Raw genomic sequence first — 136,892 nt, forward strand, 5'->3', positions numbered from 1 at the left:
CCAGATTAATAATGTTTCATACACAAAATAATCATCAAAATTATCAATGAAGCAAAAACCTGTCTTATGAAGTACAAAATAAATAATTCATCCAAACACCTAAAAGAAATGAAATCAAGCTGAATGAGACTGGCGAGAAAAACCACACAGCACACAAGTGTGTGTGTGTGGTGTGTTCATACCAACACTTTACAGTGTAATGCAACAAATACAAGACATCCAACTAATTCTCACACATAATAGCTCTATATATATAGCTAATGAGCTGACTACATAATGTTATATATCACAATTCTAAAGAGCTGCATTGTAGCACAAGTAACCGATTGTTGAGATGGTTGCATAATGTACAAACAAAATATATTCAGTTTCCTTTTATTTAAATTTCAGGTTGACTGCCAGGTACAATCAAAGCTTAATCATAAACTAACAATATACATCAAGATATTTTAAATATGACAGATTGTAAAATGTATGTACAATTAGTAAGTTAATCAACGTATGGAACATGAATTTATAATGATATGAATCTAGAGCAGTCTAAGGAGCAATCTAACCAAAATTTTGAAATACTGTGTAAGATCTGCAGTGTTTAGCTAGTCAGGTATATACAGTAATCAACCAAATATTCAGAAAAGTAAAGATCATTCTAATGAAGAAAGTGCAATTACTTATAAGCATATATTTCCAGCACTACAGCTGTCATACACATTACTTACCATACTTTCATCTCTACTTGTACTTCCACCACTACAGCTGTTAATCACTAGTACTTTCATCTCTACTTGTACTCCCACCACTACAGCTGTTACTCACTAGTACTTTCATCTCTACTTGTACTCCCACCACTACAGCTGTTACACACTAGTACTTTCATCTCTACTTGTACTCCCACCACTACAGCTGTTACTCACTAGTACTTTCATCTCTACTTGTACTCCCACCACTACAGCTGTTACACACTAGTACTTTCATCTCTACTTGTACTCCCACCACTACAGCTGTTACACACTAGTACTTTCATCTCTACTTGTACTCCCACCACTACACCTGTTACACACTAGTACTTTCATCTCTACTTGTACTCCCACCACTACACCTGTTACTCACTAGTACTTTCATCTCTACTTGTACTCCCACCACTACACCTGTTACACACTAGTACTTTCATCTCTACTTGTACTCCCACCACTACAGCTGTTACTCACTAGTACTTTCATCTCTACTTGTACTCCCACCACTACAGCTGTTACTCACTAGTACTTTCATCTCTACTTGTACTCCCACCACTACACCTGTTACTCACTAGTACTGTACTTTCGTTTCTAACAGTGCACAAAATAGAGTATTTCAATCATACGAAAATTATTATAAAAATTATTTTTTAAGATTTACAAAAAACAAATAAAAACCTTCTTTTTTTAATAAAAACAACTGATTAAAATAATATTTTAAAACATTCTAGGCAGAATTTAATGAAGAAATGACAAGTAAGCATACAAAAAGCTTTGTTTTTTGAAGCTTTATAAAAGCACAGTTCCCATTATAAGACAAGTATTAGACATTTTAAAAGCTTATATTTACAAGCTAATTAAAAAATACAATCACAGTTACATTTGTAACTGTTCCTTTAAAAAATAAAACATCTTCCTTGTAACAAATCTTGTCGTTATCCTTCATGTGTTTCCTGACCAGTGTCGCTATCGTCATTAATATAACTTCCATCCTGCACCTGAAAAAAATCCCATGTTGAGTATAATAGAATGCATTTTTATTGGGGGTCCCATTGGTGGTACCCCGAGTAACATCTGGTTAGTTCCACGTCCCCTCAACAGAGGCAAGAAAGACTGGGGACAATAGAACAACCCAGGACAAAATGAAAAAATAGTGCCTTAAAACAAGCAACTGCATGGAAAATATTGGTAACCCAAACTCAAATTATGTACTCACTCATTGTCCAGATCGAACTGCCCCAAAATACCAGCATTGTATGCAATGAAACGCCAATTTCAGGATGAGCCCCTGGACTCCACTCTACGAAGCCAATGGAGTATATCACTATACCGATATAAATATCCACTCAATTTAACGGCCTCTTTTATACCGATCTGCCGGTAATAACGACCGGTTTGGGAGACCGGTATCTGGAGTCTCGTATACCGGTCTGGCGGTTGATATTACCGATGGTCGGTATTGGGTTTGTTTTGACATCGGCGGCCTCTCGCATGGCGATCAGGCCACCAACCTCGATCATCCAGAGTCATATAATAAAACTTAACTTTATTTTAAAATCATTCAGTTTAATGAAGAAAATTCTAAATTATTATTAATAAAATATTTTGAAACAATTGTTATTAAGCAAAATTCTTTGTTTTCTTATTAAATACCTTTTATAGTATAGGCAATAGGTATTTTTTCCTCACGAACCTAGAATGTTTCCCTGGAGAACAAACAAGTCTGACATGGGATGACAACTAGACAAGGCTGCTTGCAGAAACTGCGTGACAGCTGACTCTACAAACAGCAATGGACAAAAGGGCGACAAAAACCTAAGAGTCAAAGCACAAGCAGATTCCAAGGAGAGAGCAAGCACAGCCTGACTATACATGAGGCGAGAAACAAAAAACAAAGACACTGCCTTCTTGAGAATTGGTGCAAATAACTTCAACAAGGCAGCGGACGCCCTAGCCGCCGAGGCAACCGCACCTACCTTGAGGTGCACCAAACGAAGACCCGGCACCCAGCGTCTCCATATCCTTCTCAAGCTGTCTTCAGACTGGCTCCGAGAAAAAAGAAAGAAATGTAAGACTAAGACCAAATGCCAACCAGGAAGTCTCCGGTACCTCGTAATGCACCCAATAGAAGGTTGAACCGAACTCAAATGAAGACGGATCCATCACCAAGGCGTAATCTGCAATGGCCTCCGGAACCTCCTTAGGCAGGATTCGAGAAGCCAAAAACTTCTGGAAGGAAGGAACCGGAGAATCCAGGGAAATCCGGAACCGAACCCAAATCATACTCGTACAGGGGAGGAGGGTATGAAATTCCTTCCCCCTGAAACAACAAGCCCCATGACGAGGGTACCAACACCCAAGTGGGTTCAAACAGGACCCAGGCCCCCCCCCCCCCATCCAAATCAACTCCCCAGCCCCGGGATCCTCCAAGCCAGTACCCGGAAAGGTTGAGAAGAAGGGGGGTGGGGGTCTACTGGTAAGACCCGGAAGCCTCGGCAGGAGGAGCAGGCTCGAATGCCTCCATTGCCGACCTGGAAGGGGCTATCTTGAGGTTATCTTGAGATGATTTCGGGGCTTTTAGTGTCCCCGCGGCCCGGTCCTCGACCAGGCCTCCACCCCTAGGAAGCAGCCCGTGACAGCTGACTAACACCCAGGTACCTATTTTACTGCTAGGTAACAGGGGCATAGGGTGAAAGAAACTCTGCCCATTGTTTCTCGCCGGCGCCTGGGATCGAACCCAGGACCACAGGATCACAAGTCCCGCGTGCTGTCCGCTCGGCCCACCGGCTCTTCGGGGCAGTCCCCGAAGCTGCCCAAGTCTCGCTACCATCTAAACCCCGCCCCAAATCCGAAACCCTAAGGGAGCCGGAAGCAGGGAGAGTGGGGAGCAGGACTAACAACACTAACTGGAGAACTCGGGAGCGCGGACGAAACCAAAATCAATTTGACTAATGCCCCCAAGTCCGGGTACCTATACTCAAGCAGGGTACCCTCAGGGCATCTGGATGCGCAACCAACTAATGCGGTATCTTCCTTCTTGAGGTTATCTCGAGATGATTTCGGGGCTTAGCGTCCCCGTGGCCCGGTTCTTGACCAGGCCTCCTTTTTGTTACACACACACCCCAGGAAGCAGCCCGTAGTAGCCGTCTAACTCCCAGGTACCTATTTACTGTTAGGTGAACAGGAGCATCAGGGTAAAAGAATCTGCCCATTTGTTTCCACCTCTACAGGGGATCGAACCTGGAACTTCAGGACTATGAATCCCGAGCGATGTCCACTCACCTATCAGGCGTTGCAGCAACTGATATCAAGCATGCAACGTCGAAGCCGTCTGTACCCGAATGTCAATATATGAGAGGACTGAGTAATCTGGAGCACAAGCAAGGAGCATAATTTGTAAGACTCCGGGTCGAAGGTGTCACTGACCCAAAATTGGTGAGTGTCACCCGAGACAATGCGACAAAGCAACCATCAAACTCACACTCGGAGAGTTGGAACTCAGAGGACACATCCAAAGAGTCCCAGTGAGATTTTCCAGGGCTACTTAGGCTGACTGCTAAGGGGAAACTCAGGCAAAGTATTGCTAACAGGTTAGGTCCAAATTACCAAGAGAACTGCTAAAAACCTGAACTCCTGCAACGTGTATAAGCACGGGAGCCAAGCGGAGGACCGCCTATATAAGAGAAGGTGGATAAAGCAAAGGGGAAGACCCCTCCCAGGCACAAAAAAAAAAAAAAAAAAAAAAAAAACACGAAGCACAATGTACACAGGAAGAACAGAACCAGCCACTGTGAATAATGGGAAACAAGCTGCTGCAAAATACCTGCGCCCCTACAGCAACGATACCACTTACACTACACCACACTTTCTTCCACTTCCTACCTAACACAAAACAGTGCAACCCGTTCTCGCAAATTCGTAAAGTCAATATTGACTTATTAACTACGTGCATAGGTGATATACTAAACATAATAGATACCCCTAAAAAGATTCATAGAAAACACCGACCTTACCTAACCTTGTTAGTATCTTAAGATAAGCATCTTATTGCTTCGTAATTACAATTATTACTTAACCTATACCTATTATAGGTTAGGTAATAATTGTAATTACGAAGCAATAAGATGCTTATCTTAAGATACTAACAAGGTTAGGTAAGGTCGGTGTTTTCTATGAATCTTTTTAAGGGTATCTATTATGTTAAGTATGTCACCTATGCACATATTTAATAAGTCAATATTGACTTATTAAATTTGCGAGAACGGGTTGCACAGTGGCAACAAAAACCCCAGCTGGTCCCAAGGGCGGGCAATTGCCAAGCAGTAAAAGACCCCCTATGGAAGCAGTTCCCGAACGCCCTGTGGAAGTGAACCCCAAGACGCAAGGGCAGTACTTACAGGGCACTTAGGGAAGGAGACCCTAAAAGCATGCAGCCCCAATACTGATGAATTGCTTCTGGCCTGTGAACCACACACTGCAGAAATACACCACAAGGCACAGAACTGCAAGAGTTAGATGGCAGAGTTGAAGACTGCCAGTCTACATCAGTCGAGGAACCAACGGCTGTAGCGACCGGCGCAGGGAAGGGGGGAGGGTTTCTGGGTGAACAATCGGCTCGACAGCATTAGTGACGTTTGCTTGTTTTAGTTTGGGAGTTTTGTGTTTGCTTGTTTTAGTTTGGGAGTTTTGCCTATCTGTTGGGGTTTTAGTAGAATTTTTTACCATGTGGGGTTTGTTTTGTTACACCTACCTTTCTGGGTGCCAGACCCCAGTCGATGGCAGACATGGAATGCTTCCAAATACACGGGGGTTGTTTCCATAGGCCATTGCTCCTGGTGCCTCTTTGAGGAAGGGGGGGGGGGCCCAGGTTATAGCTTATGGTCCCCAGTTGTCAAGAACTCCAATCAAAGGATGCCATGGTCTAATACATACACATCAGCCTGGTAAGCTCTGGGGAGCCGTAGGGGCTCCCCACAGAAAATAATGTTTTTATTCACAAACATAAGAGGAAACTGCCGAAGGCCCAATGACCAATACATATGAGTTCCAGGAGACAACAATGCTAATGAGATATTATTGAAATAACGGTGTATTAACAATCTTACTCAAATAATTCTTTAGTTGATCAATTAAAAATGGATTCAAATTATGCAAACCATTATATAATTAATGTTCACATTATATGGCTTTAAGATTTTTATTAAAACAGATTCTGTTAAATGGTCTGTTGAAAATGCTTTTACAATTCGTTATTGAAGAAGACCTCTCCCAATCTTTTACAATTTGTTATTGAAGAAGAACTCTCCCAATCAATTTGGTGCAAATTTTCTGACAAATGGCAAACAAACCTCCCCGTGGTATAAATAAGATGTTCTTTACTGTCTCCTCACTTGAGAATGAACCTTATAGGTTTGAAATGTTGTGTAAATTATAATAAGTATAATACATTCTAAAGTTAATTTTTATTCCTTTAGTCAACCTTAAACAAATATGACATTTGGAGAAATCCTCTTTTAATTAAACCAAGATGCAAGAGCACTAGTCAGAGGGACAGAAGTCCTAAACAAGAAAATAAGCAACAGGGAATATGCAGTCATATTCCAAAGTCATAAGACAAAAATTCTATATTTTGCCATTCTCAATAACTGGGAAGCTTCCAGGAAATAAAGGACATCTGAAATGAATATTCATCAAACTATATTTCAGCAACTTAAAATGTAGACATGTTAATTTCAAGAATAATACTTACTCTCAAACGATCTTCAATTGCATAGCAATTTGTAGTCTGAATGAAAATATTTATGAGATGGTTGAGCAATACGGATGCACTACGGCCGCACGTTAGTCTCACCTGTGTGTAAATTAATTTATTAGTCTACTTGCCTTTTTAATTATATTATTAATCATTATTCATAAGTGATACTCACTTTCACACTAACTATTCAGTACAGTATTATCTTGCAAGATATGTACTGCATATCTCACTGCCACTTGTCACAATATTTTACAAATATATTTTCCTGATATGTGTATGTGACACATAACACTACTGTAGATACGTTTTGATTGTAGACAATCAAAACAGACATAAACATCATCATGTCGCAAGATAAAATAAAGTGTTCAGTGTAATGAATTGTTTATCTTTAGGCAGTCCTCAGTAGTTCCCATCAGTTTATGCCCCTGATGTGGTAAAGACATATTCAACATACAATGGAACCTCTATTAACGAGTTTAATCCGTTCTGGCACAGAGCTCGTTACCTGGAAAACTCGTCTTAAGAAACAAATTTCCCCATTTAAAATAAAGGAAATAAATTTAATCCGGTCCACTCCCAAAAACATCCATACTTGTATGACTTTTTTTATGTAAATATAATACTGCACATGTAAATATAAATGTTTTGTTGTAGTGTTTTAATATTTACTTTACCTTATGAAGAGTAGTTGCTGGCTTGAGGGAGACGATGGGGAGGTGGGAAGGAGGAGAGGGGTTATGGTGTGGAAGGAGAATCCACCTCTGAGTCAGGCGGACTCTCTCTTCTTGGGAATTTCACTCAAATTTCATTTCAAATGTCACACAAGGATGCGTTAGACCAGCACCAAATAAAAAACTACGTCGATTACACTCGTTGTGTCAACAATATAATAGTCTTACCACGAAGATACAATACAATGCCGTTTTCTCAAATAGGCAATGTGGTTATTAAAGAAAACGGAAATTTCATGGCAAACATGTATACAATCCCCAAGTCGATCGGATAAGAACTGGATTTTATAGAACTATTTGCTCAAATGACGCTTGAGAGCAGTGTTTGGGTGCATTCAAGAGAAAAAAGTGTGTCACGTTCAAGCGACATATACCTGCGAAAGTGATAACACTTTCATAAAGTGTTATCACAAAGTGATAAATTAATTAAACATTTTCACACACCGGGTTGTCACTGCTTTATCAGGGCAGCTTTTCCAAGAATGCATTCACCTTTTCAAACATTCCAAACACTTCCCTGATCTCAGTGGAAGAGGCAGCATCCTCCCTTACTAATGGTGTAAATTGTTGATGAGGACCTGCCATACTCACTTGTGAGATCAATCACACAGACACCACACTCATGCTTTGCTATAATTTCCTTCTTTAAATCCACAGTAATTGTGTCTTTCTTCCTCTTGACAACACTATCTTTAACAAGCAGCTTCTTTGGAGATATCGTGTGTTACAAATTGTAGTCGCAAAACCACTAAAAACCCAAAGAAAAGCTCAAATAAATCCAGAGGGATGCTTGTCGTGTGCGATACAACAACAACACTGGCGTCTGAGACGTCCGAGAATTTGCGAGAACCCGCGAGATGCTAGGAAGCACCATGTGGTTTTGCTCGTTAATAGAGGCGAGCTTGTCAATAGAGACAAATTTGCTGCGAGTGGCTTGCTCGTTACTGGAAAAACTCGTTAATAGAGCCACTCGTTAATCGAGGTTCTACTGTATATGATTTCATGTCTAGCGCAATAATTTAAATGCCCTGCCTAGGATAGGGGCAGCTATAGTGCAGTCACAACCAATAGTTGCCAGATGTCACCTAGAAAAAATCCAGGCCAACATTCTTGGGTGTGAGAGCTTCAGTATTGAGCAAGCCACCAAGGCTGATGCACGCAGCACGAGCTCACAGCACCACTGTTCAGCTTGTAACCACGGCATCGCCTACAAATGCCATAATAAATATGTTCATCTTATTATTTAGCAATGATAGTATTACAGAAGACCCCTGTCTGTGATAAAACTGACCAGGATTCTGATAAAAGCAGGATCGTGGTGATATTTAGCGCTGTGCTCCATGGAGGGAGGAGAGAGGAGTAATGCTGTGGGAGGGAGGGAGGGTGGTGGTGTCGTCTTCTGACTGTGTGTGGCCACCTTTTATTGACTGCACCCACCATACCAGCCTAGTGGATCGCTATGAACACAAATGTAAATACTTATATAAAACGTGTGTATAGAGTGTAATAACAGCAAGAGGAGTAGGTTGGGAGCCGCCATTTTGGTGAAGGCGGTGGCGTCGTCTGCACGACTTATCATTATGTTTACTGGTGGCCACTGTGGTCTTTGGCCACCATACCAGCTTATTTGTACAGGTATGGTGAATAAAACAGGTAGATAATTATATATAATGTGTGTATATAGCGTAATAACATCACAAGCAGTATTGTTGGAGAAGAAATATTAGTACGTCTGGCCTTGAGGGCGGCCGCCATCAGCTGACTGTGCGAGTAGCTACGTCTTTGGGCCATTACTCAGCATACAAGCTTAGATGTACAGTTATGGTGAACAAAACATGTAAATACTTATATATAACATCTGTGTATAGTGAATAAATGCAAAAACAGCATTGTGGGAGGAGAATGAGGGCAAGTGAGGTGGTGTTGAGGGAGGAAGTGGCAGGCAGGTGTTTGGCGGTCACTCCTCGTTGCATTTTGACTCACAATACCAACTTAGTGGTTCATTATGGTGAGCAAAACATGCAGATACTTATATATAACCTGTGTATTGTCGGGGTTCACCATAAGAGGGTGAGCAACAGTATACAAGATGTCCTCTCAACGGTCGCACTATTAGCGATAACCGTTACTCACTGTAGCCCTGCAGGTCTTCACTACATCCTCGCGGCGCCACTGTACGCCAGGAGAGTACCCCAGTCGATCCCCAACCGGCCTTAGTAGTTAGAGATGAGTGGGGACACAGTTTGCTCTTTCAACTGTGTGCCCGCCCCGGCAAGGGCTCTACTATTAACCACAAGGTCGCCAACTGGTGTTTCCTGTGTCCAGTAACACGTCAGTGGTATTGTGGTAACAGCGGCAAGAACACACTCAATAGATCTGATATTGGGCAGGTATGTATCTATCACTCTCACCTTTGTAATAGTTAGGTAGCAGCAAGAATTATGGAGGGGGTAATACAAACGAGAAGAAATTTTGTATTTTACTTAAAACTCAAGAGATCATATTCATATATCCACACGCGTACAAGTACAAGCAGGAGTCGCTCTCTCTCTCCACATATAATTTGGGCACACTATATGGCAACACACTCTCCCCCTCGCATCAAATGTCAAAATCAGCTGAGCGATTCTCACCGCGCGAATGTTCGTTTATCTGTTTGTCTGGCGTGAGGCGCCTGTTTCTTTAAATTCTCAACTATCACTGTATTAACACACAACACGATTACTGCTATAATGGCAATAGAACGCAGATGATTCACTGCACTGATCTTGAGCTCAATCACATATATCTATATTAATGAACATAATAATTCACTATCATGGCGTAACACACTGTACTTCATATAATGATAACGAATGCTACAAGATATAATACTGGAGTTCTCAGTAATTCCTTTCGTAGGCGAATATTCAATTGATCACTGCACACATGAGAAATTATTCAACACACAAGCATGTATATATATAGATAAATCATAGATATCAATAATAGTAATAATATCAATACTGGGCACACAGCCTAACACCAATAACTGGTTCACTTTATATATATATTCTCTGGCATAAGTTATACTAAAAATGTCACATGAAAGAATTCATCAACTAACACAGCAAACTCTTCAATAATAATAACACAGGTATATCCACACACCGCAAATATCCTGTGAGAGCTTTCTCCAGCCCCACTTCTCACAACTGTGTCCTACCGTGACATTGATGAGCCTTGCTCACGACATACAAAATACTCTGGCTAAATAATATAGCTGACTAAAGGGGAATTGGGAGGGAAACTAGAATCACCTACTTCCACCTATCCTCCGGTGAGAGTTGAGTTGTAGCTCCTGGTCCAGGCTCCCGCCTCGTGTAGGGAACGCCCCCACACACACCCTGTCATGTCCTCCAGGAACCCAATCAACGTCCCAAAATAAACGCGTCGTCTCCGTGTTCTGTCCTCCGCGGGTCCGTGCTCCTCCTCCTCCACGTCTTGTAGGGTTGGAGTCGGTCTCCCGGCCGTCAACTTCTCCTCCCAACTACGGCTGCCAACCTACGTCTCGGCTGCAGTCGTACGGATTCCCAATTAGTATCTTCTTTCACTGCTTCCCAGTGGATTGGCCCAGCCGCTACGTCGTCACTGTGAAGCTATCAGACGTCCCAGACGATACCTGCACAGCACCCGACCCTGGAGCACTTGATGCTCAATATTCCGTCAATTCCCTTTTCGATCCACACATGGAATGAATGAAGACCTCTCGGCGTACTTGCAGACTACAGGTGACGCGTAAGATCCACGGGAGTGGCGTATTACTGTCAGATTGACAGGATCAACCTTCACACATCCGTCCACCTTGACGTGTCGTGACAGACTGATGGCGCCACCGTGGCGCTATGACCGGACCTTCCTGCCTTCGTGACGTCATACTTGCCAAGGGAGGTTTTCATTGGCTCCCTGTGCCACATCGCTGCCGGTGACCAATCTGGTGCCACTGACGTCACACAGTTTTGGCGGCAAAACGAAGGGGCCAGCGCCATATTGGCTTCCTAAAGGGCCTATACCACAGGCCAAAATACTTTTCTTTCTCGAATTTCTCGCCACCTCGAGAACACTACACTCTCCCACATATATCAAACTGATGCCTGCGACGTAGAGAACGCTCGGGTAAAGTGGACATGACTCTTACAGCAGGCGTGGGAGAAATATAAGGGGGGGGGGGGGAACACCGTCACAGTATATAGTGTAATAACAGCAAAACTATTTGTTTATTGTTTTATGAACAAAATAATTGAATCACTAATATGCACACCATAATTTTGAGGACAGCGATGGTTCACACATTTTATTATATAAATATATCACAAGTCACTGTATTGAATAATATTACTGCAAAAAACTAAGAAAAAATAAATCAGACACATTGAAATAATTAGGTAATAATATATTTGTGGCAACTGCCACCTGACAGCTCGAGCGGAGTAGACCTTGCCTGGCAAAGGCTCTGTCAACGCCCCTTTTTTGCCAGACTTCCCTACCCTATTGCAGCTAAAATATGCCACCTACGATTTTTTCGTTATTTTTTCCGTGATCAGGGAACAAAAATAAATACTTCTATAAGACGAAAGAATTTTTTGAATTTTTTTTTTTTTTGTTGCACCTGTGGGTGTTAAATCCATTTGGACCCCTAGCGGTTTGAGGGTTAATGACACTCGTGTAGATTAGTATCTCCTTTCTATCCTTTTTTTTTAAATATTGGGACTACATTTGGCATTTTCCAGACATGGGAGACTTCCTGTCTCAAGGATTTTATTAAAATTTTAGTCAACGGGTGGCAAAGTACTTCCGCAGCTTCCCTCAGCAGCCATGTTGAGATTAGGTCTGGCCCCATTGATTTTGTCACATCTAGTTCTTGAGGTTATCTTGAGATGATTTCGGGGCTTAGTGTCCCCGCGGCCCGATCCTCGACCAGGCCTCCACCCCCAGGAAGCAGCCCGTGACAGCTGACTAACTCCCAGGTACCTATTTACTGCTAGGTAACAGAGGCATCAGGGTGAAAGAAACTCTGCCCATTGTTTCTTGCCGGCGCCCAGGATCGAACCCAGGACCACAGGATCACGCGTCCAGTGTTCTGTCCGTTCAGCCACCAGTTCCCCCAGGATTTTTTCACCTATTCCAACGTGACTACAATGCCATGCAGTATTTCTTCTGGATGGCATTGTAGTCACAGGGTGGAAGAAGGCATGCTGTCAATTTCTCTTTCAATCACTTCTGTGTTCGTGTTGATATCAGTTATATGCCTGGGGTTTGGATGGCAATCATGAAGAATTTGTTACTTTCTTATTATTTATTGACGTGTTAAACATAGCCTCATACTGGTCTTTTAGGATTTCATTAATTTCTTTGTCATCTTCTCTGTACGAACATTCAGTTGTAAGTATAGGACCAATACTGAAGAAGGTTTTTCATTTTGATTTTGCATATGTGAAAAAAAAAATTTTGATTTTTCTTAATCTCTTGTATAGCTTTCTGGTCCATTTTCGTTTCTTCAGACGATCATTGGTATGATCACTTCAGTGTCTGCTTTATTTCTTCCTTCTCTCTGTTTTGATTTCCTTTTTTGTTCTTCTTCCCACTTCTTTGTCCTCTCTTTCTTCCTGTATTATCCTCCAATCCTTCCTCACCTTTCTTTCTTCCTCCCTCGCCCTCTCTTTCTTCCTCTCTCTATTTTTACACCCTTGTGCTCTTTTATCAGTGCACTAAATATTAAGAAATATCTTACATATGGGACCAAATGAACATTAAAATGTACGTTCATCAGAAAATATGGTGAAATATCCAAATTGACATAACTTACTTTCGAGAATTACTCTTCCAAATACATTAGTGTACTCAATACAACTTACCTTGCCATCCCCATTGAGCATGATGCAAGGTGTGTACAGCTGATGAAGGTACAGATATGAAGAAGGCACACTTGACAACTCTGAGGCAATATTATTCATACACAAAAAGAACTGTCTAAGTTCACCAATGCTCATTTCATCATGACTGCTGCCCACAATACTGAAAAAATATAAAAAATCAGCACAAAACTTTGCAATAATGAACAATATATGGAATGAAGATGGAGACAATGTAATTTTAATACAGCAATTATAAAATCTTTTTAATTTATCTCTGAGGCTTTATTCCTGCAAAGAACAACCTCTTGAGCTGTCCACAGAGGAGCTCCAGCATATTTCAACAATCCTAAGTATTGTAGTACAGGTTGATGGTAGTGAGTGGTGTCCCAGAGAACATAAAGGTATAGTGCTCTTGAAAAATAGGTGAGATAACAGGAAAGTGCTAAGGGAAGTGAAAAATCGGATGAGAAAAAGTTGCCCTAGTGTTTACAGTGCAGAGAAGAACATTCAAGATGGCCACTGGCAAGGGGAAAAACAAAACAGAGCTTGATTTTGAGGGATTCAATGAAGAAAGCATTGATATTAGTAGTCTACATAACAAGTTGGTAAATTTAGATACTATAGTGAACTCTCATGTAGAAATAATTAGTAAATTGAAAGAAAGTAATGACCATTTGAATAGCAAAGTTTTATGTCTTGAGGGTTTAGTGAAAGACTTGCGCAAGGATAAGAATCAATTGGAAACAAATTGCAAAGCCATGGAAGAAGAAAATAAACTCTTAAAAATAGCTTTGGAAGAAGTTAAAGTAAATTTAAACATAAATGACTACAATAGGTTAGGCAAGGAAATTCAACAGGAGAAACAGCTTTTGTCAGCACAGATGGAGGAAGTTACACAGGGAATAGAACAGTGCAAGAAAGATATGCAACTCACTTATGCACAAGTGGCCAAGGAGAAGGAAAAAATAGAAGAAGCAGTAAAGGAAGTCAAACACTGCAGCAACCAAGATAAAACAAACATTAGGCTAGAAGTGAGGAAAGAATTGGCATCTAACCCGAAGTTGGTGCAAAACACAGTTGATCGGAGTAAGTCCCTGATCATTTTTGGCTGCAAAGAAAAGGCGATAACATCTAGGTCAGAAAGAGCTGTAGAAGAAGCTAAAGTAGTAGATAAAATTGTTGGCCTCGTGGAAGGTCTTACAAACAGAGAGAATGTGTGCGACTACAGGAGAATAGGCAGGTACGTAAAAGGGAAAGATCGACCTTTGAGGATCACCCTAAACGGTGCCAAACAGATGGAAGAAGTACTAAGGAATGCTAGAAAATTGCAAAGGGATGAGGATGGGAAAGGGTGGTCGTTAAGACGAGATCTTTCAAAAGAAGACAGAGAGAAGCTGAAACTGAACCTCGCCGAGGCAAAACATTTAAATGAGAGCAGGAATGAAGAAGAAATAAATTCTTTTTTCTACAAAGTGATAGGGGTAGGCAAACCAGTAAAGTGGTACATAAAGGCAAACCAACAAAATCAATAGAGGGAGGGGGAGTGAAGAATAAGGAGAGGGGGAACAAGTTCCTGAAGATTGCATACACCAACATAGATGGAGTGAGATCGAAGATACTGGAGTTAAGTGATGTAATACAGCTGCAGACACCAGACATTGTTGCACTCACGGAGACAAAACTTGAAGATGTAATTTTAAATGAGGTCATATTCCCAAGGGGCTACTCAATTTGGAGACGGGACAGAAAAATTAGGAAAGGCGGTGGCGTTGCTGTGCTGGTAAAAGAACACCTAAAGGTGAAGGAAATAATGATTGCCAATCCACAAGAAGTTGACATAATAGCACTAGAGATCTGCTATGAGGATGATAAACTAATGATGATAAATGCATATAGTCCACCGCCAAGCAGCACATGGTCAAAGGAGGAGCTAGATAGTAAACGTGAAGGTCTTATAACAATAATGAGAGAGATTATAGCGGGAGCGGATAACGATAGATCACGACTGTTGATAGTCGGTGACTTCAACTTGAAATCCATAGACTGGGAAGCATATGAAGCTAAAACAGAAGATTTTTGGACCTGTAAATTTGTAGACCTCATCCTGGAAACATTCTTGTATCAACATGTTAAACAAGCTACGAGGATGAGGGAAGGGGACGTTCCCTCCATGCTAGATTTGATATTTACCAGGAAGGAGGAAGAGATATTTGACATTCAGTACCTTCCTCCCTTGGGTAAAAGTGACCATGTCTTTTTGGGAATAAAGTATGCAATGCATTATAAGCTGGAAGAAAATAAGGAGGTTGAAGCAGTTGAAAAACCAGACTTCAGGAGAGGACATTATGGTGACCTTAGAAATTTTTTTAGTGAGTATAATTGGACAGACTTGATGCTAGGCAAGGAAGTGAATGAGATGTATGGCAAGTTTTGTGAAATATATGATAAAGGCACAAAAAAATTTATACCAAAACAGAGATGCAGAACTAGGAAACAGGATTGGTTCAATAGAAATTGCGAGAGGGCTAGAGACCGAAAGACACAAAAATGGAATCAATACAGGAAGAGGCCGAACCCCCAAACATACCAGCGATACAAAGATGCGAGAAACAACTACACGGCAGTGAGGAGAGAGGCAGAAAGAAATTTTGAAAAAGGGATTGCGGACAAATGTAAAACAGAACCAGGTCTATTCTATAAATTCATAAACAACAAATTGCAGGTAAAGGATAATATTCAGAGGTTGAAAATGGGAAATAGATTCACGGAAGATGAAAAGGAAATGTGTGAAACACTAAACGAAAAGTTCCAAAGTGTGTTTGTACAAAATGAAATCTTTAGGGAACCAGATACAATAAGAATTCCAGAGAACAACATAGAACACATAGAGGTGTCTAGAGACGAAGTGGAAAAAATGCTCAAGGAGCTCGGTAAGAACAAAGCAGCTGGCCCAGATGGCGTTTCACCATGGGTTCTGAGAGAATGTGCATCTGAGCTCAGCATTCCACTTCACCTGATCTTTCAGGCATCCCTGTGTACAGGAATCGTAGCAGACGGGTGGAAACAGGCTAACATAGTTCCAATCTACAAAAGTGGCAGCAGGGAAGACCCCCTCAATTATAGACCTGTATCATTGACAAGTGTAATAGTGAAAGTATTGGAAAAACTAATCAAAACTAAATGGGTAGAACACCTAGAGAGAAATGATATAATATCAGACAGACAGTATGGTTTTCGATCTGGAAGATCCTGTGTATCGAATTTACTCAGTTTCTATGATCGAGCCACAGAGATATTACAGGAAAGAGATGGTTGGGTTGACTGCATCTATCTGGACCTAAAAAAGGCTTTCGACAGTGTTCCACATAAGAGGTTGTTCTGGAAACTGGAAAATATTGGAGGGGTGACAGGTAAGCTTCTATCATGGATGAAAAATTTTCTGACTGATAGAAAAATGAGGGCAGTAATCAGAGGCAATGTATCGGAATGGGGAAATGTCACAAGTGGAGTACCACAGGGTTCAGTTCTTGCACCAGTGATGTTTATTGTGTACATAAATGATCTACCAGTTGGTATACAGAATTATATGAACATGTTTGCTGATGATGCTAAGATAATAGGAAGGATAAGGAATTTAGATGACTGTCATGCCCTTCAAGAAGACCTGGACAAAATAAGTATATGGAGCACCACTTGGCAAATGGAATTTAATGTTAATAAATGTCATGTTATGGAATGTGGAATAGGAGAACATAGACCCCACACAACCTATATATTATGTGAGAAATCTTTAAAGAATTCTGATAAAGAAAGAGATCTAGGAGTGGTTCTAGATAGAAAACTATCACCTGAGGACCACATAAAGAATATTGTGCAAGGAGCCTATGCTATGCTTTCTAACTTCAGAATTGCATTTAAATACATGGATGGCGATATTCTAAAGAAATTGTTCATGACTTTTGTTAGGCCAAAGCTAGAATATGCAGCTGTTGTGTGGTGCCCATATCTTAAGAAGCACATCAACAAACTGGAAAAGGTGCAAAGACATGCTACTAAGTGGCTCCCAGAACTGAAGGGCAAGAGCTACGAGGAGAGGTTAGAAGCATTAAATATGCCAAAACTAGAAGACAGAAGAAAAAGAGGTGATATGATCACTACATACAAAATAGTAACAGGAATTGATAAAATCGACAGGGAAGACTTCCTGAGACCTGGAATTTCAAGAACAAGAGGTCATAGATTTAAACTAGCTAAACACAGATGCCGAAGAAATATAAGAAAATTCACCTTCGCAAATAGAGTGGTAGACGGTTGGAACAAGTTAAGTGAGAAGGTGGTGGAGGCCAAGACCGTCAGTAGTTTCAAAGCGTTATATGACAAAGAGTGCTGGGAAGACGGGACACCACGAGCGTAGCTCTCATCCTGTAACTACACTTAGGTAATTACACTTAGGTAATTACATCAAATACCATTGAGTGTTAAAATATCTCTAACAATTTGCACACGAAACATCTGCAAGAGAATAAAATATAGTGACTTGAATATCATGAACATGAAGTCATTTCCACAAACCTGGACTGAAAGAGAAGAATTTGTGGATAGAAAGAAGACAGCCTGCAACAAATACACGTGCCAAAGAACAACGGAAGAAACATTAAAAGATATCAAGGAATGAGTGCAACATTAACCTTTTGACTGTGCATCCCATCATATGATGGGCTAGCTAAAAAAAAAAGTTAAGACTCCATAACCCATCATACAAAGTAACAGGGAATAATGAAATATTTAAATGCCCCACATAGAAAACAAGGCACCCATACGGTGCCCACGGGCAATAGTAAACAGAATCCATCTTGAAAAAAATCCTGAATAGGCCAGTTTAGTGCGAAGGCCTTAGTCTCACTCTAGCAATCATGTGTTAGGCATCGTCGTCTAGCTCACGTCACCGTGCTGCAGCTTGCTCTAAGCATTCACTGACTGAAGATGAAATTCAGGATGAATTCTTCTCAACTGTTGAGAAACGTATCAGGAATGATTCTGATCCTGATGAAGATTATGCTCAAGGCACCATTAAAAGTGATATACAGTGGTACCTCGGAATGCGATTGTCCCTGTATGCGAGGTTTTCGGAAGGCGAGCAGTATTTACTCCAAAAATTTGTCTCAGAAGGCGAGGGTTACTTCGGGACGCGAGTTTGTTGATACGCGTACAGGCCGACCTAGCGCGTGGTGGTTCGGCGATCGTCGCCCCTCCGCCCCTCAGTTTACCATTGTCTCGCGCTCAGTGACTACCCCCACATCAATTCTTCTCGCGGATTTTCAGTGTTTTGTTGGATTTTTGGTGATTTGTCTATACAATTTGTTATTATATATCTCACCATGGGTCCCAAGAAAGCCAGTGGTAAGGATAAAGGCCAGAAAGCTCATGTGAGGATGACAATAGAGGAGAAACAAGAGATCATTCGGAAGCATGAGAACGGTACACGTGTTGTTGAACTTTGTAGGCAGTACAACAAAGCCACATCAACAATATGCACTATACTTAAGAAGAAAAATAAGATTATGGGTGCTAAAGTGGCAAAAGGAGTAAGAACATTAACGGCACAAAGACCACAAATACTTGAAGAAGTGGAAAAGTTGTTATTAATTTGGATACACGACAAGGAGTTGAGGGGTGATAGTGTTTCGGAGGCCATTATTTGTGAGAAAGCCAGGGTGTTGCACGAAGACCTTCTAAAGAATACCCCTGCAACGAGTGATGCAGATAAGAAAGAGTTTAAGGCAAGCAGGGGCTGGTTTGAAAAATTTAGAAAGAGAAGTGGTATCCATAGTGTTACAAGGCATGGGGTTATGTGATGTGATTATGGAAGGGGACTCCCCTTCCAAACAGTAACTCCTCTCCTCCTTCCCCCTCCTCACCATCTTCCATACGCCTACAGCACTCGACAGCAAGGTAAGTAATAACTGGAACACAGTTTTGTAGGTTTATTTAGATGAATTAGGTAAATTAGGTATAAAAATTTAGTTTGATGTGGGGTTTTTGGGGTAGTCAGGAACGGATTAATTCATTTCCCTTTATTTCTTATGGGGAAATTAACTTCGGAATGCGAGTTTTCAGAAGGCGAGGCGTCTCCAGGAACGGATTAAACTCGTATTCTGAGGTATGCCTGTACCTACTAGATACCTGCTGGATGGCGTTCTGGGAGTTCTTCTACTCCCCAAGTATGAGGCCAGGATTGACTTGTGAGAACTTGGTCCAACAGGCTGTTGATTGGAGTGGCCACATATCCACCAAAGCTCAGTTGGTCCGGCACTTCTTGAAGAAAACCATCTAGTTTTCTCTCAAAGATATCCATGGCAATATTTCTTATACTCGCTGGGAGTATGCTAAAAACCATGGACCTCTGATGTTTATACAGTGTTCTCTGATTGTGTCTATGGCACCTCTGCTCTTCACTGGTTCTATTCTGCATTTTCTTCCATATCATTCACGCCAGTATGTTGTTATTTTACTGTGTAGATTTGGGACCTGGCCCTCCAGTATTTTCCAATGGTACTGTATATTATTTGATATTTCTCGTCTCCTTTCTAGGGATTGTGAAAAACAACCCTGGACAATGACCAACACTCAGGAACTGGTAGTTTACAGAACCACAGCAATAGTGTGGAGGAAGAGTGTATCGTGGTACGTAACAACAGCAATATTGCAGAGCCAGATAATATTAATAATGAGAGCAACAGTGAGAAAGAATGCATAAACAAAGAAATTAGGAAAAAAAAAGAGGTGGCCAAGATATGCGTAGGTATAAAAAAACGAAAAAAAAATAAAAATTGAGAATATTTGCAATTACAGTGGAACCTCGATTAACGAGCGGCTCTATTTACGAGGATTGCCAGTAACGAGCGAGCCACTCGCAGCAAATTTGTCTCTATTGACGAGCTTCACCTCTATTAACGAGCAAACCACATGGTGCTTCCTAGCGTCTCGCGGGTTCTCACAAATTCTCGGACGCCTCCGACACTGGTCGGCCGAGTGGACAGCACACTGGACTTGTAATCGTGTGGTCCCGGGTTCGATCCTGGGCGCCGCGAGAAACAATGGGCAGAGTTTCTTTCACCCTATGCCCCTGTTACCTAGCAGTAAAATAGGTACCTGGGTGTTAGTCAGCTGTCACGGGCTGCTTCCTGGGGGTGGAGGCCTGGTCGAGAACCAGGCCGCGGAGACACTAAAGCCCCGAAATCATCTCAAGATAACGCCAGTCTTCTTGTTGTACCGCACACGACAAGCATCCCTCTGGATTTATTTGTGCTTTTCTCTTTTTTTTTTTTTTTGTGGTTTTGTGACTGCAATTTGTAACGCACAATGTCGCCAAAGAAGCTGCTTGCTAAAGACAGTGTTGGGAAGGGGAAGAAAGTGACAATTACCGTGGAAGTGAAGAAGGAAATCATAGCAAAGCACGAGCATGGTGTGCGTGTGACTGATCTCATCAGGGAGTATGGCAGGTCCTCATCAACGATTTGTACCATTCTGTAGAGGAAGGAACAATTTAAGATGCTTGAGGTGGGTAAAGGAGTTACCAAGGTTAACAAGAAACGTCCAAAAATCCTAGAAAAGGTTGAAAAGCTACTGCTAGTCTGGATGAATGAAAGGCAATTACATGGCAATAGTGTGTCTGAAGCTCTTGTTTGTGCAAAGGCCAAGAAGTTGTATGTGGACCTTGTCAGGAAGACACCAGGTGCGTCGTCTGAAGAGGAGGAGATATTTAAGGCATGCCGTGGATGGTTTGAGAAATTTAGGAAGAGAAGCGGTATCCACAGTGTTGTGCGACATGGGGAGGCTGCCAGCTCTGATAAAGCTGCTGCTGAGAAATTTGTACCAGAGTTCCAGGAATTTGTTGCTAGAGAGGAGTTCTTGCCCCAGCAAGTTTTTAATTGTGACGAGACTGGCCTGTTTTGGAAAAAAATGACAAAGAGGACCTACATCACACAGGAGGAACAATCTTTGCCTGGCCACAAACCGATAAAGGATCGGCTTACTCTCGTGCTCTGCGCCAATGCAAGTGGCGATTGCATGGTCAAGCTGCTGCTAGTCTACCACTAAGAAAATCCACGCGTGTTCAAGGCATGTAAAGTGTACAAGGTGTGACTGAATGTGATGTGGAGGTCCAATAAGAAATCCTGGGTCACACAGATATTCTTCACTGAATGGATCAATGATGTTTTTGGCCCTTCAGTGAGGAAATATCTTGAAGAGAAGCAGTTGCCACTCAAGGCCTTGCTTGTGCTCAATAATGCTCCTGCACATCCTCCACAGATGTGAGATGAATTGTATCCCGAAAATCAGTTCATCACCAAGTTCCTTCCTCCCAATACCACTCCACTCCTCCAACCTATGGACCAGAAAGTCATTGCAAACTTTAAGAAACTCTACATGAAGACCTTGTTGGAGAGGTGTGTTGATGTGATCGATAATACAGAGCTGGCCCTCAAAGAATTCTGGAAGAATCACTTCAATATCCTGGGTGCCTTACGTTTGATCGATAAGGCCTGGGAAGGAGCGACACGGAGGACCCTAAACTCTGCATGGCGTAACCTGAGGCCTGAGGGTGTCCCTGAGCGAGACTTCGAAGGTTTCGGTCCTGCACCTGCATCTGCACCTGTGGAAGACCCGGAAGTGCATCTAGTGGATGCATTGTTGCTCTGGGGCAAACTTTGGGTCTGGAGTTGGATGCTGCTGATGTGCAGGAGTTAGTGGAGGAGCACAGTGAGGAACTGACCACTGAGGAACTCCTGGAACTTCAGGAGGAGCTTAATCAAGAGGAGGCACAAGAGCTCTCACATCAGGGGAGGAGGTGGTACGGGAGGATGCTGCTGCCTCTTCAAGTGAGATCAGGGAAGTGTTGGGAATGTTTGAAAAGGTGACCGCATTCTTAGAAAAACATCACCCTGATCAAGCAGTGACAACCCGATGTGTGAACATGTTTAATGACAATTTGCTGTCTTGTTTTAGGGACATCCTAAAACAAAGACAAAAGCAATTGTCAATAGATACGTTCTTTGCAAAAGTAGAGAAAAGAAGAGCCAGTGATAGTGAACCACAACTCGGTCCCAGTGGGGTGAAATTCCCAAGAAGAGAGAGCCCACCTGACTCAAGAGGTGGATTCTCCTTCCACACCATAACCCCTCTCCTCCTTCCCACCTCCCCATCGTCTCCCTCAAGCCAGCAACGACTCTTCATATGGTAAACATTAAAACAGGACAACAAAACATTTATTATTACATGTGCAGTATTATATTTACATAAAAAAATATCATACAAGTATGGATGTTTTTGGGAGTGGAACGGATTAGATTTATTTCCTTTATTTTAAATGGGGAAATTTGTTTCTTAAGACGAGTTTTCCACATAACGAGCTCGGTGCCAGAACGGATTAAACTCGTTAATAGAGGTGCCACTGTATTGTACTATGCACAGGGAATATGCAAATATGGGCCCAAAGGAGCAAAATGCACTTTTATGCATCCTCAAAAATGCAGGAACATGTTGGGAAGGGGTACATGCCATTTTGAAACAAGATGCATATACAGTGGTACCTCGGATTACGAGATCGCTTAGTTACGAGTTTTTCGGGTTACGAGCAGGATTTGCTCGGAAAATTTGTATCGGGTTACGAGCAGGATTTGCTCGGAAAATTTGTATCGGGTTACGAGGGTTGCCTCAGGATACGAGTTCGTTGATACGTGTACGGGCCGACCTAGGGCGTGATGGCACAGCGATCGCTGCTTAGTTTGCCAGTGCATTGGGCCCAGTGACTATCCCGCCTGAATTCTTCACAAGGATTTACCGTTTATTTTTGGAGTTTTTGCTATTTGAACATAAAAATTTGTTATAATATACATCGCAATGGGTCCCAAGAAAGCCAGTGGTAAGGTTCAAGGCAAGAAATCGCATGTGAGGATGACAATAGAGGAAAAGCAAGAGATCATTCGGAAGCATGAAAATGGTGCGTGTTGTTGAACTTTGTAAACAGTACAACAAATCCACATCAACGATATGCACTATACTTGCCAAGAAAAAGGACATTATGAGTGCCAAAGTGGCAAAAGAAGTATCAACAATTACGAAACAAAGACCACAAATACTTGAGGAAGTGGAAAAGTTGTTATTAATTTGGATACACAACAAGGAGTTAGGTCATAGTGTTTCGGAGGCCATCATTTGTGAGAAAGCCAGGGTATTGCACGAAGACCTTGTAAAGAAACCCCTGGAACGAGTGCAGAGAAATACTTTAAGGCAAGCAGGGGATGGTTTGAGAAATTTAGAAAAAGAAGCATTATTCATAGTGTTGTAAGGCATGGGGAGGTTATCTTGAGGTTATCTTGAGATGATTTCGGGGCTTTTAGTGTCCCCGCGGCCCGGTCCTCGACCAGGCCTCCACCCCCAGGAAGCAGCCCGTGACAGCTGACTAACACCCAGGTACCTATTTTACTGCTAGGTAACAGGGGCATAGGGTGAAAGAAACTCTGCCCATTGTTTCTCGCCGGCGCCTGGGATCGAACCCAGGACCACAGGATCACAAGTCCCGCGTGCTGTCCGCTCGGCCGACCGGCTCCCCAGGCTGTCAGGGAGGCTGCCAGCTCAGACAAACCAACCGCTGAGAAATTTATTGAAGAATTTAAAGAGTTTCCAGAGACTGAGGGATACCTACCGCAACAGGTGAAACAGGACTGTTCTGGAAAAGATTGCCTAAGAGGACATACATTACCAAGGAGGAAAAATCATTGCCCGGACACAAACCTATGAAAAATAGGTTTACGCTTGTGCTGTGTTCAAATGAGAGTGGTGATTTGAAAATTAAATCCTTGCTAGTGTATTATTCTGAAAATCCAAGGGTTTTCAAACAGTATAAAGTGCAGAAAAACCAAATGTGTGTGATGTGGAGGGCTAATAGTAAGGCATGGGTGACTAGGATTTTTTTTCAGAGTGGGTGAATGACGTGGTGTGCCTTGCCATCGAAAAATATCTGCAGGAGAAACATTTGCCAATCAAGGCCCTGCTTCTTCTCGACAGTGCTCCTGCTCATCCTCCAGGCTTGGAAGATGAATTGTTGCACAGATACAATAAATTTCTCACAGTAAAGTTCCTTCCTCCTAACACCACTCCTCTAATTCAGCCTATGGACCAGAAAATCATAGCGAATTTTAAGAAACTTTATGAAAGGGCACTTTTCCAGAAATGTTTTGAAGTGACTGAAGCCACAAACCTCACTCTCAAAGAGTTATGAAAACACCATTTTAACATTAGAAGTTCTTTAAAACTCGTTGACAAAGCCTGGCAAGAAGTGACTCAAAGAACCCTGATCTCTGGCTGGAGAAAATTGTGGCCTGAATGTGTGACAGAACTAGACTTTGAGGGGTTTGAGCCTGTAAATGATGCCCCTATTGTTGAGGAAATTGTTACTCTGGGCTGGCAAATGGGCTTGGAATTGGATGGTAATGATGTGGAGGAGTTGGTGGAAAAAGACAACGAAGAACTGACCACCGAAGAACTCCAAGCCCTTCAAAAGGAACAGCAAGAAGACCCAGCTGAGGATGTTTCTCCAGTGGAGGAGGATGAGGCAGTACAGAATGTTCCTTCTGCAGACATTAAGAAGTGGTGTCAGATGTGGGAAGAAATGCAAACTTTTATTGAAAACACTCACCCAGAGAAAGCTGTAGTAGGCCGTTGCATTAATCTTTTCAATGACAACGTGATGCCTCACTACAGACACATCTTGCGAAGAAGGGAAAACAATCTTCCATGGACAGATATGTTGTGAGAACATCGAGCAGTGAGCCACAACCAGGACCTAGTGGTATGCAGGCAAAACATACCAGAGAATGCACCCCCTGAGAGGTCCTCGCTGCCTGATGTTATAATGGAAGGGGACTCCCCTACCAAACAATAACACCTCTCCTTCTCCCTCTTCCTCACCATCTTCCATACGCCTACAGCGTTCATCAGCAATGGTAAGTAATAACTTGAACATAGTTTTGTAGTGTAGATTTAGATGAATTAGGTATAAAATTTAGTTTGAAGTGAGGTTTTTGGGTAGTCTGGAATGGATTAATTCATTTCCCATTATTTCTTATGGGGAAATTAGCTTCGGGTTACGAGCTGTCTCCAGGAACGGATTAAACTCTTAAACCGAGGTACCCCTGTACTGTACTTCCACCCTAAACTATGCAAATTTTCAATTAATTAAATTTTTTTGCACATCTACAGTGTCCGGATTTCCTCGTGAGAGGTACACAGCATTCTAGATGGGAAGACCAATATGATGTTACTGAAATTTTTGTAGAGGCAGGCAGAAACAGAGTAGAGCATATTGAGCATATTGAGAGTAACAGGCAGATAGAAACACTGCAGAAGTACAGAGGAGAAGGGAGATATGCACAAGACTGGAAGACAAGGCATCATCAAGCAAACAGGTACTACACCACACAACACCCGTACTACTACCAAAACTGGAGAAACCATTGCCAAAACAGCACACCTATACATCATGATAGAGAGAGGAAAGAACTCTCAAAATCGACTAGAAGTGACACACAATATGGAAAATCATTCATATTAGCAAACATATAAGGGCTAAAATTAAAATCAAGAAAAAAAGTTAAGTTCATAAAGGCCTTCTAATAGACTCAAATTCAATATTTGGTGCATTTACAGAAACCAATATGAAAGATTACATGGACAGTGAAATCTGGATCCAAAATTATAATCTATATAGATGTTACAGAGTAATTAGGTCAAGTAGAGGAGTAGGTCTGTATATTAAAGAGGAACTGGCATGCACAGAGCTCCTGAACTCAAGCAATGAGGTGGTACAGGTACTTGGAATCAAGGTAGAAAATATAAATTTAATTATTATTCAAATATACAAACTGCCAGATGCAATAGTTGAGGAATTCAAAGAGCAGATAGACAAAATAGAGAATATCCTTAATAATGCAGATTGTTGTTGTTCTAAAATAATCTTTCCTGCCTCTACTCTTCACAGATGCCATCTTGTTGAATCAGCTCTGATACACAACCTGCCCAACATGAACTTGCTTGATGCCTGCTTCATGGGGTTCTGGGAGTTCTTCTACTCCCCAAGCCCGGCCTGAGACCAGGCTTGAGTTGTGAGAGTTTGGTCCTCCAGGCTGTTGCTTGTAGCGGCCCGCAGGCCCACATACCCACCACAGCCCGGCTGGTCCGGCACTCCTTGGAGAAAACTATCTAGTTTTCTCTTGAAGATGTCCACGGTTGTTCTGGCAATATTTCTTATGCTCCCTGGGAGGATGTTGAACAACCGCGGACCTCTGATGTTTATACAGTGTTCTCTGATTGTGCCTATGCCACCCCTGCTCTTCACTGGTTCTTTTCTGCATTTTCTTCTATATCGTTCACTCCAGTATGTTGTTATCTTACTGTGTAGATTTGGGACTTGGCCCTCCAGCATTTTCCATGTATATATTATTTGATCTCTCTCTTGTCATCTTTCTAGCGAGTACATTTGGAGGGCTTTGAGACGATCCCAATAATTTAGGTGCTTTATCGCCTCTATGTTTGCCGTATATGTTCTCTGTACTCCCTCTATTTCTGCAATCTCTCCTGCTCTGATAGAGGAAGTGAGTACTGAGCAGTACTCAAGATGGGACAGCACAAGTGATTTGAAGAGTACAGTGTAACCATTGTGATGGGATCCCTGGATTTTAAAGTTCTCGTAATCCATCCTATCAGTTTTCTGGCTGGTGCAATATTTGATTGGTTATGCTCCCTAAACGTTAGGTCGTTGGACATCATTATTCCCAAATCCTTTATATGTTGCTTTCCTACTATGGGCAAATTTGATTGCGTTTTATACCCTGTATTATGTTTAAGGTCCTCATTTTTACCGTATCTGAGTACCTGGAATTTATCGCTGTTAAACATCATGTTATTTTCTGCTACCCAGTCGAAAGCTTTATTAATATCTGCTTGTAGTTTTCCATGTCTTGAGCAGAGGTAATTTTCATGCTGATTTTTGTGTCATCTGCAAAGGATATTAAAAAGCTGTCCCTTGTATTTGAGTCTATCTATATCTGATATGAGAATAAGGAAAAGCTTAACCAAAGTCTTGGCTTTGTTGCTGCTGATTCTTACCTTTAACAGTACATACTCAAATGTTCTAAACTTTCTAACAAACATGACCAAACATTAGCCTACCCATTCTTTTCCTCTTCCTTTTTCTTTCTCCTCTTTTTTTTCTTACGTTCCCATTTCCTTACAAGAAGGAAAAAATCACGGAAACGCTTAAACTGATACGACTATCACAAGCAAGGAAAATAAATCTAAACAGGGAGATTGAAGAAAAAGAGCAGACGCTAAAGCGATCATACGAGTCTTAGGAATAAATTTGAACAGAGAGCTATACAGGAGATAAAAAACCAGCGTTAAATGTAATGAAACGCCATTTTCTGGGCGAGACCCGGAGGCTTCCCGGAGCTTACTAGGCTGATATGCTAATGTCAGACTTTGGCATCAATCATGTGTATGGAGTTCTGTGGGCCTAACAGGGACCACGAGCCAGAACCTGGACCCCGCTGAGAGGCATGGGGAGCAATGGCCTATAGAAACCCCCGTGTGGTTGGAAGCATTCTATATCTGCCATCGACTGGGTCAGGCACCAAGAAGGGTAAGCATCCCAAAACAAGCCACTATTCTGGTGAAAATACTGCTGCCAAAAGCCAAACAAGTGGATAGAACTCCCCTAAAAGAAACGAGCAAAAGACCATGTCACACGTCGCCGCGCCACTGTCTGCGCAGCTCCCCTCTCCCCGGGATGAGGAAGTGGGAGCCCCAGACCCCTTGTGCCAGCTATCCACCCTTCAGTTCTGAGGCTGGATGTCAAAACACGCGAAAATCGCCGACCGGAGGGAGGGAGAGAGGGATGCCAGGAAGCCTCCAGGTCTCACCCAGAAAATGGCGTTTCATTACATTCAACGCTGGTTTTCTGGGGGGAGCCTCTTCAGCTCCCTGGAGCTAACTACCCACAGAGGAAAAACTTAGGGATTTACCCGGGAGGCGGTCGTTGCTCACTCCTCAGCTCGAAGTCGAGACAACTGGCTTCAACCGCCAACCCAAAGGGACACAGGCCCGACTAGGCCCAGGGACGTTCACGAGGTAACGAGCAGCCAGGACCCTGTACGACCGCCAAAAGCCCCGTGCCCGAATGTTAAAAAAAAATTTCACTGAAAGCCGAACTGTTGCACAAAACACTGTTGGACACAACTCCCCAAACTAAAAACGAGCAAACGAGTATGACATCACAACAGTCACTGTACCACTGTCTGTGCAGCTCCCCCCCTCTCTGGGAAGGAAAATGGGATGCTCCAGACTCCTCAGCTCCAGCTATCCACCCCCAATTCAGAGACTGGATGTCAAAAACCGCAAAAAAAAAAAGTCAACTAGAGGGAGGGAGGGTTTTGCTATGGAAGCCTCCTGGTTTCACCAGAAAATGGCATTTCATTACATTTAACACTGGTTATCTGAGGGGAGCCCCTTCGGCTCCCCGGAGCGACTTAACAAAAGATAAAACAAGAGGGACTTACCAGGGAGGTGGTCGCCATTCACTCCTCAACTTGAAGTCGAGACGACTGGCTGCAACCGCCGACGCAATGCGACACATGCCCGACTAGGGCCAGGAACATTGACTAGGTAACGATCAGCCAGGACCCTGTTCGACCTCCTAAAACCCTGTGCTCGAATGTCAGCTCATGACATATTACCAAAGATGGAAGCCAACGCTTCAAACTTACGAACATAATGGGCACGAAGATAGTGTGCAGGCTGGCTAGACCAAATAACCCTGTGGACGACCTGGGAGACTCGAACCCTGGAACAGGGAAGAAGGGAAACCAGCTCAACCCAAAGCGCATCCCAGGCCACAGAGGCCGTGGAGCACAGGTAACAGCAAAGAGCTATAACCGGACACAACACACGATGCTCCCCTGACCGAACCAACCAAGCATCAACAACCCAAGGACCCCCTCTGGAAAGAAGCAGTCTCCTTTTTCGGCAGAGAAGAAGGAGAAGGCTGTAAACGAACAAACCTACCATCAGGACCAAAAATGCAGAAACCTCTTCACCGGAGGAGAGCATGAAGCTCCCCAACTTGACCCCTAGAGGCCAATACCAACAAGAAAACAGCCTTTGCAAAATAATCTTGAACCAAAGGGGCCACAACAAACCGAGGAGGAGAGAGAAGAGAGAGCACCTGGTCCAATGACCAGGATGGCTCAGGCGGTGCATGAGCAGGCAGAGGTAAAATAATGTATGAGACAGCTTGCGGAACAGAGCAGAAGTAACAACTACCCCAAATGCAAGCTGAAGCAACTCCGCTAGCACCACTCAATACGAGACAACAGTATTCGGCATAAGACGACGGTCCTGAAACAACCAAGAAAGGAAGGACAAGACAAGCCGATCTGAAACAGAAGCGAACCTACGGAGGGACAATAAATAATGAAAGGATTGTCAGGAAACTTCGTACTGCCGCCGAGACAAAGCACGCACTTGGGACACCATCAACAAAGCCACTTGCTCACCATATAAACGGTGATGGACCCGCGTCAGAAAGACCAGATGCGAAGATTTGAGAACATCGAACCAGTTACGCAATGGACTGGTTCGATCTGCTGAAAGAGGCGGAGCTGAGGTAAGACCCCCAGGTCCGAACACCGAGAAAGAAGCTCCTGAAACCAAGGCTGGGCCGGCCACCAAGGTGCCCACAGGACTACTCTCACTTGGTAAGTCTCCATGCGAACCAGGACCCGGATCAACAGCGGAACTGGGGGAAAGAGGTACAGGTAACCCCCACCTCAACCAGTCTTGCATAAAGACATCGACTACGCCGTCATGAAGAGATCCATCTCCGGGAGCCTGTACATCCGGCAGAGCCAACTGAACGAGCCGGCATCAACCATCCATTCCCTGGACAGGGGAATGAACCAGGACAGGCCCTCTGCCAGGATGTTGGACACCCCGAAACATGAATGGCCAGGAGAGCTAAACCTCAAGAACTCAGCAGACGAGTCACCCAAAGCGACCAGCCCCAAAAAGTCAAGGACCACATCGAACCCCCGCAGTTCAGGCAATGAACCACCGGGGAGCAGTTCGAATGGAGCCGGATCATCGACCTGAGAGCGACCAGAATCCTCCGAAAGGACATCCACACCACTGCGAACTCCCGCACCGTGCTGTGGGCCCGATGGAAGGACGAACCACACCCACCCCTGGCCAGTCTGGTGAGCACTGGTCACAAACCTCCAACCAAGAAATGACGTGTCCATGAACACATCAAGTGAGGGCTCGGGTAAGTGCCAAGCCACTGAACCATGGAAAACCGGAAGAGAAAATTGGCGACACAGCAGCCGACGTAAGACTCTTGGAGAGATAGCGAAATAGATGGAAGGGACGTCGCAAAAGAAACCAGAACAGTTGATGAAGCCAAACCAGGCCCGGTGGGTAGACCATCACGGCAAAGTTCAGACTCCTGCAACTGCCGCATGACCCGGGAGCCCCTCGGGAACGAAGGCAAAGCAGAGCCACCAGAGGAAGAGACAAGGAAGCGGTCCGAGTGTCCCACACAAGACCGAATCTGATAGGGGAACCAGACGGGACTTCCTCCAGTTCACCAAGAACCTGAACCCGGCGAGCTGGGTAAGAACCGAAACCCTGGCGAGCAGACACGCAGACTGGCTGGGAACCCCAACCAGCCCGTTGTCGAGGTAGGCCAGAACCTGAACACCTAACAAAAGCAAGTGGGCTACCACGACCCAAGTAAAGCGTGTGAAAACGCGAAGCGCCAGATACAAACCGAATGGAAGACAAAGAAAACAGTAACCCTGATGTACCTCAACAAAAGCGAGCCAGTCCCAGAACCGAGGATAATGAAACGGGACGCTCCAAGATGCGTCCGAGAGACCCAGGGACACCACCCAAGTGTCCGGCTCCAATTGAAGACGGACCTGGGACAGTGTAGCCATCCAAAGGAGGGGCAAAAACCCATGGACCATATGAGACAAGTAAAGAATGAACTGGAGGTCCACGCAGTCCCATGTCAGGACAGGAACAGGCGGGAATCCAACGGGGAACCCCCCTCGATAGGGGGGGATATCGAGGGATTCCCTCCTCGATACGACCACGCCCCTTGGGCACGAACCCCCCCGGAGGATGGAGAAGTCCGACATAGGATGGCAATGAGACAAGGCTACCCACAGATACTGCACAACCGCAGACAGCAATGGTCAAAAGAGGCAAAGAAAACTGAAGAGTCAGGGCCCAAGTGGATTCCAGGAAAGAAGCTAGCACTGCCCACCGATAGAACGGATGCCAAGCCTCCAACGAGAAAAGAGGGCAGCCTGTGAACCAAGACGACTCCCAGAACTTCATAACAAACCCAGTAAGGACAAAAGATCCATACACGAAGAACACGGAACCACTACGAATGCATAAGCCAGGTCGTGCAGGAGGTAAGCCGCAAGGGCATCCCACACCATATGGGACTGGACGTGGAAAGTCGAAAACCTCCAGAAGACAGAACCGAAGAACCCACGTGAGCATGGAACCGAGCCCGGGGAAAGGTAGCATGCCATACCAATGCGTAAGAGGAGGGAGAGAAGAGAAAACCACTCCTTGTAACATCAAGCCCCACTCAAAAAACCAGCGTTGAATGTAATGAAACGCCATTTTCTGGGTTAGACCCGGAGGCTCCCTGGAGCTTATCGGGCTAATGTATGTTTTATTAGACCGGGACATTAGCTATGGAGTTCAGACTTACCAGGGACCAGCGCCAGAACCTGGCCCTTTCAGAGAAGTTTCAGGGAGCAATGGCCCTGGAAAACCCCTTTGTGGTTGGGGGGTTTTCCTTATCTGCCATCGACCGGGGTTAGGCACCCAGAAAGGTAGGCATAACAAAACAAACCCCACATGGTAAGAAACTAAAACAAAAACCAAACAGAGAGGTACAAACTCCCTACAGTCCCAAGGAAACAAGCAAACATCACACTTTACTGCCGCACCACTCGCCCGTACAGCCCTCCCCTCCCCAAGAGGGGGAGGGGGGCCCTAGACCTCACTGCACCGGCTGCCTAACATCAGTTTGGAAGCTAAGCTTCCCTGTTACACCACCAAAAACTCTCACCTCTGAATATCAGCCCAGGACATGTTAGCAAACACAGCTGAAAGAACATAATACCTCCAAACATCCTGGTCACGAGAATGGACCACAAGCTGGTTAGACTTAAAACATTGTGGACGAACTGATATATACGTATAACCAATGAAACAGGATGAGCCCACAAAGAATCTATTGAAGCAGAATTGGTGGCATGAAGGTAGTGGCAGAAACCCACCACCAGACACAGTGCATGATGCAACCCTGGCCAAACCAATCAAGCATCAATAACCAAACGACCCCACCAGAAGCCAGCTGACTTGTTCTTCGCTAGAAAAGAAGGAGCCGGCTGCAAACAATTAAAACATCCACCAGAATCAAAGGAACAGAAACCCCTTCCTCTGAAGGAGAGCATGAGGCAACCCCCACCAGACAACCGGAGGCAATGTAAACCAAAAAACACGGATTGATGAGGACACCGTAAAATGAGTAGAGGAAAGAAAAGCAAGAGCCTGGTCCAAAGACCAAGCAGGCTCTGGCGGTACATGAGCAGGACAGAGGTGAAACAAAGTGTGAGACAGCCTGTGAAATGGTACCGAGATAGTATCGACACTGAATGCAAGCTGCAGCAGCTATGCCAACACTGCATGATACAAGGCAACAGTATTTGGCATGAAATACCAATTAAGAAAAAGTCAAGAAAGAAAGGAGAGCACCACACACTTGGAAACGGAAGAACAACAACGAAGGGAAAGAAATCAGCGAAAGGACCGCCACAAAACCTTATACTGTCGAACAGAAGAGGAACACAGGTGGGACACCATGAAAGAAGCCACCTGCTCACCATAAAGATGGCAAAAAAAAGAGGCATAAAAAACAGAAGCAAAGAGCTGAGGCGATCAAATGAACGAAATACATCAACGGGACGACCTTCTGACAGAGGTGGAGCCACAGAAAAATGTCAGTTTGGACAATGAGCAGGCAGTGCCTGAGACCAAGGTTGAGCCAACCTCCAACCTGGCCAGAACCCAGACCAACAGCCAGACTGGGAAGATGATGTACAGTAACCCCCATCTTGACAAGCCCAGCCAAAAGGCATCCACTACAAGGGCCTCACAATTGGATAAAAGAGCTGCATACATAGAAAGGCACTAATTCCATACTGATACATAGAGTCCACCTCTGGGTATCAGTACATTTTGCAAAGCCAAAGGAAGGAAGTGGTATTGACAGACTACTGTGGAAATGGGAAGGAAATGGGACTGACCGTCCACAAGAAAGTTGGACACTTCCTAGATATGAAAAGTGCAGACAGCCAAATCCAGAGAACCTAGTAGAACAACTACTTGAAGTGTCCAGCTCCAAAGAGCAAGGGACTGAAGTGAACCCTCTCCTCCCAGTTGAGATAATGAACCACGGGAGAACAGTCCGAATGGAGCTGAACCAGAGAGCCTGGAAGAACACGAACCCACTGCATTACATGCCACACAGCTGCAAACTCCTAAACCGCATGGTTAGCCCGACAGAGAGGAGGAGACCAACGACCCAAGAACCAGTACATCAGTGATAGAACTGGCAACTTAGACCCCGGCAGGCAATGAGCCACTTTACCCTTCCTTCCAAATGAGTCGGGTACGTGGGACAAATGACCTCGCGTTAGTTTCAAGAGAATCAGATAGTTTGTTTACAAAGTTGGGGGGGTTCATTTGGCAGGCTTCAAGGCTTCGTTCTCTTTTGAATCCAGCAGTGGTTTGTTGTAACTTGATGACTTTTCGGTTGCATTTCTCAGTGATGTGACAAAATGTCACCACTCCCTGTGCCTTTGTGAGGGAGGCTAGGTTCTGGTACAGGTTTCTGGTAGGCCTACAGAACTCCATGGCTAATGCAACCTGGTAGGTAGGAACCATCTTAACGTATAGCTTCAGGGAGCCACAAGGGGCTCCATCCCAGATAATGTTTGAAAACCACGGTTGATTTCATGACCAATCATTATTCATTACTAGCTTCACATGTTCTCTGCAGATTTTGCACATCTTGTGCCATAATTCTTTCACTTATGAAAAAAATTACTTGCCTTTGCCATATATGTTGAATATCTTTCAGAGTATTTTTAAGCACCAATTTAGGTTTTCCTCTTGAATTTGGAGAAGAAAATTGGATCATTCCACTTGGCGGACGTATATAATATGTGAAGTGCACCTCTTGATCTGAAATGAAAAGGACAAAACCAAAATGTTATTTCACAAAAATTTAACGTAATTTCCTGACAATGTCAAAAAACAAACGTTGAATGTATTGAAATGCCATTTTCTGAGCGAGACCCGGAGGCTCCCCGGAGCTATACCGGGCTGATGTGTATATATTAGACCATGGCAACAATCAATCGATAGAATTCTAGGCCTACCGAGGGCCAGAGCCAGAACCTAGCCCCCTCAAGAGAGAGGCACAAGGAGCAATGACCTATAGACACCCCCATATAATTGGAAGCAATCTATGTCTGCCATCTACCATGTCAGACACCCAGAGAGGTAGGAATTCAAAAACAAACTACAGCTGGTAAAAAATTGCAAACTAAAAGCCGAACAAACAAGCAGAACTCCCTAATCGAAAACAAGCATGACTTCGCGACTGCTGCTGTGCCGCTGTCTGCATAACTTCCCCCTCCTCGGGAGGGGGAAGGGGGGGTCCCAGCCCTCCTGCCCCAGCTACTCAACCTCAGAGGTTGATATTCAGATATTTTTGGGGAAAAAAAAAAAGTTAGGGAGGGAGAGATGCTAGGGAGCCTCCAGATTTCACTCAGAAAATGGCATTTCATTGCATTCAACGCTGATTTTCTGTGGAGAGCCCCTTCGGCTTTCCGGAGCTACCTAACCAAAGATAAAGGAAAAGAGGGACTTACCCGGGAGGCGGCCACCACTCGCTCCTCAACTAGAAGTCAAGACAACTGGCTGCAACCTGCGACCCAAGGCTACACATGCCCGAGAAGGGCCAGGAACATTAATGAGGTACCTTGCGGCCCTGACACTGTTCGACCTCCAAAAGCCCCGTTCCCGATTGTCAGCCCAAGATGCAGATGATGACTCTCAATAACGTGGCTGAAAAACGTTAACCAAACTACGCACTAGAAATTGAACAGATGACGTTTCGGTCTGTCCTGGACCATTATCAAGTAGATTGTGAAAACTGACAATTGACTTGATAATGGTCCAGGATGGACTGAAATGTTGTCTCTTCAAATTCTAGTGTGTGGTTTGGTCAGCCCAGGACATATTACCAAACACAGCAGTCAAAGCCACGAACTTATGAATGTCGTGGGAACGGGGACAGACTGCAGGCTAGCTGGACTTTCCTGGAACAGTGAAGAAAGGAAACTGGATCAACCCAAAGCGTGTCCCCGGTCACAGAGGCCGTGGAGCACAAATAACGGCGGAGAGCCGCAACTGTACACAACACATGATGCACCCCGGCCTGACTAACCAAGCATCAACAACCCAAGGATCCTTCCAGAATGCAGCGGTCTCATTCTTCGCCAGAATAGAAGGAGACGACTGCAAACGAACAAACCTATCATCTTGACCAAAAGAGCAGAAACCCTTGCGCTGGAGGAGAGCATGAAGCTCCCTGACCCAACCCCCACAGGCCAATGCCAACAAGAAAATAGCTTTAGACTTGAGAATGGTCCAGAACGGACCAAACCGTCTTCATCCCTTCACCTTCTAGTGTGTGGTCTGGTCAACATAGCTTTGGACAAACAATCAGGAACCGAAGGGACCACAACAAACCAAAGAGAAGATAGATAAGAGAGAACCTAATCCAAGGACCAGGATGGTTGGCCCAGCCTTGGTTTCAGGTGCTGCTTGCTCGGTGTCTGAACCCAAAGGTTTTCCTGCGGCTCCGCCTCTTTCAGCAGATCGGTCTGGTCCTTTACGAGACTGGTTTGATCTTCTCCTTGAGTCTTCATGTCTGATCTTTTTGACTCGAGTTTTATCACCATCTGTTTGGTGATCAGGTGGCTTCTTTGATGGTGTCCCATCTCCAGCCTTCGTCTTGGCGACAGTATAAAGTTTCCTGGCAGTCCTTTAGATTCTTTTTGTCTTTTCATTGGTATACCTGGCTTTCTGTTAAGGTTATTTGGTCTTTTCTCTTTTGGTTGTTCCAGGACCATTATCTTATGCCCAGTACTTGACTTGTCAGAGTTTGGTCCACCAGGCTGTTGCTTGGAGTGGCCCGCAGGCCCACATACCCACCACAGTCCGGTTGGTCCGGCACTTTTTTGTAGAAAAGTCTAGTTTTCTCTTGAAGATGCCCACGGATGTTCCGGCAATATTTCTGATAGTCGCTTGTAGGACGTTGAACAACCGCGGACCTCTGATGTTTATACGTTGGCGGTTTATACAATGTTGGCGGGCCACCGGTTGTAGGGAAAGAGGGTTGTTGCTGGCCACTTGTAGTCAAGTGCGAGAGGGGGGGGGTTGAAGCTTGTTGGCAGTAGAGAAAGGTGGTGGTGGCCAGACCAGACCAGGCCTCAGGCCAGACCCTGAACCAGACCAGGCCTTGAACCAAGCCTCAGGCCAGACCCTGGACCAGACCAGGCCTTGGACCAGGCCTCAGGCCAGAACAGACCTCTGACCAGACTTTAGGCCAGACCAGACCTTGGGCTAGACCTTGGGCCAGACCAGGCTTTGGGCCAGACCAGGCCTTGGACCAGGCCTCAGGCCAGAACAGACCTCTGACCAGACTTTAGGCCAGACCAGACCTTGGGCCAGACCTTGTGCCAGACCTTGAGCCAGACCAGGCTTTGGGCCAGACCAGGCCTCAAACCAAGCCAGGCCAGATAAGGCCTCGATCCAGGCCATACCTCAGACCAGGTCTCAGGCCATGATCTGGCCAGTCTTTAGGCCAGATCAGGCATCAGGCTAGACCAGATCTGGTCTCTGGCCAGGCCTCAGACCAGGCCAAGCCAGGCCTCAGACCAGGCCAAGCCAGGCCTCAGACCAGGCCAAGCCAGGTCTCAGGCCAGGTTAGATCTGGCCAGGCATACACTGCTAGTTTGAGTGTATGTACCGACCCATTTCTAGCCTCGCGGCAGGCTTCAGTATCATGGAATACAGATTGTTTCATGTAGACAATTACACACTCAGACACATCCAGCAAATAATAAAATTAAATAAAGTTAATTAATGTGAATAAGGAATACACAAAGTAATGTACATATTAGTACATATCTGTACATTATTATAAAGTACAAATGTTGACTGCATAGATGCTAGCTGGCCTCCACACCCCTGATACAGCCCCTCACCATTGACACCACCATTTATTATGAATATTTCAGGTTAACTACGGAATAAGATAAAGTGAAGCCGTGAAGTGTTACAAGTAACTGAAATGGTAAAATTTTCTCAGCTAATTTTGAGAAAAGCCGCAAGTAAGTTTAGCATTGAGGCAGCCACGTGGTGCAACAGTCAGCTGATCACTCGGGCCAGTAGTATTGAGGCAGCCACGTGGTGCAACAGTCAGCTGATCACTCGGGCCAGGAGTATTGAGGCAGCCACGTGGTGCAACAGTCAGCTGATCACTCGAGCCAGGAGTATTGAGGCAGCCACGTGGTGCAACAGTCAGCTGATCACTCGGGCCAGTAGTATTGAGGCAGCCACGTGGTGCAACAGTCAGCTGATCACTCGGGCCAGTAGTATTGAGGCAGCCACGTGGTGCAACAGTCAGCTGATCACTCGGGCCAGTAGTATTGAGGCAGCCACGTGGTGCAACAGTCAGCTGATCACTCGGGCCAGTAGTATTGAGGCAGCCACGTGGTGCAACAGTCAGCTGATCACTCGGGCCAGTAGTATTGAGGCAGCCACGTGGTGCAACAGTCAGCTGATCACTCAGGCCAGTAGTATTGAGGCAGCCACGTGGTGCAACAGTCAGCTGATCACTCGAGCCAGGAGTATTGAGGCAGCCACGTGGTGCAACAGTCAGCTGATCACTCGGGCCAGTAGTATTGAGGCAGCCACGTGGTGCAACAGTCAGCTGATCACTCGGGCCAGTAGTATGGAGGCAGCCACGTGGTGCAACAGTCAGCTGATCACTCGGGCCAGTAGTATTGAGGCAGCCACGTGGTGCAACAATCAGCTGATCACTCGGGCCAGATCTGGAGAGGTGTCTCTCGACTCACCACAGAAACCACCCGCCCCTTCCTCCCCTGTCACTCCCTACAAGCGCAACCTGCCTCTCCTGACAACTTCACCATTGACACCACCTGCCTTTCCTGACAACCTCACCATTGACACCACCTGCCTTCTCCTGACACCATTATCACTACCTGCCTCCCTTGACAACTTTCACCATTTGCCTCCCCTGACAACTTCCACAATTGACATCTGCCTCCCCTGACAGCTTCCACCACTGACACCACTAACACCAGTCTTTTCTGACAACTTCCATCACTGACACCATCAGTCTTTTCTGACAACAACTTCCACCACCAGTCTTTTCTGACAACTTTCACCACCAGTCTTTTCCGAGTACTTCCACCACCAGTCTTTTCTATCAACTTCCACCACTAGTCTTTTCTGACAATTTCCAACACTGGCAGTGCTAGTTTTTTCTGACAACAACTTCCACCACAGAAAACACCAGTCTTTTCTGACAACAACTTCCACCACAGAAAACACCAGTCTTTTCTGACAACAACTTCCAACAATAACTCCACCTGCTTCCAATGAGAATAACTTCCACCACCTGCCTCCTGACACCACTTGCCTCGACTCCAACCCTCACCAATGACACCACCTGCCTCCCCTGACACCATTTTATCATCCATCAACTATTTCTCCCTGGAAACAATGGGTAAGCAAAATAAAACACTGTACAACTGTTTACACTTTGGTGAATCATAGTTGATGAAAGCCACCTCCAACGCTCGTTCTCGGTGACTGCTTGGATGAACAGTCTTCACTTAATCGAACATCTGTATGTTCCACTGAATAGTATAGTACTGAATTCAATTTGGTCAGATCATCCAGGAATTCGACTGAGCGGGGTTCGTTAAGAGTGAGGATGCACTGTAATGGCAAAGTCGACCTGTGAGATTGAACACCTGAGATTTTAAGAAAAAGAGGCGCTGAAAAATCTGTTCCAAATCCAGGATCTTACCTGGAGAGGGTCTCGGGAGTTCTTCTACCCCTGAGCCCAGGTTGAGGCCTAACTCGACTTGTGATAACTTGGCTCAACACTGTCATTTTCAGCTACCCATAGGCCCACATATTCACCACAGCCCGGTTGGTCCGGCACTTCTTGCAAGAACTTCTCTTAATTGGTTCTTGAAAAAGTCCACCTCTGTTCTGGCAACATTTCTAATGCTTGCTGGGAGAGTATTGAATATTTGTGAATTTCTGATATTCAGACAGTACTCTCTGATTGTGCCTATGGTACCTTTACTCGTCACAGGTTCTTTTCCACATTTCCTTCCATATCTTTAACTCCTGTATGCTGTTATTCTACTGTGCAAATTTGGGACTTGGCCTTCCAGAATCTTTCATGTATATATTATTTGATACCTCTCTTGTCTCCTTTCCAGAGAGTACATCTTGAGAGCTTTGAGATAGACCTAGAAGTTTAGGGGGTTTATCTTGTCTGTGTGTGCCATGTGTGTTCCCTATATTCCCTCTATTTCAGAAATCTCTCCTGCTCTGCAAGGGAAAGTGAGTACTGAGCAATACCCTAGACGGGACGCTACCAGTGACAAATAGTATTAGCATTGCTGTGGAATTCCTGGATTTGAACGTTCTAATAATTTATCTTATCATTTTCCTGCCCGCCGAAAATTTGGAATCATATTATTCAAGAATAGAAGAGGCAGTTGATAGTGGTAAGGTTTATGATGTTGTGGACCTTGACTTTAGCAAAGATTTTGGATACAGTGCCACATGAAAGACTGATTAAAAAGATAGAGGCTCATGGTATTGGTGGTGCTATATTAAGCTGGATTAGGGCATGGCTATACCAAAGGAAACAAAGAGTTAGTATAAATGGGGTTAAGTCAGAGTGGGAAAAATGTTGTAAGTGGAGTGCCTCAAGGTTCTATCCTGGGATCTCTAATATATAAAAATAAATAAATAAATAAATAAATAAATTTTATATATATATATATATATATATATATATATTAAATGATTTAGATTCAGGTTTGAGCAGTAATATCTGTAAATTTGCCAATGATACAAAAATCGGGAGGGAAATAAACACAGAAAGAGACACTCTTTATCACTTCAAGATGATCTAAATAGAGTTTTGAAATGGTCAAAAGATTGACAGATGCAATTTAATGCTGACAAATGTAAGCTTTTGAGGCTAGATAATGACGAGAGCTACAAGATAGAGTTGAGAATGCAAAATTAAATTGCGAAAGAGATCTGAGAGTTATGATTACTGTAGTAAGAATTTAAAACCAAAAAAATCAATGCATAAATGTTCATATTAAGGCAAATTGGACACTGGGATTAATTTATCAAAGGATTAGTAATAAGACACCTGGTGTTGTTCTCGATCTATAACTTGCTCTTGTTAAGCCACATTTAGATTATGCAGTTCAATTTTGGTTGCCATACTATAGAATGGCACTATTGCCATCAGTCTCCGTGGTGTAGTGGTAAGACTCGCCTGGCGTTCGGCGAGCGCTTTGTCATGGGTTCGTATCCTGGCCGGGGAGGATTTACTGGCCGCAAATCCTTAACTGTAGCCTCTGTTTAACTCTGTTTGAGACAGGTTGAAGCCGTGTACACAAATGAGCCATAGAGACATTACCAAGAACTTCCTTGGTCAGAGTACTGGACTCCATACACAATTTCAAATCTAGATATAATAGAGCTCAAGAAACTCAGAAACCTGCACACCAGTAGACTGACAGTTGAGAGGTGGTAGCAAAGAGCCACAGCTCAACCCCTACAAGTACACAAGAACATAAGAACACAGGTAACTGCAAAAGGCCTATTGGCCCTCGTATACATGTCCAACCCTGGAACAAGATGAGTACATACAGCTTTTAACCTTTGCAAACTACCTTGCTATCTAGTTTGAATATGTACTTCAATAAAATATTCTATTATGTATCTTAGAAAACAAAAAATTAAATTTATACCTTTATTACTGTGATGAGAAGCTATAGGACAAGGTTGTCCACCACTCCACACTCCTGCTACCCACATCAGAGTACTCTGGTACATTCCATATTTTGTGATATAACACCCAAATGATCCTTGAAGCCATTCAACAACTGCATGATGAATTAATTCCCTACCTGAAAGACAAAACTTATTCATAAAAAAATCTAAAACCATATTACAATTCTCTTTATATAAAACAAGAACAAGTGACAATGTCAGGCAGACACAAAAACCAAAGAAAAAGTTAAAGAAACGAAGCACAAATTGTGATTTTATAAAAAAAAAACAGAGTTGAATGTAATGAAACGCCATTTTCTGGGCGAGTCCTGGAGGCTGCCGGAGCTATCCAGGCTGATATGTATATCCTTAGACTTTGGCATCAGTGTGAATAGAAGTTCTAGACCTACCAGGGACCACAAGCCAGAACCTGGCCCCCCTTAGAGAGTCACGAGTAGCAATGGCCTATAGAAATGCACATGTAAATTGGAGCATTCTATATCTGCCATCGACCGGGACAGGCACCCTGAAAGGTAAGTGCTCCAAAACTAACCCCTATTCTGGTTAAAACGATAAAAATGGACAAACGAGTAGACAGAACCCCCAAATGAAAACGAGCAAACGAGCTTGTAATAATAATAATAATAATAATAATAATAATAATAATAATAATAATAAAAGTATTTGAGAGAGTGATCAGGAGTCAAGTCACTAGATTCATGGAAACCAATGACCTCCACAATCCAGGCCAGCATGGATTTAGAGCAGGAAGATCATGCCTCTCACAGCTACTTGACCATTATGACAAAATCACCGAGGCATTAGAAGAAAAACAGAATGCAGATGTTGTATACGTAGACTTTGCAAAGGCATTCGAAAAATGTGACCATGGAGTGATTGCACACAAAATGAGGTCAATGGGTATAACTGGTAAAGTAGGACGCTGGATACTCAATTTCCTGTCGAACAGAACACAGAGTGTAATAGTCAATCAAGTAAAATCGAGTTCAAGCGCAGTTAAAAGCTTTGTACCTCAAGGTACAGTCCTTGCACCACTATTGTTCCTTATTCTCATATCAGATCTAGACAAAAATACAAGTCACAGCTTCGTTTCATCCTTTGCAGATGATACAAAAATCAGCATGAAAATTAACTCCGCTGAAGACATTGAAAAACTACAAACAGATATTAACAAAGTTTTTGATTAGGCAGCAGAAAATAACATGATGTTTAACCCTTAAATGGCGCATAGCTATATACCATTTGACACCCACAGGCGCATACCAAAAAAAAAAAAAAAAAAAAAAAAAGTTATTTTTTCTTCCTAACCTGTTAATTTGTGTTCACTGATCACGGGAAAAATAATAAAAAAATCGTAAGTGGCATATATTGCCCACTATAGGGCGGGGAAGTGTGGAAAAAATCAGGCGCTGACTGAGCGTGCGTCCAAGGCGATCTGTTGATCGCCAGCTGTCAGGCCAGAGTTTCCACAAAGAGATAATTACCTAATTATTTCAATGTCTCTGATTGATTTTTCGTAGTTTTTTTGCTGTAATATTATTCAATAGTGTGTAGTGTGATATATTTATATAATAAAATGAGTGAATCATCGCTGTACTCAAAAATATGGTGTGCATATTGTTGATTCAATTATGTTCATCAAACAGTGAACAAATACTTTGTTGGTTATTACACTATATACACAGGTTATATATAAGTATCTGCATGTTTTGTTCACCATGACGAACCCCTAAGTTGGTATGCTGAGTGGTAGTGGCAGTGGCAGGCAGTGACTGGCTGCCACTGGTTGCCACTCCCTCCCTCACCTCACCTGACTTGCCACCATTCTCCACCCACCATACAGTTTTTGCTTTTATATACAGACGTAATATATAAGTATTTACATGTTCTGTTCACCATAACTGTGCATCTAAGCTTGTATGGTGAGTAAAGGCAGAGAGACGTAGCTACTCACACAGTCAGCTGGTGGCGGCCGCCCTCAAGGCCAGACGCACTAATATTTCTCCTACAACAATACTGTTTGTGGTGTTATTACGCTATATACACACATGATATATAAATATCTACCTGTTTTATTCACCATAATTGTACAAGTAAACTGATATGGTGCCCAAAGACCATCGTGGTCATCATTAACAACATGATAAGTCCTGCAGACGACGCTCCTCCCTCACCAAAATGGCGGCTCCCAACCTCCTACTCTCGCTGTTATCTCACACTATACACACATTATATATAAGTATCTACATTTGTGTTCACCATAGCGAACCACTAAGCTGGTATGGTGAGTGCAGTCAATAAAAGGTGGCCACACACACTCAAAAGACAACGCCACCATCCTCCCTCCCACAGCATTACTCCTCCCTCCATGGCGCACAGCGCCAAATATCACCACAATCCTGCTATTATCAGAACCCTGGTCAGTTTTATCACAGTCAGGGGTCTTCTGTAATAATATCATCGCTACATAATAGCATGAACAAGTATATTATGGCATTTTTAGGCGATGCTGTGGTCACAAGCTGAACAGCAGTGCTGTGAGCTCATGCTGCGTGCGTCAGGCCTGGTAGCTCACTCAATACTGAGGCCCCTAACACCCTGGAGTTTGGCCCACGATTTTTTTTTAAAATGGCGTCTGTTTACAAGAGCCCTGATGAAGGTGTGGTGAACCCCGTGTATCCGCGGGCCGTTTAAATCTTGCGTAGCACTCCAAAGCATCATATGATGCGATGCGCAATTGAAGGGTTAACGGTGATAAATTCCAGGTACTCAGATACGGCAAAAATGAGGTTCAAAGACATGCCACTAAGTGGCTCCCAGAACTGAAGGACAAGAGCTACAAAGAGAGGTTTGGGGCATTAAATATGCCAAAACTAGAAGACAAAAGAAAAAGGGGTGATATGATCACTACGTACAAAATAATAAAAGGAATTGATAAAATTGATAGGGAAGATTTCCTGAGACCTGAACTTCAAGAACAAGAGGTCACAGATTTAAACTAACTAAACACAGATCACAGATACCAAAGAAATATAAGAAAATTCACTTTCGCAAACAGAGTGGTAGACAATTGAAACAAGTTAGGTGAGAAGATGGTGGAGGCCAAGACCATCAGTAGTTTCCAACTATGAGCATAGCTCTCATCCTGTACCTACACTTAGGTTACACACAGAAATCCCAGTAGCGTGATGCATCAAATGAACAAATCCACAAGAGTCGTAGCTCAGTCGATTAAGGCAGCGTCTGGGATCCTCTCATACAGAGGTTTGAACCCTCGTCACGGCCCTTGTGGATTTGTACACTCAGGTAATTACACTGACTGATGCCAAAGTCTAAGGATATACAGTACCTATCAGCCTGGATAGCTCCAGGGAGCCGAAGGGGCTCCCCCCAGAAAATGGTATAGATGCACAAGATATTTGTAAAGTGACCAGTGGTCTAGGGTGAGGCAGGGACCTGACCTGAAATAAGGTTGGGTAAACAAGTGAAGTAGCCACCCACTCAACCTGGTGACCAGTAAGACAGGACATAAGAGAAAGGACATAAGAAGAAAACCCAGATATAATATCACTTGCAGTAGTAATACATAACCCCCATTAAATGACAAGACCCAGACAGGAGTATGAGAGGAACAACATGGCAACCATTAACATAAGAGAGAGAGCAGCTTTTATTGCCTACAGGAAACAATCTAAACTGTTAACCATGTGTGACTTCAACCAAGGAAAGATAAACTGGGAAAATAGAGAGCCACATGGAAGGGCAGAAACCGAGCTAAAATATTAGACATGGCAACAAGAAACTTTCTAAGTCAAAATGCCAAGGGGCCCACAAAGAATGAGACGAAATGATGAATCAGCCAGACTTGATCTGACATTCACCCTAAATGATTCAGACAATCAGGAAAGTCAAATCAGACCCCTTAGGAATGAGTGACCACCATGTACAGTACTAATATTTGAGTATCTGATGGAAGTACAGTAGTAATAACCTAACCAAGGAAAGGAACAAAAAGCAAAAAGCTGGCATGCCGAAGGAGAAATTATGATAAGAAATTTCCTAATAGGACTACCATGGGAAACAAAACTCAAAGAAAAGTCTGTACAAGACATGATGGACTACATCACCCAGAAGTGTCAGGAGGCAGAAAACAAGTTTATCCTTGTTTACAAAAATCCTCGATACAAAATCGGGAACATAAGAACAAAGGTAATTGCAGAAGGCCTATTGGCCCATATGAGGCAGCTCCTGTTTATACTAAGAGGGAAAATAAACTCGAAAAAAGAATATCACTTCAAGACAATCTAAATACGGTTTTGAAATAGTCAAAAGATTGGCAGATGCCATTTTATGATGACAAATGTAAGGTTTTAAAGCTAAATAATAATAATGATATAGTTACAAGATACGAGCTAGATGGTGTTGAGATTGCGAAGTCGGATTGCGCAAGTGATCTGAGAGTTATGATTAGTAAGAATTTAAAACTAAAAAATCAATTCATAAATGTTCGTAATAAGGCAAATAGGACACTGGGATTTATTAATCGAACCATTATTAATAAGACATCTTGTGTTGTTCTTCAGCAATATCTTGCTCTGGATAGGCCCCATTTATATTACGCAGTTCAGTTTTGGTCGTCGTATTATAGAATGGATATACAGTAAATTCCCTTGAACGTATCCAGCTTAGGATGACAAAGTTAATCCCCCAAATTAGAAACCTGTCATATGCAGAAAGATTAACAAAGCTTAAATTGCATTCTTAGGAAAGGTGAAGAGTTAGGGGTGACATGAAAGAGGCTTACAAGTGGATGAATGGACATAACAAAGGGGATATTAATAGGGTATTAAGAGTATCAACACAAGACAGAACACGAAACAATGGGTATAAATTGGATAAGTTTAAATTTAGGAAAGAGATAAGAACAAATGTAACTGCAGAAGGCCTATTGGTCCATACGAGGCAGCTCCTATCTATAACCACCCAAGCCCACTCCATATACGTGTCCAACCCACTCTTGAAACAATCGAGGGACCCCACCTCCACCACGTTACGCGGTAATTGGTTCCACAAATCAACAACCCTGTTACCGAACCAATATTTACCCAAGTCTTTCCTATATCTAAACTTATCCAATTTATACCCATTGTTTCGTATTCTGTCTTGTGTTGATATTTTTAATACCCTATTAATATCCCCTTTGTTATGTCCATTCATCCACTTGTAAACCTCTATCATATCACCCCTAACTCTTCGCCTTTCCAGTGAATGAAAGTCAAGCTTTGTTAATCTTTCTTCATATGAAAGATTTCTAATTTGGGGAATTAACTTAGTCATCCTACACTGGACACGTTCAAGTGAATTTATATCCATTCTATAGTATGGGGACCAAAACTGAACTGCATAATCTAAATGGGGCCTAACCAGAGCAAGATATAGCTGAAGAACAACACCAGGTGTCTTGTTACTAACACTTCGTTTAAAAAATCCCAGTGTCCTATTTGCCTTATTACGAACATTCAGGCATTGATCCTTTTGTTTTAAATTCTTACTAATCATAACTCCCAGATCCCTTTCGCAATCCGACTTCGCAATCTCAACACCATCAAGCTCGTATCTTGTAACTCTATCATCATTACCTAGCCTCGGAACTTTACATTTATCAGCATTAAACTGCATCTGCCAATCTTTTGATCATTTCAAAACCCTATTTAGATCAACTTGAAGTGATAGTGGTGAAGTGAAGTGAAGTGATAGTCTTCTTCCGTGTTAATTTCCCTACCGATTTTTGTATCATGTGCAAATTTGCAGATGTTGCTACTCAAACCTGAATCTAAATCATTTATATATATTATAAACAACAGAGGTCCCAGGACAGAGCCCTGAGGTACTCCACTAACAACATTATCCCACTCTGACTTAGCCCCATTTATACTAACTCTGTTTCCTTTGGAATAGCCATGCCCTAATCCAACTTAATATAGCACCCCCAATACCATGAGCTTCTATTTTTTTAATCAGTCTTTCGTGTGGCACTGTATCAAAAGCTTTGCTAAAGTCAAGGTACACAACATCACAATCCTTACCACTATCAACTGCCTCAACTATGCTGGAATAAAAAGATAGCAAATTTGTTAAACATGAACGGCCATTTGTAAAACCATGTTGCGACTCATTTATTAATTTATGTTTTTCAAGATGAAGACGAATTGTATTTGCAATTATCGATTCAAGTAACTTTCCCACAATAGACGTTAGGCTGATTGGCCGATAGTTTGACGCAAGTGATCTATCTCCTTTCTTAAAAATTGGTACCACATTAGCTACCTTCCATGACTTTGGCACTCTGCCTAACTATATTGACTTATTAAATATGGTAGACACTGGCTCGGAAAGCTCCTCACTGTAATCTTTAAGCACCCTGGCAAACACTTCATCCGGCCCTGGGGATTTGTTTGGTTTTAGTTTTACTATTTGTTTAATTACATCCTTCCTGGTAACTGCTAAACTAGTCAACCTGTCCTCGTCCCCACCCACATAGACTTGTTCGGCTGAAGGCATATTGTTAACTTCCTCTTTAGTAAATACAGATACAAAATATTTATTAAAAATACTACACATCTCATCATTATCTGTTATTTGACCTGTCTCAGTTTTTAATGGACCTATCCTTTCCCTAGTCTTAGTTCGATATAACTGAAAAAAGCCTTTAGGATTTGTCTTCGCTTGCCCTGCTATACGAACTTCATAGTTTCTTTTTGCTTTCCTTATCTCTTTTTTAACATTTCTAACCAGTTGTGCAAATTCCTGTTCTAAACTAACTTCCCCATTCTTAATCCTTTTGTACCACGCTCTCTTTTTACCTATAAGGTTCTTCAGATCCTTTGTTATCCACTTTGGATCATTAGTATTCGATCTATTCAATTTATATGGTATACTACGCTTCTGGACTTTGCTTAGAATATTTTTAAATAGGTTTTTTTGAATCCACATCGTAATCCCCTTTTACGTCACCTGTCGCTGGGTTCACGTCTAGCCCACACACCAAATCCAAGTCATTCCAATCTATTTGACCCAAAAAATTTCTTAGGCTATTGAAATCAGCTTTTCGAAAATCAGGCACTTTAACACTATCGTGCACCCCACGAGCGCGCCGCAGACTTTGACGTCATGGCCACAATGGTGCGGGCGAGCGTGCGGCAACGCCTAAATGTGTATACTCGTTTCAGTTTTCTCACCTTAATTCTGGTGCTACATCGTTCGTTTTGGTATCATTGTGTTCGCAATTAAATTCCCTACAGGTGTGTATAAATATAATGTCCAAAAGCATGGCATGACTCCCAACAGCAAAGCCTAAAGTCGACAAAAGGTACCCGTGAGCGCACAAAATCAGTAAAATGTGTATACTCGTTCCATTTTTCTCACCTTAAGTCTCGTGCTACGTCGCTCATTTTGTTATCATTGTGTTCGCAATTAAATTCCCTACAGATGTATATGAATATAATGTACAAAAGCCTGGAGTGCCTTCCCACAGAAAAGCTTAAAGTTACCTGTGAACAAGCACCAATTTGTATACTGCAACCTAATGTGTATACTCGTTCAGTTTGATTGCATCAATTTTCATGTTACGTCTTTCATTTTGGTATCAAATTGTTCGCAATAAAAAGGCACATATTTTAAAACTAGTCCCATAATAATAGAGCAATAACTGGAATTTTAACAAATATTTTGATTCTGGAAGCTCATCATCACAAAATTATTTATATCTTTCCAGTGTTCTGACATAAATTTTTGTGTTACATCTTTTATTTTGGTATCAAATTGTTTGCGACGTAAAGGCGCGCATTTTAAAACTAGTCCCAACATAATAGCACAATAAATAGAATTTTAACAAATATTTTAACATTTTGACCAAAAACCTATTTATAATCATATAAGTGTTTGGACATCAAGTTTCATGTTACATCTTTCATTTTGGTATCAAATTGTGCGCATTCTAAAGGCGCTTATTTTGATACTATCCCGAGGTCGATTGGATAAAAAATGAATTTTATACAAACATTTTTGTAGAGGACGCAAATCCGGTCCAAAGTTAGGACTCGGGAGAAAAATAATGGACGAGAGTCCGGTCCAAAGTGACCGATAGTGTTAACAGAATTTTTTCCTAAGGTCTACTCCATTCTATGCTAAATTTGATTTCTTTATGACCTCTGTTCCCTTGCTCACTCCCTATTTCTATGTCCTTAATTTGTGTTTCCCTGTTAGTTAACACTAAATCTAAAATATTTTTTCCCCGCGTTGGTTCCTTAATATGTTGCGTAAGAAAGCAATCGTCAATTAATTCTAGAAAGTCTTCTGCTTCATTATTCCCTGTTTTGTTCACCCAGTTTATTCCACTAAAATTAAAGTCACCCATGACACAAATACTGTTAGATCTAGATGTCTAGATATTTCATCCCATAGATGCTTTGCTTCCATTCTGTCTAAATTTGGTGGCCTATATATAACTCCTATTATAATAATATTTGCTTTTTCGTTTAATTCTATCCAAATAGTTTGGGTGTGTGGCTCAGTTTTGATTCCCTCTTTGAGACTACATTTCAAATTGTCCCTAACATATATGGCTCCTCCCCCTCCTCATCTAATATATCTATGTGAAATAGTTTAAATCCATTTATTTGATATTCAGCTAATAGTTCTCTATTTTCTACATTCATCCACGTTTCGGTAAGTGCAATAATATCTATTTCTTCTGTACAGATAAGAGCATTTAACGCGTTTATTTTGTTTCTTAGACTTCTACTGTTAGTGTAGTATACCCTAAGTGAATTGTTATTTTGAGGCCCTTCTCTTTCCTTGATCATTTTGCCAATTTGTTTCTCCAACAAACACACATTTTTATTACCTCCTTCCTCCCTATCAATTCCCATACCAATATCTACTAACAGTTTAAACCCAAACAAATGCCTCTAACCACTGGTTCCAACGAGTTCGCAACAGCAACAACCCCAGCCCTCGATAAATGCACCCCATCACAAGCATACATTTCATTTCTTCCATAGAAATGTTCCCAGTTGTCTATGAAAGATATAGCATTTGATTTGCAATATCTTTCCAGCCGGCAATTGACACCAAGTGCCCTTGACAACCATTCACTGCCAATGCTCTTTCTTGGAAGAATGCCACATATGATCGGGATTCCTCCCTTGCTCCTAACTAATTCTATGGCTTTGTTAAGTTTCTTTATCAGTTCCTCACTCCTAACTCGTAAATACTGGTTCTCGTAAAGACTTGGGTAAATACTGGTTCTGTAACAGAGTTGTTGCTTTGTGGAACCAATTACCGCGTAACGTGGTGGAGGTGGGGTCCCTCGATTGTTTCAAACGTGGGTTGGACATGTATATGAGTGGGTTTGGCTGGTTATAGATAGGAGCTGCCTCGTATGGGCCAATAGGCCTTCTGCAGTTACCTTTGTTCTTATGTTGTTCCTACGTTCTACTCCGCCCAAGCTGTCAGACGGCAGTTGCCACAAATATATTATTACCTAATTATTTCAATGTCTCTTGATTGATTTTTTTTTTTTTTTGCAGTAATATTATTCAATAGTGTTAATTGTGATATATTTATATAATAAAATGTGTGAACCAATGTTGTACTCAAAATTATGCATATTAGTGATTCAATTATTATGTTCATAAAACAATAAACAAATAGTTTTGCTGTTGTTACACTATATACACAGGTTATATATAAGTATCTGCATGTTTTTCTCACCATAACGAACCACTAGGTTGGTATTGTGAGTCAAAATGCAACGAGGAGTGACCGCCACACACCAGCCAGCCACTCACTGCCACTCCCTCCCTCAACAACACCTCACTCGCCCTCATTCTCCTCCCACAATACCGTTTTTGCATTTATTCACTATACACAGACGTTATATATAAGTATTTACATGTTTTGTTCACCATAACTGTATATCAAAGCTTGTATGGTGAATAAGGCATTAAGACATAGCTACTCACACAGTCAGCTGGTCGCTGCCGCCCTCAAGGCCAGATGCACTAATATTTCTCCTCCAACAATACTGTTTGTGGTGTTATTATGCTATATACACACATTATATATAAATATCTACCTGTTTTATTCACCATACTTGTACAAGTAAACTGGTTTGGTGCCCAAAGTCCATCGTGGTCACCGGTAAATAACATGATAAATCGTGCAGACGACGCCACCGCCCTCACCAAAATGTTGACTCCCAACTTACTCCTCTTGCTGTTTATACCCTCTATACACACGTTATATATAAGTATCTACATTTGTGTTCACCATAGCGAACCACTAAGCTGGTATGGTGAGTGCAGTCAATAAAAGGTGGCCACACACAGTCAGAAGACAACGCCACTACCCTCCCCTCCCCTCCCACAGCATTACTCCTTCCTCCATGGAGCACAGCACTAAATATCACCACAATCCTGCTATTATCAGAACCCTGGTCAGTTTTATCACAGTCAGGGGCCTTTTGTAATAATATCGTCGCTACATAATAGCATGAACAAGTATATTATGGCATTTTTAGGCGATGCTGTGGTCACAAGCTGAACAGCAGTGCTGTGAGCTCATGCTGCGTGCATCAGGCTTGGTAGCTCACTCAATACTGAGACCCCTAACACCCGGGAATTTGGTCCACGATTTAAAAAAAAAAATGGCGTCTGTTTACAAGAGCCCCGATGAAGGTGTGGTGAACCCCGTGTATCCGCGGGCCGTTTAAATCTTGCGTAGCACTCCAAAGCATCATATGATGCGATGCGCATTTTACTGCAAGTCGGTCAAAGCATCATATGATGCGATGCATAATTTAAGGGTTAAATTGTTTTCACTGGAAATGCAAAGAGTTAGGGGTGACATGATAGAGGTTTACAAGTGGATGAATGGACGTAACAAAGGAGGATATTAATATGGTATTAAAAGTATCAACACAAGACAGAACATGAAACAATGGATACAAATTGGATAAGTTTAGAGTTAGGAAGGACTTGGGTAAATATTGGTTCGGTAACAGGGTTGTTGATTTGTGGAACCAATTACCGCGTAACATGGTGGAGGTGGGGTCCCTCGATTGTTTCAAACGTGGGTTGGACATGTATATGAGTGGGATTGGGTGGTTATAAATAGGAGCTGCCACATAGTGGCCAATAGGCCTTCTGCAGTTACCTTTATTCTTATGTTCTTATGAATTGACAGGGTTATCTTGAGGTGATTTCGGGGCTTAGCGTCCCCGCGGCCCAGTCCTCGACCAGGCCTCCTTTTTGTTACACACCCCCAGGAAGCAGCGTGTAGCAGCTATCTAACTCCTAGGTACCTATTTACTGCTAGGTAACAGGGGCATCAGGGTGAAAGAAACTTTTTGCCCATTTGTCTCCGCCTCCATTGGGGATCGAACCCGGAACCTTAGGACTACGAATCTGAAGCGCTGTCCACCCAGCTGTCAGGTGCCCTAAGACAAAGGGTGGACAAAGACAAACTCTTAAGCACAGGTGGAACATGAACTAAGGGACACAGGTGGAGACTTAGTACTGTACCCAAATGAGCCTCAGAGACATTTGAAAGACTTTTTTCAGTGTCAGAGTAGTTAACAGATGGAATGCACTAGGAAGTGATGTGGTGGAGGCAAACTCCATATACAGTTTCAAATGTAGATATGACAGAGCCCAGTAGGCTCAGGAATCTGTACAACAGTTGATTGACGATTGAGAGGCGGTATCAAAGAGCCAAAGCTCAACCCCCCGCAAGCACAACTAGGTGAGTACAACTAGGTGAGTACTCATGTTTACTACCATACATCATTACCTATCACTGCCTCAACCAGTCTCAACCAGTAATTTGTTCACTTTACTCTTCAAGAACAACCAACTTTGACAAGCAGGATAACTTCATCATCGAGGAACATAATATTCAGTTTCTTTAATATTAATCCCAAAAATATTGGTTTTATATGACAATTTAGGGTGGTCCAAGAACACAACCTCACCCCCCATTTCCCACTGCATCTATGGAAAATCTAGGTCAAATTCCGGCAAAACAGATGTATGAAACTTTTTTTGGAATGCATCATGTTTGTAAGTTGGATACGATAAAGCATTATAACCACTCCCATGGCGACCAAATTCAGATATGCAGAACAACATACGTATATGGTACTAAAAAATTTTTACATAAATTATCACCCAAACACTTGCCCTAAAATTGCTCAAGAGGAAATTACTGTATCTTCAAATTTTTAGTAAACAAGATGACACAATAGACTGGTAAATATAAAATGTCCATACCTGTATAAAGCATAATTGGAAACCATTCCACTCCAGGGATGTCTGTACTCTGTATACGAGGTGTCCTAATCATCCATGAACTGTACACAGTCACTGTCTTATCCTGTTCCTCAGATAATCCAGGAAGAAGGGAAGTAATATATATACGAACAGCATCAACAGCACCGGGTTTTAGAGTAAAGCAGGCAGTAGTAGACAACTTTACAGTCAGTAGGGGAGATGGGTAAACCTCTTGAACCTATAATAATAATGTTAATACATCGCTTTAGAATAACTTCATTAAATAAAAGTCTGCCACGTGTGCACATCAATACTGCACCTATGCAGATGATGAGTCACAATAACGTGGCTGAAGAAATGAGACCAAACCACGACTCAGAACATGGAGAAGCGACAATGTTTTGGTCCATCCTGGACCATTATCAAGTTGTGTGGACCATTATCATGACTTGATAATGGTCCAGGACAAAACATTGTCACTTCTCCATCTTCTGAGTTGTGGTTTGGTCATCAATACTGCACCTACTGTATATTGTTATAGTTGTAAAGTATTAAGCCATGGACAGGAAATCTAGTAATAATTTGTATTTCCATGAAAAGCCTGGTGCACATGCTCATGTTTTACATCAGACATGGAGTGTTACACTAGGGTATTTGTGAACAAAGTGTACTAGAATAACAGTACAAGTTTGTTGAGAAATAGCATGTTCATGTGCAGTTGTACAGAGAACCAATCATAATATAAAACTCAGTAGCAGCTCCATTGTCAAAATGGCATTGCCATTTTTTGTTGCCACTCTCATGCAGCTTTTAAAGAAACTAGACAAGAAATCTAGGCAAAATAATACAAACCACTGCATGAAAGAAATGAAAATGGAAAACGAAACAAATGACAATTAGCACTAGGTAAAAAGATTGTTACAATTGGTCTGGTTACCACTAGATGCTGCTCAGGCCATCAGATTTCCCAAACCACTACTAATGCTTACTTGCAAGTCACTAGTATCAAAACCCCAAATTCCAGTGGGAAACAAGGAACTTACAGAGTGGGAATAGAAAGCTACTGCATTTTGTTACTGCCTACTCTTGTTTATCCACATTATATGAGGTCCACCCATCACCGCTTAAGGGTTAAGCCAGATACAGAATCCGGATTAACAGGAATTCTTACCGGGAAAGTCCACAGGTGAGCATATTCGCAAATTTTTGTACCATATCTAACAAAATTAATATTTCCACACACTATACATGATAAAAGGAAAATTTTCACATACCAATACAGTACTTATAGTACTGAAACAATTTAGTGACAAAAGAAATTTCAGCTTATCTTGTTAAAGTTGTTGACCAATCCACACACTAGAAAATGAAGGGTTTCGGTCTGTCCTGGACCATTCATAAGTCGATTGTGATTGGTCAACATACTTCAGCCACGTTATTGTGACTCATCAGTTGTTGAAGTTCATCTGCTTAATTGATGAAGGGCTTCAGAATGTTCCTAATCTAACCTAACTTAACACAATGCTAAAGTAAGTAAGTAATTATCAAAAGAAGGCACCAAACCGGGAAGGCTATGTAGCACCATCAAATGCGCAGAATAATCAGAGGGCGCTAAATATCACCAAGGATGCTAATACGAGAACAAAAACGCATAAGGCGAACGATATCAAAAGTATCCGAGTCACCAAGAATTCTATTGAGGGACAGGTGACCGCGAGGGGCGGTCGGAAAGCAAGACACGCTCGTCCTGGAAGTCAGAACATTCAAGAAGGACATGCACGACCGTAAGAGGGACAATGCAACTAGGACAATAAGGAGCAGGGCGGCGCTCCATCAAGTGACCATGGGTTAAGCGAGTATGGCCAATATGCAACCTTGCCAGAGCTGTTTCCCATCGCCGTTTACCGTGGTAGGAGGACAGTGACTAGGAAACACAACATTTAAGAGTACGTAGTTTGTTACCAGTAACAGACGACCAAGAAGCCTGCCAACGGGTAAGGACGGAGGAATGGATAACCAGGTAAAAGTCGGAATATGGAATACCTTTATGAGAGATGGGACAAGAGCGGACAGCTTCCTTGGCAGCAGCATCTGCACGCTCATTTAAAGACACACCAATATGGCTGGGAACCCAACAAAACTCAACCGACTTAAATTTACTGTGAACAAGAAACAGCTGGATCTCGACAACTACTGGATGAACCGGATTAAAGGACCCGAGAGCCATGAGGGCACTACGAGAGTCAACAACAACTACAAAGGAAGACTGACAACGAGAAAGCAGGAGACGAAGAGCATAAAGAATAGCATAAAGCTCCGCTGTAAAGATGCTAGTCTCCGGAGGTAAGTGACACATATAAGTGCGATCAGGAAAAACAACAGAGCAGCCAACACCGTCCGCAGACTTAGACCCATCGGTGAAGACAGAAACGGAGCGGGAGTGAGAAGAAAAGTGCTCGAGGAAAAGGCGTTTTAGAACCGTAGGAGGGGTAAAAGCTTTAGTGATATGGGTCAAGGATGTACAAAACCGCGGAAGAGGGGGACTCCACGGGGGCAAAGAAGGAACAACACGAGGAGAAACATTAGAAATACGAACGGAAAGAGAATCCTGTAGGCGAGATAACCAGACAAAGAGGGAGGTGGTGAAGAGGAACAGGAACCGCAGGAGGGGTAAAAGTTAAAGCACGACAGAGGTGAGAGGAAGGATGTTGTAAGGACCGCGCAAGATAGTGAAGACAGTAGCGATCACGGCGGTCCTGGAGAGACAGGAAGCCAGTGTCAACATACAAGCTAAGGACGGGAGTCGAACGAAAGGCACCAGAACTGAGGCGCAACCCAGTATGGTGCAAAGCATCAAGACGGCGAAGAGTGGAAGGAGAAGCAGACGAGTAAGCAGGGCAACCATAATCGAGCTTAGACAGGACGAGAGAGGAATGTAAAGCAAGGAGAGTGCGCCTATCTGCCCCCCAAGAAGTATGGGACAAGACCCGAAGGAGGGTAAGGGCCTTAGAGCACTCAACACGGAGGTAAGAGATATGGGGAGACCAAGACAAACGAGTGTCAAGGAATAACCCCAAAAGCTTCGCGGAACCTTTGTACTCAAGGAGATGACCATAAAGTGACAAAGAGGGACGAAGAACGACCCGTTTCCACGTAAAAGTAATTGCACAAGTCTTAGAAATGGAGAACTTGAAGCCATGATCGGTGGCACAAGACGACACGGCATCAATTGCAAGTTGAAGCCAGCGCTGAAGGAGAGGCGAATCATCACCCTGACAGCAAAGGGTAAGATCATCGACATAGAGAGCGGAGAAGACACCTGAAGGAAGAGAGGAAAGAAGACCATTGAGGGCAACCAGAAAGAGAGTAGTGCTCAGAACACTACCCTGGGGCACACCTGAAAAGAGGCAGAGAGAGCGGTACCAAGGCGCACCCGAAAGGAATGACGAGAGAGGACGCTGCGGAGAAAGAGTGGGAGATGACCACAAAGGCCAAAAGAATGAAGTTGAGATAGAATATGATATCGCCAAGTGGTGTCGTAAGCCTTTTCCAGGTCAAAAAAGGACAGCAACAACGGAGCAAAAGCAGTACGAATAAAGACCTCCAAGTTCACCAGGACATCTGTCGTGCTGCAGCACTTGCGGAAACCAAATTGAGAAGGGGAGAGGAGGTGATGGTGTTCCAGGAACCACATCAGACGAACGTTAACCATACGTTCAAAGAGTTTGCAGACACAACTTGTGAGGGCAATAGGGCGAAAGTCCTTAGAGGAAGTACCCAGAGACCCTGGTTTGCGAACAGGGAGGACAACGGCATCGAGCCAGTCCTCGGGGACTGACGACGACTCCCAGATCCGATTATACAGACTCAGTAAATACTGAGACGTGCACGGAGGGAGATGGCGAAGCATCTCACAATGAATACCATCGGAGCCCGCCGCCGTAGAACCGCAGAGGTCCAGGGCAGAACGAAGTTCAGAGAGAGAAGGGATCATTATAGGGAAGCTGAAGACGAGTGCAGAAATCTAAAGGACGAGACTCAAGGACAGGTTTACGAAGAAGGAAAGATTGGGGAAGATGAAGACCAGAGCTAACAGAAGAAAAGTGGGAACCCAGTTCGGAAGCGACCTGCAACGGGTCCACCATACGAGTATCATGGAGGTGAAGGACCGGTGAAACATTGGGAACGAACTTACCCGCTATCTTGCGGATACGCTTCCAGATCTGGGGCAGAGGAGTTTCGGACGTAATTGTTGAGACATAAGATGCCCAACATTCACGTTTAGCTGTACGGATGGCCCGTAGGGCCACCGCACTCGCTTTCCGAAAGAAAAGAAAAGAATCGGCCGTCTGCCGATGGCGGTGCCTCTTCCAGGCTGCACGCTTACAGCGGACAGCCCGAGCACAATCCGCATTCCACCAGGGAACGCACTTCCGCAGACCCCAAGAGGAAGAGCGAGGAATAGAGCAGAGGGCAGCGTTGAAGACAGTGTCATGAAAAAAGAGGAGAGCACGAGGGAGAGGTCAGAGAGAGCAGCGCTGAGGGTAAATAGGTTCCGGTTCGCTTTAGCAAACTGCCACCTAGGGAAGGAGAGGGAAGGGCAAAAAGAGAAAAAGGAAACAAGGATGGGGAAATGGTCACTGCCATGGAGGTCATCAAGAACCTGCCACGTGAAATCTAAGTAAAGAGAAGAGGAGCAGAGAGAAAGATCAAGACAGGAAAGGGTGCGAGTCCGAAAGTCCAAGTGAGTGGCCTCACCAGAATTCAGAAGAGACAGGGAAGAAGAGAGGATAAACGGCTCAAGAAGGCGACCTTGGGTATTCGTCAGAACATCACCCCAAAGAGAATGACGACAATTGAAATCACCCAGCAGGAGCACAGGCTCCGGCAAGGAGTCCAGGAGGTGTTTCAAATCAGGAAGAGAAAGCGGGACACTCGGGGGGGGGGGGAGATAAATGGAACAAACTGTGTACCATTTCCCCACAAAGATACGAGCAGCAGAACAATGGAGAGGCGAAGGAAAAAGTAAGGGGACAAAGGAAACATCAGTGTGAATCAAGAGAGCAGAAGAATTAGGAGCCCCAGCAACGGCTGGGGGGGGGAGAAAGGAATAGCCACAAAAACGACCAGGACGAGCACCAAGCATCGGCTCCTGAAGACAGACACAAAGGGGCGAAAACTGCGAAATTAGAAGTTGGAGTTCAAGGAAATTGGAGTAAAAACCTCGAACGTTCCATTGAAGAATAGACATTGACGAGAAGAGAAAGGACAACAACAGAGAACAAGGAAGAAACAAAGGTGAAAGAGCAACACAGCACCTTAAAGAAGATCAGGGTCAGGATCAGGGATCAGGGTCAGCTAAGTCAGGGTTAGAGAGCATGGGTAAACTGAGCAAAGACGGAGGGAAGGAAGCGGGAGAACAGACTAGAGGTGGGTGGGCGGGGTCCGGAGGAGGAGACAACGGAGAGGAGCAGTCAAGGACAGCAGCCGGAAGAGGGGATGTAGAAAGAGGGGAGCGCACCTCAGCAAGGGCAGCAACCGAGAGGGAAGTAGGGGCCAAAGAAACCTCCATAGCAGGAACAGGGGGCGCCACCACTGAAATGGGAGGGGAAGAAGCAATAGAGCCAGTAGTAGGGGCCGAGGAAGAAAGCGAAGCCTTCTTACCCGCCGGAGAGGAGGAAGGAGAGGAGCCAGGCTTACACTTCTGACGCAAAGAGACCGGTGTCCCAGCAACTACATACTGGGCAATGGATTCCAGCGTCTCGACAGGAGAAGCTGAACGAGAGCACACACGACGGCCGTTAGGAGAGCGATGGACATCCGCCTGCACCGACAGGCGACGGGGAGAGTCAATAAATGGAGGAGAAGGATGGGAAGAAGGATCGGAGGGAGACGAGGAAGAAGACACAGGAGACAAGACAGACCAGGTAGAAAGAAGGGGAACCCCAGACAGAGGACCAGAAGGGGGACCCTTCGGGACCGAACTCAAAGGAACAGAGGAGGGGGGCAGTGGGCGTATCAGGGTCCAAGGCACGGAAACGGTTGCGAGTCTGAGGAAGGTGAGAAGGACGAGGAGAGGAAGAGCGCAACACACGAGCATAAGAGATGTTAGCATAAGGCGGGAGCCGGCGAACCTGGCGCCTCGCCTCGGGAAAAGATAAACGCCCCTGATGCTTCAAGTTGAGGACGGCTGCCTCAAGCTTGTAATGGATACAGGCACGGGAGAAGGTAGGATGGGCCTCACCGCAGTTGAGGCAGCGAGCTTGGGGAGAAGTGCACACCGACTTAGAGTGACCTTCATCCCCACACAAAGGACAGAGAGAGTGAGTCCCAGAGCAGTGGAGGGCACCATGCCCAAACCTCCAGCACTTGTTACAAAGCCGAGGAGAAGGAATAAATTCCTGGACAGAGCACCTGGCACCAGCAAGAATGACAGAGGATGGAAGGGTCCTACCATCAAAGGTGACCTTCACAACTCGAAGGGGTTGACAGCGACGACCACGAGGGAGACGAGTAAACGAGTCTATCTGGAGGACAGAATGGCCCTGGGCATCAAGGATATGTCGAATATCGTCGTGGCAGTCTCGCAGATCTCGAACACCGGTCGCAACATGGGGCGGGAGGAGAATAGTGGCAACACTGGCGTTCAACTGAACGCTTTAGACCCGAACAGGGATCTCACCAAGGCAGGATAAGGCAGCCAAGAGGGAAGCTGCAACCTGAGAAGGAGCAGCAACGACACGTGTACCGAGACGAGTGGGGTTGAAAGTAACAGACGCATCCACGGAATCAACGAGATGCCGATGGAGGGAGAAATCGTCAGGCGGCGCAGAATCAAGAGGGAGGAGATCAAAGTATTTGGCCCACGAAGCAGGACCAAATAAGGCCTGATATGCATCAGTACAGGAAGGAAACGAGCGAGTGCGGCCGTGGTGCCGACGGCGTTGAAAACCCCCAGAGAGGGGTCAAAAGGCGCAGTAGTCACAACGAGAGACTTAGCCGCACCAGGGGACGAAGTGGTCACCACTGGGGGTGTGAGGCTCGACCCAACCACAGAGGAGGGAGGGGAGCTGGGGGAAGAATTCAGGACGGTCAAAGGAGGAGCAAGGTCGGGGCCCAATGCAGCAGGGGCTACAGAGCCCGCTCTTCCAATACTCGGGGGCTTGGTTGCCCACCCCACGAGCCCGAGAGGGTACAACAAAAACTTTTAACGACATAGAGACGTAGAGAAAGAAATTCATCCACGAATGTGCCCCCATACCTACCTTGGAGCCACAATTAGAGGCAGGACACCCAACAGGAAGCTATTGCCGATCATGCCGGGGGCCCCCCTAGGGGTGCGTCGTGAGTATATGCCCCACAAACGCCACCTTAAGAACCGTCAGTCCGTCGAGATCGGGTTCAGCGACGAAAGGGGGATTGACAATAAAAGGTTCCCTCGCTCGAGACGTCGGGTACTACAGTTCAACGGGTGCAAGAGTATGCCTCCTCAAGCACCCGGGCGTCAAAATAGAAGAAGTCCAAAGGAAGAACCAAAACAAGCAAAAGGTCGGCAGGAAAAGACAAGCAGATAGGAGAAGAGGGGGGAGAAAAATGAAACAAAAGGAAAAGGAAAAGCGATCCGGCACAATTAGAGAAGACAGCAGCAGGAGTGCAAGGCCACCAAAGGACAGAGGACTGTCCCACGGAGCATCACACTCCAGCAGCCGTCCACTAAGCCCCCCTCACGACGCCAACGGGCCGGATGGGGAGGGGGGCACAATGCTAAAGTTACTGTACATGAGCTTTGTGTTCCCTTATATCAGAGGGTATTTATGCCTATACCAAAATCCTTAGAAAACACTCACAGCAGAATGGCTATTTTTCACCAAGTTCAATCACTCATACCTTATTTTTATTGGAAAGCGTAAGTTCCTCTTAGTACCTACACTTCGATTGCTGTTGCTACCAGACATGATGGTAGCAAAAAATTATCCAAGTTTATATTAAAGTAAAAAAGTTAGAACAGACTATCTTTCAGTAATGGAGCAGCACTGTGTAGAATCATGTGAGGGAAGAACACATGGCTGGTGAGCAGTTGGTGGGCAGGTGGTAGATAGGGTGGGCAGGTGGTAAGGTAGACAGTGGCAGGCAGAGAGCAGGTGGGTGACTGTGGGTGGGCAGTGGCAGATGGGCATTTGAGTGGGCAGTGGCAGGCTGGCATTTGAGTGGGCAGTGGCAGGTGGGCATTTGAGTGGACAGTAGTGGGTGGGTGGGTGGGCATCAGAGATACAAGACTAATACAGATTTGGCTTGTTGGTCTATAGGTCACACCTGGTCTTTCCCTAGGTCCCCCATCCCTCCGGAACCAGCTCTCGCACAAGACAGTGCACATATGACTTATTGCTTGTAGTCACTATTTGGTTGATTAATAAGTACATATGTGGTATATGCCAAGTCATATTTTGTTTTTTAAGGTACAAACTCTTCCTATTGATTCACTAAATCACCAGTTTTCATATTAGGAATTTCTCTTTCAGTTTTATTAAACAATAGAGATTTTATACAATATTTGACAATATCCTGAGTTACTTTACAATTTATTTAAATATTTTGGTTTTGTTTTATTATTTTTTATAAAACTGTAATATCAATATAGGTATAGGTTAAGTAATAATTGTAATTAAGAAGTAATAAGATGCTTATCTTAACATACTAAGAAGGTTAGGTTAGGTCGGTGTTTTCTATTAAGCTTTTCAAGGTAAACTAAAATATTCACAATAAATTAGTATGTCACATATGCACTTATTAATAATCCAATATTGACTATAATCAAGTGCAAGAATGGGTTGCCCTCCCAGATACAATCTTTCCCCTTATCCCACACCGGATCCTCCCCACTACCTCCTTTCCCCCATCCCCACACCAGACCCTCCCCGCTACCTTCTCCCCATCCTCACACTGGACCCTACCCGCTACCACCTCCTCCCCATCCCCACACCAGACCCTCCCCACTACCTTCTCCCCATCCTCACACTGGACCCTACCCGCTACCTTCTTCTCCCCATCCCCACACCAGACCCTCCCCGCTACCTTCTCCCCATCCTCACACTGGACCCTACCCGCTACCTTCTTCTCCCCATCCCCACACCAGACCCTCCCCGCTACCTTCTCCCCATCCTCACACTGGACCCTACCCGCTACCTTCTTCTCCCCATCCCCACACCAGACCCTCCCCGCTACCTTCTCCCCATCCTCACACTGGACCCTACCCGCTACCTTCTTCTCCCCATCCCCACACCAGACCCTTCCCACTACCTCCTTCCCCCCATCCCCACTACCTCCTTCCCCCCCATCCCCACACCGGATCCTCTTGGCTGTCTCCTTTCCACCTATTTGCCACCCCTCTAGCCGCATCTAGATATCAGGACGGGATTAATATGGTATTGTCATAATTCTTGACTTTCTTACTATCAGCTGGTAGCCCAGAAGACAGAGACTGTCTGAGTGTCTGCATCATATTGTTTACTAAATGTGACTGCCTGTGACTAACAGTGACCCTGCAAAAAACCAGCATTGAATGTAATGAAACACCATTATTTTTATTGGAAAGCGTAAGTTCCTCTTAGTACCTACACTTCGATTGCTGTTGCTACCAGACATGATGGTAGCAAAAAATTATCCAAGTTAATATAAAGTAAAAAAGTTAGAACAGACTATCTTTCAGTAATGGAGCAGCACTGTGTAGAATCATGTGAGGGAAGAACACATGGCTTCGCTGCTCTCGCTGCCGTCTGGGCGACATGTCCTAGCAGTCTTTCGGGCATGGATCTTTGGTGTTCGTACGGGGGCCTTGCTGCTCGTTGTTCTCGTGTTGTTCCCGGGACTTTTCGGGGCTGTGGCGCCTTGGGTTGGCGTTTGCTGCCGGTTGTCTCGCTTCCGTGGGGGGTGCGTGGTGTCCGCCTCCCGGTTCCGTCCCTTTGACCTTCCTCTGTGGGTAGTTAGCTCCGGCGAGCCGACGGGGCTCCCCCCCAGAAAACCCTCCGGGCGAGACCCGGAGGCAACCCTCCCTCCTTCCGGTCGGCGGTTTTTCGCATGTGTTGACATCCAGCCTTTGAACTGATGGGTGGATAGCCGGCGTGGGAGGTCTGGGGCTCCCCCTTCCCCCTCCCGGGGAGGGAGGAGCTGCGCAGACAGCGGCGCGGTGACGTGTGACGTCATACTAGTTTGCTTGTTTTCTGTTGAGGAGTTCTGTCCACTAGTTCGGCTTTAGGTAGCAATTTTCACCAGAATAGGGGTTTGTTTTGGAATGCTTACCTTTCTGGATGCTTGACCCGGTCGATGGCAGACATAGAATGCTTCCAACCACACGGGGGTTTCTATAGGCCATTGCTCCCCTTGCCTCTCTGAGGGGGCCAGGTTCTGGCCGTGGTTCCCGGTAGGCCTTAGAACTCCATACACATGACTGATGCCAAAGTCTGACATTAGCATATCAGCCTGGTAAAGCTCCCCCCAGAAACACTATATAACTGTCCCTAGTTTCTGCTTGTTACAACTTGTAAAAAAAGTTGTTACATCTTTTTACAATGTTTTTATGTATTAAAATGTTGTTACAACTTGCTTTATTGGTTGTTACAACTTGTTCGAACATTGTAGCAACGTCATATTTTCGTTGTTTGGCGGGGAATGCCTGACTGACTGTAAATGTCTGACTGTGGCTGTCTGTGACTGGTTATGAGTGCCTGTGGCTCCCTTTGACTATCTGCTATACAGCAGAGGTTGGGAAATCTGTGAAGGGAAAAATCATGAGACAGGGTTTAGCTCAGGATGTGGCTTGGCCAGCTTCAGGGGTTGCCCCTTCCAAATTGGGCGTGGAGGCAGTTGAGCCTGCTGGTCTTGCCGAGGCTCCTTGGTTCTCCTTTCAGCCCGCTCCTCTTTCCTTTGGACTCCGTTTTTCTGTTCTAGACGGTGGGCGAGGATGCTGGCTCTGCCCCAGGGTCATCATCTGTGGCTTCTAGAACTTGGGGGTACTGTAGTCAGATTTGGGCCCTTGGGCCCCATTTAACTATGTGTTCCTGGTTCCTTTTGTGCAACTTGTGTTACCCATTAACTATAGTATTCAACATTACACTAGAGATGGGATAGCTACTGGATATCTAGAAAACAGAAAACGTATGCAGGCGATGAGCCACAATAACGTGGCTAAAGTATGTTGACCAGACCACACACTAGAAGGTGAAGGGACGACGACGTTTCGGTCCGTTCTGGACCATTCTCAAGTCGATTGTGATGAGGAAGTAGATGCAGGCAATAAATAGGCAAGAGAGAGGTGAGGAGCAAAGTAAGGTGTAGTAGAGGGGATACTGTAGTAGTAGGAATAAGAACTGCAGAGGGCCTATTGGCCCATACAAGGCAGCTCCTAAGAGCTGGCAAGAGAGCTCACCTCTCTCTTGCCTATTTATTGCCTGCATCTACTTCCTCATCACAATCGACTTGAGAATGGTCCAGAACGGACCGAAACGTCGTCGTCCCTTCACCTTCTAGTGTGTGGTCTGGTCAACAACTACTACACAAGATGGAGAGAACTTTACAGTTAGTAAGGGAGATGGGAGATAACAGGAAATGAACTGGACTGGGTATGGGAGTACTTGATGGACAGGAAACAAGGTGTCATAGTGAGAAAGGATATGTCAGACTGAAGAAGAGGGGAAAGTGGTGAGCCATAGGGCTTTGTCCTAGGACCATTGCTGTTTTTAATGTATGTAAATGACCTCAAATAGGGGAGTGAACTCACACATGTCAATGTTTGCAGATGATTCAAAGTTAATGAGGAGAGTAAGAACTGAAGAGGACTGTAGGGTGCTGCAAGAAGCTTTTAACAAACTTCAAGAGTGGGCAGATAAATGGCTGTTAAGAGTTAAATCCAGGTAAGTGCAAAATAATTGTAGTAGTAAGGGACAAACCTACCTGTTGATGAATCCGAGGATCAACGTTCCGCAGCCCCATCTCAGACCAGGCCTTTTGGTTGCTGGTCTGTTGTTTTCAACAACACTATAAGGGGAAGGTAATTAAAAGAAACAATAAGAGAAAAAGACCTGGGAGTAGACATAATCCCAACACTAACACCAGAATCTCATGTGAACATGATAGAATCAGCAGCATGTGGGAATCAGCAAACATAAGAAGAACATTTAGGAATCTAAACAAAGAGGCTCTCAGGGCCTTACACACTGACTATGTTAGATCATTACTTGAGTATGAAGCTCCAGCATGGAACTCACATGTTGGGATTGAGTACTACAGATGTTGGAGGTAGCATGTTTGGAGCAGATGCTCTTTTTGTTTATGATCTTGTTAATAATATTTCATGTACCTGATAATTGTTTTGTTGTTGTTACTGGCGGAGAATAAAACCATGTGGACGAAGATTGTTTCTCTTACCACAACCATAACAGTGGCGACGAGGATTAAACATCTCCGGCAGAGAGCCTGGGTACGAGACGTGGTGTGAGGATCAAGAGAGAGCAGGGTACGTCGTGTGGACGAGTGGACGCTTCGCATACAACAATGGAGTGTGCTACCACCGTGGCCATGGTTACGCCGCTCATGTCAATAGAGCCGTTAAACACTGCCAAGATCTCGTTGGACCTGTGGCTCAGCCTGCTGGAAGCAAACTTTCAGTACCGGGAGATTAAGGAGGACGCCAACAAGAAAGCGGTACTCTTAGTTTCACTGGGTTCTGAAGCATATAGTGTTCTCGGAAATTTGTGTGCACCGGAGCTACCTCACACGAAGACCTATGTAGACCTGATTGCTCTGCTTAAACATCAGTATGTGGTGAAATCATCATATCACAGGAGTTTGATGGATTTCCAGAAGAGGACGAAAAAGCAGCAGGAATACAGAACAGGATTTATTTGCGGAATTGAAGGCTTTGGCTAACCACTGCAACTTCGGAGCACAGTTGGACGGCAGGGTTAGGGACCAGTTGTTCATGACAGTGGAAAAGGAAAATTATTTCCCTAACCTGGTGGCAGAAAATTTGGATCTACAATCGATGACTTCATGGACAGTGCTCGAGAAGATGTTGAACCTGGGAAGGGCTTTTGGAAGTAAGACTTCTACTCAGGAAATTATAGTCGTACAGGGCCAGACCAGATGTAAACACTGTGGATACAATCACATAAGTAGCAAGTGCAAGTTTTGTGCCTATATATGCAACTTTTGTAACAAGGAGGGACACTTGCAGAGTGTGTAGGGAATAGGTAGCATGTTTGGAGCAGATGCTCTTTTCTTTATGATCTTGTTAATAATATTTCATGTACCTGATAATTGTTTTGTTGTTGACCGTCAGTAGTTTCAAAGCGTTATATGACAAAGAGTGCTGGGAAGACGGGACACCACGAGCGTAGCTCTCATCCTGTAACTACACTTAGGTAATTATACTTAGGTAATTACACACACACACCAACATAGATGGAGTGAGATCGAAGATACTGGAGTTAAGTGATGTAATACAGCTGCAGACACCAGACATTGTTGCACTCACGGAGACAAAACTTGAAGATGTAATTTTAAATGAGGTCATATTCCCAAGGGGCTACTCAATTTGGAGACGGGACAGAAAAATTAGGAAAGGCGGTGGCGTTGCTGTGCTGGTGAAAGAACACCTAAAGGTGAACGAAATAATGACTGCCAATCCACAAGAAGTTGACATAATAGCACTAGAGATCTGCCATGAGGATGATAAACTAATGATAATAAATGCATATAGTCCACCGCCAAGCAGCACATGGTCAAAGGAGGAGCTAGATAGTAAACGTGAAGGTCTTATAACAATAATGAGAGAGATTATAGCAAGAGCGGATAACGATAGATCACGACTGTTGATAGTTGGTGACTTCAACTTGAAATCCATAGACTGGGAAGCATATGAAGCTAAAACAGAAGATTTTTGGACCTGTAAATTTGTAGACCTCATCCTGGAAACTTTCTTGTATCAACATGTTAAACAAGCTACGAGGATGAGGGAAGGGGACGTTCCCTCCATGCTAGATTTGATATTTACCAGGAAGGAGGAAGAGATATTTGACATTCGGTACCTTCCTCCCTTGGGTAAAAGTGACCATGTCTTTTTGGGAATAAAGTATGCAATGCGTTATAAGCTGGAAGAAAATAAGGAGGTTGAAGCAGTTGAAAAACCAGACTTCAGGAGAGGACATTATGGTGACCTTAGAAATTTTTTTAGTGAGTATAATTGGACAGACTTGATGCTAGGCAAGGAAGTGAATGAGATGTATGTCAAGTTTTGTGAAATACTGTATATGATAAAGGCACAAAAAAATTTATACCAAAACAGAGATGCAGAACTAGGAAACAGGATTGGTTCAATAGAAATTGCGAGAGGGCTAGAGACCAAAAGACACAAAAATGGAATCAATACAGGAAGAGGCCGAACCCCCAAACATACCAGCGATACAAAGATGCGAGAAACAACTACACGGCAGTGAGGAGAGAGGCAGAAAGAAATTTTGAAAAAGGGATTGCAGACAAATGTAAAACAGAAAAAGGTCTATTCTATAAATTCATAAACAACAAATTGCAGGTAAAGGATAATATTCAGAGGTTGAAAATGGGAAATAGATTCACGGAAAATGAAAAGGAAATGTGTGAAACACTAAACGAAAAGTTCCAAAGTGTGTTTATACAAAATGAAATCTTTAGGGAACCAGATACAATAAGAATTCCAGAGAACAACATAGAGCACATAGAGGTGTCTAGAGACGAAGTGAAAAAAATGCTCAAGGAGCTCGGTAAGAACAAAACAGCTGGCCCAGATGGCATTTCACCATGGGTTCTGAGAGAATGTGCATCTGAGCTCAGCATTCCACTTCACCTGATCTTTCAGGCATCCCTGTGTACAGGAATCGTAGCAGACGTGTGGAAACAGGCTAACGTAGTTCCAATCTACAAAAGTGGCAGCAGGGAAGACCCCCTCAATTATAGACCTGTATCATTGACAAGTGTAATAGTGAAAGTATTGGAAAAACTAATCAAAACTAAATGGGTAGAACACCTAGAGAGAAATGATATAATATCAGACAGACAGTATGGTTTTCGATCTGGAAGATCTTGTGTATCGAATTTACTCAGTTTCTATGATCGAGCCACAGAGATATTACAGGAAAGAGATGGTTGGGTTGACTGCAACTATCTGGACCTAAAAAAGGCTTTCGACAGAGTTCCACATAAGAGGTTGTTCTGGAAACTGGAAAATATTGGAGGGGTGACAGGTAAGCTTCTATCATGGATGAAAAATTTTCTGACTGATAGAAAAATGAGGGCAGTAATCAGAGGCAATGTATCGGAATGGAGAAATGTCACAAGTGGAGTACCACAGGGTTCAGTTCTTGCACCAGTGATGTTTATTGTGTACATAAATGATCTACCAGTTGGTATACAGAATTATATGAACATGTTTGCTGATGATGCTAAGATAATAGGAAGGATAAGAAATTTAGATGATTGTCATGCCCTTCAAGAAGACCTGGACAAAATAAGTAGATGGAGCACCACTTGGCAAATGGAATTTAATGTTAATAAATGTCATGTTATGGAATGTGGAATAGGAGAACATAGACCCCACACAACCTATATATTATGTGAGAAATCTTTAAAGAATTCTGATAAAGAAAGAGATCTAGGGGTGGTTCTAGATAGAAAACTATCACCTGAGGACCACATAAAGAATATTGTGCAAGGAGCCTATGCTATGCTTTCTAACTTCAGAATTGCATTTAAATACATGGATGGCGATATACTAAAGAAATTGTTCATGACTTTTGTTAGGCCAAAGCTAGAATATGCAGCTGTTGTGTGGTGCCCATATCTTAAGAAGCACATCAACAAACTGGAAAAAGTGCAAAGACATGCTACTAAGTGGCTCCCAGAACTGAAGGGTAAGAGCTACAAGGAGAGGTTAGAAGCATTAAACATGCCAAAACTAGAAGACAAAAGAAAAAGAGGTGATATGATCACTACATACAAAATAGTAACAGGAATTGATAAAATCGACAGGGAAGATTTCCCGAGACCTGGCACTTCAAGAACAAGAGGTCATAGATTTAAACTAGCTAAACACAGATGCCGAAGAAATATAAGAAAATTCACCTTCGCAAATAGAGTGGTAGACGGTTGGGGCAAGTTAAGTGAGAAGGCGGTGGAGGCCAAGACCGTCAGTAGTTTCAAAGCGTTATATGACAAAGAGTGCTGGGAAGACGGGACACCACGAGCGTAGCTCTCATCCTGTAACTACACTTAGGTAATTACACTCTCCTCTACAGCATTCTCTTGCAAACAAATTGATACCAAAATTAAATACATACATGGAAAATTAAGATCAGCAGACCGAAAAAATATAAACATTTCAGTGTCGCCGCGCGGTCGCCAGAAATGCCTGGCGCACGAGGGAAAAGTTAAAGAATCTTCTGCCGGAAGTGTGATAAGTGTTAAAATACCTGTACAGTATAGCCTAATTAAAAAAAATTGCACAACTCTCAGAGCGCCTTAGGGTGCTTTGCGCATTACAGTGGTTAAACAGTTTATCTTTATCTACCCTGTCAATTCCTCTGATAATTTTGTAGGTAGTGTTCACGTCTCCTCGAGCTCTCCTGTCTTCCAGCAACATGAGGTGCAATTTACTCAGCTTTTCCTCGTATCTCGTGCCTCTTAGTTCTGGGACTAGCCTAGTGGCATACCTCTGAACTTTTTCCTGCTTCGTCTTGTGCTTGACAAGGTACGGGGCTCCATGCTGGGGCTGTATACTCCAGGATTGGTCTTACATATGTGGGATACAGGGTTCTGAAGGATTCCTAACACAAGTTCCAAAAGGCAGTCCTGATGTTAGCCAGCCTGGCATACGCCGCAGATGTTATTCTTTTAATGTGGGCTTCAGGAGACAGGTTTGGCGCGATATAGATTTTAGATCTTTCTCTCTGTTTCATGGAGAACTTCATCTTCCATTTGGTATTCTGTATCTGGCCTCCTGTTTCCACTGCCTAGTTTCATTACCTAACATTTACTTGGGTTGAACTTTAGTAGTCATTTGTTGAACCAATCATTCAGTTTATCTAGGTCATCTTGTAGCCTTATACTATCTTCCTCTGTCTTAACATACCTCCTCATAATTTTTGCATCATCAGCAAACAATGAGAGAAACGAGTCTATTCCCTCTGGGAAATCATTTACATATACAGTATCAGAAACAGTATAGGTCCAAGGACTGATCCCTGTGGGACTCCACTGGTGACGCCTCGCCAATTTCAGACCTCACCCCCTCGCAGTGATTTGCTGTCTTGTTACTTATGTACTCCCTTATCCAATGGAGTACCTTCCCTTCCACTCCTGCCTCCATCTCCAGCTTGTGCACTAGTCTCTTGTGTGGTACTGTGTCAAAGGCTTTTTGGCAATCCAAAAATATGCAGTCTGCCCAACCCTTTCTTTCTTGCCTGATTTTTGTTGCCTGGTCACAGAATTCAATTAATCCTGTGAGGCATGACTTGCCATCCCTGAACCCATGCTGATAATGTGATGCAAAGTTCTCTTGCTCCAGATGTTCCACATGTGTGATGGTGTGCGAGTCTGCAGCTGTTTGGAATGCCCCGAGGAGGATTTGGCTCCCTTTAATTTCTGCACTTTGGCTCCACTCTGACTGCTTTCTAGATATTCATTACCTGAACTGGAGGGCTCACTTTGGTTTGTAATGTAATGTTTACATATATAAAGTTGGGTGTTAAGACACAAAGATTTTAGTGGTTCTTTATATTTATTTAATATAGTCTACATTACAGCAGGCTGTTGGTGGAAATGTAGTGATGAGTTGGGGTAGCTGAGATGAGGACTGGAGCAGGGAATAGAGAGCTTGAGTGAGGCCAGTAGGTACAGAGCTGGGATGCGGGGCGAGAGCATCGAGCGTAGATCTCAAATGCGGGCAGAGTCTGTGAACTCAAATGCAGAACGAAAGAGTGGAAGCTCGATGTGGCCAGAATCTGGCTGTCTGCTCTATGATGAGGCTGAAGCGTCTTGTGAAAGGAGAAACTAGACTTAACGAGTGTTACATGATTGTGGGTGGATGTTACTTGGTGTTGAAGATCTGCAGTATCTCTCAAGAGTCTTTACTGAACCACTATCTGCTATCAATGGCTTATATTAAAAGCTTCTCACCTTGGCAAATTGTTCAACATTTAGTAGGTTACCTGTCAGGTGGCCTGACTGATCCTGTACCCTTGGAAAGATATATTACTTGTAATTAGCACATACAGGATTAGTGTAGAACTTCCTAACTTGGGGATAGATTAGGTGGAATTAACAGGAACATCTCATGATCTGCCATGAACCTAATGAGAGTTTAGAGCAAGTATATTATATCTTAATAAACTTGCTACAGGTTCATCGCTCTGTGGAGCTAGATGCTTCAAGTAGTTTGGCTTCTAGTTTCTCGGAGTTTAGTCCACTGTGCAATTCATGTGCAAGGTGTATTCAATGTCCTCGAAGATGGGTTATCTTGCTTCTGTCAATTCTCCGGAGTGGACCATCAACAATTCATCCTTCGGTTGGATCTGCGAGACATTTGTTTGCCCCAAGGTGAACCTTTTTTGCATTGGTGTAGAACCAACACTTTCCTTCCTACGTGGCTCTGCTCTCCAGTTGTGAGACACTCATGTGGATGTCTTTCAACTGGACTGGTTGAGGTGGGGATGCATTTACCTTTTCGCCCCAGTTCAGATGTTGCTCCGGGTCTGTCCAGTCTGGAGTCATATTCAGGGAGAGTGATTCTTCTGGCTCCTTGGTGGCCAGCCCAGCCTTGGTGTTTGCAGTGTTAGCAGCTTTGACTGAAACTCACACTAAGGACTAGATCATATATGCTGATGACATTCTTATACAAGGCACTTCTGGGAACAAAATTCAAACTGCTCTTAACATACTTGGTACAACCTGTCACAAGTTAGGCTTAGTTATAAATGCAGATAAAACCAAATACGAGTATAGGAAACGAAGAAATATAACACTTACTCTAAATGGTGTGGAACTGAGCCGTGTACAGAAGTACAAGTATCTGGGCATGTATGTTGGATACACATGTGAGAGTAAAAATGCTGAAATAAATCATATCAGCACCTTATGTAAAGCCCGTCTGCATCCTCTAAAAGCACTGGCTTTTTCTGGTAAAGGTGTTGGGTACCTATCTTGCGGATGTTATACATAAGCACTGTTCGGTCCCTGATAGACTACGCAGCACCCGTATTGTCTTACACAGGCCAAGGCAGAATTCAAAAAATAGAGCTGATACAGAACGAGGCTATGAGGATTATTCTTGGATGTCAAAGAAATGCAATGATTGAAATAATGAGAATGGAATTAAATTTACAGAGTGTGTGAGATAAGAGTCCGTGACATTAACACTAGAGTATCTATTCGTTTCATGCGGAGAAAAGGAGGGGATAAGCTGTTTGAGAGCGTTCAGACCTGCTTGAATGACGTACACACTTCCAGGAAACTGAGGGAGACACGCTATACGAGAGGATTAGCTCATGACCTCAGGGAATACGACGTACTTGACTGCTGTAAACCCTCTCGACAGTGTAATATGTCTGCTCCCTGGAAAGTACAGAAAATAGATGTCGAAATTGTACCCCTCAAGGTGAAAAAGATTCATCATGAACCGGGACAATTACGGTGTTTGTATGGAAGCATGATATCTCGGTTACCAAGAGGCAACAGTTTACATGTATATTGCGACGGGTCGGTGGCGGAGGATGGCAGGGCCGGGTGTGGTGTCCTAATAAGGGATTATATGGAGTTTGGGACTGTGGACAGGATAATTGAACTCCGGCTTAGTAATTATATATCATCCACACAAGCTGAACTGCAGGCCATTCGGGCGTGTTTGGAGGAAGTACGTCATGATGACAAAAATGTTTTTGTATTTGTCGATAGCCGAGGAGCACTGGAGTCCTTAAACAGTCGAAACCCAGTCTTCATGTCTATAGTGGAGTACTGTAAGAGAAGAATAACTGAGATACAGCTGAAAGGTTATAGTGTGAAATTCATGTGGATTCCATCTCATGTTGGAATAGTGCTCAACGAGGTGGCGGATGACTTGGCCAAACGTGCCACATCAAAACCACAAGTTGACATTGAATGTGAATTCACAATGAGACAAATAAGAAGCAAAATCAGAAATATTCAGGCACAGGCAGGAGTGGAGAGGAGAGAGATAATGTATGAGAGTCAAACCATGCAACACTACATGTATGTGAGTCAAAACACCCATTTCACTTATGGTAAAAGGAGAAATGCTTGGAGTGACTCTGTGTACATGCGGCTCAGGCTTGGGTACAAATATTACTGGGAATATGGGATAGATGTTCATGATAATGACACGAAGTGTAAACTATGTGGTATGTTAAGGTCTCACACCCTTGCCCACTATATTCTTGATTGTCCGTTGATTAATGTATATAGAAACACTGAGATAAGGACTGTTCCTGAACAAATAGCCTGGATGTGTCACAACGGAAAGGTTGATGATATTCTTGAGAGATATAAGAATTTTGCACCAAGATTGTAATATTTTGTTGAATTATCTGCAGGTGTCTTGCAAATTGTCTATACAGTATACCTAGGTCATAAAAGTATTTGTGTGTATGTCTGATACCATACTACTTGTGAAGGAGGAAATGTATATGTTTACCTCTCAGAATGTTTGGTAATGTGTTTATTTGTGATGTGTGTCTATGTATATATTAACACGTTGTACTGAATGGGGTGAGAATAGCTTGAGCTACCTCATCCCTTTGTGTGTATTTTACCTCAATAAACTTATTTCAATTTCAATTTCAATATGACAATGAGATATTGATACCAGAATTTAATCTTTCCAGATGTGATAGAAAATATAGGCTACAGGGTGGGGGTCAGCCTGTACATCAAAGACACACTCATCTGCACAGAGCTGGTACACACAAATGATATGGTGAAGTGCCGATACTCAAAATAGACATCCAAAATGTGGTGATTCCCCTTGTATATAAATCACCAGATGGAGCACCTCCGCAGTTAAAAGACAAACTTACAAAAATAGAATACTGCTTAAAAAACCTCACAAACCCTACCCCAATCATAAACTTGCTTGGTGATTTCAATTTATGGCACCTAAAACATGGCAAATACAGTTATGACAGAGAGAATCCCAGGAAGCAGTTTAAGTGAAGTCACACATCGATGACCCATTGCAAATGTATGACAGATTAGCCTTAAACCAACAGATAGTAGAACCTACTAGGAAAGAAACACCTTAGATCTTATTTTTACAAACACTGATGAACTGATTAGGAACAATGATTATAAATACATGTTACTTAGATCACAACTTAATTGTAGTTCACACATGCATGGGCTATAGACCTGTCCAGCCAGTCTCAAATACAAGAGAAGAAGTCAGCAAATTCAATTTCAATAACGAATGGATTAACTGGGAATAAATAAACCAAGCCCTCACAGAAATATGCTGGAAAGAAAGCTAGATAATGCAAACTTAATCCAGTACCTGGAGAAAAGAGGCACAGTAGCACTAGAAATATATGCAAGTCACATACCACTAAGGAGAAAGAGAAAAAGATGCAAACTGGAACGCTAATGTAATATACAGTACACAGATTTTGCAAAACTCATTTTGCGAAAATGCTCGAGTGGCAAGCGCGATGCCTCTGGGACGCACCTTGCATGAACGATAAAATTGCTTGGCGCCATTGGTGAAATTGTTGGCTCATTTATGTCACTGGCAAGAACAATTAATTGTTTTTGTTATTTTTCTCGTGCTCAGGAAACACAAATTAACACGTTTATAAGACCAAAAATTTTTTTTTTTCTTTATTTTTTCTTTTGCCTGGGATTGAAGGCATTAAGGCCCAGAGCAGGCCAGGGATTAAGTGTACAGTAATGTTGTTATTTTGAGGCCCTTCTCCTTTCCTGTTCCATTTGCCAATTCCCCCCCCCCCCCTAACACATACTTATATGGCCTCCTTTCTCCATATCAATTTTCATACACCTATCGTTTACATTTTTGGGTTTACAGTTTAAACCCAAACAAACTCCTCCAACCACAGATTCCAATGAGTTGGCAATGGCAACAACCCCAGCCCTGAATAAATGCAATCCATCTTGAGCAAATATGTCATTCCTTCCATAGAATTGGTCCTAGTTATCAATGAATGATTTTGCATTTGATTTCCAATATTTGTCCAGTCGGCAATTGATACCAAGTGCACTCGACAACCATTCATTTCCAACTCCCTTTCTTGGAAGAATGCCACATATGATCGGGATTCCTCCCTTGCTTCTAACTAATTCTATGGCTGTCTAAAGCCTCAGTATCAGTGCCTCACTCCTAACTCGTCCTACATCATTTCCACTGGCACTGATACAAATAATGGGTTTGTTCCCATTTCCAGCCATATCATTCATGTTGTTTACAATATCCTCAATTCCTGCTCCTGGATAGCAAATCCCTAACCTGTTTCCCCTATCTCTGGCACAAAAGGCTCTATCCAAATACCTCACCTGGGAATTTCCCACAACTAAAATTTGTTTAGCTACTTCCTTTACCGGCCCTCCCTTCGTTCCCTTGCCTTTCAAGCGAATGTAGTCTCTCTCTACAGCACTCGTCTTCCAGCACAGTAAATGAGTTGGAAGTCTTTAGGACAGCTGTAGGAGGCTGTCCTAAAGACCCCTGTCCTTTGTGACACTCCAAGACGAAGACTTTCTAATGCTGCTCTCCTCCTTTGTTTCCTCTAAATGTTGTTTAATGTATCTAAGTTCCTCCCACAGGAAATCCAACTCTGTCCTCAGAGCTCCACATAGCACTAGTTCCCTCACCACACCTTCCATTTTTAGTATCAAGGCCCCTAAAGTATCAAGTATTTAACAGCAACTCCACAAGTGATGGAAGCTTGTAGTATGGTACACTACTATCTCTGATAGTTTCAGGGAGCCACAAGGGGGCTCATCCCAGAAATTGGGGGTTTGGGAAGGGAAAATTTTGTTAGAAATTTATTTACTTGAAATTTTGCATGTACCACTTGAAGTAAAGGGACTACAAGTAATGTTGCACTTACCTTTTTCTTAAGTGTGTTTTCATATTTAGTTCTGAGACCATCTGTCTTGTATCTGAAGTTGTGTACACTGCTCATGTGACACAACTTGTGTGTTTTATTGAGAAACACTGAAAAAAAGGTTTAACTTTCTAAATATGAAATAACTAAAAAACCAGCATTGAATGTAATGAAATGCCATTTTCTGGGTGAGTCCCGGAGGCTCCCCGTAGCTATCCAGGCTGGATGGATATGTATATCTATCTGACATCAGTCAATGCATGGAGTTCTTGCCTACCAGGGACCATGAGCCAGAACCTGGCCCTCTCTAGAGAGGCACGAGGAGAGATGGCCTATAGAGACCCTCCTGTGGTTGGGAGCATTCTGTGTCTGCTATCGACCGGGACAGGCACCCAGAAAGGTTTGCACCCCAAAACAAACCCGCATTCTGGTAAAAGTATTGTGACCAAAAACCAAACAGGTGGACAGAACTCCCAAAATGAAAATTAGCAAACTAGCATGACATCATCATGTCACCGCGCCGCTGTCTGTGTAACCCCCCCCCCTCCCCGGGAGGGGAACGGGGAAGCCCCAGACCTATCTGCTGGCGATCCAACCTTCAGTTCTTTGGCTGGATGTCAAAAAGCACGAAAAACACTGCCGACCGGAGGGAGGGAAGGATGCCGGGGAGCCTCCAGGACTCGCCCAGAAAATGGCGTTTCATTATATTCAACGCCGGTTTTCTGGGGGAGCCCCGTTGGCTTCCCGGAGCTAACTACCCAAAGATAAGGAAAATGAGAGGTGGTTCGTCCTCACTCCTAGCGAGCAGCCAGGACCCTGTTCGACCTCCAAAAACCCCGTGCCTGAATGTCAACCCAAGACGTGTTACCAAAGACGGCAGCCAAAGCCAAAGCCCATGACAAACTTACGTACATCATGGGCACGGGGATAACCGCAGGCTGGGTAGACTTAATAATCCTGCTGACAACCTGAGAGACCCGAGCCCGGGAACAGGGAAGAAAGGAAACTGGATCAACGCAGGGCCGAAGCAAGCAGGCCACGAGTATGCAAATCCTCCGCAATCAAGGCAGCCGAAAAGGAAAGGAGCCTGCACATGAAGCTGCATGACACCAACATCCCGCGGAAGGGCAGGGCTGAACAAACAAGCATTGAGATACTCGAAGTTGCCCTCCCCCCCCTCCCAGGAAAACCTGAAACACCGACCGAGTCTCGCCACTCAAGCGCGCGTGACCGACAGAACGTATGCCAAGCCTCCAACAAACTGCCAACCAGGACGACTCCGAAACTTCATAGCGAACCCAATACGAACTAGAAGAGCCATACACGAAGGAACGCGGATCCATCACAAAGGCATAATCTGGGTCGTGCAGGAGGTATGCCACCAGGGCCTCCTGCACCTCAGAAGACGAGATGCAGGAACTAGGAAACCTCCGGAAAGATGGAACCGAAGAACCTGCAGGACCACAGAACCGAACCCGGGGAGGGGTGGACACCAAATCCAACTCGTACGTGGAGGGAGCGAAAGAGAACCCCTCTCCTTGTAACACCATGCCTTGCTCTGAAGGCGGAAAAACCCAGGCAGGGTTCAACAGGGCCCAAGGCCCCCAAGCCAACCCCTCCCCAACCCTGGAAACCTCACCCTGAGGACCCGGGGCCGAGCCAGCCTCCAAACCCCCAACCTCCAAAGGCAGGAGCTGCTGAAATAGCAGGAATGAAGGGGGCCCATTGGCCAGACCCAGAAGCTCCGGCAGAAGGAAGGATCAGGCTCGAATGCCTCCGCCGCAACCCCAGAAGGGGACACCCCCGAGACCGCCCAAGTCTCCACGCCAACTAGGCTTTGCCTCGATTCCGAAACCCTCAGACACTTCGGAGCCGAAACTTCTAAAGCTGAACCCTCGGCGAGGGATCCACTCACGGGGGCCAAGCGCAGAGGACCACCAACACAAAGGCAGAGATATATATACCCCATGAACAGCGAAGGCGGACGACAACGTCAGACCCCCCCACCAGGCAGAAAACAAAAACAAAAGGAAAATCCTGCAAGAGGACAACATTCGAGGGGCCTCGTAGCCTGGTGGATAGCGCGCAGGACTCGTAATTCTGTGGCGCGGGTTCAATTCCCGCACAAGGCAGAAACAAATGGGCAAAGTTTCTTTCACCCTGAATGCCCCTGTTACCTAGCAGTAAATAGGTACCTGGGAGTTAGTCAGCTGTCACGGGCTGCTTCCTGGGGGTGGAGGCCTGGTCGAGGACCGGGCCGCGGGGACACTAAAGCCCCGAAATCATCTCAAGATAACCTCAAGATAACCCAGGCGGAACAGAGCCGGCCGCTGTTATTGGTGAAAATTAGCTGTGCAGCATCCTGCGCCCCTGCGAGTGATGAAAACTACCCCTACCCAGAGACAAACCAGGGTAAGAAAAAACCCAGCTGACCCCAAGGGCGGCTAAATACCGAGAAGTAAATGGCACAGTGGAGGTAGATCCCAAGGTGACTTGTAGAAGGTGGCTCCAAGGGTAGTACTTACAGGGCACCTAGGGAATGAGACCCTAGGCGCATGCAGCCCGAGTTCCGTGGAATATCACTCCCGGCTCACACACCACCTGAACGGACAGCCTACACCACAAGGCACAGAACTGTAACGAAATACTGGAGCCAGAGGCATGACCGCACCAGACTCCCATCAGCCAAGACCTGAAGGTTGGGTTGCCGACGGATGAGTCTGGGGCTCTCCCTTCCCCCTCCCGGGGAGGGGGGGTTGGGCAGACAGCGGCACGGCGACATGATGTCATGCTAGTTTGCTAATTTTCGTTTGGGGAGTTCTGTCCACCTGTTCGGCTTTCGGTCATAATACTTTTACCAGAAGAGGGCTTTGCTTTGGGGTGCCTACCTTTCTCGGTGCCTGTCCCGGTCGATGGCAGACATAGAATGCTCCCAACCACAGGGGGTCTCTAAACCTCGTGGTTTCTAGAGGGACCACGTTCTGGCTCGTGGTTCCTGGTAGGCAAGAACTCCATGCATTGACTGATGCCAGATATACATATCCATCCAGCCTGAATAGCTCCAGGGAGCCGACAGGGCTTCTCCCAGAAAATGGGCTAGTTTAACAATAATTATTTCGGTACTGTAGCTTTTAAGGCATTTCTGTATGAGACTATCAATCAAACTTGTTATGTTATTAACTAATGCTAAACAACACAAATGCAGCTATATAAATAAACTCAGTTCTGTGAAACCATTTACTGTGATTATTAAACACCAAAGGTATTATTTGCATTACATACAGTATTCAAAATGCTGTAACATTTAACTTAAATTATATAGCTTAAAAGTAAAATATACCATTTAACATTTGTCATTGAACCCTTTGCGGTTCAATATCTAAATGTGGTTAATACCCATTTCGATTATGCAGTTCAGTTTTGGTCACCATACTATAGAATGGATATAAATTCACTAGAATGCATCCAGCGTAGGATGACAAAGGTAATCCCCAAAATTAGAAACCTGTCATATGAACAAAGATTGGCAAAGCTTAAATTACATTCTCCAGAAAGACAAAGAATTAGACTTTCCAAGCCACCCCACACCCGTAAAAGCAGAAAGAGAACTAAGTGTTCTCCCCATATATAAAATCTAGAACGTTCCCAGTATCCAGGAGAGATATGACTGGAAAGAAGATGAGCGAGAGCGACGTAGAACCCGCGATAAAGGACGGGGAACACCAACACATGTTTACACCGCACATAAACCAATATATACACCCTCGGCACCTGAGGACCGAGTTGCAACACCCAACCCTCGGGGAGGGTGCCTACAAGGTGTATTAAACAAATATTAGTAATGTGGAGACAGAGTACAGAGATAAGATGTAATGATAAAACAATGAGATATATTATCGAAAAACTATAAGTAGTACGAAAGAGAACCAACGAGTCCTAGGAAGGACTGGAGGTAAGCCTCACCGGCAGATGACAGACGTTCCGACAATATTGGAAGAATCGAAGATCTTCCCGAACCTTCGAGACCCTCAAGAAGAAAGCACAAAAGCACGGAGGCTCACACGGGCCCTGTGACATCCGTGACCAATGGTCATGTAAGACCTGAGACGATGAGAACATGATTACGACATGATGTAGAAGAATACATGTCCTAGAAAAAAAGGATGAGAAAGTGGTAAAATCACCCACAGGGAAGGACGGAACCAACAGACCCGAAGGGATATAGAACCGAACCTAGGGAGGGGCTGATGCCCAAACTAACTCGTACTTAGAGGGGGGGAAAAGGAAACCCCCCACTCCTGGTAACCGAAAGCCCCACCCAGAGGGTTGGAAAACCCAGGCGGGGTCCAATGGGGCCCCAAGGCTTGATTCCATCAAGAACCTGCCAAGTGAAGTTCAAATAAAGAGAAGACGAGCAGAGAGAGAGATCAAGACAGGAAAGGGTGCGAGTGCAGAAGTCAACATGATTGGGCTCACCAGAATTCAGAAGAGATAGACAAGAGAGGACAAATGGTTCAAGGCAGCGGCCCCAGGTATTCGTCAGAACATCTTCCCAGAAGGTATGCTTACAGCTAAAATCATCCATAAGGAGCACAGGCTCTGGTAAGGAGTCCAACAGGTGTTTAAGATCAGGAAGAGAAAGCAGGACATTTGAGGGGAGATAAATGGAACAGACTATACCACTTACTCAAAAAGATATGGGCTGCAGAACACTGAATAGGCTACTGAAAAAGTAGGGGAACGAAGGAAATATCATGACGATCAAGAGAGCAGTAGAGTTTTGAGCCCCAGCAAAAGCTGGAGGGTAAGAGAGAAAGGAATAACCATGGAAGTGACCAGGACGAGCGCCAAGAATCAGCTCCTGGAGACAAATACCACCAATATTCCATTGACAAACAGACAAGACAAAAAAGAAAGAACAGAAACAGAGATAACAAGGGAGAAACTAAAGCAAAGAACAAGACTAAGGAAGATCAGGACCAGGATCAGTGAAATCAGGGTGAAGGGGCAGAAGCAAAGCTAGCAAAGATAATGGAGGCAAGGAAGCGAGAGGACGAACCAGAGGCAGACTGACAGAGTCCGGAGCAGAAGAAGGCATCGGAGAGGGTCTGTCAAGGAAATCGGGGGGCAGGAAGGACAGAAACAGATCATCGGATCAAAGACAGCATCCAAGAGAGGATCAAGGCTCAAGGGAACCTCCATAGCAGGGACAGGTGACTGCCACTGAAATGGGAGGGGAAGCAGGGATAGTGTCAGAGTCAAAAAGTGAGGAATATATCTAAGCCTTCTTACCTGCCAGGGAGGAAGGAGAGGAGCCAGGCTTACGTTTATGACAGTCACACAGGCGTACCATCAGCACTGTACTGGGCAACCACTTCGACAGTTTCAACATGAAAAGGAGAACGGAAACAGCCAACATGAAGGAGGATGGACATTGGCCCGAACAGACAGGCGATGAGGAGAGCCAAGAGACAGAGGGGAGGGCTGAGGAGGAGGAGTGGGGCAAGAAGGAAAATAGGGCACATGAGACAAGGAAGACCGGGAAAAAAGGAAGGAAACACCAGACAGAAAACCAGGAGAAAGACCCTCTGGCTCAGAACGCAAAGGAGCAGACAAGGTGGCGGTGGAGGTGGCAGGGTCTAAGGTGTCGGGTCCAAGGTCTCGAAACGGTTGCGAAACTGAGAAAGTGGGAGAGGGTGAGAAGGGGAACGCAACTCACGAGCATAAGACATGCCAGAGAAAGAGGGAAGACGACGAACTTGGTGTCTTGTGAACAAATCCACAAGGGCTGTGATGAGGGTTCGAACCTACATCCAAGAGGATCCCAGACGCGCCTTAATCGACTGTGCCAAGACACAGAAAAGAATCGTCTTGGGTTGTGATGGCTTCCCAGTCCATGTCAAACCTAAATTTTGCTGCTTGCAGCTTTCCAGGAGAGAGATACAGTATGTCTTTCCGTTTTTACAGCGATGATCACTCCTGTTTCCTCCATCACTCTTCTAACTAGGTTTTGGGGCTCTTTCATTATCAAGAATGTGTTGTTTATTGTCACTGGACCTCTTATGTTAGTTGTGCCAGCCTAACAGGCTGGCACCTACCAGGCTACGACTTGCTTGAAAGTTAATGCCTTATCTTCTGAATTATTTACGTAACATGATAAAGGATACCGAAGAAGGCCCATTAGCCCATATGAGTCAACAAACATAATCAATGGGAGATTTGCTGAAGACACTACCTTCATCTTTTCAAAACCTAACTCATACACTTAAAATAATATTGTAAATAATGAGTAAACAAAACCAGCGCTGAATGTAATGAAACACCATTTTCTGGGTGAGCCCCAAAGGCTCCCTGGAGCTATCGGGCTAATGTGTGATATACTGTATTAGACTGGGGGCATTAGACTATGAACTTCGACCTACCGGGAACTATGAGCCAGAACTTGGCCCCCCTCAGAGAGGTTGCAGGGAGCAATGCCCTGGAATCCCCTCCCCCTCTCCCCATGGTTGGGGATTTTTGTTATTTGCCATCGACCTGGGTCAGGTACCCAAAAAGGTAAGCATCACAAAACCAACCCCACATGGTAAGAAAAATAAAAATAAAAACCGAACAGAGGCAGAACTCGCTCCAATCCCAAGGAAACTAGCAAACAAGTAAACGTCACACTCCACTGTCACACTGCTCCTCAACGCATCCCTCCCCAAGCCGGCTACCCAGCATTCCAGTTCAGAAGCAAAGCATCAAAAAATGCAAAAAAATGCCGACCGGAGGGAGGGAGGATTGCCAGGGAGCCTCCGGGGCTCACCCAGATAATGACGTTTCATCACATTCAACGCTGGTTTTCTGTGGGGAGCCCCATCGACTCCCTGCAGCTACCTAACCAAAGAGAAGGAAAAGAGGGACTAACCCGGGAGGCGGCTCCCACACACTCCTCAATGTGAAGTCGAGACAACTTGCTGCAACCTGCGACCCAAAGCAACACAAGAACGCCCAGGAGCAGAAACGTTAAATAAATAACGGGCAGGACCCTGTTCGACCTTCAAAATCTCCATGCCAAGAATATCAGCCCAGGACATGTTGCCAAACACGGCAGCCAATGCACCAAACTTCCTAACGTCATGGGCACGAGGCTAGAATGCAGGCTGGCTAGACTTAATAACCCTGCGGACAATCTGAGAGACCCGAGCCTAGGAACAGAGAATGAGGGAAACAGAATCAACCCAAAGCGCACAGATAACGGAGAAGAGCTACAACCGGACACAACACATGATGCACCCCCCGGTTTAAACAACCAAGCATCATTGACCCAAGGATCCCTCCAGAAAGCAGACGTCTCGTTCTTTGCCAGAAAAAGAGGAGAAGGCTGCAACCGAATAAACCAACCACAAGGACCAAAAAAAAGCAGAAACCTGAGCCGGAGGAGAGCACGAAGCTCACTGACCCGACCCCCCAGAGGCCAATGCCAAGAGAAACAGAGCCTTGGATAAACAATCACGAATCGAAGGAGCCACCACAAACCTAGGAGAGAAAAGATAGGAGAGCATCCTGTCCAAGGACCAGGATGGCTAAGGCGGCACATGAGCAGGCCGGAGGTGAAAAAAAGCATGAGAAAGCTTACAGAATGGAGATGAAGTGACATCCACCCTTAACACAAGCTGGAGCGGCTCTGCCAGCAATGCACGATACGAGGCTTGATACCTGCTTGATGGGGTTCTGGGAGTTCTTCTACTCCCCAAGCCCGACCCAAGGCCAGGCTTGACATGTGAGAGTTTGGTCCACCAGACTGTTGCTTGGAGCGGCCCACAGGCCCACATAGCCATCACAGCCCGGTTGGTCGGGCACTTCTTGAAGAAAACAATCTAGTTTTCTCTTGAAGATGTCCACGGTTGTTCCGGCAATATTTCTTATGCTCGCTGGGAGGGTGTTGAACAACCGTGGACCTCTGATGTTTATACAGTGTTCTCTGATTGTGCCTATGGCACCTCTGCTCTTTACTGGTTCTATTCTGCTTTTCTTCCATATCGTTCACTCCAGTACGTTGTTATTTTACTGTGAAGATTTGAGACCTGTCCCTCCAGTATATTCCATGTGTATATTATTTGGTATCTCTCTCGTCTCCTTTCTAGTGAGTACATTTGGAGAGCTTTGAGGCGATCCCAATAATTTAGGTGCTTTATCTCGTCTATATTCTCTGTATTCCCGCTATTTCAGCAATCTCTCCTGCTCTGAAGGGTAAAGTGAGTATTGAGCAGTACTCAAGATGGGACAAAACAAGTGATTTGAAGAGTACAACCATTGTGATGGGATCTCTGGACTTGAAGGTTCTCGTAATCCATCCTATCATTTTTCTGGCTGACGCAATACTTGCTTGGTTATGCTCCCTAAACATTAGGTCGTCGGACATCATTATTCCCAAATCCTTGATATGCTGTTATCCTACTATGGGCAGATTCGATTGTGTTTTGTACCCTGTATTATGTTTCAGACCCTCATTTTTGCCATATCTGAGTACCTGGTGTCACGTGAATCCCCTGCATAGCAGTGGAACTGCCTTTTCACTTCACCTTCAATGCCTCTGCACTGGAAGTATACATCTACACCAGCCCAGATGAGTCATCAGTCCTGCCACCTCTCCATACCCCCTCGAGCCTGGCACGGCCTGGTACGACTCAGAGGCAAGCTGGGTGCCTCTGCTAACCGGTAGTTTGCCCCCACAAACAAGCAGTTAGCCGCCTTCAACTGGCAGTGGTGCAGCTCAACACAAAGGCACCACCAGCCACAACGAGCAGTTTGCTAGTTGACCAGAGGTCCACCTTGTGGTGACACTGGAGGAGTCATCACCGCCGGACTATATAAAGGGCGCGCCTCCCTGGAGAGCCAGTCTCTCCCTTAGTGCTCTAGGATCACCTTCGTGTGTCTCACCCGTCGTCCGCCTTCAGCCAACGTCGTGTGATTGATGCCAGTGTGGTATGGTAGCTGTCTTCAGTACACCAGTATATCTTTATGCTTTTATTCATTGCTTATACTGTAGTTTATTTTTACATTTAAGATCATACTAACTTGTTCACCTTTGCATTACATGATAGCCAAGTATTTTCAGGGGCATTTATGTTCATTAATATTTCAGTAAATTGTTTAATTATTTATTTGATGATTTTTATTTGTTTCCTCCTGCGACTTACACACTGCAGGGCCAATAGCAGCATTTTTTTTATTATGTGCGGGAGAGCCATACCATCTTGGTTCAGTATAGCTGCGATACCACAACCCGTCACACTGGAATTTATCACCATTAAATATGTTATTTTCTGCCGCCCAATTAAAAACTTTGTTAATGTCTGTTTGTAGTTTTTCAATGTCTTCAGCAGAGGTAATTTTCATGCTGATTTTTGTATCATCTGCAAAGGATGACATGAAGCTGTGACTTGTATTTTTGTCTAAATCTAATATGAGAATAAGGAACAGCAGTGGTGCAAGGACTGTACCTTGAGGTACAGAGCTTTTAACTGCGCTTGGACTCAATTTTACTTGATTGACTGTTACTCTGTGTTCTGTTCGACAGGAAATTGAGTATCCAACGTCCTACTTTACCAGTTATTCCTATTGACCTCAATTTGTGTGCAATCACTCCATGGTCACATTTGTCGAATGCTTTTGCAAAGTCTGTGTATACAACATCTGCATTCTGTTTTTCTTCTAATGCCTCAGTGATTTTGTCATAATGGTCAAGTAGCTGTGAGAGGCATGATCTTCCTGTTCTAAATCCATGTTGGCCTGGATTGTGGAGGTCATTGGTTTCCATGAATCTAGTGACCTGACTCCTGATCACTCTCTCAAATACTTTTATTATGTGGGACGTTAGTGCAACTGGTCTATAATTCTTTGCCAATGCTTTGCTACCTCCCTTGTGTAGAGGGGGCTATGTCTGCTGCTTTTAGGGCAACTAGTATCTCCCTTGTGTCCAAGCTCTTCCTCCACACTATACTGAGTGTCTGTGCTACTGGCAATTTGCATTTCTTTATAAATATTGAATTCCATGAGTCTGGACCCGGGGCCAAGTGCATGGGCATATTGTCAATTTCTCTTTCAAAATCTGCTATGCTCATGTTGATATCAGTTATATTTACAGGTGCTTGGATATCACTCAAAGAAATTGTCTGAATCTTCCACTTTCATGCTGAGTATCGAAGTGCTAAATGAGAGGCGACAGTATTAGGCATCACATGACAGTCCTGAAAAAGCCAAGAAAGAAAGGAAGGGCAAGACAGCCCAATCAGAAATAGAAGACAACCTACAAAGAGAGAAAATAGTGGAAAGAATGCCAGGAAACTTCATACTGTCGCCGAGATGAAGCTCTCAGGTGGGACACCATCAACGAAGCCATCTGATCACCATACAAATGGTGATAAACCGACGTCAAAAAGACCAGATGCGAAGAGTGACGGAGAAGACCGAACCAGCCGTGTAGTGAACCGGTCCAACCCGCTGGAAGAGGCAGAGCCGCAGAAAACGTCCCAGGTTTGCACACCAAGCAAGCAACACCTGAAACCAAGGCTGGGCCCGCCACCAAGGGACCACTAGGACTACTCTCCCCTGGTAGGACTCTAACCGAGCCAGAACCCGAAGCAACAGCTGGACTGGGAAGAAGAGGTAGAGGTAACCCCACCTCGACCAATACTGTACTGCCAAAGGGCATCCACCACAACAGCCTTGCAGTCAGGGAAGGGCGCCACATAGACTGGGAGATGCCGGGACCACACCGATGCAAAGAGGTCTACGTCTGGCAGTCAATACGTCTGGCAGAGCCAACTGAAGGAGTCGGAGTCAACAGTCCATTCAGTAGATGGGTGGAATGAACCAAGACAGCCCATCTGCCAGGACATTGGACACTACCCAGATATGAATCGCACAGAGAGCCAAACCCCGAGAAGCCAGCAGATAAGTCAGTCGAAGCGACCAGCCCCAAAGAGGCAAGGACCCAAGAGAGTCTGGCGGTTCAGGCAATGAATCACTGGAGAACAGTCCGAATGGAGCCGGATGGTCGAACCCTGAGCGACTCGAACCCTCCGAAGAGACAGCCAAACCGCCACGAACTCCCGCACCGTGCTGTGAGCCCGACAGAAGGACGGACCCTATTGCCCCAGGCCGGCCTGATAACAAAGCCCCAGCCAAGAGGTGAAGTGTCCGTGAACACATTGAGCAAGGGCTCGGGTAGGTGTCAAGGCACTGAACCCTGAAAACCCTGAAGAGGAAGCCGGCGACGCAGTAACCGACGCAAGGACCCCAGAGTACGAACCAAGTGATTGCAAGAGAAGCGGAATGGGCATCCCCGAAGGAACCTGAACAAGCGCCGAAGCCAAACCCGATCAAGAGGGTAGACCAGCACAGCAAATCTCAAACTCCCACACAACTTCTTGAGCAATCGCTGAGTGACCGCCCCCCCCCAAAAGTCGAAGGCGGGACAGCAGCCTCAGCAACGCCTCCAAAGGAAGAGATATGGAAGCAGTCCGAGAGTCCCAAACAAGACCCAGCAAGGTCCAAACTTGGGACGGAACCAGATGGGTCCTCCTCCAGTTCACCAGAAAACCGAATTCAGCGAACTGGGAAAGAATCACACCCCTGGCGAGCAGACAAGCATACTGACTGGGAGCCTACACCAGCCAGTCGTCGAGGTAGGCCAGAATCTGAACCCATAGCAGATGAGTCACCACGACCCAGGTAAGACTCATGAATATGTGAGGTGCCAGATTCAAGCGAAACGTAAAGCAATGAAAGCGGTAAGCCTGACACCCCACCACGAAGGTGGGTTCAAGGACCCCACCAGCCAGTCCCTGAACCCCGGATGAATAATGACGTGCCATTATGAGTCTTTGAGGTCCAGGGACATCATCCAAGCAATCGATTCCAAAAGAAGGCGGACTTGAGATAGAGTGGTCACTTGAAAGGAGGGGCAAGGAATCCAGAGGTTCAGATGGGACAAGTTCAGAATGAACCGCAAATCCGTACAGTCCTGTTTCAGCACTGGGAACAGGCGAGAAACCCACTCCAAGGTGACCTGACGAAGCACAGGGGAAGATGCCTGCCCTGCCAGCGCCAAACCCTTTAGGAGAAGTCGCCCAATGCCACCACAGGCTGGATAACACGACCGAAACTGCCCACAAATCATGGGACCAGGTGCGAGCAAACAGAGCGAGTCCCCCCCCCCAATCCCATCCCATCGCCGCATCAAAGGGGCGAACCGTGAAAGGGCTGACGCCCCTTACGAGAAGCCAGCCAATGAACAGAAGAATCATCATGCCAACTGGACAGTGCCGGCTCCAAAGCTGGCACCAATGGTCCACCTCGACCAGGAGAACCCTAAGCCCCTACCACATCCCTTCCGAGAGGAATGAGAACGGCTGCCATGGAGAACCAACAAGTATGACATAAGACGACAACTAGACAAAGTCACCTGCATAAACTACGTGATAGCAGACTCCGCAAACAGCAATGGACAAAACGGCAATGAAAACCTAAGAGCCAGGGCCCAAGTGGATTCCAAAGAGAGACTGAGCACAGCCTGCCGACACACGAGGCAAGAAACAAAGAACAGAGACATCACCTTCTTCAGGATAGGCAGAAACAGCTTCAACAGTGTGGCCAACGCCCGAGCCACTGAGGACAGCACACCAGACGAAGGGCCGGCACCCAACGCCCCCACATCCTCCCCCAGCCAAGTCGAAAACAGCTCAAGCAGGGAAAAGAAGAGCAAGATCGAAGCCAAATGGCCACGGGCACGCAAATCCTCAGCAACCAAGGATGCTGAAAGGGTAGGAACCTGCAAGTGCAGCTGCACAAGGCCAATATCCCGAGAAAGCACAGAGGCAAACAAGCAAGCATTAAGGTGCTCCAACTCGCCCCCCCAGGTAAACCTGCAAAATAATAGACGTTTCTCGCCACTCAAGCGTGCGGGACCGACAGAACCCATGCCATGCCCCCAACGAAAAGAGGGGCAGTCTGCCAGCCAGGAAGACTCCAGAACCCTCAAAATGCATCCTATACGGGGAAGATGAACTGAACTCAAATACAGGTCGATCCACGGAGGAGAAATTCAGGTTTCGCAGGGGGTATGCAGCAAGAGCCTCCCAAACCTCCTGAGGGCAGATACGAAAGGCAGAAAAGGGCATGCGAAGAGGGCACAAACACTCAAGCTGGGTCAAGAGCCCCAAGGCCCCAAGATCGACTCATCCCCAGCCCTGGAATCCTCAAGTTGGGACCCAGGACAGGGCAGTCCTCCATACCCTCTACCCCTGAAGAAAAAACAGTCCAGGGGAAAGGCTGAAAAGAAGGTGGCCTGCTGGTCGGACCCAGAAGCCTCGGTAGAAGGAACCGGCTCGAATGCCTTCGTCCCCAACCCGAATGGGGCAGTCCATGAAGCTGCCCGAGTCTCATTACCAACTAAACCCTGCTCCGACTCCGAAACCCTCAGACTTTGGGAGCTGGACGCAAGGGGGAAAGTGCAGGATGAACAACCGGGAAAGGACCAGGGAGTGCTGACTGAACCAAAGTCGAAGCGACTAACACTCCCAGGTTCGGGTCCCTATAACCAAAGCAGAGCAGCTGTGGGACACCAACCTAGCATGCAACATGGATGCTGCCTGTACCCTAACAGTAATGTCATCAAAATACTATTGGAGAACAAGCCTTAATGATACTGCAGACAAGCTGACTCACACGAGCCCTGGTACAGGGAACCAGGGGAAATGGATCAACAAAGCACCCACCGAAACAGAACCGGTGGCATGAAGGTAGCGGCATAAAGCCACCGCCAGACAAAGCGCACTATGAACCCCTGGCCAAATCAATCAAGCATCTACCACCAAAGGATCCCACCAGAAGCCAGCTAACACATTCTTCACCAGAAAAGGAGGAGCCGCTTGAGACCTAACAAAATGACCACTGGGGCCAAGGAAAAAAACCCCATCATTGGAGGAGAGCATGAAGCACACCCACCTGACAATCAGAGACCAAAGAAGCAAGAGCGCCACAAAAAACAATCCAGGACCAAAAGGGCCACAATAAAACAAGCAAAAGAGACCAGGAACCCAGCCAGAGACCAGGCAGGATGATACAGTGTGCAAGAAGCATGCGAAATGGGGCAAAATTTATTAGGAAAACAAGGTCCTGACCCTGCAGGAGGAATAAAAAAAAAAGTCTACTCATGCCAACGAAAGGGAAAGGTGGGATGACAGAACCTCTGGAAAGAATTCCACAGAACTAAACAGCAGGCGGAAGCACACCATGGAGGAAGAAGCAGAGTAATCGACCTCATAAAACGAAGGGGCTAGGAGAAATCATCCCATAAGGAAAACAGTGGAGGAAGGGCACCCACAAGCCCCCCTCGAGTTACTCCTGGTCCAAGAAGCAAGCCATGATGGCTCTGGAGCAGAACCATATTCCATGCTCAAACCCTAGTACAGATAGGCATCACCCAACAGAACAGGATCAGACCATCAGCGTTGGCCAAGCCACATTAACAGCATGCACCAACACAGAAAGGAAGAGAAAGAGCAAACTTATACCAGGTGGAATTCACTTCCAAAATCAGATCCATAATACTCTGGGGCATCCAAACAAGCACTTTGCTACAAACCACAAAAATGGAAAAAAAAAAACAAGTCCACAATGCAGCAACTGCCTGATAAGCCTCCTGTCCCAAGGTAGGTTATGATAAGATAGATTCCCAGTAAGCACAAATGTTGCAAGATTCTGTGTCAAAAGATTGATCAACTGAATGGGAAGCACAGTAGGACAGTAACTGTTGAATAGTAGCAAAGTTGCTGATCACTGTCTAGCCTCTCCGGGAGACACTATAGAAAGCAAATCTGGCCATACTGGGGGGCAATGCTTAAGGAGCACCTAGGGAATTGTGGCCATACATGCTTGATACCTGCTTGTATCAAGCAGGGGTTCTGGGAGTTTTTCTACTCCCCATGCCCAGCCCAAGGCCAGGCTTCACTTGTGAGAGTTTGGTCCACTAGGCTGTTGCTTGGAGTGACACACAGGCCCACGTATCCACCACAGCACGGTTGGTCCGGCACTCCTTGGAGGAATAAATCTAGTTTCCTCTTGTAGATGTCCACGGTTGTTCCTGTAATATTTCTGATGCTCGCTGGTAGGACGTTGAACAACCATGGACCTCTGATGTTCATACAGTGTTCTTTGATTGTGCCCATGGCACCTCTGCTCTTCACTGGTTCTATTCTGCATTTTCTTCCATGTCGTTCACTCCAGTACGTTGTTATTTTACTGTGTAAATTTGGGACCTGGCCCTCCAGTAGTTCTCTGACCTGTGGTTGGTTATTTCCAGGTTCATTTCCTGCTATAATGTTGTTATTTACTATTCTCCATTTTAAACTGGGTAGATTGAAGTCTCCAAGAAAGATAATATTTGGTACTGGGTTTGCTAGGTTATCAAGCATATTCTCTATTTTGTGTATCTGTTCAGTGAGTTCAACTGTCGCATCTGGTGGTTTGTATATTGGAATAATAATTAGATTTATATTTTCTACCTTGATTCCAAGTACCTCTACCACCTCATTGGTCGAGTTCAGGAGCTCTGTGCATGCCAGTTCCTCTTTAATATACAGACCTACTCCTCCACTTGACCTAATTACTCTGTCACATCTATATAGATTATAATTTGGGATCCATATTCCACTATCCATGTAGTCTTTCATGTGGGTTTCTTTAAATGTACCAAATATTGAGTTTGATTCTATTAGAAGGCTATTTAAGAACATAACTTTATTTCTTGATTTTGACTTTAGGCTTTGTATGTTTGCAAATATGAATGATTTCCCATATTGCGTGTCACTTCTGGTGAGCTTTGGTAGATCTTCCCCCTCTCCACCCTGGTCCAGGGTATGCTGTTTTGGTAGTGGTTCGTCTAGTGTTGGCAGTACAGTATTATGGGTGTTATATGTAGCAGTACCAGTGTGCTTGTTGATGACTTGTATTCTAGTCTTGTGGACATCTCCCTCCCACTCTGTAATCCTGCAGTCGTTCTATCCGCCTGTTCCTTTCTCTTATATGTTCTACTGTGTTTGCCTTTCTCTACAAAATTTCCAGTACTATCATATTGATCTCCTGTCTATAATGCTGTGTACCTCTCATGTGGAATTCTGGGCTCTGAAGATTGTAATTTGTTTCACTAACTGAAAATTTACATAGTTTAGGGTGAAAGTATCTGCACTTTGTTCCAAAATGACATGTACCCCCCCCCCCCCCCGCCAACATGTTCCTGCATTTTTGAGGATGCAGAAAAGTGCATTTTATGCCATTTTTCCCATAATTGCAGATGCCTTGTGCATTGAATTTGCAAATATTCTCAATTTTTATTTTCTCCAGGTTATCTCCATAGGCCCATGCCACTCAAAGTAAATAAAATGCCCAGTTCACTAGTGGATTGGTCCATGCGCATTGGGGTAGTTCTTTGGTATCCAGTTTCATATGAATCTTTTTCATTTTTAATGGTTCTGTTGTGATGTCTTTTGGCTGTTTGTTCATTGAACCAAGTAACTATTTTGTATTGTTTTCATGTCATTTCTGGGTGCTTTCTTGGTGAGGGTGATCATAGCAATCCCCCTGCCAGGTTCTTTCTCTGGTCTCCAGTAGGCTAATGAACTCCTTTAACTGGTGAGGCTAAGTACAGTGGAGCCTCGGTATTCAAACAGCTCCCAAATCAAACTTTTCAGCATTTGGGTACTGTGTTCATGTTTTGTATTCATCCGTTTGCTCGGCATTCACATGTAAATACTTATCCCCGACGCGTTAGTTTCGCCATAGCTGTCATTCAGTGCACAACTCACTACACTTTTTACTTGGATATTTTGAACATTTTTAATATATTTTATTTTTTATTATATATTTTATTATTATATTTTAATAATAAAGTAAATAAGTCACCATGTCATCTAAGTAAGTTAGTAATAAGAGCCAAGCAAAAAGAAAATGGTTAGACCCACGACAGAGATGAAGAAAGACCTCATAGCTACATATGTAAGTAGTGACCAGGTCAGCTCTTGTTACCAAGTTTGGTATGCCTAAATCTATATCTACAATACTTAAGAGGCCATCAAAGCAGCTGATGTTGTAATAGTAGTGAAAGCAGTTACGAAACAGAGATCGCAGACAATTTTAGAGGTTGAGAAACTGTTATTGATTTGGATAAATGAATGACAGTTGGCTGGTGATTGTATCAGAGGTCATCATTTGTGAGAGCTAAACGACTGCAAGGTGATCTCTTACAAAAAACCCAGTGTTGAATTTAATGAAACACCATTTTCTGTGTGAGACCCGGAGGCTTCCCGGAGCTATCCAGGCTGATATGCTAATATTAGAGTTTTGTCATTAGTCAGTGTGAATGGAGTTCTTAAGCCTACCAGGGACCACGAGCCAGAACCTGGCCCCTCAGAGAGGCACGAGAAGCAATGGCCCATAGAAACCCCCATGCGACTGGAAGCATTCTATATCTGCCATCGACCGGGTCAGGCACCCAGAAAGGTAAGCGTCCCAAAACAAACCCCTATTCTGGTTAAAAAATTGCTACCAAGAGCCGAACTAGTGGACAGAACTTCCTAAGCAAAAACAAGCAAACGAGCATGACGTCACTATGTCGCCGCGCTGACGTTTGTGCAGGTTCCCCCTCCCCGGGAGGGGGAAGGGGAAGCCCCAGACCCCCACGGTGGCAATCCACACCGCAGTTCTGAGGCTGGATATCAAAACATGCAAAAAAACACCGACCGAGAGGGAGGGAGGGTTGTTGGGGAGCCTCCGGATCTCACCCAGAAAATGGCGTTTCATTAGTCAATGCTGGTTTTCTTGGGGGAACCCCGTCGGCTCCCGGAGCTACTTACCCAAAGACAAAAACAAGAGCGACTTACCCGGGAGGCGGTTGTTGCTCACACCTCAATGCGAAGGCCCAGGAACATTCACAAGGTAACCCACAGCCAGGACCCTGTTCGACCGCCAAAAACACTGCATCCGAATATCTGCCCAGGACATGTTGCCAAAGACGGCAGCAACAGCAGCAAACTTACGAACGTCACGGGCACGGATATAGACCTGAGAGACACGAACCCTGGAACATGGAAGAAGGGAAACCAGATCAACCCCAAAGCACGTCCCCAGACATAGAACCCGTGACACGCAAATAACAGCAGAAAGCCGGAACCGGACACAACACATGATGCACACCCGACCTGACCAACCAAGCGCCAACAACCCAAGGACCCCTCCGGAAAGCAGCAGTCTCATTCTTCGCCAGAAAAGGAGAAGGCTGCAGGCGAACAAACCTTTCAAGAGGACCAAAAGAGCAGAATCTCCTGTGCCGGAGGAGAGAATGTAGCTCCCCGACCCAACCCCCAGAGGCCAATGCCAACAGGAAAAAAAGAGCCTAGCAAAACAATCCTGAACCGAAGGGGCCACAACAAACCGAGGAAAAGAAAGAAAAGAAAGCACCCGTACTTTCGTACATTTCGGACCTGGATTACATTGCTCCTCGTGTCTCTCTTGAGGGGGCCAGGTTCTGGCTCTGGTTCCCAGTAGGCTTAGAACTCTTTCAATTGACTGTTGCCACGGTCTAATATATACACATCAGCCCGGTGTAGCTCCGGAGAGCCGAAGGGGCTCTCCACAGAAAAACTAGTATTGAATGTAATGAGACGCCATTTTCTGGGTGAGACTCGGAGGTTCCCCAGAGCTATCCAGGCTGATATCGTAATGTCAGACTTTGGCATCAGCCATGTGTGGAGTTCTGTGGGCCTACCAGGGACCACGAGCCAGAACCTGACCCCCCTCAGAGAGGTATGGGGGAGCAGTGGCCTATAGAAACCCCCGTGTAGCTGGTACATTCTATGTCTGCCATCAACCAGGTCAGGCACCCAGAAAGGTAAGCGTCCGTCCCGAAACAAACCCCAATTATTGGGAAAAATTGCTACCAAAAGCCGAACAAGTGGATAGAACTCCCCAAAAAGAAACGAGCAAACGAGCATGATGTCACACATCACTGCGCAGCTCCCTCCCATCCCTGGAGGGGGAAGGGGAAGCCCCAGACCCCCACGCCGGCTATCCACCCTTCAGTTCTAAGGCTGATGCTAGAGGCAAAGGACGTGTGCTCTGGCTCCAGTGATTTTCAGCACTGGACTTTGAGTGTGGTGACTGTCCTCCAGGGGTTGTGCGAGCCAGGAGTTATTCTACAGTACTCGGGCTGCATGCGCCTAGGGTTATCGTCCCTAGGTGCCCTGTAAGTACTGCCCTTGGGGCTTGGGGCCACCTTCCACAAGTTCCTTGGGTCCTGCCTCTGCTAGGCCGATTTACTGCTCGTTTTTTTAGCCGCCCTATGGGTGCTTGGGGGTTTTGTCTTCCTTGTTTACCTTAGGGTAAAATGCAGTTTACACTGGTAAAGGGTGCAGGGTGCTGCGCAGCTTGTTTTCACTGGCTCTGTTCCTTTTGGGTACGTTGTCCTCTTGCGAGGTTTTCTTTTTCTTTTTATCTTGTGGGGGGAGGGGGGTCTGTCTTGCTTGTTGCCCCTTTGTACCTGACCTGAGTACGGTTCTCTTCTGGTGGTACCCCCTGCTAGGTCCCCCAGGAGTGTACACGTCCCTGAGGTTTAGCTTTAGAATTGCTCTGTAGTTTTGGCCGCAGGTTAGCAGTACCCTGCCTGGGATTCCCTGACCGTGAGTTCCGTCTCAGGGGCCCAGGGGGCGCGCGGGTCCGATGGATGTGACCCAAGTCCCCCCCCTCACTTTGTGCGAGTTCAAGGGTTGCTCGGTCCCCTTGTCTCAGGGTGACTCTCACTGTTTTTGCCTCTGTCACGCTGCCTGTTGGCTCGGTGATACTTTTGACCCCGGAGTCCTGCGAGTTTTGCTGCTTGCTGGTAATTCAACTTACCCAAACTAATGATGATCTTTTGCGGGTGCAGGCAGTGCAGGCGTTGCATATGTGCTTTAGGTTGTTGTGACACACTAGGTTTGTTGCTCACCTGGATGCCCCGAGGCTGCCCTGTTTTGCTTATAGGGACCCAGACTTGGGGGAGTGAAGGTTGCTTCGACCATGGTTCAGTCCGCACCCCCTTGTCCTTCCCCTGCTGTGGTACGTTCTAGTCCTTTCCCCTGCTTCCGGCCCCGAAACGTCTGAGAGTTTCAGAGTCGGAGCAGGGTTCAGATGGTCTTGAGACTCAGGCAGTCTTGGGGAATGCCCCTTCTGGTGTGGCGACGGAGGCATTCAGTCCGATCTCCTACCCGAAGCCTCCAGGTCTGACCAGTGGGCTTCCTTCCGTCTGGCTTACACTGTTGCGCCAGCCTTTTCTTTTGAGGCCGGTGCTTTGAGGGATGACTTGGCTCCGGGTACTTCGGTGGAGGATCCTGGGGGCGGGGTGGGGCAGACTTGGGAGCCTTGGGCCCCATTGGACCCCACCTGGGGTTTTCTGCCCCCTGAGTGGGGCTTACTGTTACAAGAAGTAGGATTCTCTTTTCCTCCCTCTGCGTACAAATTGGATTTGGTATCTGCCCCTCCCCGGGTTTGGTTCCATGCCCCCCCCCTCGGGGGGGTCAGTTTGTGTCTTTCCAGAGGTTTTCGGCTTTCCACACCCAACCTTCTGCAGTGCGGGCAGCCCTAGCAGCTTACCTCCTGCACGACCTGGATTATGCCTCGATTATGGATCCGTCTTCTTTCAGGTTTAGGACGTCGTTCCCTTTCTGGATCTGTTACGAAGTTCCGGAGTCGTCCTGGCTGGCGGACTATCCTGTGTTTGCTTTGAAGGCTTGGCATTCCTTGTGTCGTTCCCACACGCTTGGGTGACGTGAGGCTTCGACGGTGGTTCTAGTTTTCCTGGGGGTGACCTTAAGTACCTCAATGAGTGCTTGTTTGCCCCTGGTCTTCCCCGGGATGTTGGCAGAAGGGACATCCCCGCAGCTCAACGGGCAGGTTCCCTTCCTTTCGGTGGCGCAGGTTGCCGAGGACTTGCCCGCCTGTGGCCTCTTGGCTTTGGCCTTGCGTTTCTTTTCCCTCCTGGAGTTGTCTTCGGACTGGCTAGAGGAGGATGTGGGGATGCTTTGGGCCGTTCCTGGATCCGGTGCCTTGGGCTCAGCGGCTCGCTCATCAGCTGCCTTGTTGCAGTTCTTTGCGCTGATCCTCCGGCATGCTGTTTTGCTGTTTTATGCTTCCCAGCTCACATGTTGGCAGGCGGTGCTTGTCTCCTCTCTGGAATCGGCCTGGGCCCTGACCTTTAGGATGTCTTCTCCTTGTCCTCTGCTTTTTGCGGATTCTGCCGTGGCACAGTATTTGCAGGCTGCTTCAGCTAGTTGTCGTCCTATGTCCGACTTGTTGGTTCTCCCAGGGTCCCGGAGGGGAAGCCCTTCCGAGAGGGTCATGCCAGGCCTCGGAGTTCCACTCGTTGTACTAGGCCACTGTTGCCAGATTCGGGTCCGGCTCCGCCTTCAGACTCACCTTCGTCTGGTCGTTGTCTCCCGCTTTCGTTGTCTCCCATTCAGTTTGAACCTGGCACCTCGCATGTTCTCACGCCTTACCCGGGTCATGGTGGCCTGTCTGCGTCTTCTAGGTGTTCGGTTGTTGGCCTACCTCGACGACTGGCTGGTTTGGGCTCCCAGACGGTCCTCTTGTCTGCTAGCCAGGAAATTGGGTCTTTCCCAGCTCGCCGGGTTCGGGTTCTTGGTCAACTGAAGGAAGTCCCATCTGGTTCCCTCCCAGGTTCTTACCAGGCTGGGTCTTGTGTGGGACTCTCGAACCGCTTCCTTGTCTCTTCCTCCGGAGTCTCACCTGCGGCTGCGGTCCCACATGCGCTTGTTTCTGGGAGGCTCCAGGGTCACCGGCTGGTTATTCGAGGGTCTGTGTGGGAGCCTGAACTTTGCGATGATGGTCTACCCACCGGATTGGGTTTGGCTTTGTAGGCTGTTCTGGTTCCTTCGGGGATGTCCCTTCGGCCTCTCTCACGATCGCTGGGTTTGGCCCCCAAGGGCATTGCTTCGGCTGCTGCGTCGCCAGCTCCCCCTTCGAGGTTTTCAGGGTTCAGTGCCTTGGCGCTTGCCCGAGCCCTCGCTAGCTGTGTTCACAGACGCGTCATCTCTCGGTTGGGGCTTTGTGACCAGTTCTCACCAGGTCGACCAGGGACGGTGGCATCCATCCTTCCGTCGGGACCACAGTAGAGTGCGGGAGTTTACGGCAGTGTGGTTTTATCTACGGAGGATTCGGGTCGCCCACGGATCGACTATCCGGCTCCATTCGGACTGCTCCCTGGTGGTTCGTTGCCTGAACCGAGGGGGTTTGATTTAGTACTTGGCTCTTTGGCGCTGGTCTCTTCGGGTGACTCGTCTGCTGAGTTCTCGAGGTTTGGCTCTCCTGGCAGATCATGAGGCGGGCAGTGTCCAACATCTTGGCGGATGGCCTGGCTCGTTTTGTTCCTCTGTCCACGGAACAGACAGTTGATGCCGACTCTTTCCGTTGGTTCTGTCAGACGTTCAGGCACCCCGAGGTGGACCACTTCTTCGCGTCGGCGTAGTCGTGTTGCCTTCCTCTGTATGTTGCGCCTTTTCTCGACTGTGAGGCCATCGGGGTCGATGCCTTTCGGCAGGACTGATCGAGGTGGGGGTTCCTGTACCTCTTTCCCCCGGTTCAGCTGTTGATCCAGGTCCTGATTCACTTGGAGACGTACCAGGGGGAGAGTAGTCCTCTTGGCCACGTGGTGGCCGGCCAAGCCGTGGTTTCAGGCGCTGCTTGCTCGGTGTCCGAACCCGGAGGTTTTCCCATGGCTCCTCCTCTTCCAGCAGATCGGACTGGAGCGTCACGTGGCTGGTTCTATCTTCTCCTCGAGTCTTTGCATATGGTATTTTTGACTTGAGTTTATCATCATCTCTATGGTGATAAGGTGGCTTCCTTGTTGGTGTCCCTGGTTGATACCTGCAGGCTTTGTCTCGGCAGCAGTATGATGTTTCTTGGCGGTCCTTCCGGTTCTTTTTTGACTCTTCGTCGTTGTGCTTCACTTTTGGTTCAGGTGGTGGTGTCCTTTCTCTCTCTTGGTTGTTCCAGGACCGTCATCTTATGCCGAATACTGTCGCCTCATATTGCGCAGCGCTGGCGGAGCCGCTGCAGCTTGCTTTCGGTATTGATATAAGTTCTGCACCGTTTCGCAAGCTATTTTTGTGCGTTGTTTCACCTCCGGCCTGCTCATGTGCCACCTGAGCCGTCCTAGTCATTGGACAGGGTGCTCTCTTTTCTCTCTTCTCCTCGGTTTGTTGTGGCCACTTCTGTTCAGGATTGTTTCTCGAAGGCTCTTTTCCTGTTGGCATTGGCCTCTGGGAGTCGGGTTGGTGAGCTTCAAGCTCTCCTCCGAAGTAAGGGTTTCTGCTCTTTCGGTCGCGGCGATCGGTTTGTCTGCAGCCGTCTCCTCCTATTCTGGCAAAGAATGAGACTGCTGCTTTCCAGAGGGGTCCTTGGGTTGTTGATGCTTGGTTAGTCAGGCCGGGGTTGCATCATGTTTTGAGTCCAGTTGCAGCCCTCCACTGTTATTTGCACGACATGGCTTCTGTGTGCGGGGACAAGCTTTGAATTGATCCAGTTTCCCTTCTTTCCTGTTCACGGGTGCGGGTCTTCAGGGTTGTCCACAGGGATTTTTGGCGGTCGAACAGGGTCTTGACTGCGCGCAACGTCATTAACGTTCCTGGGAATAGTCGGGCCTGTGTCGCTTTGGGTTGGCGGTTGCAGCTAGTTGTCTCTCCTTCGAGTTGAGGAGTGAGCAGCGACCATCTCCCAGGTAAGTCCCTCTAGTTTTCCTCTGTGGGTAGTTAGCTCTGGGGAGCCAAAAAGACTTCCCTCAGAAAACCAGCATTGAATGTAATGAAACGCCATTTTCTGGGCGAGACCCGGAGACTTCCCGGTATCCCTCCCTTCCCCCAGTCGGCGGTTTTTTGCGTGTTTTGATGTCCAGCCTCTGAACTGAAGGGTGGATAGCCGGCACGGGGGTCTGGGGCTTCCCCTTTCCCCTCCAGGGGAGGAGGGGAGCTGCGCAGACAGCTGCGCAGGTGCGGCGACATATGATGTCATGCTCGTTTGCTCGTTTCTTTTTGGGGAGTTCTATCACTTCTTCGGCTTTTGGTAGCAATTTTTCACCAGAATAGGGGTTTGTTCTGGGAAGCTTATCTTTCTGGGTGACTGACCCGTCGATGGCAGACATAGAATGCTTCCAACCACATGGGGGGTTTCTATAGGCCATTGCTCCCCATGAATCTCTGAGGGGGCAGGTTCTGGTTCATGGTCCCCGGTAGGCCCACAGAACTCCATACACACATGACTGATGCTAATGTCATTTTCTGGGTTTCACCCAGAAAATGCTGTTTCATTACATTCAATGCTGGTTTTTTGCCTGAGTCAGCCTGTCAACTATGACCGCTTCGTTGGTAAGACAGACTATTGCAATTAACAAAAATATGAGAGTTAGCCAATTCTTTTCAGTCCACCAAAGATTCCAATCCACTGCCATCCATTTATACATATTAAATCCAAGCTGAATATGTAATATACTCACACTTTAAATGTTTGTTCCATATGCGTGACTCCTCCTTGTATATTTTCTCGGCATCCTCAAGATCAGGAGCAAGTTCCCGACCCAACATTCTTAATCTCGGCGTTCTAAAAGGGGTTTGTAAAATTTTTCTGGCAGGAGTTCGTCCTGGTGTGTTAAATACTTTTGACTTTTTGAACGAGTAGGAACCTGGAGTTACATTTCTAAGTTCGTATCTGTCAAAGGAAATATGTACACAAGCAGAATTTATCAAGTGTTATAATACATGTAATACAGTATGTACTTAAAATCATACTGTATAATGCATTCATTATCAAAATAATACAATTGTAATACAATATATATATATATATATATATATATATATATATATATATATATATATATATATATATATATATATATATATATATATATATATATATATATATATATATATATATATATATATATATATATATATATATATATATATATATATATATATATATATATATATATATATATATATATATATATATATATATATATATATATATATATATATATATATATATATATATATATATATATATATATATATATATATATATATATATATATATATATATATATATATATATATATATATATATATATATATATATATATATATATATATATATATATATATACACATACATACATACATACATACATACATACATACATACATACATACATACATACATACATACATACATACATACATACATACATACATACACACACACACACACACACACACACACACAGACTAAGAATTGTTAACATTCACATAAATGGGAAATGTGCAAACATTAAATGACCAGAATCAAAGTATATTTGTATAGCACAAGCTTTTGTCACAGAACCACACACACACTATGGACTTTGGAGCATAACCTAGAGCACCTAGAAACAATGTAAACAAATTAAAAGTAATTGAACCTTGTGTGGTTTCAAATTTGGAACAGAGAATGTACTTACGAGTATAGCAAATCACAGCAAATTATCTTCCAGACATCAATACAAACTGGGAACTTTGCAGACATACAGGAAAATGCAAATAGAGGCGGGACCAAAGAGACAAAGCTCAACCCCCGCAAGCACAATTAGGCGAGTACAAATACAGTACACGTCGAGTCAAAATTGACAAAAAAAGTGTTGAGTGTAATGAAAAGTCATTTTCTGGGGGAGTCCCAGAGGCTGCCCCGAGCTATCCAGGCTGAATGGATATGTATAACTTTCTGGCATCAGTCAATGTGTTTGGAGTTCATGCCTACCAGGGCCCACATGAGCCAGAACCTGGCCCCCCCCCTCAGAGAGGTAAGAGGAGCAATGGCCTATAGAAACTCCCATGTGGACCACCGGGACTGAAAGAGCAGAAACCCCTGCATCAGAGGAGAGCATGAAGCTCTCTGACCTGATCCCCAGAGGCCAATGCTAACAGGAAAAGTGCCATGGAAAACAATCTTGAACAGAAGGGGTCACAACAAACCAAGGAGGAGAGAAACAAGAGCACCCAGTCCAAAGACCAAGACGGCTCAGGAGGCGCATGAGCAGGCCAAAGGGAAAACAACGCACAAGACAGCTTGCAGAACGGGGCAGAAGTAACATCAACACCAAAAGCAAGCTGAAACGGCTCCGCCAGCGCCGCACGACACAAGGCGACAGTATTCGGAACAAGATGATGGACCTGGAACAACCAAGAAAGAAAAGACAAAACAACCCTATCAGAAACCGAAGAACACTTACGCAGTGATAGGGAAAAACAGGAAGGACCGCCAGGAAACTTCATACTGTCGCCAAGACGAAGCACGCAGGTGGGAGACCAACAATGAAGCCACCTGCGCACCATGCAAGTGATGATAGACCCAAGTCAAACCACCATACCTTGAGGTTACCTTGAGGTGATTTTGGGGCTCAGCGACCACGCAGCCCGGTCGTTGACAAGGCTGTTGGACGCAGCTGCTCGCAGCCTGATGTATGAGTCACAGCCTGGTTGATCAGGTATCCTTTGAAGGTGTTTGTCAAGTTCTCTCTTGAACACTGTGAGGGGCCGGCCAGTTATGCCGCTTATGTGTAGTGGAAGCGCGTTGAACAGTATCGGGCCTCTGATGTTGATAGAGTCCTCTCTCAGAATACCTGTTGCACCTCTGCTTTTCAATGGGGGTATTCTGCACATCCTGCCATGCCTTCTGGTCTCATGTGCTGTTATTTCTGAGTATAGGTTTGGGACCAGCCCCTCTACTCTTTTCCATGTGTAAATTCTTGTGTATCTCTCCCACCTGCGTTCAAGAGAATACAGATTTAGGCTCTTTTAGTCGGTCCCAATAGTTTAGACGTTTAACCGAGTGGATTCTAGCAGTAAAGGCTCCCTGCACACTCTCCAGGTCAGCAATTTCTCCAGCTTTGAAAGGGGCTGTCATTGTGCAGCAGTATTCCACCCTAGAGAGCACTACCGTCTTGAAAAGTATCATCATCAATATAGCATCTCTAGTGTGAAAGGTTCTTGTTATCCAACGTGTCATTTTTCTTGCAGTTGTGACTGGTTGCAGTTGCTGCAGTTGTTGTTGCAGTGTTGCAATCGAGACCATACTGGAAGACTGAAGGAGAAGACATAAACCAGCCTCATACTGGGCTGGACCAATCTGCTGAAAGAGGCAGAGCCGCGGGAAGAACCTCGGGTTTGGACATTTAGCAAGCAGTGCCTGAAACCAAGGCTGGGCCAGCCACCAAGGAGCCAGAAGGACAACCCTCCCCTGGAAGTCTCCAAGCGAGCCAGGACCTAGAGCAACAGCTGAATCGGGGGGGGAGGATGGGGGGGAAGGTACAGGTAACCCCACCTCGCCCAGGCCAGCCGGAAGGCATCGACCGTCGGGGAAGGGTGCCACGTATACCGGGAGACACCTCGACCACGCTGACGCAAAGAGATCCACTTCCGGAGACCTGAACGTCTGGCAGAGCCAACTGAACAAACTGGTGTCGACTGTCCATTCTATGGACAGGGGAATAAACTGGGACAGGCCATCCGCCAAGACATTGTACACCACCCAAACGGAAACCACCAGGAGAGCCAAACCCCAAGAACTCAGCAGACAAGTCACCCGAAGCGACCAGCCCCAAAGAGCCAAGGATCGCATGGAACCCCCTCAGTTCAGACAATGAACCACCGGGGAACAGTCCGAATGGAGCCTGATCATCAATCTGCGAGCGACCCGAACCCTCCGGAGCGACATCCACACCGCTGTGAACTCTCACACTGTGCTGTGAGCCAGACGGAAGGAGACTCCACCGACCCTGGCTAGCCTGGTGAGCAGCCCCAGCCAAAAGACTACGCGTCCGTGAATACATCTAGCGAGGGCTCGGGTAGGCACCAAGGCACTGAATCCCGAAAAAAGAGGAAGCGTCGCCTGAAGAGGAAGCCGACGACGCAGCAACTGACACAAAGCCCCCCAGAAGCCAAACCTAGCAGTCGCAAGTGAGGCAGAGGGACGTCCCCGAAGGAACCAGAACAGCCGACGAAGTCACACCCAACCCGGGGAGTAGACCATCATGGCAAAGTTCAGGCTCCCGCACAAACTCTCGAGCAACTGCCATGTGACCCTGGAAACCCCTCAGAAACAGATGCAGGCGAGAACGCAGGCAAAGCAGAGCTGCCGAAGGAAGAGACAAGGAAGCGGTACGAGCATCCCACCGAAGATCCAACCAAGACCGAACCTGAGAGGGAGCCAGAAGTTCACCAAGAACCCGAACTCGGCAAGCTGGGAAAGAACCATATCCCTGGCGAGCAGACACACAGTCTGGCTAGGAGCCCAAATCAGCCAGTCGCCGAGGTAGGCCAACACCTGAACACCTAACAGATGCAGCCGGACAACCACTCGCATGTTCACTCGAGTAAGGCGAGTGAACATGCGAGACGCCAGATTCAAGCCGAACGAAAGGCAAAGAAAGCAGTAAACTTGATGCCCCACACAAAACCAAGCAAGTCCCTGAACTTTGGATGAACCCGGATGTGCCAATATGAGTCTTTGAGGTCCAGGGACACCATCCAAGCGCCCAGCTCCAAAAGAAGACGGACCTGGGACAGTAGTCATCAGGAAGGAGGGGCAATAAACCCACGGGGTCATACAGGACAAGTCCAGAATGAACCAGAGATCCACATAGTACTGTTTCGGGACCGGAAACAGGTGGGAAACCCACCTGAGGGACGAGGTCGTTTCGGCCATGCCCAAGCGAACCCACTCTGAGATGACTTGACAGAGAGCAAGAGAAGAGGCTTGCTTCACGAGCCCTGAGCCTCTGGCAGAGCCAACAGAGGAAGGAGGAGGAGCCACCCAACACCACCACAGGCCGCACAAAACGACCCGAAAAGCCCATAAATCGTGGGACTAGGCGCGAGCGAACAGAGCGAGCCTCCCCCCATCACCCTGTCAATGAAACGAACCGCGAAAGGGCTGATGCACCTTACGAGAACCTAAGCGGTGCACAGGGCAATCACCGCACCGACCAAAAACAGATGGAACCTGAAGGCTGCACTTGCCCCGAATCTGGCACCACTGGCCTACCACGACGGAAGGAACCCCGAGCCCTGGCACAACCATTTCTGGAAGGCACTCACTAGCCCCTTGGAGCACCAACAAGTCCGACATAGGCCGACAACAAACCTCGTGCCGCCTGCAGATATTGCACCACCGCAGACATTGCAAACAGCAATGGGGAAGGGGCAACTTTGTGGGAAAGGTTAAAACTACTTGTGGGTCTTCAATACTGCACATTGTGGAGAAGGTTAAAACTAATTGCAAAAGTGAATTCCCCAACAAAGACAAAGCTCCTGAAGGAGTCAAACTATCCCAATGTTGTGAGCAATAGTCGGGCATCGCCTCGCAACATAAGAAGAAACTGGCTCTACTCGAAGACCCACTTTAAGGATCAGAACACCATCATCAATGGGAAGACACCTCCCCCAAGCCAGCTGAGGCACCACTAACACCAAAAGACCCATCACCAGTGCAAGGACACCAGCCACCAGCAGACCAGCCAACCACCACTCCACAAGCCTCCTGCTGCAGCATAGAATTTCAACATGAAGTTCTATTTCAAGATCAATACCTAATGCCAACCCATGGTGGACAGGCCACTGAACTTTCAAGTCTTCTTGCTCCCCATCCACATCCTCTTCCAGAATTTTAACTCCGCATCCTTCTTCCACATTCCCTCTTTCTCCCAGCCTTTTCAAAACTTTTGGACACTGAATGCTAACACACATTGTGGGGGAAGGTTAATAAAGAGTACTTCTGGGTCTTCAATACTGCACATTGTGGGGAAGGTTAAAAATTGCTTGTGGGTCTTCAATACTACACAGTGTGTGGAATATTAAAACTGCTTGTGGGTCTTCAATACAACAGTGTGAGGAAGGTTAAAAACTGCTTGTGATCTCCAATACTACACACTACAGGGAAGAAGTAAATTTATATTCATAGAGGGTGCTTGCATGACCTGGCTGAAGGTCTGCACCAGAAAAAATGACCAAATTCAAATAGTGTAGAACAAAAAATCTCGCCAATAGTAGTCTTAAATGACATACTTATCAGATGATCTCGGAGTGTGTGGTGAAGGGCCTTTTCTTGTTGGAGTTTCTTCCTATTAAGGAAAAGAAAATCAAATTAGAGTCATTCAATAATTACATGGACCCTTTAATTAAATAGACATCACATGGCCACCTGATTATATATTTACATGCAGCTGTGGAAGGCAATGGAGTCAAACTAACATTTGTCAAACTTGCAAGAAATGTTAAAAAACCAGCGTTGAACGTAATGAAACGCCATTTTCTGGGTGAGACCCGGAGGCTTCCCGGAGCTTACTAGGCTGATATGCTAATGTCAGACTTTAGCATCAGTCATGTGTATGGAGTTCTGTGGGAATACCGGGGAGCACGAGCCAGAGTCTGGCCCCCCTCAGAAAGGCATGGGGAGCAATGGCCTATAGAAACCCTGTGTGGTTGGAAGCATTCTATGTCTGCCATCGACCGGGTCAAGCACCCAGAAAGGTAAGCATCCCAAAAAACCCTATTCTGGTGAAAATATTGCTACCAAAAGCCAAACAAGTGGATAGAACTCCCTAAAAGAAACGAGCATGACGTCACACGTCGCCACACCGCTGTCTGCACAGTTCCCCAGACCCTTCACGACCGGCTATCCACCCTTTAGTTCTGAGGCTGGGTGTCGAAACATGCGAAAAACCACAGACCGGAAGGAGGGAGGTGTGTAAAACCTTGGTTTGTGCCTCGGAGAGGCTGCAGGATCCAGTAAGTTTAGTAGAACTTCGGTTTCAACTCCTTTTCCATGTCATAGCTCAGTCGATTAAGGCAGCGTCTGGGATGCTCTCAGACGCAGGTTCGAATCCTCGTCACAGCCCTTGTGGATTTGTTCATTTGATGCATCACGCAATTGTGATTTCTGTGTGTAATGAAGTAAGGGCGAAGAAGGAGAACGGCCTATAGACATAGCTCGAGTGCATGGGGGGAGTTGTGTAAAATCCTGGTTTGTGCCTCGGAGAGGCTGCAGGATCCAGTAAGTTCAGTAGAACTTTGGTTTCAACTCCTTTTCCATGTCATAGCTCAGTCGATTAAGGCAGAGTCTGGGATGCTCTCGGATGCAGGTTCGAATCCTCGTCACGGCCCTTGTGGATTTGTTCATTAAGGAGATAGATCACTTGCATCAAACTATCAGCCAATCAGCCTAACGTCTACTGTGGGAAAGTTACTTGAATCGATAATTGCAAATACCATTCATTTTCATCTTGAAAAACATAAATTAATAAACGAGTCACAACATGGTTTTACAAATGGCCGTTCATGTGTAACAAATTTGCTATCTTTTTATTCCAGCATAGTTAAGGCAGTTGATAGTGGTAAGGTTTGCGATGTTGTGTACTTTGACTTTAGCAAAGCTTTTGATACAGTGCCACATGAAAGAATGATTAAAAAAATAGAGGCTCATGGTATTGGGGGTGCTATATTGATTAACACTTTCTCTCGGTAATGACTCAGCATTGCGTCGTTTTTTTAGTAGATGCATTTCCGGTAACGACGCAGCATTGCGGCGGCGGCTTTGGGAGGGGCGCGCCGGGGTTTTGGACATTATATGCATATACTGCTGTAGAGAATTTCATTGCGAATACATTGATACCAAAATGAAAGACCTAGGGCCAGAATTGAGGTAACAAAGTTGAAAACAGTATACCCATTTTATTAGCGCTCCCTGGGATTATGCTCCATCACTTTCTCTGTTTGCTGTGGGTGGTACGCCTGGCTTTTGGACTTTATATTTGCATATACTCCTGTAGGGACTTCTATTGCGAACACAATGTTACCAAAATGAAAAACCTAGGACGAGAATTGAGATGTCCAAAGTGAAGAGAGTGTACACATTTTATTGCTCTTGCGCGGTTCTGGGTAATACGCTCTTACTTTCTCACTTTCTTGCTGGGCTTTTGGGCTTTACAGTATATGCATTTAGTCTTATAGAGAATTCTATTGCGAACACATTGATACCAAACTGAAAAACCTAGGACGAGAAATGAGATGACAAAGTGGAAAAGAAAATACACTTTTCAGTATTACCGCGCTTTCTAATGTAATGAGAGGTGCCTTGGGGTGGAGTAGTGCTCTCTTTCTGGGCCACTTTCATCTTGTCAGCGGGTGGAGCGCGCTGAATTATTTTACTTTATATGCATACACTCTTGTTGGGAATTTTATTGCAAACACAATGATACCAAAATGAAAGCCCTAGGACGGAAATTAAGGTGACAAAAGTGAAAAGAGTGTACACATTTTATCACTCTTATGCGCTCCCGGGTAACACACACACACTTTCTCTGTTTGTTGTGGATTATACGCCAGGCTTTTGGACCTTATATGCCTTTAGTCCTGTAAAGAATTCTATTGCGAACACAATGATACCAAATTGAAAAACCTTGGACGAGAATTGAGGTGACAAAGAAGAAAAGATTATACACTTTTCAGAACTAAAGCGTGCTCCCGTGAAACGCTGAGGCCCACCTGGGGTAGTGTGGGTCTCGTGCGCGTGGTGCAATAAAGTGTTAAGATGTATTAGGGCATGATTATACCAAAGGAAACAGAGAGTTAGTATAAATGGGTTTAAGTCAGAGTGGGAAAATGTTGTAAGTGGAGTGCCTCAAGGCTCTGTGTTGGGACCTCTGTTGTTTATAATATATATGAATTATTTAGATTCAGGTTTGAGTAGCAACATCTGCAAATTTGCCGATGATACAAAAATCGGTAGGGAAATCAACACGGAAGAAGACTCACTATCACTTCAAGTTGATCTAGATAGGGTTTTGAAATGGTCAAAAGATTGGCAGATGCAGTTTAATGCTGATAAATGTGAAGTTCTGAAACTAAGTAATGATGATAAAGTTACAACATACGAGCTAGATGGTGTTGAGATTGCGAAGTCTGATTGCGAAAGGGATCTGGGAGTTATGATTAGTAAGAATTTAAAACCAAAGGATCAATGCATGAATGTTCGAAATAAGGCAAATAGGACACGGATTTATTAATCGAAGTGTTAATAACAAGACACCTGGTGTTGTTCTTCAGTTATATCTTGCTCTGGTTAGGCCCCATTTAGGTTATGCAGTTCAGTTTTGGTCGCCGTACTATAGAATGGATATAAATTCACTTGAACGTGTCCAGCGTAGGACGACTAAGTTAATTCCCCAAATTAGAAACCTTTTATATGAAGAAAGATTAACAAAGCTTAAATTGCATTCACTGGAAAGGCGAAGAGTTAAGGATGACATGATAGAGGTTTACAAGTGGATGAATGGACATAACAAAGGGGATATTAATAGGGTATTAAAAGTATCAACACAAGACAACACGAAGCAATGGGTATAAATTGGATAAGTTTAGATTTAGGAAAGACTTGGATAAATACTGGTTCGGTAACAGGGTTGTTGATTTGTGGAACCAATTATCGCGTAACGTTGTGGAGGTGGGGTCCCTTGATTGTTTCAAGTGGGGGTTGGATATGTATATGAGTGGGATTGGGGGTTATAAATGGGAGCTGCCTCGTGTGGGCCGGTGGGCCTTCTGCGGTTACCTTTGTTCTTATATTCTTAAACGCATCGTCAGCTTGGTCGACGTCATACCTATGTACTTAGATTGAAGGTTACATCCTTCGTGGGGGCAAGTGTACATGTATACAACGCTTGACTGCTGTAGAGGGTTTTCCATCAGCTTTGGGCTGTTTTTAATAAGGAGGTCGGCAGTCTTCTTTGTTTTATAGAATATGATCAGGTCTATGTTTTGGTCAGGAATAGTGCTTTTTACTCCTTTACGAATTATTTCCTTCATTATTCTTTCTTCTTTTTTATGTTCAATATGCATAGTTGATTTGTAATATAATTTTATTGGAGGTGTTGTGGTCTCTGTACTAGGTTCAGGCTTGTACCATTGGTCCAGGTGTCTTCTTATAGCGGTGTTTATTTCCGTGTTGCTATATCCGTTGTTCAGAGTACCCGAGTTATTCTTTCGAACTCTCTACTTGCATTGCTCCATTCGGAGCAGTGTGTAAGTGCTCGACGAATATAAGCATTGAGAACACTGGTTTTGTATCTTTGGGGGCACTCACTCTTAACGTTCAAGCATAATCCTATGTTGGTAGGTTTTGTATATACGCTGGTGCTTAAAGAGGTTCCTGTTTTTGTTTTTAATACATCCAAGAACGACAGACTGTTATTTTCACTATTTTCATGTGTAAACCGAAGTACTGACTCTCTCTCTAGATGGCTTTTTAGATCAATTAGTTCATCTGAGTCTTTTACTATGACGAATATGCCATCTACATAATGGCAGTATACAGTTGGTTTTTGTCTGCTACTGAAGACTCTGTCTTCGATGGTTCCCATATAAAAATTAGCAAATAACACTCCTAAGGGGGAGCCCATTGCTACTCCATTTATTTGAAGATACATGTCTCCTTGCGGACTGATGAAAGGGGCTTCTTTTGTACATGCCTTGAGAAGACTCTTCAAGTGTGGCTCAGGTATGTCTAATTTGGGGGTGCTCTCGTTTCTGTATACTCTGTCTAGTATCATCTCTATGGTTGTGTCGACTGGGACGTTGGTGAATAGGGACTTGACATCCAGGGAAGCAATGATTCCATCGGGCTGTGTAGTTTTGATTAATTCGAAGAAATCTGCTGATGATTGTAGACTATAGTTGCTTGGAGTGTATGGAGTTAGGAGTTCGTTAAGTCTTTTTGCCAGGTTATAGACTGGAGTTGGTATTTGGCTGATTATTGGGCATAGTGGGTTACCTGGTTTGTGTGTCTTAACATTGCCATAGGCATATCCTAAGCCACAGTCTCCTTGGAGTTTAGTGAAATAAACATTACCTTTCTTTGCGTTAATTGCAGTAATAGTTTTGTTCACTTAGCGTTTCTGGTCTTCCACAGGGTTCCTTGTGATTCGTTGAAATTTGGTCTATCACTAAGGATGACATGCATATACATACAAGACATGCTACTAAGTGGCTCCCAAAACTGAAGGGCAAGAGCTACGAGGAGAGGTTAGAGGCATTAAATATGCCAAAACTAGAAGACGGAAGAAAAAGAGGTGATATGATCACTACGTACAAAATAGAAACAGGAATTGAGAAAATCGATAGGAAAGATTTCCTGAGACCTGGAACTTCAAGAACAAGAGGTCATAGATTTAAACTAACTAAACAAAGATGCCGAAGAAATATAAGAAAATTCCCTTTCGCAATCAGAGTGGTAAACAGTTGGAACAAGTTAAGTGAGAATGTGGTGGAGGCCAAAACTATCAGTAACTTCAAAGCGGCATATGACAAAGAATGCTGGGTAGACGGGACACCACAAGCGTAGCTCTCATCCTGTAACTACACTTAGGTAATTACACCACAAGGCACAGAACTGGGAAAACAGGAGCCAGAGGTGCACAACCTTGCCAGTTCACATCAGCCACAAAACTATAGGGTGGATAGCCAGCACGGGGATCTGGGGCTTCCCTTCTCCCTCCCAGGGAGGGGGGGAGCTGCGCAGACAGCAGCGCGGCGACATCATGCTCGTTTGCTCGTTTTCATTTGGAAACGTTTCATTTCATTTTTCATTTGTCCACTAGTTCGGCTTTCAGTAGCAATATTTTAGCCAGAATAGGGGGTTTGTTTTGGGGCACTTACCTTTCTCGGTGCCTGACCCAGTCGATGGTAGACATAGAACGATTCCAACCACACAGGGGTTTCTGTGTCTCTCTGAGGGGGGGGGGGTCAGGTTCTGGCTCGTGGTCCTGGGGTAGGTCTAGAACTCCATGCACTTTGACTGATGCCAGGCAACAGTCAATGCATTCATATCAGCCCGGTTAGCTCAGGGGAGACGAAGGGACTCCCCCCAGAAACCATAAATAAATGATTAATGAATATTGATTTAGACAGCAATATAATAATATAGGTTCAAAATAGAGAGCATAAAGCAAATGGAACAAGTTAGATAGGAACGTTCAGACAGGGTACCCTACAGGCTTGTCGTAGCAACACACAGTAGAAGCTTCCAGCAGAAACAAGGTCAGATATATCCAGTGACAAAACTTACCTGTGACTTTGTGGGATGAATTTGAACAGGTACACTCTGAGAATTTCTACTGCTAGAAGTTTGTGCTTGCTTTTTAGTTCTGGAACTTGAACGAGATCTTCTGGATGATGACTGTCTCCTTGATGTTGGTAATTGTGGCATTTTTTTAGGAGATGGCTTCTTACCTGTGATTTTTGTTTGTCGTTTCTCTTCACCACCTGACTTTCGCTTGGGTGCCATTGTTGTGGGTCAATTCTTTAAAGAAAATAGGAAAGGTAAGTAATTGAAAAGTAGTCTAAAATCATAGAACCTATATTGTATTTCTAGACCACTGATTATTGCAAATTCAAACTTTTAAAAACTATACTATACAATAAGTACTGCTTTACACTACTGTACAAGTAAGTTTACTACTTGTTTAACATGTCAGAATCAGATAACTTTAGTTGTAACAAACAAATTTGCTCAACTCAACAGGTGTACTGCAGTCTGAGTCAAACATTTTTAGCATAAATTGCATAATATTTAGCTTACAGTTTGAAAGGTGATATATATATTGGAAAACTAAGCATAGTTTATTATTAGTGGTGAGACAGATATTAAAACAATTTATACCACCATATTAGGATAATGAGAAGACAATTTGAGGGTGAGCTAATATAAACAGACAATGAATAGCCTCCAGGCTTAATTTTCCGGATACATGGGAATGATGAGGCACGTACAGCCCTGTGCAGTATCTTCCCCTAACCCAATAATAACAAGGCTTTAGGTAGTTATGTACAACAGACAAAATGTACAGATTTTCTAGAACAATATATAGTTTGGTAAGTATTATTTATCTAAATTTACCTGAGGGCCACTAACACTAGTGGCTTTGACGAGGACTGGAAGCCAGCAGCTTGTCAAAGGTCCCCCCATTTGTCCTGATGATTTTTTCCATCTGGATTTTAAAGCTCTCCAATTTTTGGCATTTATGGCTTTGGCAGGTAGACGGTTCAGTGGGTTTATAACCCTGTGGGTGAAAAAGCATCTCCTGTTCTCAGTCCAACATTGTGGCTTGTTGAACTTGAAACTTTTGCTCCTTGTTTGTTACATTTTTTTTTTTTTTTTTTTTTTTTTTAAGAAATTGCCTGGATCAACATCCTCCAAATTGTTTAGTATTTTAAAAGTTTTGATGAGATCTGTCCCTGTCATGCCTGGTTTGCAGTGTTGTTAGCCCTGTGGCCGTCAACAGTTCCTGGTATGAGAGCTGACTTAGGCTTGTACGGAGGTCTCCCCAAAATCGAACTACTGTACTGATCCTTCCCAGGATGCAACCTCACAACAATTGCCTAAATCCCAGGTATCTTTACTACTTGGTGAACAGAGCCATTAGGTAAAAGGAAGTGCCCAACCATTTCTGTTCCGACCAGGAATTGAACCCGGGATAACCAACTGTGAGTCAGGAATGAAGAATCCTTTACTACGAGACCTAAAGATTATGAATATTTTGGATACAGCCCCATAAAAAACATAGGAATAGTTTAACAGTATACAAAATTAACACTTTGTAGTCATATTTATTTGAAACCAAAACTGTACAAATTGCATGTAAGCAAAACAAACAAAGCCGATCAGGGCAGAAAGAATTAAAATTATATCACCATCAGATCAAATACAGACATTGCTATGGAGTTTGTAGTGACTAGGTTGCTGGCAGTTATAGTAGTGCCATCAGAACTACAATATAACAAACACTGTCTTCAGACAACACACAACTCTGTTTAAGTCCCTTAACATGCTAAACACACTCCACACATTCTCATGTGCTATTTATATGAACAAAACCTTGTTCCTAAGTGCTAATTTTGATCTGAAACTTAGATACTTGATAGGTGTAATAGAACCCATGAGCACCACACCAGAAATAAATCTCTCTTTGATATCCTCAGAGTAAAACTAAATCTGTACATTCACACTATGCAAATAAAAAACCCAGTCTATGTAACTCACTTCCTAATAAATTAAAAAATTGTCCAACATTTGCCTTATTCAAAAAAAAATAAAAAAGTATCTAATTTCATCCTCACAGTTTCCTACCTTGTGCTTCAAACTAACACTGTATCTTGTACTACCCATTTCCTCAATATTAGTACCTAAGACATATCTTTACCAGTGTAATCATCTCAGTCAATTTATATTGTAGTTATATGTTGATACAAAATTTTGCTACAATGTACTTTTTCATCTTACCTGATATGTTAGATTAAGGACCTGCCTGAAACACTATGCATGTTAGTGGCTTTGCAAGAATGTAAAAATACTTATGTAATCTCACAAACCCATTGTACCTTCTTGTAAATAATTATTATTATTATTGTTGTTGTTGTTGTTAAGAATTTGATATCTGTGACATCAATGGGAAGAGCAAAAATATATATTTATTTTATAACCTTTCTCAAAAAATTTGATGAACTGGAATAAAAGATAAAAGTGCTATACAGTAGTATTTAAATACAGTAATGCAATGTCTCATCAGCCTACAGTCAAAGAAGTCAACGACACAATGGCCCGCATCCCATGCATTCACAATTTTTAGAATGGTTAATATACGGTAGATTTTTATTTCACTAAAACAGAGGCTACTATTTGCCATTTCAGATGTATAACAAGCAAGATTTGTTACAGCATATGTAATGCCCCCGTGGCACAGTGGTACACTCGCATCGCTCTTTGCGTGTGATTTGGCCTAGGTTCGTATCCTGGCCGGGGATGATTGACTAGGAGCCAATCCTTAACTGTATGCCTGTTCCCCCAGAAATGATTGGGTACCTGGTTTTTAAATGATTGGTGAGCCATATTCCAGGGAAACTAATGGGAAAGGCTTACCATGAACTATGGGAAGAGAAATTGCCTGTTCCTGTACCCACCTGTGTAAAAAAAAAAAAAAAAAATAATAATCACAACAACTTTAACAAGGACCAACAACACTTGGGCACCAAGTGGCTGATGCCCAACCACTTGGGTTGGACGGTAGTGACGGTCCCGCTTCATGCAGGTTGACTATCTCCCCCACCGTCCAAGTGGTTGGGCACCATTCCTTTCCCCCCCCCCCCGTCCCATTCCAAATCCTTATCCTGATACCTTTCAAGTGCCACAGTCATAAAGGCTTGGTGCTTTCTCCTGATAGTTCCTTCCCTACAAACTCTGTGGCAATCTAGCGATGGCGAGTGTTCCTCTTCACACCTCGGATGACCAGAACTAAGTGCAGTGGGCACCACAGTCGGCTCTGATCAACTGATCTTTCCCACATCAAAACAGTTTTGGACATGTTTCCTTACATCTGATGGCTCTGCTCACCTAGCAGCAAATAGGAGGGGGCGGGGGGGGTGTGGTTACATCAAACACAGGCACTTTAACCATGCTCATTTTCTGTCACTCTGAATAAATTAAGTTAGGTTGTGTTAGGATTGGATGGGCTAGGACAAGGTAGTTTGGGCTAGGTTTGGTAGGTTTTAAAAGGCATTGGAAAACTGTCTTGTGTATTGAAATACCTGTAAATAGTAACAGGAGTTAGTCAACTGTTGTTTAGTGCATCTTAGGAAAGGTCAGTCATTAGCTTTGAGAGACCTCGATAAACCTAACAAGTTTCCTGTCCCAGTCTCAAACCATAACCCACCTGCTGCAACCACTGACATCACACCTTCAACTTGTATATGAAACTTCGTTTATGATAATGACAACACCCAAATACTATATTTGGATACAATAAACTGTGGTTGTCGCAACACTATTCATAACTAGTGAGTTATGACCCGGTAGGATGACACCAAAAGGCCTTCTTTTCCTGATGATAAAGCTAGCTTAATACGTCAGATTCTGGCGCATATAGAGCATTATGGAGAGCAGCAGGCACGAGAGGTGCCCAACACCCGCCATGAGCCTCAACAATAGAGCATTGAGCATTAACAAGAGAGACTTACCATCCACTTACTATCCTCGGGTTTCAAACTCGGCAATGTTGTTTTGCTGCTGAGCAATCCTGGCCGCTGATTGGCTGAGGAGCCCTGGCTGCTGATTGGCCGCCTCTGCGTTCATATATAATCACAATAATTATAATAATCTTTATTCACAAGAATGTGTGCACAAATAACATAAGATTAATGTACAATTGTAGGGACGGGAGATACACATACTAATAAAACCACTATTACGCAAAGCGTTTCCCGCAAAACATAAAATAGTCAAACAATTTAACTGAGGGGAGTAAGACACTTAGAAAATAAAATAATAAAATAAAATGTTTATTCAGGTAAGGTACATACATACAAGAGACTTTACATAAATTGATCGATTTATAGATGGAGCTAGTACATACAATGCCTAAAGCCACTATTACGCAAAGCGTTTCGGGCAGGAAAAACATTAATGACTAAAGACTTAATACTAATTGAGTATAAAGAATAAAATGTGTTGAGAACAAATAAAAATAAATATAAAAAAGGGGGAAACATTGCTGAAAAAGCAGCACAAATACAATTAGGTCGACAAACAGCATTGTTTAAGAAAACAGACATGGGTTGACAATATAGGGGTAAGGTAGGTTACAGGGAATTTATTAGGTAGTGCTTCGTTTTTATCTTAAACTGGTTGAGAGAGGTACAGTCTTTAACATGGTTGGGAAGGTCATTCCACATTCTGGGTCCCTTGATTTGTAGAGCATTTCTAGTTTGATTAAGTCGTACTCTTGGAATATCAAAGCTAAATTTATTTCTGGTGTGGTGCTCATGCGTTCTGTTACAACCTTCAAGCTTTTGAGGTCAGGATTGGCATTACAGTTCAGCGTTTTATATATGTATAATACACATGAGAGAATGTGCAGTGGCTTAATATCTAACATATTCAGAGATTTGAGTAGGGGTGCCGAGTGATGTCTGGGGCAAGAGTTGGATATTGTCCTAATAGCAGCTTTGTGTTGAGTAATTAGAGGACATATATTACTAAATATGACCGAAAAAGTAAGATTAATATTTCTAACACGAATTTTCTCAATATTTCTTATATTTCTTTTCACTGTTGATGGTAATTGAAAAATCAATTCTCCAAAATTAATTTTTATTTCTAGTCTGACGTGACACTTGAACGCGTTTTGTAATAACTTATTACATTTTCAGAGACTTTAGTTTACACACACACAACTATAACGTGCAACACTAAACAGTGTTGATTGATTGATTGATAAAGATTAAGCCACCCAAGTTTAAACAGAGTTTAAACAGCTTTGATTTTATACCTGCGTTTGGGTGAGGTGATATGTTACAACAGTTTTGGATGAGGTGAAAACAAACTTTCAACACAAGACAGAACACGAAACAATGGGTATAATATTTTGTAAGTTAAAGGGAAGAATGGAAGTAACTGCAAACGGTTTTTTTGCCCATATTTCTTGATGCTTCTATATTGGTGCAGAGTCTTGAAGTGGGTAGAATATAGTTGTGCATTAATTGGCTGTTGATTGCTGGTGTTGAATGGTGTGATTCTTAATGTGTAGTGCCTCGCAGATATCAAGCCGCCTGCTATCGCTGTATCTATCGATGATTTCCGTGTTTTTTGTTAAGACTTCTCTGGTGATGGTCTGGTTGTGGGAAGAGATTATATGTTCCTTAATGGAGCCCTGTTGTTTATGCATCGTTAATCGCCTGGAAAGAGATGTTGTTGTTTTGCCTATATACTGAATTCTTTGAGGCTTACAGTCCCCAAGTGGGCATTTGAAGGCATAGACGACATTGGTCTCTTTTAAAGCGTTCTGCTTTGTGTCTGGAGAGTTTCTCATGAGTAGGTTGGCCGTTTTCTTGGTTTTATAGTAAATCGTCAATTGTATCTTCTGATTTTTGTCTGTAGGGATAACGTTTCTATTAACAATATCTTTCAGGACCCTTTCCTCCGTTTTATGAGCTGTGGAAAAGAAGTTCCTGTAAAATAGTCTAATAGGGGGTACAGGTGTTGTGTTAGTTGTCTCTTCAGAGGTTGCATGGCGTTTCACCTTACTTCTTATGATGTCTTCAACGAAACCATTGGAGAAGCCGTTGTTGACTAGGACCTGCCTTACCCTACAAAGTTCTTCATCGACTTGCTTCCATCCTGAGCTGTGGCTGAGAGCACGGTCGACATAAGCGATAACGACACTCCTCTTGTACCTGTCTGGGCAGTCACTGTTGGCATTGAGGCACATTCCTATGTTCGTTTCCTTAGTGTAGACTGCAGTGTGGAAACCTTCGCTCTTTTCCATGACTGTTACATCTAGAAAGGGCAGCTTCCCATCCTTTTCCATCTCGTAAGTGAAACGCAACACAGAATTCCGCTCAAATGCCTCCTTCAGCTCCTGCAGATGTCTAACATCAGGTACCTGTGTAAAAATGTCGTCAACATACCTGCAGTATATGGCCGGTTTCAAGTTCATGTCGACTAAGACCTTTTGTTCGATGGTACCCATGTAGAAGTTCGCAAACAGGACACCTAGGGGAGAACCCATGGCGACCCCATCTACTTGCTTATACATGTGCCCATCCGGGCTCAAGAATGGCGCCTCTTTAGTACAAGCTTGGAGTAGTTTCCTTAGAATGTTTTCTGGTATGTCAAGAGGAGTACAGGCCGGATCACGATACACTCTGTCCGCTATCATCCCGATTGTTTCATCCACAGGTATGTTGGTAAAGTGATTCTACGTCCAATGAGGCTCTTATCCCTGTGGCCCGTGTTCCCCGCAGAAAGTCAACAAATTCCTTTGGAGACTTCAGGCTGAAGGCGCAAGGGACATAACAAGGGATGGTATCCATGTAGAAGCATGACCTAGGTATACTGTATAGACAATTTGCAAGAGATATGCAGATAATTCAACAAAAGATTACAGTCTTGGTGTAAAATTCTTGTATCTCTCAAGAATATCATCAACCTTTCCGTTGTGACACATCCAGGCTATTTGTTCAGGGACAGTCCTTATTTCAGTGTTTCTATTTACATTAATCAACGGACAATCAAGAACATAATGGGCAAGGGTGTGAGATCTTAACATACCACATAGTTTACACATTGTGTCATTATCATGAACACCTATCCCATATTCCCAGTAATATTTGTACCCAAGCCTAAGCCGCATGCACACAGAGTCATTCCAAGCATTTCTCCTTTTACCATAAGTGAAATGGGTGTTTTGACTCACATACATGTAGTGTTGCTTGGTTTGACTTCTCTCATACATTATATCTCTCCTCTCCCCTTCTGCCTGTGCCTGAATATTTCTGATTTTGCTTCTTATTTGTCTCATTGTGAATTCACATTCAATGTCAACTTGAGTTTTTGATGTGGCATATTTGGTCAAGTCATCCGCCACCTCGTTGAGCACTATTCCAACATGAGATGGAATCCACATGAATTTCACACTATGACCTTTCAGCTGTATCTCAGTTATTCTTCTCTTACAATCCTCAACTATAGACATGAAGACTGGGTTTCGACTGTTTAAGGACTCCAGTGCTCCTCGGCTATCGACAAATAACCGCTGCATTACGTAGGAATGCGGAGGAATTTCTGATGTTCTCTTGCTCCAGCCTCGCTCCGCTTCACAAGTCAAAGAAAAAATTTTTGCTACAAACGCTACAAACACGCTTCGCTTCGCAAGAAAAAGGAATAACTTAGGACTCTTGTGTTCTTGGGACTTCAAGAAGCCATGAAAACTACGATTGTACCACGATCACAGCCCCCACCCTGGTTGAGTTTATCTCCGGGGGCCCTTCAACCTCACAAGCTGAAAAGCTAGGGTCGGTCTACAGTACTCAATTTTCTCCAAGGTAATGTGTTATCTTATGTTCTAAATGTAAAAGCTAGGTTCCTCCCAAGTGTCGGCGTGTGCCCAGTGCTGTTTCCCACGCGGCCTGCAGCCGCTCTAGCCAGGCTAGCTAGGTCATACCTAGGCAGAACATGTTATGCAGCCAACAGTCCTATTGTCCGCTGATTACGACGAAATTCTTATACAGCCTCGCCCGCGCCGCTAACCTTGCCAGAATTATTGTCTGCCGGTTAAGCTCGAGAATTTTTATTCAGTATCCTCGATGCTGGTTTGCCGGAAATATTGTCCGCCGGTTTCAGATTCAGATTCAGATTCAGATGTTTATTCAGGTAAGGTATATACATACAAGTGATGTTACATTAATGGATTGATATATAGATAGAGCTAGTACATACAATGCCTAAAGCCACTATTACGCAATGCGTTTCGGGCAAGAAAAACATTAATATCTAGAACTTAATACTAATTGAGCATAAAGAATAAAAGGTGTTGAGAACAAATACAAATAAAGATAAAAAAAAGGGGGAACATGACTGAAAAAGCAGCACAAATACAATAGGTTGACAAACAGTGTTGATTAAAAAAAAAAAAAAAAAAAAAAAAATAACAGACATGGGTTGACAATAGAGGAGTGAGGTAGATTACAGGGAATTTATTAGGTAGTGTTTAGTTTTTATCTTAAACTGGTTGAGAGCGGTACAGTCTTTAACATGGTTGGGAAGGTCATTCCACATTCTGGGCCCCTTGATTTGCAGAGCATTTCTAGTTTGATTAAGACGTACTCTAGGAATATCAAAACTGTATTTATTTCTGGTGTGGTGCTCATGGGTTCTGTTACAACCTTCTATGAAGCTTTTAAGATCAGGATTGGCATTATAGTTTAGCGTTTTATATATGTATAATACACATGAGAGAATGTGCAGTGACTTAATATCTAACATATTAAGAGATTTGAGTAGGGGTACCGAGTGATGTCTGGGGCCAGAGTTGGATATTGTTCTAATAGCGGCTTTGTGTTGGGTAATTAGAGGACGTAAGTGATTTTGGGTAGTAGAACCCCAAGCACAAATACCATAGTTGAGATAAGGATAGATAAGGGAGTAATAGAGAGTCACCAGGGCAGGGCGTGGTACATAATATCTGATCTTAGAAAGAATACCCACAGTTTTTGAAACTTTTTTTGATATATTTAGAATGTGTCCCTGGAAATTCAGCTTGTGGTCAATGAGAATGCCAAGGAATTTGCCATCTAATTTGTTACAAATTTGGGTATTGTTTATTTTGAGATTTATAAGACTAGAGGATTTATTGCCAAACAGAATATAGAAGGTTTTGTCAATGTTAAGGGTGAGTTTGTTGGCAGTTAGCCAAAGATGGACTTTATTTAGCTCAGTATTTACTGTGGCATTTAGAGCAAGAGGGTCAGGACTGGAGTAAATGAAGGTTGTGTCGTCAGCAAATAGAATTGGTTTGAGGTGTTGGGAGGCATTTGGAAGGTCATTAATGCAGATGAGAAAGAGGAGAGGGCCAAGTATGCTGCCCTGAGGAACACCAATGTTGATGGGTAGGGTGGGAGAAATTGTATTATTCACAGAAACATATTGGAGCCTGTCAGTAAGGTAGGACTCGAGGTATTGTAGGGAGTGTCCTCTGACTCCATAATGATGTAATTTAAGAAGAAGGTTATGGTGGTTGACAGTATCAAAAGCTTTACGCAGGTCCACAAATAACCCAACAGGGAACTCCTTTTTATCAAGAGCTGTATGAATCGAGTTAAGCATACTAATAAGTGCATCGTTAGTGCTTTTTTTTGGGTCTGAAGCCATATTGGCAAGGGCTAAGTATATTGAGTTTGGCTAGATATGAGTAAAGCTGCTTGTATATAAGTTTTTCAAAAATTTTTGACAAGTTTGGCAGGATTGATATAGGTCTGTAGTTGTTAACATCTGTGGGGTCACCACATTTGTGGACAGGCGTTACTCTCGCTTTTTTTAGAATATCTGGAAAGGTTTGGAGTTCAAGTGACTTGTTGAAGAGCAAAGCAATAGCAGGGGCTAAAGATCTGGAGGCTTTTTTGTAAATTAAAGTTGGTATCTCCTCAAGGGCACCAGACTTGGTTTTAAGGGAAAGGATTATCTCATTGACGTCAGTGGAGTTAATAGGCTTTAGGTACAGAGACTGTGGATAGTTACCTGTAAGATAGTCCTTAATGTCAGTACTGGAAGATGGAATATCATTTGCAAGGGATGAACCAATGGAAGAGAAGAACCTATTGAACTCAATAGCAGAATCAGAGGCTGAAAGCTGACCATCGTTATTAGACAGGAGAGTCGGTTTGTTATTTAAAGATTTCTTTGATCCCAATATTTGTGAAATTGTGCTCCAAGTTTGTTTAATGTTGCTCTTTATTTGAGTAAATTTATCTTCGTAGTATTTAGTTTTGGCTCGTCTAATTATCTTAGATAGCAATAATGAGTAATTCTTTGAGAATTCTTTGGAGACAATTCCTAACCTATACTTCTTCTCAAGGTCGTGTTTTTTGTTAATGGATTTCAGTATTCCCTTTGTAAGCCAAGGATTGTTAAGCCTTTTGCTTGTGACTTGTTTTGTAAGCCTAGGACAGTGGGTGTTATAAAGGCTAAGAGTTGTTTGTAGAAAAGATTGCACTGCTAGGTTGATGTCCCCTATGTTACCTAACTCGGACTCCCAGTTGACATTATCAGCAGCAGTTATAAAATTGTTTATAGCAGTTTCATTGTGCAGCCTAAAGCTTAACTCCCTTGTTTCTAGAGGTGGTTTGCTAATGTTAGTTAAGAGAAATGTGGGGTAGTGGTCTGTAGTGCTATCGGTGATTATACCTGAAGTAAGCGGAGAGGTTATGTTGGTCCAGATGTGATCTAGAGTCGTGGCAGTGCTATCAGTGATTCTAGTAGGTCTAGTGATTAAGGGTATGAGGAGGCAGGAATTCATACAGTTGAGGAAGCTAACAGCAGTAGGGTGTTCTGGCTCGCAGAGGTCAATATTAAAGTCCCCTGCGATAATTAGGTGGTTTTTGTTCGTCTGTTATCAAGTATTAGATTTCTAAGGTTTGAGTTGAATACAGACACATCAGTGTTGGGAATTCTATAGACTGCACCCACAGACAGGACAGACTCGGCACCCTTGACTCTGAAGCTGGCGAAGATATACTCCCCATAGCAGTCTCTAGTTCTAATTTCTTTTAAGCATGTTAGTTCATGGTGGTAGTAAAGAGCAGTGCCACCACCTCTCTGAAGTTGACGACAGTTGTGAATTGCTGAGTAGTTAGGCATGTTAAAGAGTTGAGTAGTATCATCTTTCAACCATGTTTCAGTAAGTATAATAAAAGAGAATTTGTTGCCAATAGTTTCAATCAAGGCACTAACATCATCGAAGTGTTTACCTAGGGATCTAACGTTCAAATTGATTACAGAGATATTGTGATTATGAGTTAATACATTGTTTACATCATGTGCTGCAAAATATCTGCAATTTAGATCATTAAAGTGATTATTGTCATAGATAGTGGATAAGAGGTTAAGTTCTGGGTCTATACTTGACTGCATAAAAAAAGCTGATTGTAGAATCAGAAATAAGTAGAAATAAGCTATAAAATAGGGAAAAATATATACACAATACTGTACAAAACAAACACAAAAGGGGCTTACAGGGGTACAATGGAGTAAGGGAGTATGGCTAGGCTAGGCAACCTAGGCAATTAATGAGATTAAAGAAAAAACATGTAAACATGGACTATACAAAACACAAGATATGGAAATACAAAACAAAAAATATAAGCAAGACTAAGCAATACAAAAAAAAACAAATTGAGCAAAAATGAGGTAGATTGCTTACGAGTACTCACAGGTACACTGTAAGTAACAATTTGCAATTTGAGATGCAGGCAAAGCCAGGGGTACAATGGAGTAAGGGAGCATGGCAAGGCTAGGCAACCTAGGTAATAAATGAAATCAAAGAAAAGTTGAATAATAAACATAGGCAAATTTAAGCTAATGATTATTAACTATAGATAGTTCAGTAATGACTGTATAATTAAAAAGACCTGAAGAACTACTTAATAACTCAATTAAATAATTTCGGTAAATGACTAGGTAAGAGTAAGTTAAAAATTAAGTCAGAAAATGAACCAAGGAGACTTAGGATACCTAGCCCCACTAGATGACAGGGGGGTTAAGCCCGGAACCTTTTTTACGCAGCTCACCACGCTGCTGGATTGCCAGACATATTGTCTGCTGGTTCAGACGGAATTCTTATGCAGCCTACATCGCTGCTGGATTGCTAGAATTATTATCTGTCGGTTAAGCCAGGATTTTTTATGCAGCTCACCACGCTGCTGGATTGACAGACCTATTATCTGTCGTTAAGCCAGGATTTTTTATGCAGCTCACCACGCTGCTGGATTGACAGACCTATTATCTGTCGGTTAAGCCAGGATTTTTTATGCAGCTCACCACGCTGCTGGATTGACAGACTTATTGTCTGACGGTGAAGCACGGAAATTTTATGCAGCTCACCACGCTGCTGGATTGACAAACGATTGTCCGACGATTAATACGGAATTCTTATACACCATTGCCCTAGCCGCTAGCTTGCCAGAATTATAGTCTGCCGGTTAAGCCGGGGAACTTTATCTATTCAGTATCAACGATGCTAGTTTTAACTAGCTAGATCAACTAGCAATGACGCGAGTTTTTCAGCAGACGCCCTCGCGTTGGATTGGCCAGAAATATTGTCTACGGGTTAGGCATAACAATTTTAATGCAGCCTCCTTCGCCGCCGGATTTTTTAGATTCTGGCCTGCCGGATAAGCCCGGAATTATTATACAGCCGCCCTAGCTGCCACCCTCGCTATCGGATTGCCAGACCTAATGTCTGCCGGTTAAGCCCGGAATTATTATGCAGCCGCCTTCGCTATTGGATTGCCAGACCTATGTCTGCCGGTTGAGCCCGGAATTATTATGCAGCCGCCTCGCTGCTGGATTGCCAGATCTATTGTCTGACGGTTAAGCCCGAAAATTATCTTATGAAGCCTCACTGGCTGCTGGTTTGCCTTGGCCGTGGATTGTCCCAAGTTTTGACCGCTGGTGTAGCAGGCAGCCCTACCAACAACGACTTCAGAAGCTGGAGATCATTGCAATGGACTCGGTAACAAAAATTTTATAATTTGCTGCACCGAAAATCTCACGGGACAGAAGCAAGGATCCTATTTCAACACACCAGAAATGAATATCTCTTTTACATTCCCCCCAAAAAATTGTTTTATTCAACAGGTGACGACCCTCCGACTGCTGCCGTTCCAGCTGATCTGCAATCAGCAAATTCACGAGGCTGATAAACGAACCACGCATTCGGAGAGTAACTTACTATGGAAACCGCTATATTGGACCTTATATTTCTTATATTTATTATCATCCTTATATTTATGGAGTCAGTGCCGTACGGACACATGCATGTCACAGTCATGATTTAACTTCCTTCGGACGAGATTAAGCATTTAATCTCCCGCATTAAGATTATAAGCTGAGGTTTTACACATTAAGTGGTTATTCTTTAATCCAATCTTATACTTATCTTACGCTTAACGCTTCTTAATTAAAACTTTAATCGCAATAGGTAAACCAATTTATTTGTCGGCCTGCATACGGAGGACAACCTATGATGGACTTCAATGTAATCGACTCAGTTAATTTTAGACTGTAATGGACGCAGTTCTTTGCGGGCTGTTCGGGACTCAGTTACCACAATTTTAATTTGTTGTGTGTGTGTCTCTCCGGAGACAAGCAGGTCTCAGTTATGGTTAAAGAACCGTTTTTCCTTATATTCATTTTATCGGGTACTTTTACGTTGATATGTATTTTATTTGGGTCATATAGTTATTATATTGATTACTTCGGAGTATTCTCTTTGTATTATTATGTTGGATTATATTTGAATATAATTAATACCTGCGCACGATCGTTCAAGCCAATCTAATCCCTTCGGGGCAGGATATTGCAGTCCTTCCTTTTGAATTAATGTTAATATTAAGGTTTTACTCTTCAATATAAGTTTTACAGTGGATGGGGTTTTTCGTGCGGTATTCATTTCGACAACTGGTAACTTAAGTTACTCCCTTCCCCTGACCTTGGGTGCAGGGACGCGTGGGCTTTTTAAGCCACGTTCCCGTTGGTTTACAGCTACGATTAAGCATTAATTTTCCCCTTTCAGCTTTCAAGCCTAAATCTTTCAGGTTAAACGGACTATCCCCACTTAATCTTACAAAATTACACTTTACACACTTATTACTTACTCAAGATACATAATTATAGACCTTAATTTACTAAGGCTTCGAGTCATTCGTTATTAGCTCTTCTATTAATTGTACATGGATTTCTTTATTATTCATGTTACCTCGGTGGTACTTAGGTACTATGTTCAGTATTACTTCGGCTACTCCTTTGTTGGTGACGATACTTCCCTCTTCTAGAAACGCTGGGGCCTCGTGGATCTACAAGTTTGTAAATAACATATGTTGTTACATTTCTCCCACACCCTTTCAATTCGTCCTTCAATAAATTAACTGAAACTTTAAATCACAATAGTTAAATATTTAAGCTGCTTAATTTAACTGGTACTTAACTTTTCTCAGTCTCGTGCGTTTCATTTAGTGGGTACCTTACGTTAATCCTTCTTCAGTCCTCGGTAGCATTGGCGCGTGAGATCATTATGTCACGTCCCAATAGGATTACAGTTAAAGTCAAGTCTATTCATACTCTTTAAGAATTTAAGTTAAAAAACTTACAGGTCAAGCGGTCTACACTCTTTTAATTCTTTTTTTTTCCCCTTCACTGACTTATTATCTCATTCACGCAGTTACTTATCAAACGTTATTCTCTGTTTCTGCGAAGTAGGGAAGTTTTTTTTATATATATTTCAGTGCTTCCCTTTAGGTAATTCTGTAGTCGCATGTTTTTCCTTACTTAGGAATTTTCGGCCAGTCAAGTGCGGAAAATTTTTATTGTCGGTCGCTGGGTCTCACGTTACAAATTTCATTCTGTACTTCTTTAAGGCATTTAATTCTTGCTAATTTTCCCTCCACATATTCATTAACTTATTCACGCTACATATTTATATACAGTAATTATTTAAGGATTATGGTCATTCGTTATTTGTACTTCTATTATATGTTACATCGATTATAATATTATCCCTGTTATCACTGAGGTAATTAGGTATTCTGTTCTGGAAATCTGAAACCCCCTTTTGTTTGCTGATGGTATCCTGTAACGCTGTGGTCTTGAGGCTTTCCAAGTTTGTAAATACTACGCGATGACACGTATTCTCACAACCCCAATCATTCTTACCCTTACCTATTTTTATTAAAACTTTAATCACAATAGTTAATTAATCACGCTGCTTTTTCTCTCAGTTTAGGATGTGTTCTTATTGGATTTGTTATCACTGATTAACGATAAACCTTAAACATTGCTGCTTCCCCTCTTAGTCATTATTTCGTCGTCACACCTTGGCCTACCCTACCGTAATTAAATACTGTGCACAATCGCGCCTTACTTTTAATTAATCGGTCACTGGGTTTCCGGAACATATTTAAAAAACTATAATTATGAAGGTTTTCTAAGTTTATATTTGTTACTTTTATACTTATATCTATACAAATGATATTGAGAATTAATATTACTGACATTCTAAAGTACTTAATTGTTGTTGTTAAAAGTTCGCTGCCTGGAACGGGGGGTTCCGGGCATCACGGGCTATGGTGAGCCGTAGATGAAAAGTACTTAGTTATGTTAACGACTTTTAATATTCATTAATCCGCTTACTTGTAGCAATCTGGGACGTTTATTCTATCAATTATTAATTTGTTTCTATCCACAGACTGTTGGGGATAGTCTTTATGGTATTCTTATACAGACCATTTGTGGTTAGAATTAATGGCTCGGTTGTTGGTTGGTTGTTAAGGATTAAGCCACTCAAGGGGTGGCACGGGCATGCTTCGCCAGAAAAATCGTATGACATTATACAGCTCATTTTATTCTGACTAACGACCAGTTCGAAAAATGTGGTCGACAGGCCGCATTGACGCAATATCAAGCTTGATGAGGTGCCCCCTTGGCATTTTTGGGGGTGTGGGTTGTTCTCACAAATTCACGCATTAATTGCAGTATATTACACGTTCATGCGAGTTTAATGACGTTCTATAGTACATGTCTTCACATGCTTGGAACAGTGGAAGGTCCCATCCCCCGCTACGTTTCGTGGTAATTGGTCTACAATTTTAACAAACCATGTTATCGAACCAGTATTTACCCAAGTCTTTTTTTTAATTTCCTACGCTGTACATGTTAAAGGGAATTTATTTACGTCCATAGTATGACGCAACATACAGAATTGCTTATTCTAACTAAGGCACAAATTCAGTGCAAGATTAACGGAAGAACAACTCCAGGCGTCTTGTTACTAATGCTTTATTAATATTGCCCAGTGTCCTATTCGCCTCATTTACGACCGAGCATGCATCGCTCCTTTGTTTTTAACCATCTTACTAATTGCAATTCCCAGTTCCCTCACGCATTACCTTCGCAATCCTGACATCATCCGCTTGTGACTAGTAATCCTTTTTCATCATTACCTAGCCACAAAACTTCACATTTATCAGCATTAAACTGCATCTGACAAGCTTTTGCCATCACAAATACTATTTAGCTCAACTTAATGTGTTAGTGAATCTTCTACCATGTTGTTTTCAACTTGTTGCAAGGAGCACTGTTCGTTTGTTTTTGGAGCGTTTTAATTCCCCCCCCCCTGCTTTACCACACTGTCCTACTTATGCCACATGTTCACCCCTGCCAACTCTTACTGCCGTAATATTTCCAGAACGACTACAGACCATCGGGGAACACCTAATGGACGGGGAACATTGGTTTGCCACCGAAGAACACTCGATGGACTGCACGGATGGGCGAATGAAGGAACTACTCAGCTGCACTGGGGCCAGCCTCGCTAGGCTATAGCCTCCGCATGGGCGGGATACAGCGACGACGACGCCCACGAGGACGACCTGGCGTGGCGGTGCACAGCACGCGAAGCACGCACGAGAACGACTACAGACCATCGGGGAACACCTCATGGACGGAGAGCATAGGATCGCGCACGATGAACACTCCCGACGGACTGCTCGGATTGGCACACGCAGGACCTACTCACCCGCCCTGGGGTCAACCTCACTGGGCTAGTCTCTGCAAGGGCGGGATACAGCAATGACGACGACACGAGGATGTCCTGGCGCGGCGGGGCATAGCACGCGAGGAAGGCATCGAGGTAATACGCTCACTACACGCGGACATCAAGACGGCCGCCTTGTATACCCATGCACCAGAAGGGGCTCCATTGGACACTTCCAGGACGCTGCTTACCTAGCAGCATTTAACAGCCATGTACGCTCGACTCTGTACCTTTTTTCAGTTCTGGAAATTCCTGACAGTTTTTTTTAACGGCAGAGGTAACGGGTGTACGGGCACGGATGTGGACGCAGACAAGGAAAAACTCAATGACACCACGCGACGCAGAACTTGCGGCTACGACATTCCTGGTGGCACGGCCCCCAACGTCAGATGAGAAGTCAACGCTGATGGTCCTTACGCGGCCAGCGCCCGCCCAATGGACGGGCCACGCAGCTGTCACTTGACGGGCATGAACAGGAAACAATTAAGGACGTCGGACGGTGGAGGAGTGACGTTTTTTCACTATTACGCCAGGCAAGAGGTCTTCATGCTTCCACATTGAAAACATTACGCGGCCAGCAGGCACTCGCCCCTTCGGGGGGGGGGGGGGGTCCGGCCAGCTGGCTCTGCGAGTGGGGGTGCAGCGCCGGCCCCTAAGTATTACGCTGTCCGCAGCTACTTACTCTCACTTGTAAGAGTATTGTTAAATTTGTCCTATAGGTGTATTCTTCAGCTACTAGTAATTTACCATTTCACATTATGTCTGGGATTGGCGCATTATTTCTGTCATGTGTTAGGCCACTATATGATACTCAAAGTGGATAACAAAGAATTTGAAGAACCTTATAGGTAAAAAGAGAGCTTGGTACAAAAGGATTAAAAATGGGGAGGTCACTTTAGAACAGGAATTCGTACAACTGGTTAGAAATGTTAAAAAAGAGATAAGGAAAGCAAAAAGAAACTATGAAGTTCGCATAGCAGGGCAAACAAAGACAAATCCTAAAGGGTTTTTTCAGTTATATCGTACTAAGACTAGGGAAAGGATAGGTCCATTAAAAACTGAGACAGGTCAAATAACAGATAGTGATGAAGAGATGAGTAGTATTTTTAATAAATATTTTGTATCTGTATTTACTAAAGAGGAACTTAACAATATGCCTTCAGCCGAACAAGTCTATGTGGGTGGGGACGAGGACAGGTTGACGAGTTTAGCAGTTACCAGGGAGGATGTTCTTAAACAAATAGTAAAACTCAAACCAAACAAATCCCCAGGGCCGGATGAAGTGTTTGCCAGGGTGCTTAAAGAATGCAAAGAGGAGCTTTGTGACCCACTGTCAACCATATTTAATAAATCAATAGAGTCAGGCAGAGTGCCAGAGTTTTGGAAAGTTGCTAATGTGATACCAGTTTTTAAGAAAGGAGATAGATCACTTGCGTCTAACTATCGACCAATTAGCCTAACGTCTATTGTGGGAAAGTTACTCGAATCTATAATAGCAAATAAAATTCGTCTTCATCTTGAAAAACATAAATTAATAATTGAGTCGCAACATGGTTTTATAAATGGCCGTTCATGTTTAACAAATTTGTTATCTTTTTATTCTAGCATTGTTGAGGCAGTTGATAGTGGTAAGGATTGCGATGTTGTATACCTTGACTTTAGCAAAGCTTTTGATACAGTGCCACATGAAAGACTGATTAAAAAAATAGAGTCTCATGGTATTGGGGGTGCTATATTAAGCTGGATTAGGGCATGGCTATACCAAAGGAAACAGAGAGTTAGTATAAATGGAATCAAGTCAGAGTGGGAAAATGTTGTAAGTGGAGTGCCTCAAGGCTCTGTCCTGGGACCTCTGTTGTTTATAATATATATAAATGATTTAGATTCAGGTTTGAGTAGCAACATTTGCAAATTTGCCGATGATACGAAATTCGGTAGGGAAATTAATTCGGAGGAGGACTCACTATCACTTCAAGTTGATCTAGATAGGGTTTTGAAATGGTCAAAGGATTGGCAGATGCAGTTTAATGCTGATAAATGTAAAGTTCTGAGGTTAGGTAATGATGATAGAGTTACAAGATACGAGCTAGATGGTGTTGTGATTGCGAAGTCGGATTGCGAAAGGGATCTGGGAGTTATGATTAGTAAGAATTTAAAACAAAACATAAGAACATAAGAACATAAGAACAAAGGTAACTGCAGAAGGCCTATTGGCCCATACGAGGCAGCTCCTATTCTATAACCACCCAATCCCACTCATATACTTGTCCAACCCGTGCTTGAAACAATCGAGGGACCCCACCTCCACAATGTTACGCGGCAATTGGTTCCACAAATCAACAACCCTGTTACTGAACCAGTATTTACCCAAGTCTTTCCTAAATCTAAACTTATCCAATTTATATCCATTGTTTCGTGTTCTGTCCTGTGTTGATACTTTTAATACCCTATTAATATCCCCCCGGTTATGTCCATTCATCCACTTGTAAACCTCTATCATGTCACCCCTAACTCTTCGCCTTTCCAGTGAATGCAACTTAAGCTTTGTTAATCTTTCTTCATATGAAAGATTTCTAATTTGGGGAATTAACTTAGTCATCCTACGCTGGACACGTTCAAGTGAATTTATATCCATTCTATAATATGGCGACCAAAACTGAACTGCATAATCTAAATGGGGCCTAACTAGAGCAAGATATAGCTTGAGAACCACACCAGGTGTCTTGTTACTAACGCTGCGATTAATAAATCCAAGTGTCCGATTTGCCTTATTACGAACATTTATGCATTGATCCTTTTGTTTTAAATTCTTACTAATCATAACTCCCAGATCCCTTTCGCAATCCGACTTCGCAATCACAACACCATCTAGCTCGTATCTTGTAACTCTATCATCATTACCTAACCTCAGAACTTTACATTTATCAGCATTAAACTGCATCTGCCAATCCTTTGACCATTTCAAAACCCTATCTAGATCAACTTGAAGTGATAGTGAGTCCTCCTCCGAATTAATTTCCCTACCGATTTTCGTATCATCGGCAAATTTGCAAATGTTGCTACTCAAACCTGAATCTAAATCATTTATATATATTATAAACAACAGAGGTCCCAGGACAGAGCCTTGAGGCACTCCACTTACAACATTTTCCCACTCTGACTTGATTCCATTTATACTAACTCTCTGTTTCCTTTGGTATAGCCATGCCCTAATCCAGCTTAATATAGCACCCCCAATACCATGAGACTCTATTTTTTTAATCAGTCTTTCATGTGGCACTGTATCAAAAGCTTTGCTAAAGTCAAGGTATACAACATCGCAATCCTTACCACTATCAACTGCCTCAACAATGCTAGAATAAAAAGATAACAAATTTGTTAAACATGCACGGCCATTTATAAAACCATGTTGCGACTCAATTATTAATTTATGTTTTTCAAGATGAAGACGAATTTTATTTGCTATTATAGATTCGAGTAACTTTCCCACAATAGACGTTAGGCTAATTGGTCGATAGTTAGACGCAAGTGATCTATCTCCTTTCTTAAAAACTGGTATCACATTAGCAACTTTCCAAAACTCTGGCACTCTGCCTGACTCTATTGATTTATTAAATATGGTTGACAGTGGGTCACAAAGCTCCTCTTTGCATTCTTTAAGCACCCTAGCAAACACTTCATCCGGCCCTGGGGATTTGTTTGGTTTGAGTTTTACTATTTGTTTAAGAACATCCTCCCTGGTAACTGCTAAACTCGTCAACCTGTCCTCGTCCCCACCCACATAGACTTGTTCGGCTGAAGGCATATTGTTAAGTTCCTCTTTAGTAAATACAGATACAAAATATTTATTAAAAATACTACTCATCTCTTCATCACTATCTGTTATTTGACCTGTCTCAGTTTTTAATGGACCTATCCTTTCCCTAGTCTTAGTACGATATAACTGAAAAAACCCTTTAGGATTTGTCTTTGCTTGCCCTGCTATGCGAACTTCATAGTTTCTTTTTGCTTTCCTTATCTCTTTTTTAACATTTCTAACCAGTTGTACGAATTCCTGTTCTAAAGTGACCTCCCCATTTTTAATCCTTTTGTACCAAGCTCTCTTTTTACCTATAAGGTTCTTCAAATTCTTTGTTATCCACTTTGGGTCATTAGTATACGATCTATTCAATTTGTATGGTATACTACGTTCCTGTGCTTTGTTTAGAATATTCTTAAATAAGTTATATATTGAATCCACATCGAAATCCCCATTTAAGTCACCTATCGCTGGGTTCATGTCTCGCTCCAAGACCGGCCCACACCCCATACCCAAGCCTTTCCAATCAATTTGACCCAAAAAATTTCTTAGGCTATTAAAATCAGCTTTTCGAAAATCTGGCACTTTAACAGAATTTTCTCCTACTGGTCTATTCCATTCTATGCTAAATCTGATTTCTTTGTGATCACTGCTCCCTAGCTCACTCCCTATTTCGATGTCATTAATTTGCGTTTCCCTGTTAGTTAGCACTAAATCTAAAATATTATTTTCCCGTGTTGGTTCCTTAATGTGTTGCGTAAGAAAGCAATCGTCAATTAATTCTAGAAAATCTTCTGCTTCACTATTCCCTGTTTTGTTCAACCAGTTTATTCCGCTAAAATTAAAGTCACCCATGACATAAATACTGTTAGATCTAGATGCTCTAGATATTTCATCCCATAGATGCTTTGCTTCCATTCTGTCTAAATTTGGTGGCCTATATATTACTCCTATTATAATATTATTAGCTTTTTCGTTTAATTCAATCCAAATAGTTTCTGTGTGTGGCTCTGTTTTGATTCCCTCTTTGAGACTACATTTCAAATTATCCCTAACATATATGGCTACTCCACCTCCTCGTCTAATATATCTATCTGTGTGAAATAGTTTAAATCCATATATTTGATATTCAGCTAATAGTTCTCTATTTTCTACATTCATCCACGTTTCGGTAAGTGCAATAATATCTATTTTTTCTGTGCAGACAAGAGCATTTAATTCGTTAATTTTATTTCTTAGACTTCTACTGTTAGTGTAATATACCCTAAGTGAATTGTTATTTTGCGGACCTTCTCTTTCCCTGATCGTTTTGCCAATTCCTTTCTCCCACAAACACATACTTTTATTACCTCCTTCCTCCAAATCAATTCCCATACCTCTATCTACTAACAGTTTAAACCCAAACAAACACCTCTAACCACTTCTTCTAGCGAGTTCGCAACAGCAACAACCCCAGCTCTCGATAGATGCACCCCATCACGAGCATACATTTCATTTCTTCCATAGAAGTGTTCCCAGTTGTCTATGAAAGATATTGCATTTGATTTGCAATATCTTTCCAGCCGGCAATTGACACCAAGTGCCCTCGATATCCATTCATTTCCCACTCCCTTTCTTGGAAGAATGCCACATATGATCGGGATTCCTCCCTTGCTCCTAACTAACTCTATGGCTGTTTTATACCTCTGAATCAGTTCCTCACTCCTGACTCGACCAACATCATTTCCTCCCACGCTAATGCAAATAATGGGATTGTTCCCATTACCAGCCATAATATCATTCATGTTGTTTATAATATCACCAATGCCAGCTCCGGGATAGCAAACCCTTAACCTGTTCCCCCTATCTCTAGCACAAAACGTTCTATCCAAATACCTTATCTGGGAATCTCCCACAACTAATGTTTGCTTAGGTACTTCCTTTACTTTCTGAGGGGCCTGCGCTTCCTTTCTCTTCGTTGCTTTCCCTTTTGCGCGATCCACAGTCTCTCCACAGCACTCGTCCTCCAAAACGTCAAATGAATTTGAAGTTGCTATGGCGTTTGAAGGCGGCTTTATCAAAGTCTTCTTAAGGCCCCTGTCTTTCGCAACTCTCCAAGACGAGGTCCCTTTACTGCTGGTCTCCTCCTTCGTTACTTCTCGTTGTTTTTTAAGCTGACGCACCTCCTCCCGCAGAGAGTCCAACTCTGTCCTCAGGGCTCCCACTAGAGTCACCAGGTCCTTCACTACAACTTCCATATTGCTATGATCAATGCATAAATGTTCGTAATAAGGCAAATCGGACACTTGGATTTATTAATCGCAGCGTTAGTAACAAGACACCTGGTGTGGTTCTCAAGCTATATCTTGCTCTAGTTAGGCCCCATTTAGATTATGCAGTTCAGTTTTGGTCGCCATATTATAGAATGGATATAAATTCACTTGAACGTGTCCAGCGTAGGATGACTAAGTTAATTCCCCAAATTAGAAATCTTTCATATGAAGAAAGATTAACAAAGCTTAAGTTGCATTCACTGGAAAGGCGAAGAGTTAGGGGTGACATGATAGAGGTTTACAAGTGGATGAATGGACATAACCGGGGGGATATTAATAGGGTATTAAAAGTATCAACACAGGACAGAACACGAAACAATGGATATAAATTGGATAAGTTTAGATTTAGGAAAGACTTGGGTAAATACTGGTTCAGTAACAGGGTTGTTGATTTGTGGAACCAATTGCCGCGTAACATTGTGGAGGTGGGGTCCCTCGATTGTTTCAAGCACGGGTTGGACAAGTATATGAGTGGGATTGGGTGGTTATAGAATAGGAGCTGCCTCGTA

General features: G+C 44.1%; 1 protein-coding gene across 11 annotated transcripts; it reads right to left on the minus strand.

Annotated features, from left to right (window-relative positions):
* Positions 1-361: 361 nt before the first annotated feature.
* LOC123762881 (uncharacterized) lies at positions 362-117,282 on the minus strand. Of its 11 annotated transcripts, XM_069302013.1 has the most exons (13): positions 116,845-117,095; positions 114,036-114,198; positions 113,205-113,438; positions 107,150-107,205; positions 101,545-101,756; positions 76,968-77,074; positions 69,964-70,104; positions 53,815-54,052; positions 41,440-41,598; positions 34,375-34,507; positions 13,118-13,277; positions 6,484-6,585; positions 362-1,732 (listed from the first exon to the last, which is right to left on the minus strand). In XM_069302013.1, the coding sequence occupies exons 3-13, from the start codon at positions 113,421-113,423 to the stop codon at positions 1,670-1,672; spliced, it is 1,590 nt and encodes a 529-aa protein (XP_069158114.1). In that variant the 5' UTR covers positions 113,424-113,438; positions 114,036-114,198; positions 116,845-117,095; the 3' UTR covers positions 362-1,669. The 11 variants fall into 11 exon arrangements, with proteins under 11 accessions (XP_069158114.1, XP_069158113.1, XP_069158123.1 ...); XM_069302012.1 differs by lacking the exons at positions 114,036-114,198; positions 116,845-117,095 and adding an exon at positions 117,149-117,273; XM_069302022.1 differs by lacking the exons at positions 114,036-114,198; positions 116,845-117,095 and adding an exon at positions 117,149-117,226 and having other exon boundaries at positions 113,369-113,438.
* Between the last annotated feature and the right edge of the window lie 19,610 nt (positions 117,283-136,892).

The sequence above is a fragment of the Procambarus clarkii genome, chromosome 47, assembly GCF_040958095.1.
Source record: "Procambarus clarkii isolate CNS0578487 chromosome 47, FALCON_Pclarkii_2.0, whole genome shotgun sequence".
NCBI classification, from domain to species: Eukaryota; Metazoa; Arthropoda; class Malacostraca; order Decapoda; family Cambaridae; genus Procambarus; species Procambarus clarkii.

Excerpts from the sequence above, each read along its gene's own strand:
- LOC123762881 (XM_069302012.1), bottom strand. The coding sequence starts at position 113,423 with ATGGCACCCAAGCGAAAGTCAGGTGGTGAAGAGAAACGACAAACAAAA. Across the intron at positions 77,075-101,544 it reads ATGGAACAAACATTTAAAGT|TGTTTCTCAATAAAACACAC; the intron begins GTGAGTATATTA and ends CCTTTTTTTCAG. Across the intron at positions 41,599-53,814 it reads TCCAATTATGCTTTATACAG|GTAGGGAATTAATTCATCAT; the intron begins GTATGGACATTT and ends TTTGTCTTTCAG.